The sequence below is a fragment of the Schistocerca americana genome, chromosome 2 (assembly GCF_021461395.2).
Source record: "Schistocerca americana isolate TAMUIC-IGC-003095 chromosome 2, iqSchAmer2.1, whole genome shotgun sequence".
Lineage (NCBI taxonomy): Eukaryota > Metazoa > Arthropoda > Insecta > Orthoptera > Acrididae > Schistocerca > Schistocerca americana.
In genome coordinates, this window is record NC_060120.1 from 628801849 (window position 1) to 628946027 (window position 144179).

A 144179-nucleotide genomic window follows, 5' to 3' on the forward strand; every position below is an offset into this window, starting at 1 on the left:
ATTCTCTAAGACAGCGAGGAAGTAAACAAGTAAACCAATGTAAAGGGAGAAAATTATGGCGGGCCTAAACGTGCAATCGATCGGAATATTAGTTTCTACGTTATTAACGTTGAAATTTTATGGAGATTCATGAACTACAAAAATCAATAATTACTTAACGCCTTGGTCTACTTTTCCCAAACAGGGCTATGTCAAAGTATGTTATCAAAAGAAAACAAAAATAGTTATTAGTTAGAGAAACATGAATCTTTGCGTATTTTCGTTTGCGGAGCTTACAAAAAATAACAGAACTGATATTACCTACAGAACAGACGATTCCAGATATCAATAATATTAAAAAAAATACATATAACATTTTCTATTTAAAAAAGAACTTTAGACGAAGACTAGGTTAAATAAAAATAATCTAAACAATAAATGAAACTATTTTGCAAGGAGCAGTCGTTTTAGACAATTTTCTAAACCTTGTATTGTGATATTTAGAAGATATGCTGCAAATACTGTAAGTATAGATTTTAATAACAAAAGCTGTTTATCATTCAAGAATATACAAGTTTTATTCTTACACTTTTCCGTCTAATCAGGTATTAAATATTTTCTCATTGTATACTTTTTCTGCAATGACATGTGAGTGTATGATATATTTTTAACTACGGGGAACGTCCGGGTTTGGTATATTTAACTAACCTATGTGAAGTCGTGACCAACGGCTTGCCGCAGTGGTAACACCGGTTTCCGTCAGATCACCGAAGTTAAGCGCACTCGGGCTGGACTAGCACTTGGATGGGTGACCATCCGGACTGCCGAGCGCTGTTGGGAAGCGGGGTGCACTCAGCCCTTGTGAAGCAAACTGAAGAACTACTTGATTACTGACATACGGCCGGGAGAGGGGTGTGCTGACCACATGCCCCTCCATATCCGCATCCAGTGGCGCCTGTGGGCTGAGAATGACACGGCGGCCGGTCGGTACCGTTGGGTTTCTTGGAATGTGTGGGAGGAGATGTGACGTCGTGGCTAGAGTGATTCATATATTGCGTCAATTTGTACAATTTATCTACAACAAAACTATTAATTACTGGTAATTTGTACAATCAAGTATAAAAAACATTAATACGATGCTAAGACCCCCCCCCCCCTCCAGACACATGTGAGGGCATACGAACGTACAATACCTCTCTCAGCAACTACTACGTCGTCGCCTTAGCCAATACTTCCCTCCCGGTGGATGGCACGCCCTCGCGAGTGAATGTACCTCACTACACCTAGGACCACCTCGTGACACCCAGCCTTGGAAATGCAAGCTCCTCGCGGCGAATCCTACGGTCGCTCCTAATGATGAGGCACTAGCATCTCCCCAACACAGAGACCTTCCATGCAAGGCACTATGGTGACAGGCGACGGTTGACGGCCGTGCATAATGAAGATGCAATAATATTACACGGTATTGTAAACTCTGGCGTCACCACCCGGCTCGCCAACACGCAGCGGCTTCCCCGTCGCTCCAGTCCCTTCACATGCCAACCCTTCATGCGCTGACATCCATCGTTACCCATGCTTGGCGTATGGAATGTGTTGTCAACTGTTGTGACACTATACATATACTATACATATAACAAGCAGAGGTTAACCTCAATAAGGAGCGACGGCATAAGATCATTTCAAATTGTTTTAATTCTGAATTACGTCGGCCAGTGTTTACAACCGTCCACAGTGTACGCTAATGCTATAATTATCAACATCTAACTTTAATCGACGTTTCATACTAAAGCTTCCTGGCAGATTAAAACCGTGTGCCGGACCGAGAATCGAACTCGGGACCTTTGCCTTTCGCTGGCAAGTGCTATACCATCTGAGCTACCCAAGAGCGACTCACACTTCTGCTAGTACCTCGTCTCCTACCATCCCAACTTTACAGAAACTCTCCTGCGGACCTAGCAGAAAAAAATGTTCAATTGTGTGTGAAATATTATGGGACTTAAGTGCTAAGGTAATCAGTCCCTAAGCTTACACACCACTTAACCTAAATTATCCTAAGGACAAGCACACACACCCATGCCCGAGGGAGGACTCGAACCTCCGCCGGGACCAGCCGCACAGTAACCTTGCAGAGCTAGAAGTGTTGAAAGAAAGGATATTGCGGAGACATGGCATAGCCACATCCTGGGGGATGTTTCCAGAATGAGATTTTCACTCTGCAGCGGAGTGTGCGCTGATATGAAACTTCCTGGCAGATAAAAACTGTGTGTCGGTCCGAGACTCGAACTTGGGACCTTTGCCTGTCACGGTCAAGTGCTCTACCATCTGAGCTACCCAAACACGACTCATTCTGGAAACATCCCCCAGGCTATGACAAAGCCATGTCTCCGCAATATCCTTTGTTTCAGGAGTCCTCTATCTGCTAGGTTCGCGGGAAAGCTTCTGTAAAGTTTGGAAGGTAGGAGACGAGGTACTGGCAGAAGTGAAGCTGTGAGGACCGGGCGTGAGTCGTGTTTGGGTCGCTCAGATGATAAAGCACTTGCCCACGAAAGGCAAAAGTCCCGACTTCGTGTCTCGCTTCGGCACACAGTTTTAATCTGCCAGGAAGTTTCATATCAGCGCACACTCCATTGCAGAGTGAAAATCTCATTCTTGGAGCGTTTCGTACTGTCGACAGTACAAAATCATTTCATTTTGACTGGTTTCCTTCATGCGATAGTAAGTGAGTATATGGGACACTTGCGACCGTGGACACGTCAGTTTTTACTACTTTCATTTTCTCTAACATGTAACAAATATAAACTACATGCCACTAAATATCGCAAGTGGGATAAAAAAAATGGACATCACACAACACCCAGTCATCACGAGGCAGAGAAAATCCCTGACCCCGCCGGGAATCGAACCCGGGAACGCGGGCGCGGGAAGTGAGAACGCTACCGCACGACCACGAGCTGCGGAGCGGAATGTGGGCTCTATTCAGTCATACACGGATATCGGTTATGGTTTGCACAGTCTGTGGGTGTTAGCACGTCAACGACTGTCGGAAAAATGTAAAGATCAGCTTACCTGCCTGAGACTGGAATTGCTTCATTAGCTGGTAACATGATTTTTTGGAAGGTGTCATTGTTCAGAAGGGTGAACACGTGTCCGTGTTCTGTCACCAATTGCAGACACTGCGTATTCAGCTGTCAACCAGACATTTTGACGCCATTCAGAAACCTTTCAATGCGCATTCCTTTTTTGGGGTGCTGGTTTTCCAATTTTTCTTGTAGCCTTTGAAAAGCACCTTTTTGGCGTCACTGCATGTGCATCGTGAGATATGCACTACTCTTTCCCAGAGAATGTAAGGTTCGAATTAAAATTGTGCTAAACACCAATGACACACCATGTTTACTGTAAACATTTCATTGAATTGAAATGCTAAGCTTTTAAATCAAGTAAACAAACACATTTCACGTACTTAGCCATATTCTTGCCATACATGTTCTCAGTTAACTAATCGCTTCGTTCGAATACGTCAAAAAGCAGTTCAAAGCGAGTTACGGACAGTGAAACAAGAGTGCAAAGGGTTTCAAATGCGTGAATGCAGTGAACATATAGTCCGGGGAGCCAGCGGCATTTTCGATTAGCCATTTGGAATCATTTGCTTTTGCTTATAAATGGTAGTTATCATTCTGTCAGTCGATGATATTATGGGAAGATGGCGATGGGTGTGGGGGCTGGCTATGCACCCACGGTAAAACATATTCAAAATGAAGGTACAGGTAATGAAGAGAAATCGCAGTATGCGTTTATTTGTACTGTAACTTGAACGGAACAGCTTTTCAGCTGACGAATTATAGGTGTGTTAAATAAATTGTTCTATATAAATACGTGAACGTAACGTTCAAGGCTGCCGGATTAAGACGGTATTCTCTTTGAAAGTAAAGCTTCTGTCAAACTCTGTAAAGCTTTCAGATTCCTTTATTACGAACCCACTAATGAAATCAACCAATTTTGATGGCATGACGTGGCAACAGACAGTCAGTTACATCCTTAAGAAGATTTTCGTAGATGTGTAGAACTATCCACATGGTATTCGTCCTAACAATGCAACAAAAAAATGGCTCTGAGCACTATGCGACTTAACTTCTTAGGTCATCAGTCGCCTAGAACTTAGAACTAATTAAACCTAACTAACCTAAGGACATCACACACATCTATGCCCGAGGCAGGATTCGAACCTGCGACCGTAGCTGTCCCGCGGTTCAACAATGCAACAGGTGCACATTCGTTAAGCTTCTGAAATCTGATGTTTTTAATTCCAAAACGCTCTCCACTATGTTTGGACCCGACAGGATAACAGCCGTGACATTATCGATATTGTATTTGCAGTAATGGATAACAGTGTAACAACAAACTGGCGTATCTAAATGAGAACATGCAAATTAATTTTACGATGGGCAATACGTTTGGGGCCGACTCGATCTGATGCTCTGTCTCATTTAATGTACACGACAGGACACTATTATAATGGATACGAAATAAACAGTATATTAAATATGATTTACTTACCGGTACTGTGTAGGTACAGTCCGAAATCATACACTCTGCTTCGACGAAAATATCATCACAATTGTACATTTAATGTTGATGATGATTTTGCACGCCCACTAGCCATATCGATAATTCAAATTAAAAAGAAAGCGAATAGATAAACAGCGACCGAATAGCGAATGCGAAAAACGTTTTTGACCCCACACGTCGAAGTTACCCTCCAGCTAATTACTCACAACTGACACAGGACGCCCGGACGCTATGGAGTGTGAGTTGAGACGGGTAACACTAATGCTCTCGGTAAGCAGGTGAGCACACACCCGAAATCATGCGAGATCGACTTGACGGAACCCGGTCGCCTGCATCGTGCACGGTCGTCCGTGCACTGGCGAAGACGTTCATTGCTACTAATGTTTCTCTTCGTCAGATCCGCACAAAGCATCTCGTTATCACTAGGGGCCTAGGAGGTGAAATTATGCGCATTAAAAACTGGAGAATACAAAAGCATAATGCTTTTCAAAATCAGAAAATACGTATTTATAACAAAAAAGGCCTGTTAAATATTCATAAAATTCATTCATTATATGTCAAAATTTTTAATAAATTAATCAACACACAAATTCATTATTATATATCCACATAACTCATTTCCATTACAACTGCAATAAATTACTCAGTATTTCTGTAAATTTTCTGACGGCTACACGGGTATCAGAGACTGTGTGGCGTGGACTGGGCGGTTTTTTACGTTAGAAGGCCTCGGGAAAGTACGGGGTGGGCTGCAATCTCAAAGAGTGCATAGCAAATACAGGAAGTGCTTGGATCGAGGAACAGTCGGAATTGTAGTTGTAAATTGTTGTAGTTGTGCTGGGAAAGTCCCTGACCTACAAGCGCTAATAGAAAGCACAGAAGCTGAAATCGTTATAGGTACAGAAAGCTGGCGAAAGCCTGAAATAAGTTCTGCAGAAATTTTTACGAAGCCTCAGACGGTGTTCAGGTAAGATAGATTAGGCAGGATTGGTGGTGGAGTGTTTGTGTCTGTCAGTAGTGGTTTACCGTGTAGTGAAGTCGAAGTAGATACTCCGCGCGAATTGGTATGGGTGGAGGTTATACTTAACAGCCGAACTAAGTTAATAATTGGCTCCTTCTACCGACCTCCAGACTCCGATGATATAGTTGCTTAACAGTTCAAAGAAAATTTGAGTTTCGTAACAAATAAATACCCCACTCATACGGTTAAAGTTGGTGGGGACTCGATATGTTGGCAAAAATACTTGTTCAAAACCGGTGGTAGGCAGAAAACATCTTCCGAGATTGTCCTAAATGCTTTGTTTGAAAATTATTTCGAGCAGTTAGTCCACGAACCCACGCGAGTTGTAAATGGTTGCGAAAACACACTTGACCTCTTAGCCACAAACAATCCAGAGCTAATAGAGAGCATCATGACTGATAGAGGGATTAGTGATCACAAGGTCGTTGTAGCTAGGCTAAATACCGTTTCTTCCAAATCCACCAGAAACAAAAGCAAAGTAATTTTATTTAAAAATGCGGATAAAGTGTCACTAGAAGCCTTCCTAACTGATAATCTCCATTCCTTCCGAACTAACTATGCAAATGTAGACGAGATGTGGCTCAAATTCAAAGATATAGTAGCAACAGCAATAGAAAGTTTCATACCTCATAAATTGGTAAGAGATGGAACTGATCCCCCATGGTACACAAAACAGGTCCGAACGCTGTTGCAGAGGCAACGGAAAAAGCACGCGAAGTTCAGAAGAACGACTAATCCCGAAGATTGGCTAAAATTTACAGACGCGCGAAATTTGGCACGGACTTCAATGCGAGATGCCTTTAACATGTTCCACAACGAAACATTGTCTCGAAATTTGGTAGAAAATCCAAAGAAATTCGGGTCGTAAGTAAAGTACACAAGCGGCAAGACTCTAACATTCTGCGTGGTGTCTGTTTGTTCTCTATCGTGTCTCCCTACCACTTTCGCGCAACGACGCTCTGAGCGTGTTTTTTAGGGAATTGACTAGTTTCGACCTGGGACCTGCTGCTGGTAAGGAGACGCCAGACCACACATGGCATGTAGAGTTCAGAAGAGTTCAGTGAGACTAGCGATGATATAACCAAATACTTAATGATTTCAGCGTCAGATCCACTGCACTCCCTATAAAAGAATATTAATACTAACTAAATTTAGTGGAAGGGGTTCAAGGATTTCCTATTTTTAGTTAGCTGGTAAAATAACGTCGAAAAAGCAGTTAAGTTTACCATTGGAAATTTCAATCTACTCACAAAACATTGTTTATAAATTGCACTATTGATAAAAGGAAATTTTTTAATACAGGATGATAAAAACCAACTGCGTTCAACAAAAATGTGAACGAATATTCCCTGAGTGGGTTTCCAAGTTCTACAATGGATCGAAGGATGACCTATGCGAAATCACATCTATAATCTAGCTTTAAATTAAGTTTCACAAGAGAGAAAACTATCAAAATGGTCTACAGTTACCCTCAATTATCTTTAATTACTTATCTAAATTGTCGTAAATTACAGTGGCTGATGTGGCTTCTCAATAACTATATAACAGAAAAATCATCGCGTTTCAGATTTTTGCTTCAAGTGGCAAATGTGAACACCATGAGCTTTAATTAACGATCGACACTAGTATTACGCAAAAAGGGGGTGTAACAGATAAGACTTCTGCAGTTCTGAGTGAAGCTTTATGCTCTGTTATGCGGCATCGCGTGGGTTCATTACCTTGTCGGTGTTAATCAGGGGGCGGCGGGAAGCACGGCTCCGCTCACCTCGCCGTCTCGGAAGCAACTCTCCCCTCTTCTCCTTACTACAATTTACCGAAGTTGGTTTAAAAAAACTATCTGGCTGTGTTTTCATCTGACCAATCAGGGTCTCAATGTTAACTTTAAGCTCCGCCTACCAAAAATTCTATCCAATGCTCGTGGTGGAGCAATGTTTCTAAAGTTTGCAACGTAACCGAGACGCGAAAAAGTCTCACGCAAAAACTTGCAGCTGGTGTGGTCCTTTTAGCGTTATCGTAAGATCTATACTGCTCTTCTGGAGAGCTCTAGCTTTTAACATGGGCTTGGGGGAGTGGTCTTAGCGGTTAGCTGGCGACGTGGGTGTCCGTCCCTTATCGTAGGGCCTTCAGCTTAACACGGTTCTGCTCTCGGCCTCTGTTCTCGTTTCTCCCCTCGGAACTGCGTCTGTCTCACGGTGGGAAGGTATGACATGCATTTAGGCATTCTTGTGCTAGTCTTTGGTATTCCATTTGCTCACTCGTTACTCGTATTACTTTGATTAATTTAATGTCACGATATATTCGGAGCTATGTGACATACTACTGGATTTTTTTATCATGTCAGGGTTTTCATGGAACATGTTGGATTTGCCTGACACCTTACAAGACGCAGTCAATACCTTCACTGCGCAGTGCCGATGGTACTGTTACCGACGACTGTGCCGCGAAAGCGGAGTTATTGAACGCAGTTTTCCGAAATTCCTTCACCAGGGCTCTTCGGTCTCCCCTGCCCTTATTCCTCCAATTTTTTATCATTATATAATCGTTCGTTCATCCCACCATCTCCATTCGCCTTAGAAGCCAAAGTATGGGACATTCGACTAAAAAATAAGTCAGCAAAAATATATTTTACCGATGAAAAATCACAGGATATTGCAGGCCAATACTTAACCACTGCAGTTCTAAAGGTTTATACTATATCATATACACTGACTCACCAAAGAAACTGGTGTAGGCATTCGTATTCAAATACAAAGATATGTAAACAGGCAGAATATGTCACCGAGGTCGGCAACGCCTATATAAGACAACAAGTGTGTGGCGCAGTTGTTACATCGGTTACTGCTGCTCCAATGGCAGGTTATCATGATTAAAGTGAGTCTGAACGCGGTGTTATAGTCGGCGCACTACCGATGGGACTCTGCATCTCCGAGGTAGCGATGAAGTGTGGATTTTCTCGGAATGTCAGGAATCCGGCAAAACATCAAATCTCCGACATCGTTGCGGCCGGAAAAAGATTTCTGCAACAACGGGACCAACGACGACTGAAGAGAATCGTTCAACGTGACAGAAGTATAACCCTTCCTTAAATGCTGCTGATTTCAATGCTATGCCATCAGCAAGTGTCAGCGTGCCAGCCATTCAACGAAACATCATCGATGTGGGGTTTCTGAGCTGAAGACCCATTCGTGTACCCTTGATGACTGCACGACAAAAGCTTTACGCCTCACCTGGGCCAGTCAACACCGACGTTGGACTGTTGATGACTGGAAACATGTTGCCTGGTCGGACGAGTCTCGTTTCATATTGTATTGAGCTGATGGACGTGTGCCGATATGGAGACAACCCAATAAATCATGGACCCTGCATGTCAGCGGGGGACTGTTCAATATGATGAAGGCTCTGTAACCGTGTGGGGGGGGGGGGGGGAGGAGGAGGGTGTGCAGTTGGAGTGATATGGGTCCCATGATACGTCGAGATACGACTCTGGCAGATGAAACGTACGTAAGCATCCTGTCTGATTACCTGCATCTATTCATACACATTGTGCATTCTGACGGACGTGAGAAATTCCAGGAGTACAATGCAACACCCCATACTTCCAGAATTGCTACAGAGTCACTCCAGGAACACACTTTTCAGTTTAAACACTTCCGGTTGCCACCACACTCTCCAGAGATGAGCGTTATTGAGTATATCTGTGATGCCTCGCAACGTGTTCTTCAGAAGAGATCTCAACTCCCTTGTTCTCTTATAGATTGATTGACAGCCTTGGAGGATTCATTGTGTAATTTCCGTTCAGAACTACTTCAGACATTAGTCGAGTCCATGCCACGTCCTGTTGCGCAACTTCTGCTTACTCACGGGGGCCCTGCACGATATTAGGCGTGTACCAGTTTCTTTGGCTCTTCAGTGCATATGTAAATATATTAACAACTTTATAAGCAGGTACCTGCGTGCTGCCTTCTTATTAAAGAATATTACGTCATCACGAAGAAATGTTAATCCGTGATTTCTAACGTCTACTTTATATAATTTTATCTAATATAAACCTTCCTACGGCACCTAGTGGTGCATCATTTACATTTTTCTTAGGAAATATAACTCTAATGCATTATTTAGCGTGAGTCGTCTTGCTCCTATGACATACAGAGTACACGACAACTTACCAAAATTACGCTTGAGATAAACTAATTTTCCCTCTAGACTAGGGGTGAGCACGACTGTGCCTTCTCGACCAACCCGCTTCCAGCTTCCTCCCTCGCCCCGGCGAACGTAGCCGCACAGCATAGCGCACAGGCACAGACTCTACAATTTTCACTTACAGTTTTACAATTTAAAGAGATTAATAACAAAAGTGATTATATGAACCAGTTTATTTTGCAAAATTCGCTCCAAAGGAAATAAAAAAATGTCCAGAACACTTTCGATGTTCGTTGCGTTTTGGATATGACTTGCATGGCAGATTTGTTTCGTAAATCAATATAATAAACCAGTATCTTTTATTTAATTAACATTTTTCAAACATATTTACTGTTTCAAAGGTACAGTGATCGAAAAATTGATATTTTCAAAATAATACTTCATGTCGGTTTCCCGAGGGCTCAAAAAAGGTTTTTCGCAAAATTTTCCAAATCTACTTTAGATATTGCAATTAACATCCCGTGCAAACAATTTCAAGTTCATTAAAATACCATTTATCTAAATTCGAACAACCGTTAGAAAGATTTTGCCACTAGTCACGAGATGATATGAACATAGTTTGCGCATACTTGTTTCTTTAACCATCTTCATCAGCAAATTTCCTCCGATAAAGCTTCTCAATAAGTTTCCTTAAATTGGCGCTATTTACTTTTTGAACAGTACTTAACTAAAATGTGACACATAGCAAAACAGATTAATTCTTTACGGTCCCGAATAACATTACTAATACATTATGTTGAGTTATGAACCCGTGATTGTTAGTTACGGGTACAGTAACGTGCTCCCTGTACCGTAGGATAGTAACGTTGTTGAGATCAATAACGTTATTCCTTTTGTGTTACCACACTGAATTTCATTATGAATCGGAATTCATTTCGTTGGCCGGCCGGAGTGGCCGTGCGGTTCTAGGCGCTTCAGTTTGGAACCGCGTGACCGCTACGGTCGCAGGTTCGAATCCTACCTCGGGCATAGATGTGTGTGATGTCCTCAGGTTAGTTGGGTTTAAGTAGTTCTAAGTTCTAGGGGACTGATGATCTCAGATGTTAAGTCCCATAGTGCTCAGAGCCATTTGAACCATTTATTTCATTTCGTTGCTACAATAACGTTACACGGCGTAACGGTTAACCTATAACAACGTTATTCCTTTACCGTTATTTCTTTTCTGTTATCCAATATTGTTGCGTTACATATCGTAGTTCATTTCGTTACTGCGATAACGGTACACTGCACAACATTTTAACCGGTACCGCAAGACAATATCGGTACAATTCAAGTGGAACTCTTAACGGAACTGTTTAATTCCTTACGAGTCACTAATACTTTACATTAAGTTACTGACTCCTGCTCAAATATTACTTCGAGGTTTTGATTTACACTACGAAAGTTATTGTTTCCATTATTATTACGGTGATAATTATTTCTGTTATGATCTTTACAATTGTGTGTGTTATCAGTGTTGCCGTTCTGGTGCCCACTTTCCTGTCTACTGTTCCCACTGTGAGGCTTGAATTTCAACGCCTTTTCAAGCTTCTCCGATTTTGGACGGGATCCCAGTGTAAATACTCCAGTAAGATTCTCTTGAGCGTCGTGATTTTAGTCAGTACCACCAGCGGACGATTTATAAGCGTCAGCTTAGCGATCTCACGCACAGGAAAATGCCGCATCGACCCACTTACGTGTTTGAAACATGGTCCGTTCAGGAACTCATTCTGAAGTAGCGTTTGTTTCGCTTCAGAATTTTTTCAGAAAACAACTCTCAAACACTTCATAAGTAGTAAATGAAGCATTCAATAAATTTGCCTTTGACTGTGTATTGCCTTCGAGATGTCTTTTAGCAAACTTATTTTTTGCCTCTTCCGACATTCCTCTCAGAACCATCCCTACATGCAGTAATAAAATCAGATGGATCGTATTTCCTATCATCTCAAAACCACTTTATCATTCCTGAATTACCCCATAGAACACCTAGCACAGTAGTAGCTTGATTTGCTGTTAACGAACTTAATTCTGCCCTCATGTCATTATGTTGCTGTTCATGCTGTACAGCTACTTTAAATAATATAAGTTAAAAACGATCTTTGGTTTTAAGCTCCTCTTTCTCACACTCTGCTGCTCTACCAGACAAAATGTTAACAGACACAGTGGTCACTTCTTCAAGGACATATTGTCTCAGCACACAATTCTTAATATTGCCACCCGGTTCGTCCTCTATCTTTACCAATTTTGCCCCGAAATCCTTTTCTAATGTATCGATTTTTCTGTTAATCAGTCAACCAGCTCATAAATATTGCCCATGTCTGCCTTTATAACTTCTAATTTTGTACCAGTTGTCCCTACTACATCAGACTTAATTTTCCTCATCTCAGATGTTACTTTCTTGCTACACTTGTCTCTACTGAACTTATGTTTTTATTGAACATACCTCTGCACACAATAACCCCGGTTTAGAGTCCAAATTCGTCACAATTTCCCTTAACCACACCACTGAATCATCCAGATTACATCTCCCCTCTCTGATGTAGGACTACGTGCCCCACTAATATCATCTTTGTCAAAACCTCCACGTATAGATTTTGGACTAACTGGCATTTCGGAGTAATTGGCACAATCAAAATCGCACACACTGGGTGACTGCTTAGTCATTAGAACATCCATCACCACGGGTGACTATGAGGGTTCACACATATTAACGCTATCGGCGCAAGTCCTTGACTTGTCGGTCATGCTGACTGCTTCTGCTGTACTGGTACTGCCGAACTTTTGGATGCTGATCTTCTCGAAGTCACCATCGTTAGTCTTCTTCGCTGTGCCGCTGCTGCTGCTGTGTCACCGTCGAGGTCTCCGCTGCTGCTGAGCTTTGCAAATTCGAACTCAGCACGCCTCTGCGTAGCATTCTTCTCCTTTCTTGGCGGCTAACTTCCTCAGACAATCTTTTATTACCGATTCTCACGCACGCAACTGCTGCAAAATCTTATGCTCTGAGCCCATGCCTGCCGGAGTGGCCGTGCGGTTCTAGGCGCTACAGTCTGGAGCCGAGCAACCGCTACGGTCGCAGGTTCGAATCCTGCCTCGGGTATGGATGTGTGTGATGTCCTTAGGTTAGTTAGGTTTAATTAGTTCTAAGTTCTAGGGGACTGATGACCTCAGAAGTTAAATTGCATAGTTCTCAGAGCCATTTGAACCAATCTGAGCCCACACGCAATGATTTGGGAACTAGATCATAGAATATTGTAAAACGTTCAGTTGTAAATCTAAAGGGATTCATATACCTGACGAGAAAAAAATCCCAATTCCGACGGTACCTAACGATTATTATTAAGTGTAGCTGCTGCTTCATATAGCCTGCCACACCAAAAAATCAGCTGAATCCTTACCTATGGTTACTAGGGCTGTGCATGGCTATGATTAAAAATAATAGGACGTTGTAGTCATAGGGAGCAAGTTATACAGCTATCGCTGCATAAACTTTTGTGTTAGGAAGTGTCATGCGAGGCATAAAAAGCTGAAGGTGCCCCATCAAGCGCAAATCATATTCATTGTTTTCCTGCAACGGTGACAATCTGAAATAACGTGGCTAATTTGTCGCTGTGATGTTGGGGATAAACATCAACTTTCCTTTGTCGGGTAAGGTGTGTGGCCCCGTACCTCCGTTGGTCGCTATTAGTGCTAGAGCGAACCTGATGTCATGAAACCGTGATGTCTCGAAGATTTTCACATGCATGTTACGGTAATTTAAATTACACTCTTCAAATGGAATACAACCTATAAACTTCAGAATCTGACTTATAATTCGTGGGCTATTGCCTGGTATGCCTGCTTTGTAGCCAGAAATCTTGCACGCTGAAGTGATACAGGTAAGCTGACTGCTTGTCCACAACTGACTAGCTTTCGAACAGTACAAGGTCTACATTGATCCCATATACTTTTTACAAATAATACAGTCGCATCAATAACATCCTGAACATTGCTTATTCGCATCAAATGCGGCGCTGACGATGTCATTTGACGTATATATCACATCTCTGTAAATTAACGTCGTTGACTCCAGCGGAAGACCTTCTCACCTACAACAACGAGACTGTGTTCGCGTTGTTAACAGTCATGTTTTATGACGCCAATACAGACATGAACGGTACCTCTGGGATATATGATTACCGAAGTTCTCTTTAATTTTGACCGCTCGGTTGTAGGCAGATCTGCTGGTCGAGCAGGCCAAGGCAACATTTCGAAACTCTGTTGAGCATTTTACATCAGCCGTATGTGAGCGAGCGTTGTCCTGTTGGAAAACACACCCCGGAATGCTACTCATGAACAGGTCGAATCACAAGACCGGAGCACAATTTTTCAGTGAGGGTGCGTGGAATTACCAAGCGAGTGCTCCTGCTGCCATAAAAATTACACCACAAGCCACAACTCCAGATGCAGTGTGCCTAGGCCGCAGACATGTTGATTACGCGCGCTCAACTGGCCTGCTTCTAAGAAAAAGTTGTCCATTACTGACACCGAGGCAGAACCACTTCTCATAAGAAAACACAACAGACCTCCACTCCGCCCTATAATGAGCTCTCGAATGACTCCACTGAAATCGCTTATGGCGGTGGTATGGTGTTAGTGGAATCCACACTACACGGCGCCTGCCTCACAGCTGTCACTAAAGTGACCAATTTGTTGCAGTTCATTGTGTCATTGTGGTGCCAAATGGTTCTCGAGTTGCTGCTGTGGATGTAGTACGATGCACCACAGTCGTTCTTTTTGCCACAGTGCCTTCCCGTGATCACCTCTACTGGCAGTCACATAAAGTGGCTACATCCCGGCCAAAATTTTCTGCAATATCGCGGAACGAAAATCCATCTTCCCGTAGCCCTGTTACACGACATCGTTCAAACTCTGTGAGTTGTTGATAACAGCAGCTTCGTCGTCGTAAAGGCATTATCGCCTAAGACGTCAATTTAATCGTAACCATGAAGCTAAATGGAAGAAATGTAACAAGTTCTCTGTTCTTCATAAAGAAATGTTGCGTTTTATATTTTACGTCCTCATTTTGGTAATATGGAAGATAAATAAGCAATGAGACATTTCAACCTCCTGTCATCTCGCTTTAAGTAAATTTGCTACAATTGCTTAGTAAGCTACGTACAGATGAAAAGATACAAAACATCATAACAACTACACCGATCGATATTTGCATATGCCGCTTTGGTATAAGTAGTCAGATATCTAGGTGATGGAAGCAAAGGTCGTTACCTGCTCCTAAGAAATTTTGAGTTGTGACGTCAAAGGGCAACATGATGTTCATCGTCTTTTTCGACGTCTGCGGTCCGTTTCTCATCGAATTCGTCGAGCACGAAAAATCATTAACACTGACGTGTTCTGTGAGACACACTGTAGTATACGTCAAGCCATCATGATCAAATAGCCTGCGTCGTTCACAGGCATAGTGACACGGCTCCACGATAACGCACGCCCACACGTCTCCAAGGTCACACAAAATATGATGGCTGAGTTCAAGTGGGAGCAGCTTCAGCATCCGCCCTACAGCCCGGACATTTCGACCTGCGATTCTAAGGGTTTGGTTCGCTAACAAGACATTCGAAGGGGAGCGCTTCAGCTCGGATGACGAACTGAAGGATACAGTAGAGGACTGGCTACTGTCACAGCCACAGGAATTCTGGGAACATGGAATACTTGGGCTTGCGAAACAGTGGGATAGCTGTACTTAGGGATCCGCTGTTTACTTTTGTATGAAGATTCCAATTAAATCACAGTCTTGTTTCGTACCTTTTCTTCTGGCCCATTTACTCTGGGGTATCAGCATGTATTTGGAAAATTTCGTTTTTTCAACATGCAGTCGGAGTGAACCCAACAAATACTGCTCACCTGCTCACCTGTCATGCGACGCTTAGTGTCAAAGGAACGCATGGGTTTGTTTTCAATTAAAAACAAGATCAATTATAAAGTGGAAGTTTACGTTCCCATTTGATAGAACACTTCAAATAATTCTATAGCAATATTCGTTTGATCTATATGTATTAAGATGGCAAATAAAACACAAAGAACAACCAGTAGTCCAGCAGAGACAGCACTGTCCTGCCCCGCGCTGATTTCTTCCGCCGTGGAGTAACGTAAACAAACCGCTACTTTCCATCGACCCTGGGTTTCGCACGAAAGACGTGATGAACAATAGATCGGAAAATGCCAGTTCCTACTGAAATATCAGAGAGAGTACGCCTGAGGAGAGACACCTTATGTACAACCGATAATATGTTCGTTAGGCTCAGTAACTGAAATAGCCACCAGGTCACACTAATGCGTTATTCAAGAATTTGATCATCTGTCCTTACGCGAAAATTCCATAAAGGGCTCATGCTATATGCTCATACAGGAAAACGCCAGCCACCTAATTAAAGCCGTGAGTTGCAGAAAGAAATGTGATCAATGAATGCCGACGACTTCAGTTTGTGGTGAAACTAAACAAGTAACAGGCGTGCGACTGACCTACGTAGCTGCCTAAAATTATACAGTGTATTTCCCTCATTTTATTACAGTATCTTGCAGCTGGGTGACGTATTTTCCAGTTTACAAACATAAAGCTCCTGCTGTAGAAAGGCTGGTGCAACCGTAGTTGGGATTCATCGAGCGACGGCGCCCGGTTCCCGCGCGCGACCGCCGCTAACAACGAGCCCCATGGCACACAATAGCGTGCTGCCCGCCGCCTGCTCTGTCCGTGGCGGTCAGTCCTGAAAACCCCTGCGTAGTTCGCAACCCGCAGCACGTGAGGCCACTGCAGAGTCGCGAGTGTCTCTCTGCTAAGCCCCAATTGTGGAGGGAGGTACGGGCGACGTAGGTGATTCACCCGGGGAACACCACGACATACAAAGGTCCTGGCGATGAAATATCCATACGCTTGATAGTTTTACAATTATACACCTGATTACAGTGACAAATTTCTCATCACCGATGTCCAGTGTCCTAGTGATACTGATGACAAGGAAGGGAACTGAGGATACCCATCATACGAGAGTACTTCCAGATTAAATCACACATTATTAGGCAGGCCAAGTAGCGATTATTGAAAACTGCACTACCGTTCAGATGTCATTTTGGGCATAGGGACCAAATATCTGTTAACAACGACTGGTGCGTTCTACCAGTCGTTGAGTTCCTCCACGGCAGAAATTCACTCGTTGGTCACGGAGCCATTCAAGTACTGCTGTGATAACGTCCTCATATTTGCAAAATCTCTCTCCCTACAGGTCTGAGCTGGCAGAAAAGATGAAAATCGATTGGGGTGAGATCTGATTTTATTGGCCGGCAATTCTCACGTCTGTGTAACGTTAGTCAAAGTGTTGGCACTATTTCACTACTACTGGACGTAACATTGCATTTGGTCTACACGCTGCGTGGAATCCACTGGTGCTTCTTTGTGCAATTTATTCGTTTTGAACGCAAAACTTGTACTTTTCCACGTATTTCAGCTTCAGAGTACTTTTCAGTTGACACACCATTTCTATCACACACTTTGGTGCACCGTAACACAGCAGAAGTATGCCTGAAAGAAACCTGCAACTTATACTCAATTCTGAAAATGTGCCACTCTTGTTGCGGAACGGCCTTACCGTGAGTCGACATTTGTACGTCACGTTCTCAGTCCCTGCATAATTAATAGAGAAGACTGGCATGGATGAAAGTATACGATGAGCAAAGCACAAAAATTTCCAATAATGGCACATATAAATGTGCAATTATTTCACTGTGAAGTACACTTTTTATTCATACAAATGTATTGGAAATGTAAAATTTTCCGTAGAACCTCCACATAATCAGGCTCAAACACAAGGCGCCGCCATTATCCTTAACCGGACAGAACTGTAATGGCTTCAGTCCAAAATGACGGCTATGAGAACCAGACGCCATTGCGTTCTGGACTTAATGGCACGCGGCCTACCACACCCAAGGTGCTGGACCCGTATGACGGTGATTCCGGCAAATACAACGTAAGTCCTATTTTGAGCATCCACTCAGAGGTACCTCCGTCGCGCTGTTCCGCGTAGAACCAGAACTCATTTCAAAAGACAAATTGGTGCTATTCATGCGTCCAGTGTCGTTTCCAGATGCGCCACAGTCGACACGTCTCCCTTTGCTGCCTTGGGGGATGCAACATCGGTCGTTGTGCTGACAGTCAGTGATGCTAGAGACGCAATCACACTATTTGTGTCCGTATTTCTCTTGCAGAATCATGTGACGCAGATTAGACGGATATAAGATCTAGCACATCTGAGCCAACAATACGACTCTTCTCTCCAGTGCTAGTGGTTAGTGGGTTGGTTGATTAGGGGGAGGGGACTAAACAGCGAGGTCATCTGCCCCATCGGTTTAGAAGGATGTGGAAGGAAGTCGTCCTTTCACAGGATCCATCCCGGAATTTACCTGGAACGACTTACGTAAATCATGGGAAACCTACATCAGGATGGCCGGACACGGGTCTGAATCGTCGTCCTCCTGAATGCGAGTCCAAAGTGCTAACCACTGCGCCACCTTGTTCGGTTGTGCTAGTGATATAGGTCCACTGAGAACCTGCTGGACCAACGAAAACACATGGCGCTCGTGAGATCCACATCCACATGTACAGCAATATCGCGGAACGATAAACTACATTCTCAAAAGACTACGGTCCAGTCCCGCTGGTTAGCGTTCCTCCTTCTTACATGAAGCGTAACTCGATATTCTGCGAAGCTACTAATATTAAAATACGATGTCTGAAGGAGAAAGTCACTGTGTAATTTCCTTTGCATGGTGAAGGTATAGGGATTGGAGGCAAATATGGGAACACCGCTATAAGTTCAACACAAATACAGACGCTAGCAAAGCCTGCATGTTTTGCCGCAGTATTTCACCACGAATGGAACCTGTGCAATATTCTTAATAAGCCGCACGTGTCAGTCGTGATCTGAAGGGTGTTCTGTCTAGTTGTGAACGCATTATGTCCGAGATAAATGAATTCGGAAATGCGTACGTTGTTTGTGCTAACATGGTGGGTGCTTCCGCAACCAAGGCAGACGAAGTGTTTGGTGCTTGAAGACGGACCACATCGAAGATTTAAAAAAGCATACAGGGTAAGCGGAAATATATATTGCGGACGAAAGCGTGCGTTAATTGACCGTGACGGATGATTGCAGAAGTCTGCAACGAGAAATAGGATGACGACAGCTGGGAAAGTCACTGAATAATTGAATATCGCACTCGCGAATACCTTCAGCACCAAAACAACGTGAAGGCTGCTTCGTAAGCAGGGAATTTCAGGTTGAGCAGGAATTACGAAACCACTGGTCAGTGATGCAAAGGACCACAGTCGAAAAATGTGCTACCAAAGCCTTAAAACCCGAAATAGCTAGCAATGAAAAATGTGATTTCATCCGATGTCTTGTTTCACACTCTTTCCACCTTGTAGCCCATTTTAAGTTCCAGGAGTGAAACACCACTAGAGATAGCGTTTCTCTTACCTAAAGTGTAGAGATATACTGAAATACTAATTATTTGTTATTCGAGCACGAAGTACACTTCATTCCAGTTGATGTTAATTGCATGCCACTTTCATAGCCGTTTTGTTTTAAAGGCCAGTATTGCATGCCATGACATAAGATGCCAGACATCATATCTGGCAGATAGCGAACACAATTTCCTTTGGTGTACGTGACTCGTATGAAAGGGGAAGTAGCAGGGAGAAACAGCTTATGTTACTTCAGTGAAGATAAGGATATTTAGTATTAGGCTATCAAGTTATAATGCCGTGCACAAAAATTGGAAAAGGCCGATAAGATTATACTGCCACTATGTAACAGCTAAGAGCGCCATTTTGCATTTAATTAGCCGCTTACCCTGTGGAGTCGTTAAACGTAATTCAGATTTTTTGCGCAACACAGGTCCCTGCGCGCTGCTACTTAATTACAAACGAAAATCACTAGTGATTTCGAACAGGTGTCTCCGTCACCTTGTGGCCAACATGATGGAGAACGAGACATGAGACACTGCTGGGGAGTGAGAGAGCTGGAAAGGACAAACAGTGGGAGAGGGAGAGGCAGAGAGAGAGAGAGAGAGACGGGATAAGCCCGCCAGCGGCTAAGGCCAAGCATATGCACAGTGTGTGTGGTGTGGTGTGGTGCTGCTGCAGGGTCGTGCGCAGCGCTCCGCACCGCCGAGCCCCTAATGGGCCCTCCGGTCGCGGCCATTTAGTTTTACGTCACGACCGGGAGCACGCAGCACGCACCTGGAATATACAAGCGGACCGCTGATACGGCGCGTAGCGTCGCGACGCCTGCCACAACACGGCCCCAGCCGGTTACTTGTATTAGGCGTTTAACAGCAGAGACCCCACACTCCAGAGCGGCGAGGCGCGGCGGTTCGGCTTTTCACTTTGCCGGCTGACATGATACGCTCCACTACGGTGCACGAACAGGCTAGTCGCAGATTCAATCCCATCCACAGAAACACTACAAAATAAAATGAAAATTCAAATTCTCACTTCAATTACTTGTAGGTGCCATTTAAAATGACACGTAACAATCACACTTCATATTTCACAAGCAGCGACATCGTCGCCAAAAAACACAGTGACCCGTATATGTAATACGTTTCCTTTAATTTACGTCTATGGTCACTATCTTTTTTGTTTAATAGATTACTGGTTTCGGTCTTTAATGACCATCATCAGATCTGTATCAATACACTCGCTAATTGCATACAGCTGAAGAACAATACATAAAACATATTGAATCACTGCACGTCTCTGTTGTATATAGTGTGTTCGCAAGTTCACCTATTATTGAGTGCATCACATATTTACTTCGTTTTCTTCCTTTTTACGCATGACTCCAGTAGGTTCTTGTACCTGCTTTATTCATTTCATAGACTGCATTAATCAGATAATGTGGATCATCCACTATTACGGAATTTTATCATTCTTTTCTTGCAACGGAGTACCGCAGGGTGCGAGGGGTGCTCTGCCGGTCACGTTCCTCCAACCACTTCCCGCTTGTGCGGAATCCTGGCGTTAGCGCTAACAGAGAGCGCTGATTATGTGCAGAACTATATTTTCTTTCATTTGTAGCTCCTTAAGCGATTTTTTTTTATGTTGTTTAATATTACCCGGTGCAATATCAGCGCTGTTTAATATTTATGTCATTGTCTAGAATATTGACACTAGACCATATGTCAACCACTGTTTTTTAACTCTTCGTCTTTTTAACAATATTGCTTTTGTCGTGTTCTTCATTTTATTGCTTTTTATTACTGTAACACCTTTTATACTTTATAAGCTTATTACAGACTTTAACTATTGTATAACCCTTTTATTTTCGCTGTTTCAATTAATTACTAGAAACTAGTGTATGCCGACATTAGCGACATCTGCTCAACTTACAACACAAACATCTTGTGGCTACTGTAAGGCAGCTTGTTTCAAACAGTAGTTTTACTGACAACATGACTCGTGCATGTGATGTGATTTATATGTATTTGACGATGCTGGTGCGGTTTCCGCATTTAACATTTGACGATGCCACTATGGCTGCAGTACATTAGGACTTTGTTTTTATGAAACAGATATGCCTCTTCGTATTTAAAGCGCACAAATGTAAATTTTGTCAGTACTACTTTTCAATATGCTCTGTGTATTGTTCTTAAGCTGTATACAATTTGCGAGTGTATTTATATTTTTCCCATTTTTGCTGCAGATCTGAAGATGGCCATTAAAAACCGAAACCGGTCATGTGTGAAGCAAAAAAGATTGTGGACATAGACATAAATTAAAGGAAACTTATTACATTTCGTATTATTTATATTTTTATTTGTTACTCGTTCTCCCGCATGCAATTTGGCTGGAAATCGATAGTAGATACGAGGTGTGGCCTTAAAACTGAAACATTTTGTTTCAAAAGCACACATGTTTATTTACTATCTCGCCCAGTATACTCCCCTCCTCTATCCCTACAACGCTCCATGCAAATTTACCATTGGTGGAAACAGTGCTTGAAGTCTTCCTCTGTGAGTTCTGCGATGACGCGTACCGCCTTTAGTTTTACTGCTTCAGTGGACTGAAATATTATCCTTTTTAATGTAAATCTGACCTTGGGGAATAGACAAAAGCAGCATGTTGCTAGATCAGGCGAATGAGTATGCTACACTTCCTTAGACGCTTCTTGACAGACAATGAGATTGTTTTGTTGCAGAACCCATGGGTTGTTCTTCCACAAATCGTGTGGTGTTTGGCTTATTTTCTCATGGGTTTGAGGAACAACCTCGAAGTAGTATTGTTGTATAACAGTTTGACCTGCACAAACACAGTAAGAAATACAATAAGACTAACATGGAAAAAAAAATCGTTTTCGCTTTGCATCTTGATTTTCTCATTTGAGCTTTATTCGCCGTCGGTGATGTTGGGCCCTTTCATTTCATGAACTGGCGCTTCGTTTCAGGATCATAAGAGAAAAACCAAGGTTCGTCACATGTTATTACTCTTTCCAAGACATCAGGATAATTTTCAGTAGCATTCAGAGTGTCAGTACAAATATTGATACTAGCTTCTTTTTGTTTAGTTGTCAAAATTTTCGGCAACTGTTCCGGACATATTTTTTCATTTTAAACTGGTTATGTAAAGTATGGTTTAGGCGCTCTGTGTCAATTCCTGGAGTTTCAGAAATCAAACGATTATCCAACTGACGGTCAGATCCAATCATATCTCCCACTTTTTTTTATATTTTCATCCCTATTTGATGTTGAAGGGCGTGCGGGCGTGAGTCACTTTCCGTGCCTTTTTTCGACCATCTTGTAACTGCTTGAAACACTCAAAAACTCGCGCAAGTAATAAAGAGTCTCCGCTACACACGTCGTTCAGTAGCAATTCTTCCAAGTTTCGAGCGAAACTCCACGACAATTTGTTGCTCTGTTGGTACACTTATCATTTCTCCGGCGAAACAAAACAACAGCTTTTACGTAAGTGAAGGCCGCGACCGCAGTGATTTGTCTACAGATGACGGAGATGCCACATTCGCCTTCACGCTTCACAACCGTTGGTCGTTTGTGTTTGGCACTTGTGTACTTACCGTGCGACACCGTCAGTCCTGTTATATTGTAGAAACACCACGTACGCGATCGAAGGTCACAAAATATTTAAGTGAGTCGCTGACCACCAACGAAGTGCTAGACACTTCGATTAAAATAACTGTGTGATTCACGCTTCTGTGAGTCCAGCAGTTGGGCTTAATATGCATTGTACTTAATATGCATATGATCACCGTGTTTTCTATTCTACAGGCACAAGCAGCAGTGTCTTGGGCGAATGCAGTGTCTACTGTGTGGGAGGGACCCAGGTGACGCAAGCCACATTTTGTTGGCGCACGCGCGGCCGTCGGCGGAAGAAGCATGTGACATATTGTGTACGAGCTGGTAGCTCTACTCCCGCAACATAAATCTTTCGATTACAAAGCTATTTTATACGAAGTATAACAGTCGCATCGCGTGTTTCCCATACTGGGGAAGGCTGTGGAATTGTTATCAATGTGGACTAGTTATCGTGTTCCCGGGATAACACTAATCTTCTATCACCTTCAGTCAGTCTAAAAGTTCATGCTTCTGGCACTTCAAGGAAGAATATAAATTTCCAGATAACGATCTTTATCAAGCAAATACTGTTACTAATTGCTTCATGTGGTGTGCACCACACTCGATGCCGACTATCAGCTGTTACCAACTGAAACCTGGACTCATGTGACCAAGCCACGGTTTTTCAGTCGTGTGGCGTCCAACCGACGCATTCAAGCGCTGCAGTCAAGATCGCGCTGTTAGCAAAGACACTCGCATCGGTCATCTACTGCCAGAGCCCATTAGCGCCACATTTTTCCGCAATATCCTAACTGATACGTTCGTCTTACGCCCCACATTGATTTTTGCAGATATTTGAATCAGTGTTGCTTGTTTGTTGGCGCTGACAACTCTACGGAAACATCTTTGCTCTCGGTCGATGAGTTGTCCATGGTGAGAGGAAATGCCTGAAATGTGGTATTCTTGGCACACTCTTATTACTATGGATCGCGGTATATTAAATTACCAACGATTTCCGAAGTGGATTGTCCGATGCATCTAGCTCCAACTACCATTCACCGTTCAAAGTCTATTAACGGCCACCGTGTTTCTTTTACCAGGATACAGATTATCTGGCTGTTTCTCAAGGAATTCCTTGCTGGTTGGATGAGTGGCTATCTATCTATCTATCTATATCCAAATTCCGCTCCAGCTACTGCCGGGTCTGGGTGCTGATGAGTCCTCTCCATTTGGCTCGGTCCTCCCACCACTTTTCTTCCTCCACTTGCTGCCAGGTCACACCTCTCCTTTCTACAGATATTCTCACTCCCATTTTCCACCGTGTTCTTGGGCGCCCTCTAGGTCTTTTCCCATCCATGAGTGGCTATGTACGTAAAAATAGTATTCCATTTGAATCCATAGACGTATCATGGTTCTGCACTGAACAGATATTTGTTGTGCAGGGGCAGTTGAATTTAGTGAAACTAAATTTCTAATTGTTGCTGTTTGTAGATCCCCTAACTTCAGAGCATTTCTGCTCAAGCAAGAGAGGGTTCTTAATTCATTTTGTAATAAGTACCATAAATTAGTTATATGTGGTGACTTTAATATAAATTTTGTGTATGGTGATGCAAAAAAGAGGATGTTGGTAGATCACCTAAATTCATATGATCTGATGCATTCTGTGTTTTTTCCAAGTAGGGTGCAGGGGAACAGTAGCACAGCCACAGACAATATTTTCATTCATTCTTCATTACTAGCTGGGCATTCAGTTAGTAAAAGGGTGAATGGCCTTTCAAACCATGATGCACAAATTTTAACACTAAAAGGCTTTTGTACTCAAACAGATCTCACATATAATTACAAACTATGTAGGAAAATTAATCCAACAGCAATAGGGAGTGTTTTAAACTTTATCAAGGAACAAGAGTGGCAGGATGTTTATAGAGCCGATAATATAGATGATAGATATAATGCTTTCCTTAATACATTCCTCATGCTCTTTGAAAGTTGCTTTCCATTAGAAAGTTCTAAACGGGGTACTAGCAGTAATAGGCAGCCCGCGTGGCTGGCTAGTGGGATAAGGATATCATGTAGAACAAATCGGGAATTGTATCAAAATGTTAGAAGTAGTCACAATGAAGCTACAGTAACACATTAAAAACAGTATTGTAAGGTGCTTCAAAGCACGTAATTTTGTATAGTTCTTTTAAATAGTACACATAAATGTACCGTCAGAGTACTGAATTTTATATTCTGAAAATTTGCCAAATTAAACTATATTCCAGGGTTTAAATTTGCGGATTTAAATTCCACACGATAGGTACACAAAGAAAGCCTGTAAATCCACACGATAGGTACAAAAAGAAACCCATTCAAATTGACAGTCTTTGCTGGGAACTATTTTTAGCTATCACCACTCAGAACACATTCGATTTTAACAGACACTTTAAGTATTTCATTGAAGAAACAAACAGATCTCCATCACAACCTCCCTGAAGTTCTTCCTCTGAATAATAATCTTGTTCGACAGCAGAACTGTGATCTCTGGATAATGTAAAATCGTCGTGTTTTTCGTTTATTTGTTGATCTGTATCACTGACACCTTCCTTGGGGACCGACTAACAATGTTATGAAACTCGGGAAAGTTAAAAATGACACATACGTACCAACACATTTTGAGGTATACGGTACCGTACTAAAGGAAACAGGTATGTAGTTCACGAGGCGCGGTCTAGGAGACTTCAAAACTTATCCATAACACATGTCAACAATTAACACCAAAGGCTATAACGCAATCGGCAACAAGACATCGTAGGCTTGGTAACGTAAGGAGGGTAGGGGGATTGTAGATGCATTCCACCACAACTGGCCTTGGAGAGCGAGTTCGAAAATTTTCACGCGGCCTGAGAGACCACACCTCGTGAGTTAACGGTTAAGTTTAGGCAGAAGTGTGATGTGATTAAAACCGCAGAGGTCAGTAAGTGGCAACCCTCGAATAAGTGAAACTGTGTACTCATTATCGCAAGCCAGGTAGTTAAGGATTTCCTCTAATTAATACCATTACAGCCACATCCACCACATATGTCCGACTGCCGGAACGACTGCATTCACTGAAGCGAAATAACGTCTTTGAAGAGGCAAGGTTAGTGGCTCTCACAGAAACTGTGAGCTGTGACGGAGTGGCACGGCTTCAAGGACAACATCGCATGTACGATTGCTTCGTTACGACCAGAGTCCAGGGCACATCTTACCAGTGAAAGGAGAGTGTTGTATATGACATACCTTTGAATGAATATGAATGGATTTAGGCTGAAACAGTGAAAAATTGGACTGAACAATGAATATGTGTCATTAAAACCCATATGACAGTGTCAAGGATTGGATACAACATAATAATTTTTAGCAGTCGCAAAGAACACAGTGTAGGATAGGTAACAGTGAACTGTACCGTGATACTGACTTTTGGAGAAATGTACACCACATTGCATGTCAGTGAGTGACAGTTTATGCTGCTGTAACTGCTGATAAGGCGTTTATAATGCAAACGACTGTAATAAGGAATGTCAAATAAGAGACGGACATCAAGAGCAAGGACTAAGAGATTTGGATGCGATGCCATCGTATCTCTTCATAGATCGCTGTTGGAAATGATGACGTGGACGGTGGCAGCAGCTGGACACGGCCACCAAGGCAGCTTCAGTGGGCGACTACAGCACAGCGCGCCGGGTGGCCATTTATACGTGGCAGGAGATAAGCAGCCGGAGACCACCCGCCTTGCCAGCCACGCCTGCAGCCTCCAGGGGCGACACTGCGTCGTGAGACACGACAGGGTTGTCAGCTCTTATCGCTGGAGGCCCGCTGAACAGCGTGGCACAGACTAACAGTAGTGCAGCAGGGAGTAAAACAGTACACACCACGATAGCAGTTTAGATTTGCGAATGCAGCAAATAGTAATCATTTACTTTGTATTTCAACTGTAAGAAACTAGTAACATTTAAAACTTAGGTGGAACAAGGAGGTTCGTTACTCACCTCAAGAGAGAGAGAACGAAAAGTATATTGTGTAAGATTCACATGGGACAGTGTCATAGTTAAATGACTCAGTATTTCATGACAACATTTCGTCACTTTAAAACAGTTCAGATGTAAAAGGCACTGATTACCTGTACGCCGTTAAAGTCCATTAGAAGACTACAGGGTTGATGTTGAAACTTACTGCACTGTATCGTCAGACATTATATCTGTCAATTGTGAAGACAAATCGTCTTGCAAAAGTACGACAGCATATGTTACTGATTGTGAAGATCTGATGATGGAGTTTCTCAACAAATTGTATGGAGTTTGGAAAAAAACTTAAAAAATCCAGGAAGAAATTAAAATGTCTATCACAGAAAAAGAAGTTTCTAGTGAGAAGACAGATCAAAAAAATTATGAAACAAATGTTAAAATTGAGAAAATGAAAGACAACATTCGATTAGCTGTCTTAGGGGATTGAATAAGGGCAAAGTTTTGTAATTAATACTTGAACTGCCGAATTGTGAAAGAGCAGAGAATCATCTGCAGGAGGTGAGCCTACACTGGCTTGTTTAAAATCTACTGTGGTGTGATCAGTGAATGAAAGGCACTGAGAAACCTGAGTTTTTCCTGAAGGCAACGAGTCCGTTTCTAGTAATAAGGAAATATGAGCTTTAAGCGACTGCTGTCGAAGTTAGTAAAGTTAATTTAGTTGAGATTAATGGTGTTCAAACAGTTAAAATGCAAATTGGAACGGACAGTTGTTAATTTACACATAAACAGCTCTTTTGCAAAATAAAAATGGATTTCTAGGCTCCAATTGGTTTAAACGTTCACATGGATCTGCTTAAAATGAACGAACTTCCTTTCGATCTGAGATAGTTTCGTAGTAATATACAGAGTAGATCGACTGAGGGTGTATATTTGATGCCTATTTTCGCCAACAAGTAGCTACGCAGAGCGTATTGCAAAGTAAAGCGTAAAGAACATATGAAATAACGCACAGTTATTGGGAATTTTCTCGACGCCAGCGAAAGTTACACACGTCGCATCACATGAGAAGACAGATCAGTACGGAAGGTTGTACAACACTATTGTTGACATTATCGAGGAGAGTAAGACAAAAACGGTGCAAGCAAATAAATTTGTTTAACACATATGAAAACAAACTCAATCATGCATGTGAAGAGAACATAGACATTGTAGATACAAGTAAGAGGGTTGAATTACATTAATCGAGTCTGCTGAACAAACAGTGGTCAGAAGTGAAATCTCGGGTTTATAGTGTGTTACTCAACGCTGTCCACAACAGGCGATCGTTTTGGTAATACAATGATGGATCTATGGAACGATAAGTTGCTAGACATTTTTACTTTAAAAAATTATGAATATGAAAGAAGGGAGAACGATAGGTCAGATTATAAAGGAAGGACAAACGAAAAATAAAAACATTATAATTATCTGATTGACGACGAGATTTTGGATTTATTTTATGAGAAAATGGACTTGCTATAAGGACTTGAGGAGTATAACGTTTATGTGTTAAAAAAATATATCGCGTAGTCGACTCCAGAAAACCTCAAAAGACTCACAGTTCTGGTGTGGTTTGTGGCAATTATATGGCCTCATCACAGTTATGCCATTTACTTTCTTTCCGATATATGAACTATTGTCTACTCTCAAACTTCCTAAAAATTTATCAACAATGCTCTGTAACTACTGAAGTTTCAAGAGTGAGGAAGAATTACAACAAAAAATTATGAACTCAAAGACACGCTCAAGTAGAGTAAAAGAGGAAACTTATTTTAACTATCTCGACAAAACTGATATGAAACATTTACAAGGCATGGAAATCAAAGACGTGAAATAGATAATCAAACAAAATAATATAAAATAGGCTCAGAGGTGTGGACCGCTAACGTCATATGTTTGAGTAATATGTACCACAAAAACATATTAAATATTTTCTGTCTTGTCAGCAACACAACTTGTGAATTCATTATTGCGCTATGCTGACGTAACAACATAAAGCTTATTTGGGCACAGAAAAAATAAAATCCGCAGGTACGACGGTTAAAAGTTATAAATAAAAAGGACAGCTAAGTGAATAAATTTGTTTGCGTACTGTAAATCAATACTTGCGTTCAAGAAAGGTAAGATCCGACAGGAAATCAGCTGGAGCTAACAAATCAGATTATTAAGGTACATAAAATGTTAGAGATGATGAATTACTACAGGCAACCGATAATGGGCCACAGATTATTAAGGTACATAAAGAAGAGAGAATAAGGAAGTAAAAGGGGATGAACTACTGTGGGCAACTAATAATGGGCCACAGATTATTAAGGTAAAGAAGATAGACTAATGTAGACAACTGGTAATGGTTCACATTTGCTTTAGCCGGTAGTTGAATGGGTTATGTGATTCTGCAATAAGAAATGAGCAAAATATTAACTGGTTAGTACTTAGGTAGGAAAGTAAGATTGAACTTTTCAAGTCGTGTATACCTGAAGGTATCAGCAGAAATATAACCATTATGAGTCAGCTTAATAGTAAGAAGAATATACGGACATGAAGATATGATAGCAAGAAGTAGTGGTAAGTACCTAATAAAATCTATCCACATTTACGTGAAAAATAGTTCTTACCTTTGTGGTGCAGTGCGGGACTAGAGAAAGATGCACATTCCACAAGTACTGAATTTTATGTTAAAACAAGAAGAAAAGAGTACACGAGTTAAAGAACGTAAGGGTAAGAGCTGAATACAAAATTAATACTATTGGCAATGGAAAACAAATTATTTCGGATAGGACACTTGCATTCGAAAAGAACGTACATCAGAATAATGTGAAGGGTAACGCAGCATATGCATTGTATTGCCGCGTACAGCGAGTGCGATAAAACGTAATGTAATATTGTATGTGAACACATAAATATAAACTGAAAATGGAACCACACTCATTGTTCAACTGACGGAAGCAACGTAAGCTACGGGTTTAGCAGCGCACAGGAACAGCAGCCCTTCAGCTAAGTGGGCTCACAGCAAGTGTCTAAGACTACGAAAACTCGTCGCGCGAGACGCACAAAAACATATGGGTCAGTAGAGTTCCTGGTTTCCAAAATGGAGAGAGACAAAATACGGCAGGTTAACACCACATAAATGTAAAAATGTATAACCACAGTGTCAATGACTGTAATAATGCCTGAAATAGATTATTCAGTGAATAAATATTTTCTTATGGGCTTATCATAAAATTACTGGTCTTAAATCTTTCGGTTAAATGTAATTGCTTAATCGACGTACGCAAAGTGAGAGAGGGTAGAAGGCGATGGAAAGTTGTCGTACAATAATGAGACACGTCGAAAAAGAGGGGAAAATCTTAAGAGCAAGATTCCTCTACAGGAAGGAACCAACAGCAGCCTTCCATCAACATTTTTAAATTATATGTGAAGATGGAAAAGCACCGAAAGATTGATACAATAGTTACAACGTGAAAATGTGTTAAATTAACATTAGGAACGATTTAAAAACGATCAAATTCCTGGTACTGACAAATGTTGTTGAGAGAAGCAGCAGTGTGCTGAGTAATAAACATTCAGTGTTGCAGAAGTTACAGAATGGCACTTTGGTGATGTGGCCTTGTGTCACAGTATCACCTACATCAAGAGCTTTCTATTAGCTGAGCAGTTCTCTTGTATATATAGCAACGGAAAATTTCCTTGGCTGGAATTGACTTAAACGATTGATACAGAAGCTCTCTTGTTTCGGCAGACACGTAGGTCGAGAGGGTAGCGAGGTGTACCACAGTTAGGACCATGATGGATGGTCATTAAGGAGTGGATCTCATCAGTTGTCGAGAATGAGGGAAGTAAAATTTTGTTCATGATTACGTAGTAGAAGGCCGGCATGTCGTGCGATCACATATGTGCCTATAGATGTTATTACTGTGTAATCTGCGATAACTGCAGATTAGTGTGGATAAAAAATATTTTCTATAACGTATTATGTGGTGAATGAAGTGTCATGAAAACAGTAGCAATCAATAAATGGCATCCTCTGGGAAAATTAAATTGTGTGCTCTTTACCGCAAGCCAAGCTTTAAGGATTTCCTCCAGTTATCGCCATTACGGCGCCACATTCGCCACATCTGTACAGCCCACGGCCGAGCGGGGCCACTGCAGCGAACGTGCCTTTCTCAAGAAGTAAAGCACGTGGATTTCTGAGAAACCGCGACGTGTGAGGGATCTGAACATCTGAACATCTCCAACGACAACTTCGAGCTTAGGCTTGCTCTGTTACAACCAGGGACTGGGGCGTGACTTTCCATTGCCAGAAGAGTGTTGTTATGCGCCACAATGTTAATTCGGTGTCTAAAACGTCACCAGCAGGATGGCTACGTCAATGTGTTTGCCACACCTGGAAAAAAAAAAAAACACGTCAGCTACACACACACACACGCACACACAAACACACACACACACACACACACACACACACACACACACAATGTTCGTGCTGACCAAGCACCATTATTAGATGAGAAGAAAATGTTTTGACAAGATCTTTATTGTGATATGTCACTTAAACTGCATATTTTCGTGATGCTCAAGAGAACTCTATTGCAAAATATGGTTTTGTGCAATACAACATAGCCAAACGCAATGAAGGTGCAAGACAGAGACGATACCTCAGATCGATACCTCAAAAATGTTATCTTCCCACCCAAAACAGAAAAAAATTACTTACCCAAATTACCAAATTAGTAGCGGCTTCTAGCATGAGAACATACAAGGACTCCTCCTCCTCCCCCCCCCCCCCTCCCGTCACTCTCTCTCTCTCTCTCTCTCTCACTCTCTCTTTCCCTTACACACAAACACACACACACACACACACACACACACACACACACACACACACGCGCGCGCACAAAGAAGGGGAGAAAGAGAGAGAGAGAGAGAGAGAGAGAGAGAGAGAGAGAGAGAGCGGCAAGCTGCTTTTTGTAACACAGAAGTATAAATGCAGATCTACGATTGCGAGCGAAAATTCGATTTTGCATGAAAATAAAATCATTTCTCTAAATCTGTAAGAGTTCGAGCACAAAACACACATTGCAAGACCCTTAAAAAATTATTTTTCTAAACTATTAAAAACCAAGTGTCTTGATAAATGGTAATTCTGATAAAATTGGGAGTTTAATCGTTGTGTGTTCAGTACAGAACCGTTCTTGGATCGACAGCTCACTCCACGTCTCCTGGAACATTATCTTTTTCGTGATGAGGGCGTGGCACGTTTGCCTCTGGCACGTTTGCCGTGAGTGCCGTTGAAGCTGTTTGCCAGGGAGGCAGTTAGTCAAGCAGCACAAACAGCGTCGGTCTGTGGGGAAACGGGCCGGCTGTATGATCTAACGGCCGTGTGACTTCCAAGTTGATCTGGCTGAGCGTCTTCCTGACACAAAGGACGTGCAACGAAAACGGGAATTGACACAGACAGGTAATTGGGGCTGGTTTGCTTCCTGCACATGTTTATGTCCTTCTGCTCGGTTCAGCCTCCTCTTGTTGTTCCATATTCCTACGTTTGGCCAGGCATTTTGAGAGGCATGTCGCTCATTTCAAAACGTAATGGCTTCCATTTGGTAACTATCACAGAGTTGTGATTTTGTTGTGTTTTTTTAAATTGTAGTGGTTTGTAAATATCTTTTATGTTCAATGTGATATTATTCATGAAGTCCAAATAACGTTTTTGGTTTCTGCATTGGTACTAAACTGCCAAGCCACTTGCTTAACTTATTTGGAGCTCGCAGGCTGTGAGGGGAAATTCTAGTAGTATGTATTTTGATGAGTTATACTTCCAAGACTGCGTTTACATAGGTGACATTCATCTGCCAACCGTTTGTGTCTTCCTTCCACCTGTGTTTTCTATCCCGCACAGTGGTTAATTACTTATCGTTTCCACCTCGTGGTACGATATGAAGCTGAATCTTCGTTGAACACTGAACTTCTTTACTGGTGTAAGTCGGAATGATTGACTAGGAAAGTTACCTTATTATTTTTAGAGGCTTTTCAGAACTATTTTGTCTCTGCTGCCAGTGTGTAATCGGATGACTTAAAGTTCTACTCGTTTTACTTAAAAATTACTTCTCTGTTGATCATGCTATGATTGTATTTCTGTGCCTTGGTGCGTGTTTCCAACGGTTGCTTGGAAAAGGAGAAGCGTGGTGAGCAGCGTATCAGGTCTGCCCTAAGTAATTCTGGGTATGTGTGTCTTGATTACATTGTCTGGTGCATGGTAGTTTCATATCGAGCAGTTTCAGTTGTTTTTGTTTTCTTTTAATGAATTCCTCTTTAGGTAAACCGTAATTATTAGCTGCATTTTCGTCAAATGTATTCTGTTTATGGCCTGACTGTTTTGAAGACTGTTTTCCTCGAAACGTTGAAGAGATTGTTACGTAATTTCAGTTGGTGAAATACTATCTCTATTGAAATTTGCTATATTATTCCATCAGTAGTAGTAAGCAGAGTCAGGCAAAAATTATATATTTTTAGAAACAAAATAACATTTGTTGTAAGTTTAAACTTTCAAACTTCATATTCCCATAAATGACTTTTGGAGAGTTGAGAAGAAATAACCTTTTTGTTATTTGATCTCAATGAAATATTTGATAACATTGTTGATCAATTTGATACATAGAACAGCTTTGGTTAAATTATTTTATGTGACTGCATAGTTTTGTTTTAATAAGTCAAGGTCGCGTTGACCTTATTGGTAAAGTTATTTATCCTGAGGAATGTTAGTAAAAGTCTTGATATGAATTATTTTCAGTCCAAATTGGGCCTGGTCCTTCCATTCCCAGGCAACCTTATGCCAGTAGTGCGTACCAATTACCAATGGTTGCTATCTATGCCTCAGTTTTCAGGTTAAACTGACCCTCAAATTAAATAAATCGACATCTGGATTGCAGATATTATGCATCAAATTACGCGTGGCTCACTGAATGGCACTATTGTAATAAATTATAGGCTATGAACGAACAGTCCTGTCTCCAGCGTTATAATTGTAATTTATATCTCAATGACACGTTTCACTTGTTTCACACTTCTTAAGTTTAGACTAAGAGTAAAATATACATTTTTTTAGAGGTGGCATGACCCCAGTTTTCAAAATTGGAGTTACTATAAGAAATTGTAACACAACTTACTAGTATTACATGGTGTTTGGCACATAAGATACCAAGCATACAAAACTTCCCAGCAAATAATTGCCCTTATCAAATATTCTGAAAGTCGTGGCAGTGTCCTATAAAGACATGGAACGAGGCGTAGCTGAAAAAGGATCAAACCCAGAGACTGCATTTGTCAGAAAAATATACATCACGCACTATAAAAAAGAGAGAAAACAAGAGTACCTTTTTGAAGTAAGCAATGTAATCAAACGAATACAAAACAGGATCAAGCCTACATAGATCTGTCATTACGTAACCACCTTGCAGGTGTAGCTGCTCTTACGTGGTATAAGCAGGTAGTACTGGGCACAGTAACACGCAGAAGCGTGCGCCAATTGTCCATAGCTCGCAGCAGATGACATCAGTGAGCTATGAGTTACAAAGTATTATTTAACTCCAAAATACATAGAAGTGTCACGCATCAAAACATGAGATCTATTACAGATCATGTATCAAACGGATATGAATCTAATCGTATTAAAGATTATGGGTAGTTTATTTACGTATGTGGGCTAAAAAAATATGAAAAAAGGATCTTTTTCACTTCACGTATTAAGCAGACTGCCTGTTGTGGTAACCATCTCTTGTATGGACTTCCTATATTCCTTCTTCTGGAGCATTTTTAATTAATATTTCTTCACCTACCTGGTCTATGTTTTCCTTCCATTTCCTCCTATTTTCCTTTATTTTCTCGTTTAGAGTATGTACTTCCAAATGTTTCCTTATATCTACATTTATTTTTCTATCTTCCCTCGCACAGCCTTCCTCATATCTTGAGCCTGTGTTTTACTTTCTTGGTGCCTTATTGTTGCCGATGTTTCACTCACATGAGTAAGGGCTGGTACCGCTATTCTTTTATAGAGCTTCAACTGATTTTCTTTCCTGGTTGCAATCATTTTACGATCGTTCCACATATGGAAGTAAATTTATTTAAATTTTGGTCCACATCAAGTTTATACTCGTAAGAGATGTCGCATCCTAGACATTTAAAATGCTTTACTTTCTCCATGATTTTGTTATTCACTACTATTTTAGTTATTACTGGTTGTCTGCCCGGAAATGTCATTACTTTCGTTTTATCTACCGACAATGTTAGGTTGTAATTTTAGGCTATCTGATGCAACTTACAACCTCCTATTTGAAGGTCATCTTCCTTCTCATGCAAGCACATATAAATTTATATATGTATTATAAAAATATAGATACATTTTGGAGAATGTTGGAGAAATAGAGCATTTTTGTGGTACCCTTTTGTTTGTGTTCATTGGCTCTGTCGTTATTTTTCCCATATATATACCAATTCAGGTATTTGTTATAGATTCTTAATATCATTTGTGAGGTGAAATGGATAACCTCCATCAGTCAACAAATTCCATAGCAAGGTAAAGTCACTAGAGAGGCCTTTCTCACGTTGCACTTAATAACGGAAGCAAGACTGCAGAAGAATCAAGAAACGTTCATAGGATTTGTAGGGCCAGAAAAGTATTCAGTAATGCCACATGGTGAAAGATATTCCAAATTCTGAGAAAAATACGGCTAAACTACGGGGTAAGTCAGATAACACACAATATGCACAAGAGCCAAGAGTGAACAACAAGACCGGAAGACCAAAAACGGAGTGCCTGGTTTAAAAAGAGTTGTAAATGTATACAGAGTTTGGGAAAGGGGGGGAGGCGATTGTTAGATATCCCTCGTGATGACAGGGTGCAGGAGGTCGAGCGGTCAGGATGAGAGAGTGGGCATCCTGGCTGCCGTTAAATGATACAACAGGGAATTAAGTACAATAAAGAGGATATATTTCAATATACGGAGTACAAAAAGCAAACCCTCCAGGCTAGCTGAGAGCGCTAATGCGCTGCTTCCTGGACTTGGGTAGGCGCGCCAGCCCCGGATCGAATCCCTCCCCCCCCCCCCCCCCACCCCGATTAACAACGAAGGTCGGTTGCCAGCCAGCCTGGATGTGGTTTTTAGGATGTTTTCCACATCCCTCTAGGTGAATACCGGGCTGGTCCCCACATCCCACCTCAGTTCCACGACTCACAGACATTTGAAACACATCCGCACTTTTCCGTGATTTACACTGGCTGCAGACAGATGGGGTACTCTGATTCCGTCCCGGGGGGTACGGGGTGGCGGCAGGAAGGGCATCCGGCCACCCCTTCACATTAACAGGCCAAATCCGATTTAACCACGCCAACCCCGCGGACAGTGCGGGACAAAGGCGCAAGCGATAGCGATAGACATGGAGTACAAAAGGCGCGCCTGGGGTCGGAAGTTAGCAGTTTTAGGTCAATCTGGGAGGTCGAACAATTAAATGAAATGGGTAACGGAAGGAGAAGCGGTTCATGTTGACTTACGTTGGTGGTCGGTCGCGAAGAGCAGAGCCAGAGGCTCTGCTTTCCACGAAGACGTCTGTGCTCCTCGAAGTCTGGATTCTAAGAGAGAGAAGCAACTGTGTTCAGCTCCACAGAACACTCCAGCTTCCTCACACGTGGTCGGTATCCCGCACACACTATTGGCTAGTACCAATGGCGTGAATTCGCTAGCAGTTTCAGCAGAGGGCTCAAAGCGTCTCTTGTCAGCAGGTTTAGCTGGACAGAACTGCCTCGGTTTTGAAAAAGAAGCGACTTGTGTCACGTAGACACGGCATGAATTACTCTGGGAGAAATATTGTAAAGATTCCACTGGGCCTCTAAAATAAATTTCTTAACCCAATTCCCTATAATATTCCTTGACTGGCTGCCATCCTGTACGTTTCTTCCCCCTTCCAGAGAAGTTGTGACAAATATTGGTTACGATAGGGCTTCAGTCACTCCCCAGAAAGACGGTTTGCCGTAGTAGGGGCCTTAATAGAATTGGGGGGGGGGGATGTGTTGCAATTGTTATCATTTTTGTAATTGGATGCGGGGGGGGGGGGGGACTTACATGTAGTCAAGTTTATAAATTTTCATGAGTTACGAAAGTATTAAGATATTAACTATTCAAATCACAATACAGTTTTTCCTGTGATAGTTGAGATCATCACAGCCCATGTAATCAAGTCTTAGGACAAACGGGGTTAAAATGATGCCATAACGCTTCACAAAACACGATTGAACTGTCATGGTTTCTATTAGTTTCAGGGGAAGAAACTGCTAGGATAAAAAAACACTTAATTCTATGGTAATCAAAGTATTTGGGTAAAAAGAAACATAATAAATTGACTTACTGCAGAACATTAATACCTAGCTTGGGTTAAAACCGGGTTAAGTACATTTAAAGAAAAGTGATAACAAATGTAAAATTTTAGTACAGCCACCATTTATTAGTTACAGATAATGATTATATGAAGTTTCACGGCTACAAAATATGCTGACAAAGCACTGGAATGAAGGACGAAACCAGGGGACTGTCAAATGGCATAAAATAAGCTTGTAAAACAAAGTAACAAGAATGGACAACACACAGGCAAAACTCTACAGGCTGGCCGGAGTGCCCGAGCGGTTCTAGGCGCTACAGTCTGGAAAAGCGCGACCGCTACGGTCGCAGGTTCGAATCCTGCCTAGGGTATGGATGTGTGTGATGTACTTAGGTTAGTTAGGTTTAAGTAGTTCTAAGTTCTAGCGGACTGATGACCTCAGAAGTTAAACCCATAGTGCTCAGAGCCATTTGAACCATTTGAACCAAAACTCTACAAAAGGTAATTAAAAGTTGTGTCCATAGTGACGAAACAACTAACAATATTCTCGTCCTATTCATAAAACTTCATATAAAGGAAGGGAAAGAATGCAGTGAGTTTTTAATCAGTTCACAAAATACGACAATGTTCACATCTAGAATATTGTTCTGTGCGACACAAGCGCAAGCAATTTTTGTAAACAAACTTCGACTGACAGGAGAAGAGCACATGACTTGTCCGGCGTGGAAGTGTGACGTCGACAAACTGTAATGGCCGTTTTCTCTAGCAGGGTGATGGAGGAGTTATTATCTGTGGCGATACGCACGTCTTGCGGGGTGGGAAAGAGCGGGGAGGTAGGCACGAGGGACGCTGAACGGCGAGAGGGGCGAAGGGGAAGTGGCAGTGGCAATTTCAGCACTCGACACAGTTGGCGGCGTGTACCGGCGGTATAATGCAAAGTACTCGTAAAAACAGAGAAAGACAATACTGGCTAACAGACGGTCAAACACCGGTAATGATCCACATGGAGCGACACCAAATTTGTACATGAAGAGACCCTGACTGTTATAGGACAAAACCAAATTCATGGCAGCACAGAAAAACATTTAAGGAGGCTCAGTTAAGATCCTTAGTACAACACTTGCATTACTTCTTAAACATATATTGGACGAGAGAGTGTATTTCAGTGTTGATTTTCAGCAAACACAAAATCCAGAAAACGCTGAAGTAACAGGATGAGTTACGAAAAAAGAGAGCGCGAACTACTGCGACATTGTGCAATAAAACTTTTATTCATTTGCCTGGAAGTCTCTTGCTAACTAAATTTTCAGCAAAGTAGCTGAAATCCAAGAACTGCACGTAGTCCTTTGTCCCTACTGTTCAATACGTCAATTGAAGACGAAATGACGGAATTAAAAACGAGGTTCGACGTTGGGATTAAAAGTCAGTGTGAAAGGATACCAGTGATAATATTCGCTTATGACAGTGCTATCCTCTGTGAAAGTGTAGAGACATTACAGGATCTGTTGAATGGAATGAGCAGTCTAACGAGTACCGAATATGGACTGAAAGTAAACCGAAGATAGGCGGAAGTAATGGATGGAAGCAGAAATGAGAACAGGGAGAAACTTAACGTTAGATCTGAGGAGCAGGATGTAGATGAAGTTAAGGAATTCTGCTACCTAGGCACAAAATTAGCCAATGATGAACAGAGAACGAGGGCATAAAAAGCAGACTAGCACCGGGAAAAGAGGCACTCCTGGCCAAGAGAAGCCTGCTAGTATCAAACATAGGCTTTAACTTGTTGAGGAAATTTCTGAGAGTGTACCTTTGGAGCACAAAATTGTGTGGTACTGAAACATGGACGGTGGGAACACCGGAACGGAAGATAATCAAAGTGTTTGAGATGTAGTGCTGCAGAAGGATGTTGAAAGTTCGGTGGACTAATGAGGAAGGAATGAGGAGGTTCTCGGCAGCACTGGTGAGGAAAGAAATATATGGGAAATAGTGTCAAGAAGTAGGGACAGGATGAGAAGACAACTAGTAACACATCAGCAAATGACTTTCATGCTGCTGGACGGAGTGGAGAAAGATGTATAGGGCAAAACTGCAGAGGAAGACATAGACAGGAATGCATCTTACAACCCACCATCATATCGCAGACTTCTTGCTGCCGTACAAATTCAGTAGATTAGTAAGTACTCACCATGAAATATTAAAAAGGGAAGCATAAGTTAATGCGGAGCAGTATTCTATTCTACATTACATGTTGCAGATTGCAGTTCCCAATACCCCTGCGAAGCTGACGTCGTCGAAGAAATATTTGGCGCATTATGTCGGACAAAATTTCACTGCTCAACACACCGAAACATGCTCGCTTCGTCTGCTGCACAGACTTTCGCACGCTGCTCGCTGATTAGATGACGTTTTGTGATCGTAGAACCACAGCAGTGTCTTTCCGAACAATGGTCATTTGGAAAACTTTGCTAAACTTGACATGCCCTGCGCTTTTGAGACTGTATCATCAGGTTGTTTTTCTCCTTGCTGTATGGCAGTTGTGATCAACTGGAGAAGTTTCCATCTGGAACAGGATGACATTCATTGAAAATGCGGATACCATTTAAAGGATCAATTAACGAACGAAACTCTAATTTTCTCCAAACATGGAATATGCCGCCCGTCACGTTCATTAGCCTCTATGATCGATGTTCATGGACTTTTGAATTTGAGAACGGAATGAAATGGAAGGCTATGGAGAAGCTATCATTGCAACAGACGAATTAAACGCTCACACTGCAAACAGTGTCACAAACAATACATATATCGAGACATTTTCAAAAGAGTTGAGAGCAACAAATGGTGAAGGAGTCGGTGTCAGTAATGAAATATTTTAAATTTTCATTGCAACCACGTATCTCTAATTTTTAGCAGGCATATTTTATATCAGCTACATTACTATAACCGTTCAGCTGTTGGAAAATGTCCAAAATTTTACATAGGCTTGTTCATATGTCCACTTACTGTTGTATTAAATTTTCAGCCTGAAACAGCTAAGGGATCATACGATGTAACGTTTGTAATATGAGTGACGTTCAATAAGTGACGAAACACGTCTTTGTTGAAAGCTGGTTTGTTTTATTCAAGATCATAGCACACCATATTATTCCCTACCCTTGGCTTCGAAACCCGTTTCTTCAACATAAACTCTGTTTAATAAGACGGCCTTACGCCGCCTTACTAGGCGGGCCTATATGCCTGCATGGTATTATTTTATTAGTCGACGTCCCTATCACCCACGCTTTCCGCAGAGAACATCCTTCACTGGGCCAAACAAATCGAAGTTGGAAGGTTCGAGATCCGAGTTTTAGGGCGGACAAGGAAGAACAATCTAGTGAGCCTCTCTCGGGGACGCAGACTTGTGTGAGGCCCTGTGTTGTAACAGAAAAGTTGGTTAGAAATTGTGTGCCGACGAACAATTTTCTGATGGTAATTCAGTAAACTTGATACTTGGTCGTTGCACCACGAGGCAGAACGTCAGACAGAATAACCTCTTCACAGGTCCAGAAGACCGTCACCATGACTGGCTAAGCATGCAGCATCGAACTTCATCTTTCGCGGAGAGTTGATGATGCACCACTGCGTGGGTTGTCGTTTTGTTTTTGCCTGTGACTCTGTTCGACAAAAAACAGTCAAGATCAGTCTAGTGAAGGGCAAAAAATTCCCCATAGATAGTTCTTCATTGCTCTTTATTTTCTTCTTTTCGGCGGCCCGGAACCTAGCGGGCACACACCTTTGAGCACCTCAGCTGGAGGACGAGTATGCGTCAGCACTACCAAGAGAGACATCCATTTGTGCAGTGAAGTGTTTTTTTGTGATCCGTCGATCACTTCAAATGAGAGTTTTCGAACGTTCCCACACTGAAGGAGTGTGCGGCCGGACAACATGCAGGAGATCGGACAGGTCGGCGCGACCATGTTGCGATGAAAATAGACGCCTCGCCAAACGACTCACCATGCTTTTGTTCACTGCCAGTTCTCCTTAAGCAATCCGCAAGAGCCTATGAATGTGTGCGGAGCTCTGGTTTTCCACGAAAAGAAACCCAAAGACAGCTCTCTGCTGCGAACGCACCTCCGTTACAGACGCCGTTTTAAGGGCTCCATATAGCGTCGTGACCTACTGGAACTTCGTGAAACTCTAGAGGTCGAAACGGGAATATTCAAGGATGTTCCACAACAAATTCCGTATTTTTTCACCCGAAACTGGCCGAGAAAAACAATACGTTGCACTGTTTCATGAAAGCCTCTCTCACTATTTAACTGTTATAATGAGATTAATTTTTTGCACTACGTCAGAATCACGGCTGATTAAAAACGCAAACTGGGTTACCTAAGATGACCCTCAATATTCGAAAATGAGTAAGGAGGAAATCATATGGCTGCTTTTCCCCTAATCCTTCACTGTTACAGTCTAAGTAGGCTGTTTAGGTTTTTATGTTGGTAACGCCACGTAGCGCCCTGTATGAAAATCACTGACTGTGCCGTGTGCAGTCTGTGGCTGGTTTGCATGGTTGGAATATTTGCTATTGTTGTGTTGGGCAGTTGGATGTGAGCAGATATATATATATATATATATATATATATATATATATATATATATGAGATGACTTTTGAACACTATTAAGGTAAATACATTGTTTGTTCTCTATCTAAATCTTTCATTTCCTAACTATGCCTATCAGTAGCTAGGGCCTTCAGTAGTTAGTAGAACCTTTTATTTAGCTGGCAGTATTGGCGCTCGCTGTATTGCAGTAGTTCGAGTAACGAAGATTTTTGTGAGGTAAGGTATTCACGAAAGGTATAGGCTATTATTAGTCACGGCCATTCTTTTGTATGGATTTTTGAAAGTCAGATTACGTTGCCCTAAAGATATCGTGTGTCAGTTTCTGAAGTAAAGAGAGAAATGTCTGAGTAAGTTCAGTTTTGCTCAGCTGTTTGAAAATCAAATAACGTAAGGGGTTTACCAGCAGAATAATTCATAGTTTTTCCAAAGGGGACGTTTCAACAGAACTTTGTTGGGAACGTTATCCAACTTGCAGCATAGTCGTGCCTCGCGTTGACCGTTAGGAATGTACAGAGTGCCCGGCTCCACGGCACACAGCGTCGCGGACTGGAACTTCACTCTTGGTGCCTGGCCTCCAAAGAACGCTATGGTGAGCTCCAAATGTGGCCCACGCCGCGCTATAACCAAAAGAAATCCAGACAGTGCCCCATAAAAGGACTGCACTGCCACATGGCTTATTCGCTGATAGCCACCGTGGCTTCCGACAGCGACTGAAGGTATTATGGCCGTATTTCCCCTTGACGCTTAACTATACATCCAGGCCCCGACCGTCAATACGAAAAACTTCGACCATCCTGCCGATCCTTAGCCCCGACGACACGCCAGAGACTTTTCCGACACCTCCACTGTGAGAGCGTCGCTGGCCAATGGGTGACGCTGTTGTCGTTAGCAGTGGGTGCAGCTGACTATTATTTACATGTCCAACCGCCGCAGCTGGTCTCACATTGTCTTCGCTGTGGCTCAAACACCGCCAACCGCGTCCTGTGGTCAAACATCGGCACCGAATAGGTGTGCGCCTCGGACAACGTCAAAGCTAGGCAGATCTGAACGCGTTTTCAGTAAAGGTAGGAAGTGAGCTCACGGGGACGGTGCACCGTCCTGGATCGCTTAGATTTCACGTAATTGGTTGTTTGCATGCCGTCCGTAATGCTGACAAAACTGCTTGGCAACTGTAGAGATTATTTTCTACTTTTAAGGTGGGCAATTAACTTTTGGTAATTATAAGTCAGGGTGATAGACCATTTTACTTGGAGCTTCCCGGCCGGCCGAAGTGGCCGTGCGGTTAAAGGCGCTGCAGTCTGGAACCGCAAGACCGCTACGGTCGCAGGTTCGAATCCTGCCTCGGGCATGGATGTTTGTGATGTCCTTAGGTTAGTTAGGTTTAACTAGTTCTAAGTTCTAGGGGACTAATGACCTCAGCAGTTGAGTCCCATAGTACTCAGAGCCATTTTGGAGCTCCCCGTAGAGGTCGCCTCTGAACTATTAACAGCACTGTTTTCGATAGGCGTATTATTATCATCATTACCATTATTATTATTATTAGGGATATTATTACATTTTGTGTTTGTAATTTTTACAGAATATATCAGTCAGTTATGACGCAGAACTTTTATTTCTAGTAATAGTCCCTGATCCTGCTGAGTAACTAGCAAGAAGGAACATTTCCTAATCCACTTCTTAAAAGACGAGCATGGGGAAGGCGTACAATGGGACAGTAACGTTAGCAGGAGGGTGTATCATGACAATGAAAAATTACGCCTTCCACATCATAACACCTGGACCATGCTCGACAAGTTTCCTGGGTGTATTATGTGGTCCCTCCTTGCGCCATGTGAGGGTGTGTCCAGAATCATTCCTCTGACTGAGATCGGTACCCCATGACTCGATGGTTTAGTCCCTATGCTTTTAGTACCATCGCCGATGTGCGGGTGTCAACGGAACACGTAGCACCGATCGTCGTGCAGAGAGACCACTTGGAGCGTGGGACTTCGTGTCTTGCGGTCCTGTTCAATGTGGTTGCAATTGCTTCCGCTGTTACACACGCGTCCCTTCTTTCCCATCGCCTAATGTAGCGGTCGTCTGCTGCGTAATTCACCTTGTTCGACCACCCTCTCGCCTTCGGGCAGCAGTGCCTGTGGTTCTGGACGGTCCCCGTGCACGTGAAACAGTGCAGGGAGAGAAACAAAAATCCTGGGTCGCACGGTTGACACTTTGTGTGTCTCCTGGTTTCCCGATGATTTTTTTCGCGTATATCTTATAAATGTTGACACTGTGCTATGTTGTGATGAACAGAACCACAGTGCATCGTAACTGCTGAATTATTGGGACACATAGTGTCTTCCCGTTCAACTGGGGCCTGTAGCGGACCAGTACGATTTAACACTATAGTCACCCTGACCCCACTCCATGTAGACTTAGCACTCTGTGCCCTACTGGGATGTCTCTGACGACATGCTCCCGCATTTTTATTTATTTCCACCGAATTGTTACTTTGTCTGTCTTGTCCTTAAGTTCTGCAGAACAGTGTATCTGTCCTGTCGGGCTGTCCTGTCGCACGGGACTGCTGCAATACTGTATGGTGTTGAATATGGGCCCTACACAATATATCGATTCCGTACTTGCGTAAGGATCGTGCCACCTTGCCAACGACGAGTAGCAGAATCGCTGAACGGTAAATGTCAGTCACGATGGGATACAATTCTGCTGCAGTTGAATTCTACGTTCTGTTGAATTCTATGTTCTGTTCGTTTCATAAGATATAACACAAACTTCCCAAAAATAAACAGCGTTCAAATGTGGTTTCTGAATGAGAAACCCGCTTCCAATTTCTGCTTAATCTTTGCTTATACACAGAAAGCATGTGGTGTTAATCCATACGTACTTGTGGTAGCGCTGAAACAGGGATCATTCGCATATACAACCACCTATACACAGAAACAACGGGGTTCTTGATTCCAATTTCTAATACCGACTACATCCGGTTCTCACAGATTCTGATTCATTTATCTCAAAGCGATCTTTCTTATGAATTCTCCACGTGTGTTTCAGCTGCTACGTAAGTGACATCTCACTTTAACGGTATGTAGGTTATACACTACAGAAGAAAAGATATAGGACACCTGGAAAGAAAACGTTAAGTTAATACGATGACGGCTTACGCCACCCAGGGGACAGTAGATGTACTGATAATGGTTTCATCGTCATCCGTCAAACGATACCACATCGCAAACCTACCATAGTGTCATTTAACGGGGAACGTTCGCAGGCAGAAGGCTCAGTGCGGCGTAAATGTGTGAAGCTAGAAGGCAACGTTTCCATGGAGACACACTCGTACTTCCTACAGCCAAATGACGGACTTTGAAATGGGTCAAATTGTGGAAAGATGTGTCTTTTGTAGATTTGCTCCACAAGTTGGATATCCTGTGTCAGTTGTGCAGCGATGCTGACATCAGTGGTCACGTGAGCATTCTCACACCCGTTGACGAGGTTCTGGACGTCCACACAGCATAGACGCACGCCAGGATCGTCGTATTGTAAGGGCAGCAGTGGCAGATCGCACAACTACCACAGCGCAGATAAGGAGGCCTGTGAGGTCAGACGCGTTAACACGAAGCGGTTATTAGCTAAGTTCACGCATACCTTTAGCCGGTCTTTCACTCACGCCATAGCATCGACATGCGTGGCTCGATTAGTGCTGTCAGAGGATTAATTGGAAGATGGAATGGCGTGCTGTGGTCTTCAGCGATGAAAGCAGATTCTGGCTGCAGAAAAGTGTTGGGCGTCTGCGTGTACATCGTAAATCTAGTGAGCGTCGTCTCGAAGAATGTATTCGTAGAAGACATCTGGCTGCAGTCCACGCCTTGTAGTCTCGGGTGCGATAATCTACGACTCTCATTAAGTTTTAGTCTTTCAGGAGGGACACTAACGAGCGCTCAGTACTTGCAGAATGTTGTTAGATCCGTTCTCTTTCCGTTCCTGTAATCGGAACGTGATGTGTTCTTCCAACAGGATAATGCTCGACCACACACTGCCCGTGAAACTCAGCATGTTCTGCAAGACGTGCAGCACCTTCCGTGACCAGCACGACCACTGGACTTACCTCCAGTCATGTGCGATACGATGGGACGAGAAGTGACCTGTGTGACTCGTCTGCGTCCGCAGCTCGTGGTCGTGCGGTAGCGTTCTCGCTTCCCGCGCCCAGGTTCCCGGGTTCGATTCCCGGCGGGGTCAGGGATTTTATCTGCCTCGTGATGACTGGGTGTTGTGTGATGTCCTTAGGTTAGTTAGGTTTAAGTAGTTCTAAGTTCTAGGGGCCTCATGACCATAGATGTTAAGTCCCATAGTGCTCAGAGCCATTTGAACCATTTCTTATTTTATTTTTTTGTAAAATTGCATGACGTGTCTGTATGGAAAGTTGTACGTGGCAGACGTAGGGTAGAAAACACTGTGGAATTTTGAGGTAAGTGTGCTGTGGGCACATGTTGGCAACTGTATTCAAGTAATAACCAAGAAGCGAGTTTATTATTCCAGTTTAGAAGTTATCGCAAGTAACACGGAGTAGCTTCAGGCGTCAAGTGCAGACACGAGCGGACCTGCTGGCAGGGAATGAGTCTGTATCGGCTCGCGTGTGCAGGTGAGCGGACCGCCGCCGTGGACGCAGATGCAGCGCTTGCGGGCTAACTGCGGCATTCATCAGTATTAGCCGTGCCAGGCGCTGCAGTGCACAGCGCCCAACTATGATGACGCGGCCACGTAATTAGCAAACTGCGCTCGTTGTTTGTGAAACAGGGCGTTCCATCACCCCTGAGCAAACAGGCCAGCAGCCGGCGCGGATTTGGCCCAACCGCCGCAAAACGCGAGCGAAACACCGGCTGTCTGGGGACCGCATCAACTGGACACACAGCCAGCGCCATTCAGGTGGACCACTGCCGAAGTGATGGGCGCATGCACAGTAGAGTATCAGCTCCACCGTCCAATAAAAGCGGTAACTGAGACCAACCTGTTGCTAAAAGGAGACAGTGCATGGCGAATAACATCTACGTTCTTATCAATTAAAGGACATGTTAAACGTTAGGAGTGAAAATGTTTTGATAAACAGAAAGTAGATCTACGAGCGGTAGTGATAAAGTCTATCTTAGAAAGGAATATTTCGTTTGTTTCTAGTCTATGTGCAGTTCTAATATACACTTAAATCGTCGCGACATAGTACTGTAGTACCGTTTGGAGAAGCAAAAAACGAAATGATCTTATACAACTCTATTTTGCAATTGGCTGGACCATTTCCTTTTACTGCCCTAGCGGAGTACTATAGTTCTGTGGCAAATATTTCAATAGGCAGTAAGAAAGCATGCATGTTCCTGGAGACAAACGTAAAACTAATTATGAACTTTGTTTCATCGAAGCGATTATTACAAATTTATGTCTAATCTGCGTATCTGAATAGTGAAAGCTATGTAGAGTAACTTGCACAATCAGTTCCATACTTGGAATACTGAAGCGATGTTTACGTTCAACAAATCTGATGATGTCATCGTTGATTAGTGAAGTCATCAAGTCTTCACATTTTGATTTTTAGCTTACAAATACTATGGTTCAAATTGGCTCTGAGCACTATGGGATCTAACATCTGAGGTCATCAGTGCCCTAGAACTTAGAACTACTTAAACCTAACGACATCACACACATCCATGCGAACCTGCGACCGTAGTGGCCCCGCGGTTCCTGACTGAAGCGCCTAGAACCGCTCGGCCACTATGGCTACAAATACTATAAATGGAATTATATCCAAGGAAGCTGATCCGCTGTCCTACGAAGCTATAAGGAGGTCATATCCTCTCTCGTGTCAAAGTTCTTTATCTCTCGTTCCAAACATTCCTAAGCTCTTCTGTGGCCGAGCAATTCCGGACTGATTTGAGGGAAGGAACAAGACTGATCAACTTTTGGTTCTGGCTATCAAATACACATATTAAAAAAAATGGTTCAAATGGCTCTGAGCACTATGGGACTAAACTTCTGAGGTCATCAGTCCCCTAGAACTTAGAACTACTTAAACCTTACTAACCTAAGGACATCACACACATCCATGCCCGAGGCAGGATTCAAACCTGCGACCGTAGCAGTCGCGCGGCTCCGGACTGAGCGCCTAGAACCGCTAGACCACCGCGGCCGGCTACACATATTTAAGGGTGGCGTGTGAATCCAAGTGTTCTTAGATAACATTAGAAATGCGGCAGAATTTGTGTTCAGCAGACGATAACGAAGAGAAAATTCAGCGGTATCTCGACTGTGTGGCAGGATTGTTAAGCCAGTGTGATAACGTAATAGAAATACAAAACAAAGTTTGGAGGCAGACGGAGAAAGACGTTGTTTCGATATATCAAGAGTTCTATGACGAGTCAGGGTATCTTCCACCACCCCAAAAAATATACCGTGCAATCAACAACGACGGTAAAACTAAACTATTCACGTCATTTCATCTTTCGTACACGGCTATCAGCTAACTACAAATAACGCATACTTTTATCCAATAGAAAAATTGTGCGACACAGCAAATGGAACCACTGAACAACTGGCGTATTGTGAAGGCAATTCTGGCGCTACTTGATGCCTGTACGAGTGGATGTATGGTGGATGTAGCCGACATTATCCCAGTGACAGTTATAACCTATGTGAGCAAAAATCTGTGAGTCTGCCTTTCGACCTCACCAATGGAAAGTGACGAAATGCGCTGAACTGATTTTAGAAAATTATTACCTCCTCTGATATTTGTATGTTATGTTTTAACTGAAATATTTTGATGTGTGATAATAACATACTAACGACTCACACCGGCTTCATACCTAGAGTACTTTGTATCAATGACCGAACGAATTGTCTGGGGTGTCAGTATTTAATTATACAAACGTACGTACTTGCCTCGTGAATAAGTTCACCTTTATTAAAGACAGTATCAGACTCCCTATGGAAGTTCCTCAGATTAGCCTTCTGATGCAGACTGAAAAACACGACATTGTACTGTGTAAGATGTACAGGTATCTGTGATTTATCTTATTTGCATCACTGACAAAAGAAGTAATTATCTCGTCTGAGTGGCATTGTTTACATACTACGCTGTCAACAGGTATTAGAACATAGCTCCTCTCTCATACAGCTGATAAATAATTTCCAAAAGTAGCAACTGGAATCCAGTGAGGATAGTATCGTCAACAAGCGCTGTACTATATTACTCTAGTAGTACATCTGATCGTTAGAACACAACTATCTCAATACAAATGAAGTAAAATTGTAACAGATAATTATATGTGTAGTTTACAATGCTTAGGAGTGTTGATTGCAAGCATTTGATTTTATGACTCGAGGATAGTGATAGTATCAGTGAGGAAGTGGTGTTTAAATATCCTCGGTTCTTCTTAAAACTTTTTCGGATTGTGATAAAACTCACACCCGAAACGACTACATGAATTGTTTTACATATTATTAACGCCTGCTAATATGCTCCAGACGTCTAGCACCAGTTCTGTGGAAGTGACTTTGATTACTAAAATCTGACAACTAGTCAATACAGATTCAGAAAATATCGTTCTTGTGAAACACAGCTAGCTCTTTAGTCTCACGAAGTAATGAGTGTTGTCGACAGGGGATGTCCAATTGATGCCCTATTTTTTTAATTTCCAAAAGGCGTTTGACACCGCTCCTGACAAAGGTCTTCTAATTTCATTGCGTGCCTACGAAGTATCGTCTCAGTAGTGTGGCTGGATTCGTGATTTCGTGTCGGGAAGTTCGTAATAAATGACGGAAAGTCATCGAGTACAGCAGAAGTAACACGTTGCGATCCCAAGAGTGTGTAGTAAACCTTCTGTTGTTCCTGGTCTACATAAACGATTTAGTGGACAATCTGAACAACCTATTAGATTATTTGCAGATGATGCTGACATTTGCCGTCAAGTAAGGAATCAGGTTATCAAAAACAATTGTAAAATTATTTAAACAAGATATCTGTATGGTATAAAAAGTGGAAAGTGACTCTATATAAAGAAAAATGTGAACTCATCTACATGAGCACTAAAAAGAATCAGCTAAATTTCAGTTACACAATAAATCACACAAAACTAGAGGCTGTAAACCCAATTAAATACTTAGGGATTAGAATTACGAAGAACTGAAATCTGAACCATCACACAGAAAATGTTATAGAGAAAGCAAACCAAAGACTGCGGTTCATTGGCAGAACGCTTCGAAAATGTGACAGGTGTGCTAAAGAGACAGCTTACACTTTGTATGTCAACCCTCTTCTGGAGTACTGCTGTGCGGTGTGGAATCTGCATCAGATAGAATTGACGGAGGACATCCAAAATGTTCAACGATGGGCAGCTCATTTTGTATTATCGCGAAATAGTGGGAAGAATGCCACTGATATGATACACGAATTGGGGTCGCAGTCATTAAAACGAAGGCGTTTTTCGCTGCAGCAGGACCTTTTCGTAAACTAACAATCACCAACTTTCTCCCCAGAGTGCGAAAATATTTTTCTGCTACCCACCTACACAGGGATAAATGAGCTACGTAATAAAATAAGAGGAATCAGAGCTCTCACAGAAAGATTTAAGAGTTCGTTTTTCCCGTGCGCTGGCGCTGTTCGAGAATGGAACGGCAGAGAAGCAGCTTAAAGGGGTTCGGTGAACCCTGTACGGGGCACTTTACTGTGAATTACAGATTGATCATGTAGTTGTAACATAAGTTTTGTGATATTTTGCCCTCTTTGGATGCGACTTTCATTCTTTTTAAATTATTGATTATCTAGATGAGACGAATAGTTGTGTAAGATGGTCGTGCTACGTATAGCTGTCTTTTTTTTTAACAATGTAAAAAATGTACGGATAGAAAGGTAAGCGACTTAAAACATAACATTTGTAAGAAGTTGCCAATCTTCGTGACATTTTAAAATCTTACCAATATGTAACTGAATATTTGTGCACCATTTTTCAGGTAGAGCTCCATTACTGATAGCTGTATCCCTTGCAAAATATTTACGTTACTATTAAAACTTTTATCCAGGCTATTACAAAATATGAAGATCAAGCATAGTAACTAATATCGTTGGGCGCGCCTACAGCTATTTCTACATCCGCCGGAAGCTCTGAATACAACGTAACATACTGCAATATACCTAGACGGAGATTCTCAACCTACTCAGAAATTTCGTTTGATAGCGCACATTATCGTACTTTCCTTAATATAGGTACTGAATCAAAGTCAAAAAATTCTGTATCTACGTGATTAAATTTACCTAAGGCTTTGTTTATGTCACTTGAGGAAAGGTGAACTGGAAGGCAGGAATTCATTTCGTTCACATTTGTTCATCACTTTTCTGTTTCAGAATACGCTCATACGATCAAAAACACTTCTTGTGAACGTGTGTAGCCCACGGTTCCTTCCGACCGCTGGACACAGTTATTTTGTTCATTGCATTCTAAGTTTGCGGAAATTTGCAAAAAGTCACATTTTTACAGGGATATTTGCCTTTGCTATTTTGCTTGCCACAGACCAAATAAATATGCCTCAACAGATAAAGATGTGGAGGAAGGAATGGTTTACATCCGTCAAGATCTTCTGCTTGGAAAGCGGTTGTCAAGTTTAATAACGAACTACGGAGAAAATTCTAAGGTGAATTTCGCTCACTTTCTCATTGCTCCGCCCCATTGTTTTGTCAGTCTTGTTCTTCATCCTTTATATGACTTGTAATAACTCTTCCAGTTATCATTGAAAGTATAATTTATTATCAAGTTATTATAATTTTTTTGTTATTCTGTGACGTTGTGAAGATTACCTACGGCTTCATCTACGAAAATCATCCGATAGGTGTTAGTTTGCCCTAAATTTGCCATCGCTGGAGATTTATATACAAACAGGGTTCATACTAGTCAGGAAGTGATTGGAAGTTTTCACTTGTGAGGTATAGCTTTGCACTTACGTTTAACAATACAAGCATTAGTTCTTCTATAGTTGCCAGTACAGTAGCTTACAAAATAAAAGGGTTATTTCAGAAAGAAATCGTATCTATCGTTACAGAAACGATATACATGAAGCTTGTAAATGCGTTGTGTCATAAACATCAGAGCCTACAAAAATCATACCAGCGAAATAAAAATAAACATTCTTTTGAAAGAAAGATTTGCGAGTTCAAACAAGTAAGTTCCTAGATTTTTGATATAGCAGCTTGCAAGTGCCTCATTGCACTAACAAAACTCTCTATTTATTTAAATGCTATATTACTGTCAGTTGTGCTTGTGAATTATCAAATAAATTGCCTTTCTTGACTTAAGGTCTATTTACTCGCTACGAATTTATGAGATAGGAGGAATTAGAGGAGTAGGCTTGCTAGAGAAAAAGAAACTTATTAAAGCATTGAATAGTAGAGCACGCGCCAGCCATTTGACTTTAAATGGCATTTCAAGACCATCGAGTTCACATTATAAAGAGAATGTTGATGAAATTGAAGACCAGTACCCTTCTACTGAAAATGAAGGTAGTAAAATCGACGAATATTTTTAAGCAGGCACATAAAGTTTCCCGAATTTGGCGGGTGAGAGTACAGTTAAAATCAACTGCGTTACTAAGAGATAATTATAGAGTTTTAGATCGCGCTACCGCTGCAATTGCACCAAGTGTTTTGCAAGACTTTATCGATTCTTATTCAGCCCATATTACTGACAAGAACAAAATACGAAGGGAAAAAACATGATGGGAATGAATTGCACAGTAAACCTGAGGAACTACCGCTGCAAGGTCTATATTTCGAAAAGAGGAAAGACAAAACCTTTGTGATAGATCTAGCCTCTTTTACAGGATTTCTCTGATTCAGGAACTTGATTCAATCTATATTGACAATGTTACTCCTGTTCTGGAAGCTCTGAAAGTTAATTCTTATTTGATTTGTCGTAGAATTTTCGAGCAATAAGTTCGCGTAGGATGTGATGGCACGGTATTTAATATAGGTTGGAGAAAAGTCTTAGCCGCCGAAAAAGTACGTTTTTGCTAACACATTTGAATAGGCGGTTTGTGTTCACTGTTTCAATGAGTTGCCTCTCTGCAACCTGTTTCATTACCTAATCGGTGAATCAGGCGCAACCGACCTGAAAGCCTTCAGAAGGACAATCAGCGAAAACTTAAGTGACTTGTAAAACCCCCAATGACTGGTTTCAAGAGTGTTGTGAGATACTCAGAATAGACAGAAATATACAGGGTTATTACAAATGATTGAAGCGATTTCACAGCTCGACAATAACTTTATTATTTGAGATATTTTCACAACGCTTTGCACACACATGCAAAAACTCAAAAAGTTTTTTTAGGCATTCACAAATGTTCGATATGTGCCCCTTTAGTGATTCGGCAGACATCAAGCCGATAATCAAGTTCCTCCCACACTCGGCGCAGCAAGTCCCCTGAGTTCGAAAGCATCGTTGATGCGAGCTCGCAGTTCTGGCACGTTTCTTGGTAGAGGAGGTTTAAACACTTCACCATTAAGAAAAAATGTTGCTTCATCACTGAAAACAAGTTTCGCACTGAACGCATCCTCTTCCATGAGCTGTTGCAACCGCGCCGAAAATTCAAAGCGTTTGACTTTGTCATCGGGTGTCAAGGCTTGTAGCAATTGTAAACGGTAAGGCTTCTGCTTTAGCCTTTTCCGTAAGATTTTCCAAACCGTCGGCTGTGGTACGTTTAGCTCCCTGCTTGCTTTATTCGTCGACTTCCGCGGGCTACGCGCGAAGCTTGCCCGCACGCGTTCAACCGTTTCTTCGCTCACTGCAGGCCGACCCTTTGATTTCCCCTTACAGAGGCATCCAGAAGCTTTAAACTGCGCATACCATCGCCGAATGGAGTTAGTAGTTGGTGGATCTTTGTTGAACTTCGTCCTGAAGTGTCGTTGCACTGTTATGACTGACTGATGTGAGTGCATTTCAAGCACGACTTACGCTTTCTCGGCTCCTGTCGCCATTTTGTCTCACTGCACTCTCGAGCGCTCTGGCAGCAGAAACCTAAAGTGCGGCTTCAGTCGAACAAAACTTTATGAGTTTTTCTACGTAGTGTGTCATGACCATATGTCAATGAATGGAGCTACAGTGAATTTATGAAATCGCTTCAATCATTTGTAATAGCCCTGTACTAAGGATCAAGAATATCTTCTCGATATTTCCATATCAGTTAAATCGGGAAGCAGCCGAGACGATATGGCTATACGTGATAATGTTCCCTGGTCACACTCTAGGTAGTTGTAGTTGACATCAGCTAACAGGACTCTCATATTGTGCTTCAGTGAAGAAAGTCCAACATCCCAAATAGAAGAAATTGCTGTTTTGTTTCTGAAGTCACATGTGTCACTCTGGCATGGTATTAAAACACTTTACAGCTAAACACTTGTATAGCAATCAATACAATCGTCATGATTCCTGCTAGAAATTTTACTTGATCCTAGTCGAACGCAGCAGTCCTTTTTTCCCCACCCAGAACATTTGATGTTCGCTTTAGCCACGACTGTGTATGACATAAACTGAGGTGACACAAGTCATGGGATACCTCTTAAGTTCGTGTCGGACCTTCTTCCAGAAAGTCGAGGTGGCATGTACTCAACAAGTCGTTGGAAGTCCCCTGCAGAAAATATTGAGCTACTCTGCCTCCGTAGCCGTCCATAATTGTGAAAGCATTGCCGGTACAGGATGTTGTGCACAAACTGACCTCTCGATTATGTCCCACGTCGTGTTGTCCAGAATGTTCTTCAAACCAATCGCGAACAATTGTGGCCTAGTGACATGATTGTTTGGGAACGTCGAGTCCATGAATGGCTGCAAATGGCCTCCAAGTAACCGAACATATCCATTTCCTGCCAAAGATCGGTTCAGTTGGATCAGAGGACCCATTCCATTCCACATCAACACTGCCCACACCACTGTGGAACACGACCCCTTGCACAGTGTCTTGTTGATAACTTGGGTCTACATTCGACCCCTACCATCGCTCTTACCAAACGAAATCGGGACTCATCTGGCCAAGTCAAAATTTTCTAGTCGTCTAGGATGCAAACAATGTAATCACGAGTCCAGAAGAGGCGCTGCAGAAAATGTCGTGCTGTTAGCAAAAGCACTCGGATCGGTCGCCGGCCGAAGTGGCCGAGCGGTTCTGGGCGCTATAGTCCAGAACTGCGCGACCGCTACGGTCGCAGGTTCGAATCCTGCCTTGGGCATGGATGTGTGTGATGTCCTTGGGCTAGTTACGTTTAAGTAGTTCTAAGGTCTAAGGGACTGATGACCTCAGAAGTTAAGTCTCATAGTGCTCAGAGCCATTTTTTTCGGATCGGTCGTCTGCCGCCACAGCCCATTAACGCCTCATTTCTCCGCAATGTGCTAACGAATACGTTTGTCGTGTGCCCAACATTGATTTCTGTGGTTATTTCACACAGTATTGCTTGTCTGTTGGCACAGACAACTCTACGCAAACGACGCTGTTCCAGTGTTTGGTCAAATATCCCAAATGTGATCCACGGTTCCTCGACGTACTCGTGCCCAGAGCTAAATATCCGAGTTCTTAATTTTGATATGAGTAATCTCTATTTATTTCACTGGTCCTAAACATCTTCCTACGTATTCCAGCTGCCCTCTGTCATTTCTATACAACTGCCTCAGGGTCACTGACAGCAGTTTAATTGTCAACATCATCAAAGAGGTCATGTCTGGTTCTTGCTATAAGATCGAATACACGTCCGTTACAAATTGCCTTCCACACTATCTGTTCTAAGTGGATAGAAAGGATGTAATGCTACACTCATCGATTAAAACTACAATCATCTTGACTGAATGTTGGATGATAAAACTCTCTTCCGACGATGATTGACTGACTGGGGAAATTATATATTTTCTCGGTGTGGTTTCCACTAAAGTTTTCAGTTTATGCCATAGAAAGAATCATTCACGAATCCAAGATCACCCTTGCCCGAACATTCCTCCAGTTTTCTAGTAGTTCTTCCAGATCTTTTGAGCTACCTTTTTCTGTACTGAATGGTGAGACCCCTCTGCCGGTCACGTTCCTCCAGCTACTTCCCGCCTGTACGGAATTCTGGCGTTAGCGTTAACAGAGGGCGCTGATTATGTACAGAACTATATTTCCTTTCATTTGTGGCTCCTTTAGCGATTTGTTTTCTGTTGTTTGATATTACCCGGTGCAATATCAACTGTGTTTAATATTTATGTTATTGTCTAGAATATTGGCACTAGAGCATATGTCAACCACTGTTTTTTAACTCTTCGTCTTTTTAGCAATATTACCTCTGTCATGTTCTTCGTTTTAATGCATTTTATTACTGTAACACCTTTTATACTTTATAAGCTTATTACAGACTTTAACTATTGTATCCCCCTTTTATTTTCGCTATTTCAAGTAATTATTGAAAACTAGTGTATGCTGACATTAGCGACATCTGGTCAACTTACTACACAAACATCTTGTGGCTGCTGTACGGCAGCTTGTTTTAGACAGTAGTTTTACTGACAACATGGCTCGTGCATATGATGTGATTTATAAGTATTTGCGATGCTGGTGCTGATTACGCATTCAACATTTGACAATGCCACTATGGCTGCAGTGCATTAGGACTTTGTTTTTATGAGACAGGTATGCCTCTTCATATTTAAAGCGCACAAATGTAAATTTTGCCAGTACTAGTTTTCAATATGCTCTATGTATTGCTCTTAAGCTGTATACAGTTTGCGAGTGTATTTATATTTTTCCCATTTTTGCTGCAGAGCTGATGATGGTTATTAAAGACCGAAACCCGTAATCTGTTAAACAGAAAATATTGTGACCATAGACGTAAATTAAAGGAAACATTTCATACAAAAAGTTTAAAATAGTATCTTGTGAACACCCCAGCAACTTGGGTATGTATCGGACTTCCGAGCGATTTATGGAACTCTAAAGCTCTAAATGGTAAAGGCGTAATCTTAAAAATTGGCAGCCTAGATTGTCATACTGGTTCAAACCTTTAAGTCGATTCGATTCTGCCAGTGTTGGGATAATTCTGCTGCCATTTCTACAAAGCTGATACCACAACAATCTCTGTCAGTTGCTGGAATGATCAAAACCCAGACTAAATGGATTTATTCATTGCAAGGGGTGCCATATTTGGCTGCTAGTTACATAACGTTCCCTCAGTGAGTGCCTTTACAGTTTCTTCCGTATGTTGACCGAGACCACAGAGAAACTCTCTCAGTACAGAAAGTCATCCGTAACCTTGCTATCATTTCATCAAGAAGTCCCACTAATCGGTGTACCTTTTTGCTATTGCCTAACAGATCGTTTTCTTTCCCTTTCACGGGGCACTATGGGCTTTTAACAAGTAGAGTGCGTCACAATGACTCAGTTTCAGGTTCGGCAGGTGATAATGACTCAAAAATTTGTCAATGGGTGTATGATGTAATAGTCTGAATTCTCCACAGTCACTACCTTTCCTGTGCGTGGCCTATAGACGCGCCCATGATACAAAAGTCACAGTCAAGTCGACGAAAGGTGATGGGTCCTCTTATTTGTGTAGAGGAAAAGTCTTCCCTGCGCACCACTTTCCAGTAGCTTCCAATTGCTTGACAGCAGTCAGGGGGCGTTCCAAAGGGCTGCACCTAGCATTTAACCAGTGCTTAAGATGAGAAATCACAGTGGGACTGCATTGTGACTGTATCAATGTTTTTCTGACCAGCAAAATACAAGTTTCTCTTATGAACTAAATATATCAACACTCAAGAATGCGATTTTGCATTACAATGACACATTGACCGAAAATTTACTGCTTGTCTGAAGCTAGTCTCAAATTTTTGTGTTGTAGAAGTACTGCTAAGTAGGAAACACGCCGTAAAAACTCAAAAATATTTGACATACTGAAATAATATTCATTGCCATTTCAGGGGATACTAAATGAAATTCATCATGACATAATATGCACAGAATACAAAATTGCACAACAGAAGTAGACTAGCCAATGAACTGCTCAATAAAAGCAAAAAAAGGTGGAAATATTGCTCTAATGACTCAAAAATTTCTACACTCTAACTAAAGGAAAATGATTTTATTAACATGCGCTGAACAGATGTGTGATTCCACTACTTCTTGTCAAAGAGAATGGTGAATATTGTCAAAATATTTTATTTTCATGTTTATGAGAAGTTCACTGAGGATAATTGTAACTATATTTGTAGTAAAACAATGCGTAAGAATACATTGTCAATAATTTTAAAGTTCACCAAATAAGCAATATTAAATGTTCTTACTTTCTCGGGCGTAACCGTAAAGTATTTAGTACGTCATTTTAAATATTTTGGACAGTTAATCCACGGAATTGCAGCGGCTGAAAAACAGCTACCGATCATCCGTCAGTTCAAGCCACATTTCACGTACATTGGTGTTACATACACGTAACAAGTGACGTGGTCCATCTTACGACCGGATTTTTTTTTTTTTTTTTTTTTTTTTTTTTTTTTTTTTTACGATGTTGAGAATGTAGATCCTTGATACGCGTTGTTGAAAGTATTTTCGTCCCGTTTCAACAGCGGCAACACGTTCCGTTCACTGCTGGTACTGGTAATATATTCGCGAGGGTTGGGAGATGTCATTGGTGCAGTAATTAATAGCCAATGTGTATCCACCAAACGCTGTAGCTCTAAGTTTTCATCTATTTATATGTCACTGGTATTTCATTTACATTTCATTACTACAACAATATTATTATTGGCGGCTATTGTTCTATGTCACAATCAGTGTATCATTAATTTTCCAAGCAAACGATTCAGTATGTAATGTCAATATTTCAAAATAACGTCAGAAGGCTAACTCGGTAATTATGATTGCTGCTAAATGGGCGTGTACAGAAATATGAATCAGTCGAAATTAACTTTATAAAACTGAGGTAGGCAACAGAATTACCATACAGTGAATAATTCCGTTATTGTTAGCCAATCACAGATTGTATAAATGAGTATCAAGTTCGGGAGTAAATCTCTTTAAAAGTTGTATGAAAATTACATGGCCGGTCTGTGTGGCCGAGCGGTTCTAGGCGCTTCAGTCTGGAACTGCGCGACCGCTACGGTCGCAGGTTCGAATCCTGCCTCGGGCATGGATGTGTGTGATGCCCTTAGGTTAGTTAGGTTTAAGTAGTTCAAGTTCTAGGGGACTGATGGCCTCAGAGCCATTTGAACCAATTTTTAATATTTTTTTTTTTAATTGCATGACGTGTCTGTATGGAAAACAGTACGTGGCAGACCTCTGCTGATGATCTACGTTGTCAGTAAAAACTATAGGCCCTGTTTGAAGCTACTTTTGAAAAATTAAGCAGAATTATTTTACTGCTCAGTCGATTACTAAATTTATTTTGGCAGTTGAAACGATTTAAACTGTACTTACAAGTATTGTTTAAAATTTCGTTATTTGGACCTATCTATAGTGAATCTAACTGTGTCGACAATAATTGTTAGAGGTGTGACTGGAGCACTGATCCAAGAGTTGTAAGGCATTCTTCAGTAAAGTGAAATCTAAGGACTTGAATACCTTCTCTTACGACAACATTCACAGAGCTAGAACCGTGATTTGAATGTATCGCCTCTCTATTTTTGTGAATGTATTTTATTTTCATACGGTCATCTGTTTTTTGTATAGTCTTATCACTTTAGACTAAAAGTGTCTAACGACATCTGTGGCCCTAATAACACTAAATGGTAAAACATTTGTTTTTATCGCCAAAAGAATTTCATTAAGCATCGCATACGCGTTTCAGTCATATGATCCGTTGTCAGAGTATAATAATTACTGGATTACGAGCAATCAGAAGGGGTGGAAGCGGACCATTGTAAGCATATCTCAAAACAACTGGTCGGATTAAGAGGTTTCCTTAAATAAAATCACATCCACATTGGTTGATGATTCAGTGTAAGAAGCGTGGCTGTCTTTTGAATCCAAGCTTGACAAGTGAGCCTTGCGGAAATCTGCTGGGGATGGGCAAATATATGGAAACACTGTGAGAAATGCATTCTCGAACATTAATGCGAGTGCTAGCCAAGCCTGCTGGTTGCGTTGTTGTATTTGACCACGAGTGGCTCCTGACTACTTTCCTCAGAACGTTGCGACTGTCAGTCGCGAGTGTTCAAATGGTTAAAATGGCTCTGAACACTATGGGACTTAACTTCCGAGGTCATGAGTACCCTAGAACTTAGAACTACTAAAACCTAACTAACCTAAGGACATCACACATATCCATGCCCGAGGCAGGATTCTAACCTGCGACCGTAGCGGCCGCGCGGTTCCAGACTGTAGCGCCAAGAACCACTCGGCCACTCCGGCCGGCGTCGCGAGTGTTCTGCGTGGTTGTGAGTGTATTATGTCGCAACCAATTGAGTTCGTACGTGGGAAAATTGTTGGTGATCGGAATGGCGAAGTTTTGGTATTTCAAGAGGCACCGTACAGAAGATATAAATCACATACAGGGAAAGCGGAGAAACATCATCATATAAGTCATAACGTGGATGGAAGTGTATATTGAGTGACCGTGGCAGGCGATCATTGAACAGGTTTGCTCCGAAAAGTGAGATTACAGCTGCAAAAGTCAGTGTAGAACTTAATCTCGCACTCGCGTGCTCTCTCAGCACCAAAGTAACACGAAGGGAGAGCCTTAAGTTGAGAACTGTATGGCGAGGTGGAATTCAAATACCACTCATCATTGACGCAGGTGCCAGCAACAAGAAAACATTGTGCTGAATGCATAAAACCTCCATATGGGGCAATGGAAGAAAGTTTTCCAGCTTGTTGCCGAGTTTTCGTCCCAAGAGTGAGTCATGATGGACATCGTGGTATTCTGTGGGACCCATGGGTACTCTGTAATATGACATTATTGCCAAGGTTATGTGTACATTTCGGCAGATCAGGTCCATCCCACGGTACAACGCCACTTCGCCAGTGGTGATACTGTGTTCCAAGACGGCGCGGCACTTACGGGTTTTGTGAACGAGAGGATGGCCACCATAGTCACCCGATCTCAATGTTGTTGAGCCCTTGTGTCTGCTTCGGAGTGAAGGGTGCGTGAACTTTGCCCACATTCACCTTCAGTAGCTGAATGTGACAACTTTGCAAGTAGAATTTCCTAGAAAGCCAAACAGTACTTGTGTTAATTAATTCCAAGACGACTGGAAGCTGTTTTGCATGCCAGTGGTTTTCCTACACCGTATAGCATGGCAATCTGTTGTTTCTGTTTCTATATTTTAATACAAACGATATAAGTCATTGTTGTTATAGTGCACTGGGTGCTAACATGGAAGTGCGTTTACAACTTCAACCAACTAGAGAAGGAGAACAATACTAAACTACTGTTACAACATAGCATATAGGGCTCAAAAACTGAGGTGCCACGAAACCAAAGCTCATAACACATTTGTGGCATATGAGGAAAGAGCGGTTTGGACAGAAGACAATACATGCCAAGACTGTAATTACTCTCAGGGAAGATGATATATGTGAAAAACTAGATTTACTGCATGTTGTGGATTCACAGTTTCGTTTAAAGAAGTGTAAGAACTCATGACAGCAGGAAGAAAAATTTAGCCGTGAGATTATGCGCTCGTATGAAGGAAAAGACATTAAATGAAACCCCGTGGGACACACAGACTCATACCTGTGGTTTTTGTTCACTGTAGGCTTATAGATTTCCTAAATTATTTAATTTTTTTGTAATATTAATTATTATCTTTTACATATACACATAGGTCAGCCGACTTCGCGATGGGCCAAGAACTCGGCACATGAGAAGTGTTCTTGCTCGTGTACCACCGATCTCTCGCTTGGCTCCGCGCTTTCCCCGTCGCCCAGTGGTATGAAGCGGAAAGGGGGAAACTGCGAAAATGCCGCTCTTAAACAGCAATGCAGTCCACTGCATACGACTTAATTTAGTATTTCAGAACAACATAAATTATAAGAAAAACTAATTTTCTGTACTATTTCATTATGTCTTGTGCGCTGGAGGCATGATATAATTTTTATGTAGTAGAAACCGTCGGCACACTGACAGACGCAGACAAGTTCATAGAGTTTCCCACTCACGCTGACACTAATTGTGACTTGCTTACTTTCATATTATTCGAAAAAAGCCTCTCACACAAATACGGTGGTCGAAATTTTTTATCACGTTTGCAACCTCACTATAGGGAAGTGAAAACTCTTCCTGGGGAGAAAGGCATAGACCTCCTGGCCGGTTTTAACGTAATATTATTTGTCTTCTACACGGGGATTACTTTGCAGATAAAGCAGGTCCGTAGTTGATCTTTGGACCGACACCAAATGACACTTTTTGATCTTCCACTGCTATGAGCATGAATCCTGAATCCTTCCTGGTCATGCTGTTAATGAGTTTATTTGTAAAGTATAGACAGTGGAATTTAAAATGTCCTGTGGTGCCCCTCCTGCTCCAAGTCGGCCCGTTTGACGTCCTACCCCCCTTAAGCAGCTTAGAAGCATTTAAGTGCCCACAATGGATTTATTACTCAGGTGTACATCAATTACGAGTCCAGGTAAAACAATGGAAACCATTGTCTTCTGACCGACCCATTCAGCTGTTAATCTCTCTCTCTCTCTCTCTTTTTCTTTTTCTTTTCTTTTTTTTTTTTTTTTTTTTTTTTTTTTTCATCAGTCTGCTGACTGGTTTTATGCGGCCCACCACAAATTCCTTTCCTGTGCAGACCTGTTCATCTCAGAGCAGTGATTGGAACCTATGTCTTCAATTGTTTGCTGGATGTATTCCAATCTCTGTCTTCCTCAGCGGTTTTTGCCCTCTGCAGCTCCCTCTAGTACCAGGGAAGTCATTCCCTCATGTCTTAACAGATGTCCTATCGTCCTGTCCCTTCTCCTTATCAGTGTAATCCACATATTCCTTTGCTCTCCGATTCTGTGTAGAACCTCCTCATTCCTTACCTTATCAGTCCACTTAATTTTCAACACTTGTCTGTAGCATCAAATCTCAAATGCTTCTATCCTCTTCTGCTCCTGTTTTTCCACAGTCTGTGTTTCACTACCATGCAATACTGTACTCCAGACGTACATTCTCAGAAATTTCTTCCTCAAATTAAGGCCGATATTTGATATTAGTAGACTTCTCTTGGCCAGGAATGCCTTTCTTGCCATAGCTAGTCTGCTTTTGACGTCCCCCTTGTTCCGTCCGTCATTGGTTCTTTTATTGCCTAGGTAGCAGGGTTCCTTAGCTTCATCGACTTCGTGACCATCAATCCTGGCGTTAAGTTTCTCGCTGTTCTCATTTCTACTACTTCTCATCGTCTTTCTTCGATTTACTCTCAATCCATACTGTGTGCTCATTAGACTGTTCATTCCGTTCAGCAGATCGTGTAATTCTTCTTCACTTTCACTCAGGATAGCAATGTCATCAGCGAATCGTATCATTGATATTCTTTCACCTTGTATTTTAATTCCACTCCTGAATGTTTCTTTTATTTCCATCATTGCTTCATCGATGTACAGCTTTAACAGTAGGGGCGAAAGGCTACATACTTGCCTTACACCCTTTTTAATACGAACACTTCATTCTTGGTCGTCTACTCTTCTTATTCCCTCTTCGTTGTTGTAAACAGGGTGGTCTATTGATAGTGATCGGGCCGAATATCTCACGAAATAAGGATCAACCAAAAAAAACTACCAAGAACGAAACTCGTCTAGCTTGAAGGGGAAACCAGATGGCGCTATGGTTGGCACCCTAGATGGCGCTGCCATAGGTCAAACGGATATCATTTGCGTTTTTGTTAAATAGGAACCCCCAATTTTTATTACATATTCGTGTAGTACGTAAATAATATGAATGTTTTAGTTCTACCACTTTTTCCGCTTTGGGATAATTGGCGCTGTAATAGTCACAAACATATGCCTCACAATTTTAGACGAACAGTTGGTAACAGGTAGGTTTTTTAAATTAAAGTAGGTACTTCCGAACATTTTATTTTGGTTGTTCCAATGTGTTACATGTATCTTTGTGAACTTATATTTTCTGAGAACGTATGCTGTTACAGCACGATTACCCGTAAATACCACAATAATGCAATAAATGCTCAAAATGATGTCCGTCAACGTCAATGCATTTGGCAATACGTGTAAAGACGTTTCTCTCAACAGCGAGTATTTCGCCTTCCGTGATGTTCGCACATGCATTGACAATGCGCTGACGCATGTTGTCAGGTGTTGTCGGTGGATCACGATAGCAAATACCCTTCAACTTTCCCCACAGAAAGAAATCCGGGGACGTCAGATCCGGTGAACGTGCGGTCCATAGTATGGTGCTTCGACAACCAATCCACCTGTCATGAAATATGCTATTCAATACCACAGACATTCAGAGACCTCATATTAATATTGACTACTACGTCTCCGGATACCTTTGATAACATAGTGTATATTGGTACATTATTTGTACAATAATAACCAGAGCTATCTAGAAATGATGTCGTCACCATTTGCGACAATGTGAAACACAAAATCACCCTTATTCGTTACCTAATAACGAAACGGCTAACTTCCAGTAGATGTTATCGTGTTCAAATCATTTTCTGTTCAGTCTTTATACGCCTTAGCAATTTTTAAGGTGAACATAAAAAATCTTACATTTGAAAATCGTGATTGCGTCTGCAGTCAAGCAGGTGCATCTGTAGCACCTCTCTACTTGGGGTCGAACACCTCAGGACCTGCAGAATGGAGAATAGAATGAAGAGACGCAGCTATCTCTGCCGAATTTCTGAAGCTACTCTTGCGCTAATTTCTGTGAGCAGGTGAACAGAATCACCGAGGCTGAAATACAGCCGCTGACTAAGAACATTAATCGACCTGGGATTGGAAACCAATTGAGCGGTGGCGCCACGTGGGTCGACACGAATATGCTATCGATCGGGTATCAGCGGGAGATTGGTCTGGCGCGGGGTTGGTGGAGGGAGGGGTGGAGGCAGCGCTGGAAGCGGATTCCAGGCGGCAGAAGCGGCGGCCGTGTGTGCTGAGCCGTTCCTCACTCCATATCTGCCCCCATAACTCATGGCCGCGCGCCGCCGGCCGCTCTCGTTTTTGCACGAGTACGCGTCCCAGCCCGTCCCGCACGTTCCCACACCGGGCACGCGCTTCCATTTCGCTGAGAAATCCATTAGAGCTAACAAATACCCTTAAAATACTCTCCTGTCTATGTTTTTGCCGTTGATATGCTGTTGCTTTAATCTTTCCTTAAGCTTAGCCAGCTCCCTCTTTTGCTTTCAGGTATCTCTTCATTCTCTGGCCCGGACGAATTTTGCTGATGACAGCACGTCGTAATTTTGGTATTTTCGTCTACATATATGTCACTCGAAGACAAATAAACGACGGTCCACGAAGGAATTATCCGAATGGGAGGGAAATTGGTAGACGTACATGTACAGGGATGATTAAAATTTCAGAAAATTCAATGATACATTCAAAGAAAGATCTTCATAGACTGAGCAAATCAATAACTCGTTGGTACACCTCAGGCCCTCAACAGTTACTCAGTTTTGCACTGAATGATAGAGTTGTTCGGTGTGCTGCTGAGGGATATCATTCCAAACTATGTGGAATTAACGCGTTATATCGACAAAATCCCGTACAGACTGGAGGGCCTGGTCCACAGTGCTTCAAACTTTCTCAGTTGGGAAGAGGTGCATCGGTGTTGCTGGCCAAGGAAGGCTGTGGCTAGCAGCAGGAAATCCTCCGTGTGCAAAATGGTTCAAATGGCTCTGAGCACTATGGGACTTAACATCTGAGGTCATCAGTCCCCAAGAACTTAGAACTACTTAAACCTAACTAACCTAAGGACATCACACACATCCATGCCCGAGGCAGGATTCGAACCAGCGACCGTAGCGGTCGCACGGTTCCAGACTGTAGCGCCCAGAACCGCTCGGCCACATCGGCCGGCACCTCCGTGTGCAAGCGGGCTTTACTTGCCCAGGGTGGCTTGCCATGAAGGGAATAAATAAAGGCACATATTGTCAGTGACGTACCGCTAGTGTGCCGCGGATGACAAACAAAGGGGACATACTATGAAAGGAAATGGCACCGCAGACCATCAGTTTTGGTTGTCGGATTGTATGACGGGTAACAGTTAGGTGGCTATCGCATTGCTGACTCTGACACATCTCCGGCCTGGCATCCCAATGACTGGAGTAGAATTCCCTTAGAGTACCTCTTCGAACTGAGCCTCAGTGAGCAGCGAGACTTGTAAGGAGTCGCCAGAAACAGCAGTGCGATACCAACGTGATTCTCGTCCGTCGCACGTCACGACAACGAGCGGTGATGTTCAGGGGTGTCTTTCCATTTCATAGGAGGAGCCCTTTGGTTCTCATACGCGACTTACAGCACAGAGGTACGTCGACGATATTCTGTACTGCGTTTTGTGTTCCTTCATGGTATGCTATGCTGGGCTTGCATTCCAGCAAGGAAATTTTCACGTGCACTGCTTCTCTCCGTGCTGGCCATACCCTACCTTGGCCAGCAAGGTTGCTGGATCTCTCCCAACTGAGAAAGTTTTGAACATTATGGGTAGGGCCTCCCAACCAGCCCAGAATTTTTACTGTGTAACGTGCCAATTGGACATAATTTTGCCGGATATCCCGCAGGAGGACATCAGACAACTCTGTCAATCAATGTCAAAAGTAATAACTGATTGAAAACTGGCCGGAGAGGGACAAACGCGTTTTTGATTTGATCAGTTTGTGAAGCTCTTTCTCTTGAATAAACCAACAAATTCCTGTAAAATTCTAAACATTCGTTTGTCTATGTATGTGTAGTACATCTACCGATTTTCGTCGAATTTGGATAATTCCCTCGTTGTGTGTGGAGCAAGGTGTGTTCTCTGGACAATAGTGCGCATAAGCTGGTGAATAGTACGTCGCGCTAATATAATTTTTCGTTCCTATCCCGTTCACGTGCTGAGCGATAGGACAAATGAGTCCACTGGTGTCCTCTCTTATTCTCATGATCCCTTGCGAGAAGTACCGTGGTGGTAGCATAATTGTTTCTGACCTTCAAGTACACATTACCTAAATTAACCTAAGAGTGTTTCGTAGGAATTACGTTGCCTTTCTTCTAAGAATTCCGAATTAAGTTTACCGATCATCTGTTGTACTTCTCGGTTTGTTATAACAATCTATTACTATCCTGGCAGTACTGTCTCAGAATTCGATACCTGCTCTCTTGGTGAGTCGTGTCGGCTCGTTCTGTTTTTACTTCTTTACCTAAGGGCGCTATCCGTCCCTCTCTAGTCGCCGTGTGGCGCTTCGGTCGCCTGTTAGTTGACTCTTTGGTTGTAATTGCTTAGAATTATTGACTATATGGGCAGGCAGTCGATCGCAGTCAAGCAGAGAGAGACAATAGGCAGACCTGATGTACGGGGAGCTGTTCACAGAGCTTATGGGTGCACGATTGCCTAAGCGGCCGGTGGTCGGTAGAGTTGGTCGGCAATACTTGGGCCTAACGTCGACGCAGTCGGTTTACCCTGCATTAAGGAGGCATAGTTGCTGATGTTGGTGCTGGAGAACTGCTCATTTGCTGGTGCCACCTGTTTTGCCCTTTGGGCGATAACTTACTAATGTTGAAGTTGCTCTCGCTACGCTGGATTGCGTGTGGTTCTCCATCACTCTGTCTCACGTATTAAATTTACCTCTTGTGCCTCTGTTCGAAATTGCCTGATGGCCATATTTATTGTATTTTAAAATTTCTTTTAAATGCAACTTCTTCAATGTCTCCTTATACTATCATTCCGGACTGAAATTAATTGTGTCATACATTCTAGGCCGCCACTGATGTCGCAATTGAGTCTTATAGTTACTGGAAGTTCTTGCTTCCCTGACTGATGTAACGACTACAAAATTGCCTACGGGTGTGTTAAGTAAACGCTAGCAGCCCAGTGAATCACGGCTCATTTGTGTAAAGAAGTTTTATAACTCTGGTCAGATAATTAATATTTATTGTGCTAAACGTAATTGCTACTGTAGTTGTTTGAATGTTAGCCCTCAAATTAGCCTATTACCTTTTAAGTCTCTTAAATTACTGGAGAACCTTGTGATTAATTGGTTATTACACGAACTCGTTGTTACGCTTTACTGTAAGATAACCTGTAAAACCTCTTAGTAATTCTTATTGTAATATTCTTGTTGTAATAAGCAAGATTTCGTTGTGACTTGGGGCCACGTTCACTTCGAGTTTTTGCTTCGTAATCAAAACGTCCTCGACAACGGGTTCGAATCCCGCCGCTAGTTAAATTTTGATAAGTAATCAGCTTGGGTGGCCGAAGACTTTAGGCATAAGAAGTCACCCTCATTGTGCCAACGGCCCTGTCAAAGAGGGCGGAGGAGCGGACAGGGGTGACGTGGATCCACAGGAAAAAGTGTCATAATGATCCCTCCAGTGGCAAAAGATTCCGGAGTAGTCCCGCTTTCGGATATCCGGGAGGTGATTGACAGTGGGGAGGTGACCATGAGAAAAAAAAATCAATGAAAGGATAACGCTCTACGAGTCGAGGCGTGGAATGTCAGAAGCCTGAACGTGGTACGGAAACTAGAAAATGTGGAAAGGTGTGTGCAAAGGCTCAATCTAGATGTAGTAGTGGTCAGTGAAGTGGAAAGGAAAGAAGAAAAGGATTTCTGGTCAGAGTAGTATAGGGTAATACCAACAGCAGCAGAAAATGGTATAACAGGAGTAGGACCCGTCATGAATAGGAAGGTAGTGCAAAGAGTGTGTTACTGTGAACAGTTTAGTGACACGGATGTTCTTATCAGAATCGACAGCAAACCAACACCTACAACGGTAGTTCAGGTATACATGCTGACGTCGCAAGCTGAAGATGAAAAGATAGACAAAGTGTATGAGGATACTGAAAGGGTAATACAGTATATAAAGAGAGGATGAAAATTTAATAGTCATGGGGAAATGGAATGCCGTTGTAGGGAAAGGAGTAGAAGACAAGGTTACAGGAGAATGTGAGCTTGGGGCAAAGAATGAAAGAGGAGAAAGACGGATTGAGTTCTGTAACAAGTTTCAGCTAGTAATAGCGAATACTCTGTTCAGGAATCCCAAGAGGAGGAGGTACACTTGGAAAAGGTCAGGTGATGCTGGAAGATTTTAGTTAGATTACATCATGGTCAGACAGAGATTCGGAAATCAGATGCTGGATTGAAGGGCGTACCAAGAGCAGATATAGACTCAGATCACAATATAGTAGTGATGAAGAGTATGCTGAAGTTCAAGACATTATTCAGGAAGAATCAATACGCAAAGAAGTGGGATACCGAAATACTAAGGAATGACGAGATACGGATGAAGTTCCCTAAGGCTATAGATGAAGAAATAATGAATAGCTAGTAGGCAGTTCAGATGAAGACGAACGGACTTCTCTAAAAAGGTCCATCACAGAAGTTGGGAAGATAACAGCGAAGAAACCATGGGTAACGGAAGAAATACCACAGCTGGTTGATGAAAGGAAGCACGGAAGCTAAGACGAAATGGCACCATGAAAAATATGAAGAGATCGAAAAAGAAATGATGGTCTGAAGGAGAGGCTCAGCACACAGGAAAGCCAAACAACATTCGGTTACATTAAAAGCAAGGACGGTAACATCAAGAATGCAACAGGAATTCCACTGTTACATGCAGAGGAGAGAGCGGATAGGTGGAAAGTATACACTGAAAGCCCCTATAAGGGGGGAGATTTGTCTGATGTAATAGAAGAAGAAACAGGATCGGTTTAGAAGAGACAGAGGATCCGGTATTAGAATTAGATTTTAAAACAGCATTGGAGGACTTAATATCAAATAAGGCAGAAGGGATAGATAACATTCCATTATAATTTCGAAAATCATTTGGGGAATTGGCAACAAAACGGCTATTCACGTTGATGTGTGGAATGTATGAGTCTGGCAACATACCATCTGAATTTCGGAAAAGCATCTTATACTCAATTCTGAAGACTGCAAGAGTTGACAAGGGCAAGAATTATCCCACAATTAGCTTAACAAACCATGCATCCAAGTTGCTGACAAGAGTAATATACAGAAGAATGGAAAATGAGCCTGGCAACATACCATCTGAATTTCGGAAAAGCATCTTATACACAATTCTGAAGACTGCAAGAGTTGACAAGGGCAAGAATTATCGCACAATTAGCTTAACAAACCACGCAGCCAAGTTGCTGTCAAGTGTAATATACAGAAGAATGGAAAAGAAAATTGAGGATGTGCTAGATGGCGATCATCTTGGCTTTAGGAAAGGTAAACGCACGAGAGAGGCTATTCTGAAGTTGCGGTTAATATTGGAAGCAAGTCTAAATATAAATCAAGAAACTTCCGTAGGATTTGTCGGCCTGATGAAAGCATTCGACAGTGTAAAATGGTGCAAGATGTTCGAAATTCTGTAAAAAGAAGGGGTAAGCTATAGGGACAGGTGAGTAATATACATTATGTGCAAGAGAAAAGAGGAAATAATAAGAGTGGACGACCAAGAACGAAGTGCTCGGATAAAAAAAAGGTGTAAGACAGGAATCTACTCTTTCACCACTGCTGTTCAATCTGTACTTCGAAGAAGCAATGATGAAATAAAAGAAAGGTTCAGAAGTGGAATTACAATTCAAAGTGAAACGGTATCAATGATACCATTCGAAGATGTGGAAAACACGGACAAGGAGAAGTGACAGGATGATAGAACATCTATTAAGACATGAGGGAATGACTTCCATGGTACTAGAGGGAGCTGCAGAGGGCAAAAACAGTAGAGGAAGACAGAGGTTGGAATACGTCCAGCAAATAATTGAAGACATCGGTTGCAAGTGCTACTCTGAGATGAAGAGGTGGAGACTGATGACCCAAAAACAAAATATTATTATGCATGACTTAAATTTTGGTTGTTTACCATCGGCTCAACCAGCCGTTCGTAGAGTCTGGAGACGCTGCACGGTATGAAATCTGTTACCTATCGGTTCATTAAGCGAAGCCTGTCAGCGTCGGCTGCGTACTTGCGCGTGGGCGGCGCGCAGTTTCACGTCTCATCGTAGCGTCTGAGGCGTTTCTGCCTCCTGGTTTGCTGCAGCATCCCTCATAAGTTGAGTTTCTGTCTCGTAGCCATCGGGCGTTAATTTAACCTGAAATATTCCAAAATATTAGTACTTAATGGGAATCAGCTTTTCAGATACCAGACTTGTGTAGTTTTATGTTACTACACTTTTGGTGAGTTGTATTCATTAATGTGAATCACCCCCATTGGCCAGCCAAATATTGGAATTGTAATCTTTATCAATGTTGCTGTCATTGTTTCTCCAGTGCTAAGCGATATATATTTGACTCCAATACATATTTGACTCCACTACTTGCTTGCTAGCCATTCCTAAACTGGTGCATTTTATTCGTTTGAATTTGCAAATTAAACATCAAATTGTTTAACTGAAAAAAATATTGGAGTCATTGCCTGAGTCATCTATATTTTATTTGTGTTTTGGGTATCTGTGCAATAAAATGCTGTTGTACTCTAGTGAAGTAACAATTAACTTACGATAAATGGCCTGCAACTTTCCCATTACCCTTTAATTATTTCTTTATCCTGTGGCGTCAACATACGTATCACTTGGTAACGGTTAAGACCTCTGAACATTAAAAGAATGCTTCACAGATGCGTTTCAGTTTTTGAGATTCCTACCTCTGAATCTATTTCTTCCATTCGTTTCCCTAATACTGACTTTACATAATCGTCCCAATTAATATCGCATCTCACCAGCATACCTAAACACTAAGTAAGGTTAGTATTTCAAGATGTCCACCACAAGCCTGTAATCATATTTATATGCTGTTAGCTTCCTTTTCGATGTTACTTTTATCTACATATTGGCAGCGGTGGTTTTTCTTTATCTTTAAATACACTACTGGCCATTAAAATTTATACACGAAGAAGATGGCGTGCTTTAGACGTGAAATTTAACAGACAGGAAGAATATGCTGTGATATGCAAATGATTATCTTTTCAGAGCATTCATACAAGGTTGGCGCCGGTGGCGACACCTACAACGTGCTGACATGAGGAAAGTTTCCAACCTATTTCTCATACACAAACAGCAGTTGACCGGCGTTGCCTGGTGAAACGTTGTTGTGATGCCTCGTGTAAGAAGGAGAAATGCGTACCATCAGGTTTCTGACTTTGATAAAGGTCGGATTGTAGCCTATCGCTATTGCGGTTTATCGTATCGCGACATTGTTGGTCGCGTTGGTCGAGATCCAATGACTGTTAGCAGAATATGGAATCGGTGGGCTCAGGAGGGAAATACGGAACTCCGTGCTGGATCCCAACGGCCTCGTATCACTAGCAGTCGAGATGACAGGCATCTTATCCGTATGGCTGTAACGGATCGTGCAGCCACAACAACCATCTGCACGAACAGTTAAACGACGTTCGCAGCAGCATGGACTATCAGCTCGGAGACCATGGCTGCGGTTACCCTTGTCGTTGCATCACAGACAGGAGCGCCTGCGATGGCGTACGACAGCTTGTTGCAGGTCCTGTACGGACCTTTCTGGATACAGAAAATATTCGACTGCTTCCCTGGCCAGCACATTCTCCAGATCTCTCACCAACTGAAAACGTCTGGTCAATGGTGGCCGAGCAACTGGCTCGTCACAATATGCCAGTCACTACTCTTGATGAACTGTGGTATCGTGTTGAAGCTGCATGGGCAGTTGTACTTGTACACGCCATCCAAGCTCTGTTTTACTCAATGCCCAGGCGTATCAAGGCCGTTATTACGACCAGAAGTGTTTGTTCTGGATGCTGATTTCTCAGGATCTATGCACCAAAATTGCGTGGAAATGTAATCACATGTCAGTTCTAGTACAACATATTTGTCCAATGAATACCCTTTATCGTTTGCATTTCTTCTTGATGTAGCAATTTTAATAGCCAGTAGTGTAAGTCGGGTGCAAAACCCTACAGTGTGTATCCGGTCTGAGCGTTTAAACAATTATCAATGAATTCCGCACCACTGGAGACAAACCAAAAACATCAAATATATACAGTTGGTATCAGATTACAATAAAGAATGGCTTCCACATGAGATCACATTGGTTAAGGGAGATAAAAATATTTAATTTATATTTCTGTGAATCACAGAAATCATACAGTGGCTTGATATTTCATACAAAAGTTGGGTGGTAGTCATTCATGTAAATAAGAATTCTTCTCTTGTTCTGGTTTCGGCAGGTAGAATTCATTGCCAACTCTTGCTACGACGCTGTTAGGAACGTAGCACAAATTCTTATCGGGGATAGAAATCGGTGATACGATATTGGGAAATAATGGCGTATTTAAACCCATATGAACACGTTGGCGACTCTAGGACTCCATGGCCTGCAGCAGTTGTAAAACCACCTCCACCAATTTTTTAGGCCGTCAGTCTTCTGATTGCTTTGATGCGGCCCGCACGAAATAATTCTTCTCCTGTGGCAACCTCTTCTTCTCATAGTATTACTTGCAACCTACGTCCTCACCATCTTGTCTCTTCTTGTCACTGTTTTCCATATATTCCGTTCCTCACCAATTTTCAAAGAACCCCCTCATTCCTTACCTTAGCAGCCCACCAAATTTTCGACATCTTAAGTAGCATCACATTTTAAATGGTCCGATTCTCTTCCTTCACGGTTTTCCACAGTTTATGTTTCACTACCACACAATGCTGTGCTGAAAACTTGCGTTCTCAAAACTTCCTTCGTTAAATTAACAGCTATGTTTGACACTAGTAGACTTATCTTGACCAGGGCTGCCCTTTTTGCCATTGCTAGTCTGCTTTTGGTGTCCTCCTTGCCTCGTACGTCATTGGTTATTTGACTAGCTAGGTAGCACAATTCCTTAACCTCATCCACTTCATGACCATCAATCCTGGTGTTAACTTTCTCGCTGTTCTCGTTTCTGCTACTTCTCATTAGTTTCATTGAGCTGTGTGGCTCGATCAGCGATATTCCCACCGCCGGTATGGGTCATATTATTGACGGTGTGTGCAGAGCGCGCGCTCGCGTCACCTACCGGGCCGATGGGGAACTAGAGGAAAAGCTGAGGAAGAGGGAGTGATTTGCTTTGGGACGCAGAGCAGTAACGGCGTTTTGGGAACTGTGGCGGACAGCTAAGCTACGGTGTGAGACAACAAGCTCGACAACAAGCTCGGCTGTTTACCCGGCTGACGGTGCCGTGGCAAATATCGCCGGCGTAGAAATAGACGTTACTGGGAAGATGTTGGTATCTTTTCCGCTTGCTTCAGGTCTCCTGGCATCGAAATCTATGGCGGCTGGCTTCGTCGAACAAGCAAGAGGGTAAGGGCCTTGCTTGTCCTGTAAATTGTGGTCTGAATCCACTTGGGCGGCCGTACCTACTCCTACTGAGTCTGGCCTTCAATGTGATGAATTTAATTGGTTTAATACGTAACTTTTAAGGTGTATGTGGTGTGATCATTAACATTTACGAGGGCCTGGAGCGCTGAGGCATTCCGTTGTAGATCCCTTCTGTCAAGGTTTAACCGGCATTGAAATCAGTATGCTGGTACTTGTACAAGTACCGCTTAGTTATTGTATTTAAATCACACCACAGAGGTAAGCAGAGGTAAGATGGCCAGTCGGTCGCTATATATATATATATATATATATATATATATATATATATATATATATATATATATATATATATATATATATCCCTGGTTGTATTTATCTCTGAATTTTAATAAGATTATGTTATGCTTCTGTTTGAAGTAATAGTGTGTCTGAGAGACACGTGTATAATTTTGAAATCAGTAGTTTCCTAAATTATTACCAGTTATTGAGAGGCCAGTTGTTATTCTGTGTTTAATAGCCTGAAACGGATTCTATTGATTGTGGTACTAGGATACCTTCGCTTCATTTATTAATTTTACTGATGATTTGTTGTAATGAGTTATTGTGTTTCTAGTTATTTAAGGCAGATGTCAGTCTGTTGTAGATGCCCACTAATTCTGGGATTTTCTCGTGCCCATTCATAACCGTTGCTGCTCCCGTCTGGGGCCCATGTCGAGCCTGTATTGGGTACAGGAGAGCTGGTGGGCGTCCATTTTGTGAGCGTAGTTGATGAATCTCACGAGCTTGTCTGCTCACATGAAATTTTATATTTTATATGCTAGGTGTCTACCATTTAAGTAACCTGTTGTGTGCCATGGTATCTGATTGCTGCATGGCCTCTGAACTATTTTGGCAGTAACAGTCACTGTCGTAATGAAACATTAGTTAAATTTTAGTTAATTGTTCTTCAGCTTGATTACAATTCAGAGTATATAAAATGTAACTCGTTTTAGTAAATGTGTAATAGGCCATAAGTGCCGCGTTTTTATGAATGTTTAAAATTGAAGTAATTTATTTTCACCTGAATGGTAATTTTAAAGATGTGTGGTACTTTCAAACATGTGATGGTTTTATTTGTCAAGTTCTCTTGTTTAAAGGTACCAAATAAAATGTTCGGTGCAACTGTCGATTGTGATTGCCTGATGTGTTACTTTGGTCCAGTCCTACCACCATACAGCCTACTGTGCTCAGTTTGTGTCTTTGCATAAAAGGTGGAATTACACGTTTTCTCGACATTTCATTCATCATTCTTCGAATTACTCTGAACCCATATTCTGTACTCATTCCATTCAGAAGATACTGTAATTCTCCTTCATTTCATTGAGGGTAGCAGTATCATCAACGAATGTTATCGCTGATATCTTTTTGCCTTGAATTTTAATCTCACTACTGAATCTTTCTTTTCCTTCCATTATTGATTCTGCGATGTTCAGTTTGAACAGTAGGGGCGAAATATTACACCCCTGTCTTACAACTTTTTGATCCGAGAATTTCGTTCTTTGCCATCCACTCTAATTAATCTTGTACATATTGTGTATTACCCATCTAGCCGTATAAGCTATCCTCATTTTTCTCAGAATCTCGAATATTTTCCATAATTTGACACTGTCAAATGGTTTTTCCAGGTTGACAAATCCTATTATCGTGCCTTCATTTTCCTTTAGTCTTGCTTCCATTAGAACCTCAACGACAGAACTGCTACTCTGATGTCTAATTTTTGCTAATGCCAAACTGATCGTCATGTAACAGATCATTAATTTTGTTTTTCGTTCTCCTGTATTTTATTCTTATGACCAACTTGCATGTATAAACTGTAAAGATGCTTATGAGATAATTATCATTCTTGTCGACTCTTGCAGTCTTCGGAATCGTGTGGACGATGCTCTTTCGAAAATCTGATGGTGTATCGGCAGTCTAAAAATGGTTCAAATGGCTCTGAGCACAATGGGACTTAACATCTGAGGTCATCAGTCACCTAGAACGTAGAACTACTTAAACCTAAGGACATCACACACATCCATGCCCGAGGCTGGATTCGAACCTGCGACCGTAGCAGTCGAGCGGTTTCAGACAGAAGCGCCTAGAACCGCTCGGCCACCACGGCCGGCTATCGGCAGTCCCAAAATTTCTAAACACCAATGTGAACAGTTGTTTTGTGGCCACTTCGCCAAGTGATTTTAGAAATTCCCATAAAATGATATCTATTTGTTCCACCGTTTTTTAAGTCTTCCAAAGTTCTTTTAAATGCAGATACTGATACTGGATCCCAAACCTCTTCCCTGTCGACTTCTGTTTCTACTTCCATCACATCATCAGACAGGTCCTCTCAATCATAGAGCCTTCAATGTACTTATTCCACGTATCCGCTTTCTCCTCTGCATTTCAAAGTGGAAATCCCATTTCGTTCTCAATGTGACCGCTGTTGCTTTTAATTCCACCAAAGGCTATTATGTCTTTTCTGTATGCAAAATGAGTCCTTCCTATGACCATTTCTTTTTCCATTTCTTCGCCTTTTTCCAGCAACCGTCTCGCCTTAGCCTCCCTGCACTTCCTATTTATTTTATTCCTGTGTGACATGTATGTCAGAATATCTCTGAATATTTTTCTACTTCCTTACTTCGTCGATCAACTGTAGTATTTCTTCTGTTACCAATCAGTTCTTCACAGTTACCTTCTTTGTACCTACGTTATTCACTCCAGCATCTGGGACTGCCAGTGTTAGAGATGCCCATTCCTCTCCAGCTGAACTACCTGCTAAGCTATTCCATATCGCAGTTTGCGTAGCCTCAGAGAAGTTCAAACCTATCTCTTCATCCTGTAATAATTCCGTATCCCACTTCCTTACTCATTAATTCATCCTGACTAATCTCTTATCTTCACTCTATTCTTTCTCTGTATTAAATTGTGATCTGAGTCTATATCTGCTATTGGGTACGCCTGGCAATCCAGTACCTGATTTCATAATCTTTGTCTGAGCATAATGCTATCTAACTGAAATCTTACCGTATCTCACGGTCTTTTCCAAGTGTACCTCCTGCTTTTGTGCTTCTTGAGAAGAGTATTCGCTATTACCAACTGAAATTTATTGTTTAACTCAATTAGTCCTCTTCTCTTATTTCTCGTACCAAGCCCATATTCTCCCGTGATTCTATCTTCTTCCTATAAACCATCTTCCAGTCCCTCATGACTAATAGATTTTTATCTCCCTTTTAGCACTGTATTACTGGTTCCATCTCCTCATATACTTTCCCTGTCTCTTCATCTTCAGCTTGCGATGTAAGCATGTTTAACTCAAGTATCGTCGTCGATGTTGGTTTGCTGTCCCTTATTAGCGGAAAGGCTTCAGGACCAGATGAGATACCTATAAGATTCTATAAAGATTATGCGAAAGAACTTGCTCCATTTCTAGCAGTAATTTATCGTAGACCGCATGAGCAACGAAAGGTACCTAACGACTGGAAAAAAGCGGAGGTCATTCCCGTTCTTAAGAAAGGCCGTAAGACAGATCCACACAACTGTAGACCTATATCGCTGACGTCATTCTGTTGTAGAATTATGGAACATGTTTCATGCTCAAGAATTATGACGTTCTTGGAAAATGAACATCTCCTATAGAAAAATCAACATGTATTCCGCAAACAGAGATCCAATGAAACTCAGCTCGCTCTGTTTCTCCATGAGATCCACAGCGCAATGGACAACGGCGCTAAGTTTGATGCTATGATCCTTGATATCAGTAAGGCATTTGACACCATCCTGCATTGCCGTTTAATGAAAAAAATACGAGCTTACGGAGTATCGGAGCAGATTCAAGAGTTTCTTGCTGATAGAACTCAATACGTCTCTCTTAACGGAACTAAATCGACAGACGTGAAGGTGATGTTCGGAGTACCACAGGGAAGTGTGATAGGACCGTTTCTGTTCACAAATATATAAATGATATAGTAGAAAGTCTCGGATGCTCTTTAAGGCTGTTAGCAGATGATGCAGTTGTTCATACCAAAGCAGCAACGCCGGAAGATAGTAAGAATTTGCAGAACGACCTGCAGAGAATTGATGAAGATTGCAGACTCTGAGAGATGACCTTGAACATAAATAAATGTAACATATTGCGCATACATAGGAAAAGAAATCCACTACTGTACAGCCACACTGTTGATGACAAACAGCTGGAGACAGCGTCTGACGTAAAATATCTAGGCGTGACTATCCAGAGTGACCTCAAGTGGAATGACCGTATTAAACAGATGTTGGGAAAAGCAGACACCATGGAAGAATCTTAAGGAAATCTAACTCATCCACGAACGAAGTGGCTTACAAGGCGCTTGTTCGCCCGATTCTTGAATACTGTTCATCTATCTGGGATCCCTATCACGTATGACTGATAGAGAAAATCCAACGAAGAGCGGCGCGTTTCGTCACGGAATCGTTTAGCTGGCGAGAGAGCGTTACAGAGATGCTAAACGAACTCTATTGGCAGACGTTACGAGAGAGGCGTTATGCATCACGCAGAGATTTACTATTGAGATTTCGTGAGAGCTCTTTTCAGGAGGAGTCAGACAACATATTACTTCCCCCCCCCCCCCTCCCCTCCCCCCCCCCCCCATATATCACGCGTATTGACCACGAGGAAAAATTTCGAGAAATCAGGGCCAGTACAGAGGCTTACTGACAATCATTCTTCCCACGCACTATTCGCTAGTGGAACAGGGTTGGAGAAATCAGATCGTGGTACCGAAAGCACCCCCCGCAACGGAGTAAGATGTAGATGTAGATATAAATTCTGATGAGAACCAAACTATCAATTAACTTTTCACAGTAACACATTTTCTGCCCCTTCTTTCTGTTCATAACGAATCTGCTGCTGTTGATATGGCCCTATACTCATTTGACCATAAATCCTTGTCTTCTTTACTTTTCACTTGACTGACCTCCAATATATCTACAGTGTGCTTTTGCATTGCCTTGTCAGATTTTCTAGCTTCCATGCCACGTTCCAACTTCTAACGTTCCACATTATTCGTTGGTTGGTTATTCGATCTTTTTCTCATGGTCAGCTTCCCCTTGGCAGTCCGTCTTGGAGACTCGAATGGGGGACTTGTGCTGGCGTAAGCTGTCGCCAGCACTTCGGTCGGTAAAGATGTAGCGCGAAGATCTGTAGAAGGCACTGGATCAAGCGCACCTACCATGAGAGAGGCCAGAGACGAACACACACACCCACGACCGAGGGAGGACTCGAACCTCCGCCTGGACCAGCCGCACGGCCAGAGACACACCGACAGCACGTATTTAGGTCCCCGCCGCTGATCGGAGGGCCTCAGTGACTCACTTCCAGTTTGGCTCCGTCAGTCCATTCGCTTAGCGGGCTTAGTTCACACACGAGCTGCGACCGTACATAGCGACCAGATTAGTGACTATAGCGGAACTAGCAGTGACACTAAAGTTTGTAATAGCAAGATTTCCGATAATGTCTGCAAGAGGACCGTTACTGATGTATTTGTACCTCAGAACGTGGACTCTATTCCAGTCAAGTAAAACTGCCAGTTCACATAAATAAAGAACGATATTATTCGGCGTGTGCATTTGTGTTGTAGAAAGACGATACCGGCCACTCATAACAACACACTGGCCCTTTCCACTCACAATACACTCTACAGGACTAGCCTGGAATCTTTTGCCAATGGACAGATCATAATGACACTTTTTCAGTTACAAGCCACAAATCCTATGGATACGCATTAACACATTGTGTATCTTTAATGCAGTGGTTTCCATTGCCTTTTGCATCGTCATGCCGTTGATCATTGTTGATTCTTCCGCTTTTAGATGCAGTTTCCCACCCCAAAGGTAAGAGTGCCCTGAACCTGTGTCCGCTCCTCCACCCTCTCTGACAAGGTTGTTCCCTGAATGAGGGTGACTTCTTAAGCCGGAAGTCTTCCGCCGCCATTGCTGATATTTTTTTTTCAAATTTTAAGTGGTGGCAGGGTTCGAACGCAGGATCAAGGGCCTTGTTGATTGCTAACAAAAGACGTTACCCTAAACAACGACGTGATATACTGACGTTTACTATGTAATATATACGAATGAGGAATGATGCATACTATGAGTGGTTGTGAAAAATCTGATTGACTAGAAACTAAGCTACTCACTTCCAGTTTGGCTCCGTCAGTCCATTCGCTTAGCGGGCTTAGTTCATACACGAGCTGCGACCGTACATAGCGACCAGATTAGTGACTATAGCGGAACCAGCAGTGACACTAAAGTTTGTAATAGCAAGATTACCGATAATGTCTGCAAGAGGACCATTACTGATGTATTTGTACCTCAGAACGTGCACTCTATATCTGGGAGTATGCGTGCGGAACGATTTGAAGTGGAACGATCATATAAAATTAATTGTTGGTAATGTGGGTACCAGGTTGAGATTCATTGGGAGAGTCCTTAGAAAATGTAGTCCATCAACAGAGGAGGTGGCTTACAAAACACTCGTTCGACCCATACTTGAGTATTGCTCATCAGTGTGGGATCCGTACCAGATCGGGTTGACGGAGGAGATAGAGAAGATCCAAAGAAGAGCGGCGTGTTTCGTCACAGGGTTATTTGGTAACCGTGATAGCGTTACGGAGATGTTTAACAAACTCAAGTGCCAGACTCTGCAAGAGAGGCGCTCTGCATCGCGGTGTAGCTTGCTCACCAGGTTTCGACAGGGTGCGTTTCTGGATGAGGTATCGAATATATTGCTTCCCCCTACTTATACCTCCCGAGGAGATCACGAATGTAAAATTAGAGAGATTAGAGCGCGCACGGAGGCTTTCAGACAGTCGTTCTTCCCGCGAACCATACGCGACTGGAACAGGAAAGGGAGGTAATAACAGTGGCACGTAAAGTGCCCTCCGCCACACACCGTTGGGTGGCTTGCGGAGTATAAATGTAGATGTAGATGTAGACAAATTAAAGTTAATTCCTTCATCGTATTCTCCTTGTCTATTTACACATCATAGCATATATGCTTCAAATTGTTCAGTGGAACACTGTCGTTTTTGCTTCTACTTGCTCAGCAGACTGAAAATGTATTCTCTTCAACGCCCTTTTCGCTTTCGGGAAAGGGTAGGAATCACATGGAGTGGAATCCAGCTATAAGGAAAATTACTGGAAGGTTTTCAAGAGCAAATTGTTGTTTTACTTTTAACTAAACATGTTATTTATTAATTTAGAAGTTGCCTAATACCATGAGTGTTCCGACACATCCGCCAGGGAAGCATGTTCTCTAACCACTTATGAAGTTGCTTCAGCAACATGGTGTATAGAAGACTGCAGTGAATTTCAGTGAAGTATTTGTAAGCGTTCCCCATCGATGTCAACAAGTTTTGCTTTGAGTTAGCTGGGGCAGTTACGCTTTCCAAACAGCAATAATGAACACACGTAACTCATTTACCAACACTGTGTACACAATGACAGAATTGGAAGCGTTTAATGATTACAAAACGCTGCGTTCATAACCTGGCTACCTATGCATCCCCCTCCATTCCACGCTGCGATAAATGTTAAAAAGCGGTTGTAGCCGCAGCTTATCATACACGTAACACACTTGACGATGGCCCACAGTAAAAACATTTTTTTTTCCTTTCATGAAGTAATCATCCTTTTGACAGTTACTTTTACTAGAGAGATTTATGAAAATCGGTAAATATTTCTTCACATTCTTTATACACATGTTTCTCTTTACAAATTATTCTGAAGATTTTTAAAACAACTAGCCTTTCACAGAGTATATACAGCGGTCCAACCCTTAGAGTAAATTGTTCACTAATCTCTCATAATGTTGCAGTTTAGATAATCTCATTGTGTAGTTTCTGATGTTATATCAGCGCTTGTCCCTGTCTCCAACTTCAAAGTCTTCCGTATGTATTCAGACACGCGTTTTTCATATAAATTCCAGTTGGTAAATATTACGAATTGTATTTTAATTTTTTCTGTTACTGAATGTAGTTGAAACTGCAACTTTTTACAATAATTTTTTCTTATCTATCTGTAAAATGTGCGCCAGTTTTCTGAAAGATTTATCTTGATCATCAGTGCTTCTACTATAATAAAATATGAAAACGTTATACTTCATCATCCTGCGTTTCTTATGCGGTGTACAGAGCACTTCATTATGATCAGTTACGTCATTATCACCGACCTACACATTGAAATCCAAGGGAAGACGTGAAAGACACTGGATTCACATTCAGGAAGTGTCAGCTTCTTAGTCCCTTCCCTCATTTCAATAGATATTTCTTTGTCCTGAGCGGATTACACCATATGACAACGTAAAGTTATGTGCCTGACCAGGCACAAATGCATGTCTGACTTATCTCGGCGGTATGAGAAGTTCCACTTTCCGAGACGCCTCACGGACTCCCTCGTATGTTTATCTCCTACAGTAACCCTGTGGTGTATGATTTTCGAGACAGTGGTCATTTCACTGACTTTCTCAATCAGTCATGAGACTTTAAATGCATGCAGGGCACAACACCGGTAGAATGTGCCAACTGCAGTGGAGTACATCCACTTGCAGCCTCAAGACTGAGTCCATAATTGTAGCCTTTGGGAGTGCTTGCTCGGACTGTGTGCTTCTAACCACCACTCGGCTCCTCAGACTTCTCTTCAAGTGTGTGGTGTTCTCGTCTTATGCAACAGTCTTCCAGCTCCCAAATCACAGCTGCTTCCCCAGTTACAAACATACGGTCGCTAACACACGTTGCCAGCAATCTACCACTGGCCTCCCCAGGCACCTGGTCCACGGCCAGGCCGTTCCTTGTGAAGCCAACTACTCTAGGACGAGGACAACACCACCATGCAGTCACAAAGCGTTAGAAGCGTTGTCCGTCACCTATCATCCATGACCCCGATACTGGCTCCAAGTTGTTCTTGTTCCATACAGGACTTCTCCTGGTGTCACTTACGCCCGTTAGTCGACACGCGGTAATGCTGTTCTCAGCTAGTCTCATGCCCGGCAAGCGGTCTGTTGTGGCGGAAAGACACTACCGACCTCGACGCCAATAGCAGAGTCGCGTGGGACTCCAACTGCGCAATGTAAGTGCGACACAATAATAACAATTATTAGGACGTTCGGATTATGGTGGGAATGTTCCATATATAATACTAAACCGCAGTTTTACAGTTTCTATTATTCGCCTCACACAAAGGGGTAATCACCTTTTTAAGAAGAAAATGAAATCCGGTTTTTGCCCATTTCCTGGCCATAATTAGGGCCCAAGAAGTAAATTTACACTGGATTAAAGATAGCTGAATTTCAACGTACGAATGAGGATATGGGACCTGCAGTGCTGAGCCATTTCATGAATATTATCTGTCCTTCATGTGGCACAGCTAAGATGGAAATTCCAAGATGTGAATGTATGCTGTACAGTTATTGTACACCATCAGTAGTCTGTGAAGATATTTCTATAGGACTATCATTAGTCCTCTTATACATCATACAACTGTTTGGTAGACCTACGAAATAGCACAACTTACAGTTATCAGCCAGATCATTATGACACTTTCCTAACATCCTGAATGTCCACCTTTGGCACGGATAACAGCGGAGTCGTGTCACGGCATAGACACAATGAGGCCTTGGTAAGTCGCTTGAGGAAGTTGACACCATATCTGCACCACGTCACATAGGGGGTCGATGAGTTCAGATGCCATGTTCAGTCACATGCCAGATGCGTTTCGATCTGGTTTAGATCTGGCGAGTTGGAAGGCCAGTCGCTTGAGGAAGTTGGCACTATATCTGCACCACGTCACATAGGGGGTCGATGAGTTCAGATGCCATGTTCAGTCACATGCCAGATGCGTTTCGATCTGGTTTAGATCTGGCGAGTTGGAAGGCCAGTCGCTTGAGGAAGTTGGCACCATATCTGCACCTCGTCACATAGGGGCTCGATGAGTTCAGATGCCATGTTCAGTCACATGCCAGATGCGTTTCGATCTGGTTTAGATCTGGCGAGTTGGAAGGCCAGTCGCTTGAGGAAGTTGGCACTATATCTGCACCACGTCACATAGGGGGTCGATGAGTTCAGATGCCATGTTCAGTCACATGCCAGATGCGTTTCGATCTGGTTTAGATCTGGCGAGTTGGAAGGCCAGTCGCTTGAGGAAGTTGGCACTATATCTGCACCACGTCACATAGGGGGTCGATGAGTTCAGATGCCATGTTCAGTCACATGCCAGATGCGTTTCGATCTGGTTTAGATCTGGCGAGTTGGAAGGCCAGTCGCTTGAGGAAGTTGACACCATATCTGCACCACGTCACATAGGGGGTCGATGAGTTCAGATGCCATGTTCAGTCACATGCCAGATGCGTTTCGATCTGGTTTAGATCTGGCGAGTTGGAAGGCCAGTCGCTTGAGGAAGTTGGCACTATATCTGCACCACGTCACATAGGGGGTCGATGAGTTCAGATGCCATGTTCAGTCACATGCCAGATGCGTTTCGATCTGGTTTAGATCTGGCGAGTTGGAAGGCCAGTCGCTTGAGGAAGTTGGCACTATATCTGCACCACGTCACATAGGGGGTCGATGAGTTCAGATGCCATGTTCAGTCACATGCCAGATGCGTTTCGATCTGGTTTAGATCTGGCGAGTTGGAAGGCCAGCACCTAAATTGGAACTCGCTACAGCGACCCTCGAACCACTCCATCATACTCCTCAGCTTGTAGAAAAATGCCATTGGGAACCACTAAGAAGCGTACGCGGTCTTCAACCAGTCTACGACGCTCCTTGGCCGTCACTGTCCTGGCTTGACCTCCCCTGAACCCATGGATGCCCATGCGAATATTCCCCAGAGCATAATGGAGACTCAGCTATCTTGTCCCCGTCCCGCAGTACCGAAGTGAAGGAGCTGTTCTCCTGGAAAACGACGGCTTCGCGCCCTCCCAATGGCATGATGAAAAAGGTATCGGGATTTATCAGATCATGCAACGTTCTGTTCAACCAGTCTGCCCAACCTACGAAGTCCGACATCTGTAATGTGGGGTGGCCGCCCAACCCCACGATGTCTGGACGTGGTTCCACTTTGGTTTCGCCACGTTTGAAGACACTCCGCGAACGCCCAACAAGTCGTGCAGTTTCCGAAATGTTCATATCGACCTTCTGGTCATCACAGCCTGTCCCCAGTCAAACTCAGGTAGATTACTCGTGTTCTCTATTATACAACGGACAGCACGCTCACTGATATTACGTGCACCGTGCGCGTGTCTGACTAGCAATATTTCTCTGTAGGTGACGTTGCTGTAGCCTGGACGGGTCTATGTCTACAGTCGGTCGGTGATCTTAAACTTCTGGCTGGTCAGTGCATAAAGCCAGAAATTTTGTACAGGCAGTAAAACATAAAACTTCTGTTACATTTAGTGAAGTTACTCTAAAGAGTATTCCACTAAAAATTATACTTTCAAACAGTGTAAATAAAGAATGAGATTTTCACTCTGCAGCGGAGTGTGCGCTGATATGAAACTTCCTGGCAGATTAAAACTGTGTGGCGGACCAAGACTCGAACTCGGGACTTTTGCCTTTTTCGGGCAAGTGCTCTACCAACTGAGCTACCCAAGCACGACTCACGCCACATCCTCACAGCTTTACTTCTGTCAGTACCTCGTCTTCTACCTTCCAAACTTCACAGAAGCTCTCCTGCGAACCTTGCAGAACTAGCACTCCTGAAAGAAAGGATATTGCGGAGACATGGGTGCAAGGTTCGCAGGAGAGCTTCTGTAAAGTTTGGAAGGTAGTAGACGAGGTACTGGCAGAAGTAAAGCTGTAAGAATGGGGCCTGAGTCGTGCTTGGGTAGCACAGTTGCTAGAGCACTTGCCCTCGAAAGGCAAAGGCCCCGAGTTCGAGTCTTGGTCCAGCACACAGTTTTAATCTGCCAGGAATTTTCAGTGTGAATAAACTGAAATATTCAAGGTTCATGTAGTAACAAGCCACACATGTGGAAATAACTTTCAAAGAAATCAACCTATTTATTCTATATTCCAAAGCAAGGTAGTTACTTTCATACTTACACTTCTGAAACGGTTAGCTCTTCATTATCTCAAACCTTTGGAGTGTGACGCAAACATAGATTATGCTCTGGTATACAGGATGGAGTCCCTAGATGAATGGAATTATGTTGCTTTCCTTGTGTCTGATTGTAGGTATTCGGCGTATGGAGGGGTGTTGGAGGAGTAGCCTGCCAGCACGTACTTATACGTTTGCCAAGGGTTGTCTCTGCACAGGAACAGTTTCAAAGTGCTCAACAAAGGTGTGCAGGCGGGACGGAGGTTGTTGCTGAACTCGACTTCGTAGGAGGACCCATTGCCGTTTGATTCACGCATCTGACAATGTCGCAACTTCTTCATCATCACGCCACAGAAGATCGTGAAACATGAAAGCTGAGGTACAATAAACACACTTTGCTGCTTCGGATTACGTTAATATTTCGTCGAATGGTTTGGAAGAGTTGCTAGTGGTATCAACTTGTGAACCAGAGGAAAAGCTGCGGTGACGCCAAACTCTAAATGGGTCACATGTGGTTGCAGCCCCACGATGTACTTAGAAGTGCTCAATCGTCCGAGGAGTGTCTGCAGTGCTAAAGGTTGTGAAGAACGTCATTCTGCTGCACATCGCATTGCAAACTCCCATTGTCGACCACAAAACGTGTACAATTCCTCCAAGGGAAGGGGGTACTATCGACGCCCCTTAGACCTCTTCCCGATATATTTTTTATGGATTTTAAGCAACGGAGTGTGTGAAATGTTTTCCTCAGCCACCCATAAGCAAACCTCCGTGATTTCAACTCTGAGAGCAGCGGTTGTGGCTGCCATCGCAGAGGCGTCAAGAGAAAGGGCGAGACAATGCTAAGGAATGGTGTGACGACCTTCTCATTACGCAACAAGTCCGCCATGACTTTGGATAGAATTTTGGTGAAATCTGATGCCAAAGTGACATCGTTAACCCACATTACACCTTACATGAACATCTGAGTTTTGTCCTTTTGTCACCTACGTGTCGACATCTTGCTGTTTGAATCGCAGTCCTGCCGAGCGTGAAGCCGCAGGGCGCCACGCTTTTGTCCATTACAGAGGAAGGTTGCAGGAACCTCTGAGCCAAATTTCAATCTTCTACGCGACAGTGGGTGAAAATGACGGAATTCGAACCAGTGACCTTTTCACGCTTTTGCGCAACGTACTTACGGGGGAACTGTTAGGCTTGTCATATCAATCTGCCATGATTATTTTGTCACTCGCAGTTATCTTCAGCTAAAAACCACATGCTTTTATGTCAGTTGCAGGGATGAATTGAACGTTACCGATAGAAATCACTAGATCTGTTATTTATATGTTTGGCCAATGCAACTAGTTGATGCTTATACCTGTGAGAAGTGTGCGCATAATGTGCGGCCTTCTTGGAAACTACGCAGCATTCATCTAAAAGGAATATTGCTTCGAGATTTTGTTTAGAAAAAAAAGGAGGCTAGTATACCTTTTTATGATTGGATAAATGTCTGGATCACAAGTTTCAGACCCTAGTTCGAGTTTAAAGACATATTATGTACAGTCAATGTCGCCACGCAGGTGATGACAAATCCTGTGAATGTTTTGTCAAATGAAGCAATTCAATAGAAAACATGCGCAATGATTACGTAAAGCGAGAAATTTTGTTTTAAATTTTGGACGAACATTTAAATAGTGCACACATACGGTTAGATACGACTGAAACACGTTGTACTCGCATAGTAGACTGTATATTCACCAACACTTAAAACACCGAAGAAAGTTACAGTCATGAAGAATTTTTGAGTGAGAAGCTACAATTAACTGTCAGCTATCATCAAAGGAAACTTGAAGAACTACACTTATGTTTCCAGAGAAAGCAAAACCTGTGATGTTGGGTGAATGAAAGTGGTAAGAAGCGCCCCGGAGTGAATACCGTTGAAAAACGATTTCGCTTTGGCCGTTCTGATCGAGAATTTGGAACAACAAAGTTTCAGAACAACGTATGAGTCTATGTGATATAATGTCAACCTTAAACAGCATCTTACTTAACTTCTTTTCCAAAGCCGAGTGAAAGTAATTGTGCAACAAGGCTTTAGATATTGCTCACAACATAGGTGCAAACGATTTTACAGACTCTCATATTTGGATCAGCCATATCAAAAGAAAGAAGTCTTATAAAATTGCGTAAGCCAAAATAACGATATTTGCATCGACAAACATGTCGAAAAATGGAGTGATACACACTGAAGCGATCGATTGTTTTATTACAAGCGCAAACCGTAAGATCCCTGGTTTCATTGAATCTTGTGTTTACAGTATAGACCAGTCGAAATGTGAACTAAAAGCATGCTTTCACCTAAAGGTGAAAACATACACAGGCAACTGCGCAGTCTGTAACTGCATTCGCGCTTTCGTACGCAACAATTCCTGTAATAAGTGAGAATGGTTTATTGTTATCTGTGCAATACGTTTATCTTCCAGACTGAAACGGAAATCTATGTTCACATAGAATATCTTGGCGTATACGTGTAATTATCATGCATTACGCTGCACTTTCGTGTGAACAAAGACTTTTCTTCTTCTACGATCTTGGTTCAGTCAGTAAGATCTGAATCATTAACTGGAGCATTTCGAGCTAAACCTGACAAAGAAGTAGATACGTCAGATTCCGTCTCGTAAGACGAATGTATTGGTCTTACCAAAATTATACCTAAATTAGACCAGCTACATTTCTGGTCTGGCTCAGGTTTGACTCATCACAATAAGTCGCTTTGTGGTCTCCAGGTCTGTCAGATGTCGTCCTCCATGTTATTTTCACGGTGATCCAAATTTATAAACATTACACCAACGTTCACATTTTTGCAACAGTTGCGTCAAATAAAATTAATATTGTCGTGCAAGTATCCGTGTATCATTCATGTATACTCCACAGTAACTTGGAAAAACAAATCGATAAATTAAGGCTTGTGTTTCTCCATGAATATTAGAGTACCGGGTGATCAAAAAGTCAGTATAAATTTGAAAACAGAATAAATCACGGAATAATGTAGATAGAAAGTTACAAATTGACACACATGCTTGGAATGACATGGGCTTTTATTAGAACCAAAAAAATACAAAAGTTCAAAAAATTTCCGACAGATGGCGCTTCATCTGATCAGAATAGCAACAATTAGCATAACAAAGTAAGACAAAGCAAATATGTCCACCATCATTCCTCAAGAATAGCTGTAGTCGAGGAATAATTTTGTGAACAGTACTGTAAAGCATGTCCGGAGTTATGGTGAGGCATTGGCGTCGGATGTTGTATTTCAACATCCCTAGAGATGTCGGTCGATCACGATACACTTGCGACTTCAGGTAACCCAAAAGCCAATAATCGCACGGATTGCGGTCTGGGGACCTGGGAGGCTAAGCATGACGAAAGTGGCGGCTGAGCACACGATCATCACCAAACGACGCGCGCACGAGATCTTTCACGCGTCTAGCAACATGGGGTGGAGCGCCATGCTGCATAACATCGTACGTTCCATCAGGTGTTTATCAGCCAGGCTGGGGATGATGCGATTCTGTAATATGTCGGCGTACCTCTCACCCGTCATGGTAGCAGTTACTAAGCCAGAATCACGCATTACCTCGAAGAAAAAAAGGCTCGATAACCGTAGATGTGGTAATTCCAACCCATACCGTGACTTTCTCGTCGTGCAATGAAGTTTCCACGACAGTTCTAGGATTTTCAGTAGCCCAAATTCTGCAGTTGTTGGCGTTGACAGATCCTCGGAGCGTGAAATGAGTTTCGTCGGTCCACAACACGTTACTCAACCAATCGTCATCTTCCGCCATCTTTTGAAACTCCCACACCGCAAATGCCCTCTGCGTCACTAGATCGCAAGGTAACAGTTCATGATGCCTATGGATTTTGTACGGATAGCATCGGAGAGTACGTCTAAGTGCCAACGAAACAGTAGTGTATGGGATGCCGGTGCGACGTGCGACTGCACGAGCGCTGACTTCCCCGTGCATAGACGAACCCGCTACAGTCTCCATTTCTTCCTGAACTGTCTCAGCAGCATTACGCCTTGTGCTCAGTCGGCCACTACGGGGTCTATCGTCTAATCAACCCGTGGCTTCTAACTTCGAAATCATTCTCGCCACAGCTGTATTTGTCGACGGACCTTTACCTGTTCGAATCCCCTTCCTATCGCGATAGGATCGTAGCGCTGTACTAGCACATTACCCATTCTGATAATAGAGCTTTACTAAAAACGCGTTTTCAGGTAACGTCAACATGCTGCGACTGCTGGCGCATCTGATTCTCTCTCTCATTACAGCTCCTTTTATACACGATTGTCACGCGCAGTCAGTGGCGTTTTTTTGTTCTAAAAAACCCCATGTAATTCCAAGCATTTGTGTCAATTTTTACCGCTCTATCTACATTATTCCGTGGTTTATTAAGTTTTCTAATTTATACTGACATTTTGATCACCCGTTATAGTAAGATCATTACGATTTAACGGTCGCCTCACAACGCAGTCGACCGCCGCGACACACAGCGAAGAATTTAGCGCTTAAAGGGCGGAAACCATGCGATAAATGTCACATTTCTTAATAGTTTTTCAGTATCTCTCATTTCAGTTCTGCAGCTTAAATTTAGCTACTGGATGCTATCTAAACTTAACTACAAGTAGTGAAAATTTCAGGTAGATTTCGACCTGACACGTCAGATTATTCCCTTGTTACCTACAACATACACACATAAAAAAAAGTTTTGCATCACCCCGAACCCCAGAACTCCTGATGATAGACGATAACTGTTGATATTGCATCACAGACACAGTCCGTTTGACTGTTCAGAGATGTCACTAAACCCGCCCAAAGATGTAAACAACCGTACCTGAATAGAGGGGGTCCGACAGCCGATCAGTTCCAGTCATTCCACCAGGAAGGAGGTACACGGCTCGTGTTGTCTGCAGTTCAACCATGCCTAGACGGTCAATACCACGGTTCGATGGCGTCCGCATTGTTACTTTGTGCCAGGAAGGGCTCTCAACAGGGGAAGTGACAGGGCGTCTCGGAGTGAACCAAAGACGATGTTGTTCGGACATGCAGGAGATAGAAACAGTAATTGTCGATGACATGCCTCGCTCAGGCCGCCCAAGGTTTACTACTGCCGTGAATGACCGCTGCCTACGTATTATGGCTTCGAGGAATCCTGACTGCAACGCCACCATGTTGAATAATGCTTTTCGTGCACCCACAGGACGTCTTGTTACGACTCAAACTGTGCGCAATAGGGTGCATGATGCGCAACTTCACTCACGACGTCCTTGCTAAGGTCCATCTTTGCAACTACGATACCATGCAGCATGGTACAGATGGGCCCAACAACATGCCGAATGGACCGCTCAGGAATGGCATCACGTTCTCTTCACCAATGAGTGACGCATTTGCCTTCAACCAGGTACCGTGTTTGGAGGCAACCCGGCCAGGCTGAACGCCTTAGACACACTGTCCAGCGAATGGAGCAAGGTGTAGATTCGCAGCTGGTTTGAGGTGGCTTTATGTGGGGCCGACGTACGCCGCTGGTGGTAATGGAAGGCGTCGTAACGGCTGCATGATACGTGAACGCCAACCTCCGACCGGTAGTGTAACCATATCGGCAGCATATTGGCTGGGCATTAGTCTTCATTGACGACAGTTCGCGCCCCCTTGTGCTCATCTTGTGAGTGACTTCCTTCAGGTTAGCGACGTCGGTCACTTGAGTGGCCAGCATGTTCTCCAGACCTGAACCCTATCCAACATGACTCGAGTAGATTGAAAAGTGCTGTTTACGGACGACGACACCCACCAACCACTCTGAGGGAACCACACCGAATCGCTGTTGTGGTGTGGTACGATCTGGACCAACATTGCCTTGATGAAGTTGTGGATAGTATGCCACGACGAATACAGGCACGCATCAATGCAAGAGGACGTGCTACTCGGTTTTAGAGTTACCAATGTTTACAGCAATCTGGACCACCACCTCTAAAGGTCTCGCTGTATGGTGGTATAAAATGGACTGTGCGGTTTTCATTAGCAATAAAAAGTTCAGAAAGGATATTTATGTTGAGCTCTGTTCCAATTTTCTGTACAGTTTCTCTAACTCTCGGAACCGAGGTGATGCGATTCTCCAAGGACGACATTTTTACAAAAGATCATTGGATTATATATACAATCACAACCATGAACACCCAGAAAATAAATAATAAATTTATATGAAGGTTGTTCGGAAAGTAATTCAACACTTCTTTTCTCGTCCAATGTCGGTTGAAAAAAATGTGAAGTTTTTTGTGGGACATTGTGGAATATTCTTATTTCGGCTCTTTTAGTCTTCTGAATTCGCAATAGGTGGTGGCGGAAAGCCAGAGCATCGCAGATTTTCATAGGCGCATATACAATGTCTACGGAGACATGGCAGGAAATAAAATCACGGTAAGTCTTTGGTAGCGACGTCTGACATCATCGCAAGAAGGTCGCGCAAATCCGTCCGGTCTCCGTCGTGCCAACCGGCATCACTTGGTTGAAACTCCTGCACTACTGGAACTGAAGAAACGACTTCTGCTTGTTCGTCGTCACAAAAAATGCGAACGAGCTTCTCCCTCTCCGTGACAACGGAAGACGTTACACAACTCTGCACACCCGAGAAGAGCTCACAGAATTTCAATGGACTGTTCTTCTTCATCCATGATACAGCCCAGGTCTCGCACCTTGGGACTTCCATCTGTTTGGCCCAATGAAGGACGCACTCCGCCGTAAGCAGAAGGTGGATGATGGGGTCGTTTTGATGCAGCAAGACGTTGCCTCCGACGTCGACCAGTAGAGGCCCTCCCAGTAAGGTGGCAGAAGGCCGTCACTGTGAACGAAAATTATGTTGAAAAATAGTTTTTGTAGGCAAATGAGTGTTTTATTGGAATGCGGAGTAAAACCAGTCAGCTTCCAGAAAAAAATTGTGTTGCATTAGTTATTGAAAGCCCCTCGTATATAGTAGCCCAAGCATCCTAGATTTTGTAAGAAATATTTTTGTGCCACAGTAATGTAATTCGCCATAGTTAATTTTGGGAAACCACAGACAGTGAAATAAAGAGACAATGAATCAAGTCCTGTTCCTTCCGAGTATTGACTGCGGCTGTCTATGCATTCAAAATTCATGTGAAATTGTTTTTCGGTATTCTAAAATACGAATGGAGGAACAAGAAGTTGACGTTTGTCGTTGACAGCCACTTTTCTCTGATTTCATAGCAATATATTGGTGCATTTTAGCATAAATGTACTCATAATCCCAAAAGAAGTTGTTTCTACATGAAGATGTGATACTTGAAGTACACTAATGTATTTAATCTATTGTAATGCAGAATGTGAAATTATAATGAATTGGTTTTCTAAACACTGAAAGCTGTAAGTACAACTTAAAAAATTCTTTGTAAATGCATACACCGTTAAACCATTGAAATCTGAGTTGCTACCATCCGAATTCCGAAAGAAATGTATACATACGAGAGACACCAATAAACATAAGAATGAATAACAAATCCAAAACCATAAGAACTGGTCACTGAATCGAACCTGAATGCTGCCTAACATCGCTTCCAAAGGCGAAACATCAAAATGTTTGGTGTTTCAAACAATCTTTCGAATCTTTGGCTTTAGAAATGTAATCTTCGTCTTCAGACGGAATCTGTCGTTTGTGCACGTTGTTTTTATGGAGACACAAAAGCGCCCACTGTCGGTTAATTCCGGCGGATCACTTTGGATGTCCTCTTTTTCTGTGTTCACAAAACAATCAGCCCGAGGCGGCACAGCAGGGTCGCAATTAAAAACTTGGACTGTAGCGACTGCGACTGCCGCCAACTTCTCCATGCTGCGCGCTGTGTCATCTGCAGGCAGGCTCATCCCACACTGCGGTACGTCATGTGCTTTGCCACCTCCCTCTTATCTGTCTGCATGAAAACACTTATCACCCCACAAGCACACCGGCGGTTTTACAGATCGTTATCGATGTGGAAAACGTACGACATTATTATTTGCAGGCTTACTTCGTTGAGGGATCAGTCGTGCACCGTCTCTTTAAAGCCTATGCATTTAACACAGAATTAATCTGTAAACTGTTTCTGTATGAAATTTAGCCCAAATTTAACTCCCACTCTGTAAAACTCTACATGCTACTAGAACTACAGTACGTACTCACAAACTGTTATTCAACTTAAACTTGCATGCTAACCTTTTACTGAACAGAACATAATCTGAACTGAACTGTAACTGGTCTCAACACAAGTTCTTTTGATATTAAATGTGCAACTGAAGTAAAACAATTATCTGACTCTAATCAAAATTTCCACTCACCTCGCATCTCGACAACATTGTTTCAGATTTCTCGAAAGCACAACAGCAAACAGCAAGCAGGCAGCGGCAAAGCTACATTTCTATTTCTAAACAAAATTTCCAAATAATACTCAAACTGTTGCATACCTCGTTGTGCAATGTGGTAATGCGTCATGATTAACAGTGGAGTGGGGAGAGTGACTATTTCTATGAAATTATATTCCTAGATAACCATTTTAGAATTAAGTAAAGACAGAGTAAAACCTCGAATGAATTAATTCATAACATAGGTCTGAAGAGTAGGCCTGCTACGCTTAACAAAATGGCCAATAATTTGAAGAGGGTACAATGTTAACAGAGAATTTCCATAAAAATCAAATAACTTAATCAGTTAATATTTTAAAGCATGATTCAGGCAAGTGGGCTGGTCTTTCTCTCAGATCTGTGTAAGTGAACAAAGTCAGCTAGCTGCGCTTAATAGTTTCTACAAATTCTCGTCAAAAAATAACACTATTCTAAATTTGTATTACTTTCGCCTTTCATTATATGCGTCACATTCATCCTTCATCTTTCTTCATCTAGCAGATACCATCAAAAATCAACACAGGACTACTACATACGTCCCTCATCTACCACGTCAACTAAGAATGTATCAGACTGCGCAAAGGCGAAGACTGTATCACAACACCAAAGACTGTTTAACAGAAAAATTACTTACTCTCTCTCTCTAACGTGCAAATCAATAACATACAAAAATCAAAATAACATACCCACTTTACAAAATTAGCAAAACATAATTATAATTAAATGTGAAAACGAATTGATAAATCCCATACGATTACTGAAGTTCCCGTAACCACACAGTTATAATTGGAACCAAATAAATGTCTGTTTTCACACATACATTTCGGAATAGTTTGACGTTGATTGCAAATTTAAAAAACCAATAAAACTACAGTTAATAACGTATTTATGTATAAAAGCGAGCAGACACTCGAATATAGTATCATGTGCTAGCAAGTAGTTCACAGATATCAACAGCAATCATTCAAAGCCAAAAAGTGCAGTTTCCTTCGATAAATATAGATGTAAACTACAGTTCTTTATTTTGAATAACCAATGCGAAAACATGCAACAAGTCCTTAAACTTACGAATATAAATACGAGGGTGAGTAAAATGAAAACCTTAAATATTTTTTTTTAATATTATTTATTCTGCAGAAGTGGTACAAAGCTGTATCACTTTTCAGCATAATCTCCCTCACCCTCAATGCAAGTCCTTCAGCGCTTACAAAGTGCATAAATTCCTTTAGAGAAAAATATTTAGGTAGTCCGCGCAACCACTCATGCACCGCGTCGCGTACCTCTTTATCAGAACGGAATTTCTTTCCTCCCATTGAGTCTTCGAGTGGTCCAAACATATGGAAATCACTTGGGACAAGGTCTGGTGAGTATAGTAGACGAGGAAGACACTCAAAATGCAGGTCTGTTACTGTTGCAACTGTTGTACGGGATGTGTGGGGCCTTGCATTGCCATGTTGCTAAGGGATACCTGCTGACAGTAATCCACGTCGCTTTGATTTGATTGGAGCCGCAGATGATTTTTAGGAGATCTGTGTACGATGCACTGGGAACAGTGGTCCCTCTAGGCATGTAATGCTCCAAAATGACGCCTGTTTCGTCCCAAAACAGAGTCAGCATAACCTTCCCTGCTGATGGTTCTGTTAGAAACTTCTTTGGTTTTGATGATGAGGAATGGCGCCATTCCCTGCTCGCTCTCTTCGTTTCCGATTGGTGGAAGTGAACCCAGTTTTCGTCCCCAGTAACGATTCTTGCAAGGAAGCCATCACCTTTTCATTCAAAACGTTGAAGAACTTCTTCACAAACATCAACACGTCGTTCTCTCATTTCACGAGTCAGCTGCCGTGGCACCCATCTTGCAGACACTTTGTGAAACTGGAGCCCATCTGTAAACATGCTGCAATGTCATTCAGTGTTTTCTTCACTATGGCTTCAACTGCTGCAATGTTCTGTGGAGTCACAACTCGTTGTGACTGACCTGGACGAGAGCATCTTCCACTGAAGTCACACCATTTGCGAACTTCCTACTCCATTCGTAGACTTGCTGCTGTGACAAACTTGCATCACCGTACTGAACTTTCATTCGTCGATGAATTTCAATAGGTTTCACACCTTCACTACGCAAAAACCGAATAACAGAACGCTGTTCTTCCCTGGTGCAAGTCGCAAGTGGGGCGGCCATCTTTATACTGATACTGCAACGGTATGTGTGCCTCTGCACTATGCTGCCACCTACAGGGCATTCTGCTTGCTGTTTGTAGCACGATTACCAACTTACACGACAACGGCGCGAAATTTCGATTTGTTATTACAAATATAAGGTTTTCGTTTGACTGACACTCGTATTAACTGCAGCAAATAATAAAAGATCACAGACGCCTCAAACCACTCTCCTCAAAACAGTAAAATAATTCCGTCCGGTTAAAAAGTTACAGCCCATATCTTGCACTCACAAAATTATCTTAAGTCTACTCGAATGTTGGAGTACTTACTTTACGCAGTTAGTCGGTCGCTCTGTCACTCGACAAACCAACACCGACCACTAACGAAAGACACTGCGCAAAGCACCACCGACCGGCTAGATATCGCCGGTGAAAACCTTATGCACCCTGCTGATTGCTCGTAATTAGTTTCAGTAACGTAGCCCACACTCTAAAAATTGTGCTAGACAAACAATGACCATGATTTTCATTTAAAACCACTTATACATAGCCATACGAGTCCATAAACTGTGACAAATATTGTGCTCATTTTGTGAGCTAGGATTAAAGTTACAAAAGAGTATTTGTCAAACTGGTAACAAAGTTTATGTGGGATGCTTACACCAGATTGTTCAAACTGGAAAAAATAGGTAACCTTAAAAATACATTTGTAGCAATGAGTTGTGATTTCATCCACTAGAAATATTAGGTAAGGATCTGAGAAACTCACGCTGTCTTCATACTACGAGTAACAGTGGATTGATAATACTATTAGCACATTTGCAAATCAATAGGCCCATATCATTAACGTTGATTTGCAGCAGAATTTTGGAACATACACTGTGTTCGAACGTTATGAATTACCACGAAGAGAATGGTCTATTGAGACACAATCAGCACGGATTTAGAAAACGTTCTTGTGAAACACAACTACCTCTTTACTCACATGAAGTATTGAGTGCTATTGACAAGAGATTTCAAATTGATTCCATATTTCTAGATTTCCAGAAGGCTTTTGACGTTGTGCCTCACAAACGGCTTATAGTGAAATTGAATGTTTATTATGGAATGTCGTCTCAATTTTGTGGCGGGCTCTCTGCTGTTCATACCTATATAAACGATTTAGGAGACAATCTGAGGAGCTACCTTAGGTTGTTTTCAGATGATGCTGTCGTTTATCATCTAGTAAAGTCATCAGAAGAGTAGCAAAATGGTTTGGAAAAGATATCAGTATGCTTGTAAAATCGGCATTTCAAGATAAATAATGAAAAGTATGAGGTCATCCACAAGACTACTAAAGAGAATTCGTTAAACTTCGGTTACTCGATAAATCAGTGAAATCTACAGGCCGTAATTAAACTAAATACATGGGACTTAGAGGTATGAACAACTTAAATTGGAAAGAACACATACAAAGTGTTGTGGGGTGGGTGAATCAAAGACTGCGTTTTATTGGCAGAACACTTAGAAGATTCAACAAATCTACTAAAGAGACTGGCTGCACTACGCTTGTCTGTCCTCTTTCGGAGTACTGCTGCACTGTGTGGGATCCTTACCAGATAGGATCAACGGAGTACATCGAGAAAGTTCAAAGAAGGGCAGCACATTTTATATTATCGCGAAATACGGGATAGAGTGTCACTGATATGATGCAGGATTTTGGATGTGCATCGTTAAAACAAAGACTCTTTTCGTTGCGGGTTGATCTTCTCACGAAATTTCAATCACCAACTTTCTCCTCCGAATGCGAAAATATAATAAATTTTCACACAGCCGACAACTATGGTTCAAGTATACATGATGACGTCGCAAGCGGAAGATAAAGACACACAGAAAATACATGAGGATACTGAACAGGTAATTCAGTAAGTAAAGGAAGAAGAAAATAATGCGAAAATCTTCATGGGCAAAAGCGATCATCATAATACAATAAGAGAATCAGAGATTGCAGCGAAAGGTACAGATGTTCATTGTTTCCGCGCGCTGTACGAATTGTGAAGGTAGTTCGGTGAACCCTCTGCCAGGCACTTAAGTGTGATTTGTGGAGAATCCATGTATATGTAAATGAACTTTTGATAAACTCCTGTGTGAATCTTTATAGAAATGCCTGATCTGACAGGTACTTTGTTATGGTGTTTTCTGGCATCGTTAGCGTTGTTAGAATACGCCTACAGAAATGATTTACTAGTTAGTAATTTATAATCTATCATAATTACAAAAAAACAGTAACTTTTATAATAATCATTCTAGAGTAAAGCTTGGATTTGCAATGAGTTCGTCTCGTTTCCATCACAAATGCAGTGGTGTAGCAACTGGTAGTGTTACAGCAAGTGGTAAGCAAATAACTGGACTGCACCTTACACAAAAGGTCGTATTAAGTTTACAGCCCTGAAATTTTACCATTACATCAGCTAGATAATCTCCAACTAAACTCATGTATCTGGCAGATAATATAACGTAAAATTTATATTTTATTTTTATTCGCTAATTACTCGCCTATCCTCTTTCAGTGGATCAAATTTTTTTATGATTGCGGAAGAAGAATTTAAAGCGCGGCCCTTGGCCGCATCCGTCAAATGAAACATGACAATAATGTTGTATGCGACTTCTGGCTGATGCACGATTTTAATTTCTGTTCAAATGGCTCTGAGCACTATGGGACTTATCATCTGAGGTCATCAGTCCCCTAGAACTTAGAACTACTTAAACCTAACTAGCCTAAGGACATCACACACATCCATGTCCGAGGCAGGATTCGAACCTGCGACCGTTGCGGTTGCGCGGTTCCAGACTTTAGTTTCTGTCTCGTTTCAGATTCAGCAGCAAACCACAGCCGTCAACTACGGTTCAAGTATACATGATGACGTCGCAAGCGGAAGATAAAGAGACAGACAAAATACATGAGGATATAGAACAGGTAATTCGGTAAGTAAAGGAAGAAGAAAATGTAATAGTCATGGCGGATTCGAACGTTGTTGTAGGACAAGATATAGAAGAAAATGGTTATCGGGGAATACGGGCTTGGTAGAAGGAATGAGAGGAGAAAGGCTAATTCAGTTCTACAATGAATTTCAGCTAATAGTATCGAATAATGTGATCCAGCATCACAATAAGGCGAGGTATACTTGGAAAAGGCCGGGATCCACAAGACGATTTCAGTTAAATTACATGAAGGGCAGCCAAAAGTTCCTAAATCAAATATTGGACTGCAAGGTGCCGATATAGGTTCAAATCACAGGTCAGTAATGATGAAGAGTAGGCTGAAGTTTAAGAGACTAGTCAGGAAGAATCAGTGTGCTAAATGAAAAAGGTATATGGAATTACTAAGGAATCAAGAGACACGCTTGAAGTTCTCTGATACTATAGATTCTGTGATGATGAATAACTCAATAGGAAATTAGTTGAAGAGGAATGGACATCTCCACTAACGGCAATCACGGAAGTTGGAAAGAAAAACCACATGTACAAGGAAGGTAACTGCGTGGAAACCATGGGTAACATGAGCAATACTTCAGTTGATTGACGAAAGAAGGAAGGTCGTAATTCCTCACGAAAATTAAAAAATACAGAAACTCAAGTCACTTAGGAATGAAACAAAGAGGAATTGCAGGGAAGTTAAGGTGAAATGGCTGCTTAGAAAATGTGAAGAAAAGGAAAAAGAAATAATTGCGGAAGGGCTAACTCAGCACACAGAAAAGTTAGAACAGCCTATGATGCAACCAAAAACGAGGGCTGTAACATTAATGTTCCAATGGGAATTCCACTGTGAAATGCAAAGGAGAGAGCGGATAAGTGGAAAGGCTACATTGAAGGCCTCTATGAGGGTGAGACCTGCCTGTTAAGGTGATGGAAGAAGAAACAGGACTCAGTAGTGAAGAGATAGATGATCCAGTATCAGAATCGGAATTTGAATGAGCTTTATACGACTTAATATCAAATAAGGAAGAAGGAATAGACAACATTTTAGGGAATTTCTAAAATCACTAGGCAAAGTGGCAACAAAGCTACTATTTACGCTGGTGTGAAGATGTTTGAGACTTTTTTTTCGGAAAGGCATCATCGACACAATCCCGAAGACTGCAACAGCTGACAAGAGCGAGATTCAAAGCACAATAAACTTTTCAGTTCATGCATGCAAAATTCTGACAAGAATAAAATACATGTGAATTGAAAAGGAAATAGGTGACCTATTAGACGACTATCTGTTTGTCATTAGCAAAGCTAAAGGAACCAGAGAAGGACTTCAAACGTTAAAGTTGATAATGGAGCCAAGGCTACAGAAAAATCACGACACGTTGATAGGATTTGTCGACTTGGAAAAAACATTAGACAGTGTGAAATAGGGCAAGATGTTCGAAATGCTAATAAAAATTGGAGTAAGCTATAGGGAAGACGGTTGTATCTACAACAACCAAGAAGGAACATTACGACTTTGTGACTACGAACGAAGTACTCGGATTAAATATGTGCGTAAAACAGGAGTGTAGTCCTTCATCTCTATTGTTCAATCTGTACATGAAAGAAGCAATTACAAAAAGGAAGGTCCAGGGTAGGATTAAAACTGAAAGTGAGTGGACATCAGTGGATACCAATGACAAGATTCGCTCATGATGTTGCTATCCTCAGTGAACGTGAAAAAGAATAATACACTCCTGGAAATTGAAATAAGAACACCGTGAATTCATTGTCCCAGGAAGGGGAAACTTTATTGACACATTCCTGGGGTCAGATACATCACATGATCACACTGACAGAACCATAGGCACATAGACACAGGCAACAGAGCATGCACAATGTCGGCACTAGTACAGTGTATATCCACCTTTCGCAGCAATGCAGGCTGCTATTCTCCCATGGAGACGATCGTAGAGATGCTGGAAGTAGTCCTGTGGAACGGCTTGCCATGCCATTTCCACCTGGCGCCTCAGTTGGACCAGCGTTCGTGCTGGACGTGCAGACCGCGTGAGACGACGCTTCATCCAGTCCAAAACATGCTCAATGGGGGACAGATCCGGAGATCTTGCTGGCCAGGGTAGTTGACTTACACCTTCTAGAGCACGTTGGGTGGCACGGGACACATGCGGACGTGCATTGTCCTGTTGGAACAGCAAGTTACCTTGCCGGTCTAGGAATGGTAGAACGATGGGTTCGTTGACGGTTTGGATGTACCGTGCACTATTCAGTGTCCCCTCGACGATCACCAGTGGTGTATGGCCAGTGTAGGAGATCGCTCCCCACACCATGATGCCGGGTGTTGGCCCTGTGTGCCTCGGTCGTATGCAGTCCTGATTGTGGCGCTCACCTGCACGGCGCCAAACACGCATACGACCATCATTGGCACCAAGGCAGAAGCGACTCTCATCGCTGAAGACGACACGTCTCCATTCGTCCCTCCATTCACGCCTGTCGCGGCACCACTGGAGGCGGGCTGCACGATGTTGGGGCGTGAGCGGAAGACGGCCTAACGGTGTGCGGGACCGTAGCCCAGCTTCATGGAGACGGTTGCGAATGGTCCTCGCCGATACCCCAGGAGCAACAGTGTCCCTAATTTGCTGGGAAGTGGCGGTGCGGTCCCCTACGGCACTGCGTAGGATCCTACGGTCTTGGCGTGCATCCGTGCGTCGCTGCGGTCCGGTCCCAGGTCGACGGGCACGTGCACCTTTCGCCGCCGACCACTGGCGACAACATCGATGTACTGTGGAGACCTCACGCCCCACGTGTTGAGCTATTCGGCGGTACGTCCACCCGGCCTCCCGCATGCCCACTATACGCCCTCGCTCAAAGTCCGTCAACTGCACATACGGTTCACGTCCACGCTGTCGCGGTATGCTACCAGTGTTAAAGACTGCGATGGAGCTCCGTATGCCACGGCAAACTGGCTGACACTGACGGCGGCGGTGTACAAATGCTGCGCAGCTAGCGCCATTCGACGGCCAACACCGCGGTTCCTGGTGTGTCCGCTGTGCCGTGCGTGTGATCATTGCTTGTACAGCCCTCTCGCAGTGTCCGGAGCAAGTTTGGTGGGTCTGACACACCGGTGTCAATGTGTTCTTTTTTCCATTTCCAGGAGTGTAGGTTCTGCTGCATGGAATGCTCAGTCCAATGAGTACAGAAGGACTGTGAGTAAATTGAAGAAAAACGAAAGTAATATGAAGTAGTAGAAATGAAAACTGCGAGAGACTTAACATCTGAATTGGAATGGAAGAGATGAAGTTAGCTAACTCTGCTGCCTAGATACCAAATAACTCATGACGGGCGGAAAAAGGAGGAAATAAAGAAAACAGTAGCTCTGGCAAAGAGAAACCTACAAGCAGGAAACATAGGCCTTAATTTGAAGAAGAAATTTCCGAGAATGCACGTCTTTAACACAGCATTATATGGTGGAGAAATGTGGGCTGTGGGAAAATCATAAAAATTTAACACTTGGTGCTACAGAAGAATGTTTGGAGTGATAAAGTAATGAACGAGGAGGTTCTATCAGCGACGAATTAAGTGTTTGGAAAACAATGAAAGAAAGAAAGGATAGAATGATTGGACATCTTTTAAGACTTAAGGGAATAATTTCCATGTTTCTGTAGGAAGCTGTAGAGGGTTAAAATGTTGGGGAAGGGAGAGATTGGAATATATCTCGGAAGTAATTGAGGATGTAGGTAGGAAGTGGTGCTACGAGAGGGAAGACTGGCGCAGGAGGGTAATTAGAGGTGGGCCACATCATACCAGATATAAGAAAAAACCCGTCGCTGCTTCTTCTGCGATGACAACGCTTGCGCTCACTGGATCCTCCTCGTTAATTGCATCAAATCACTGTACTCATCATGTTGCGTATTGTAATACTGTAAACTTGTTTTCGTGTGCGTTTTATGTAAGGCGGTACATTCTATCTTCTATGTTCAATTTCGAAGTTAAATATATATCAGGCTATTCCAATAAAATCACCTTAGTGCTATACGTGAGTTACAACGGTCTGCTACAGACAATAAATATATGAATACCGATTGTAGGATACATTTGATTCTTGTTGCCAATGTATAAGAAAATTACAGATAGCAAAAAGAAAAATAGAAGAAAAATCCAAATCATTTGACAATTCGTACAAAAAGATTAAACAATTTTATTGCATATATTCACGACGATGTTGGTAGTGCTGACATATCTATTAGCCAAAGACGTATACAGTATGGAAATGCTGGAAAAGAGATAACAGCGAGAGGAAGGAAGAAAACAAAGTGTTCAACAATATTGCCAGCTACAACATTCCATCAAGATATTATAACCAGTCGAATCCATGATGTGTTTGGATCATTCTTAAAAGCTATACATAAAGAACGCGGTCATAGTTTCGCTGGAGTGCGTGGAGACTTCCTGGTTAAGGGGTATGTCCTGTTTTGCAGCCACATGAAATTCTATCCTTTTAATCATTTAGTCAGCACTCACTTTTCTTCGTTTAGTACCTTTTCTGTAGAAAACCACAAACAGGTACTGATCTCACTTTTGCGTAACAACTTCTCGTATATTACATCCTTACGCCTTACCTAGGAAAGAGACCATTCTCACGTAGGACTCAACTGCCTTCCCTCAGTGTACGTAAGACGGTGTGTTACGGAATAACAAGGAAAATGAAAGATGGGCGCTGCTGGTGGCTCACAGACTTGTAGGCCATATTCCAAATGACATTTTCTAAGGAAAAAACTTCCGATTCGACACGGGAGAGTCCCCGAGTAATAAGGCGAGGGTCCGCGCAAGAGCGAGTGGTGGCGGAGGTATTAGCGCCTCCGGCAGACGTCGCCAACTTCGTAACAGCGCTTACGGGGGCGGCGGCTCCGATCTTTCGGCCAGATGTGCGGAAATTGGGGGGCTCCCAAGTTCGTTCGGCAAACGGCAAAGAGTCCCAAGTTATTACTCGGTCAGAAGGACGAAATCCAATGCCATTATTAAAAAGAGGCACTTCGAAATTTGGTTGTGCAATCTGAATTTCAGATTTGCCAATATCAGCAGTTAATGAAACCAGATGTTCACGGTGCGGAAATCCTACGTAAAACCTGGGAACGAATGAATGTCTGACAGATGGTTTTACACAACAAACGTTTGCTGTTGCGAAAGCAGTTAATTGAAAGCTTACTCTATCTACCATAAACTTTCATCTTCAGAAACTGTACCATAATGTCTTGCAGGAGACGATTATCGCTGCTCATTCTGCCTCTCTGCATTACTACAGTCGACCATTACTGTACGTAGACGCATATCTCTGTCTACAGATGTCTCAGTCTCTGTTGTTCTTTACGAAGCTTCGAGCATCCATTTTGAGACAAATGGAACGGGACAACGCCATAAGACTTCCAAAGAATTTCTGCACACCGCTATGGGTCACATGATGTGACGTAGCAAGAATTCTACCTTGGGTGTATTTGACCACTCATAGTTCCATCGAGCATTTTTTGTGTTTCCACTAGAGCCTTCCGCAGATAAGCGTATGGAGTCATCATTACCGGTCCATGGGGTCTGTATTTTTCGTTAACCATATTAACACTTCTATGCATGACACTACTCTGCCTAAGTCCTGACACATAAGTCATGTGCCCTTGTAGCACACTGTCTTCATTTTTCCGTCCTTTGAAGCTGGACACAATGAACACCCGCCCATCTGACGTTTTACTGTTGCTGTCGCTGCTGCGATTTTGTGTTTGATGGTCAGTAATCAACTTCTCCATATCCAAGTGTATGGATTTCCGCAGAAATGTATTACAAGATCTTCTGATCATAAACGGTTGGGACAACGACACTGAAAGTTCCTTGATGGAAAGTTTACTCTTGTGCAAAAGCCCTGTGTAATATGTGGGATGTTGTGCTGTGTTAAGAATAAAGTCATTTAGAGTGCATACGTCCATTATGTTGCACCGGATAGCCATAGATCTGCGTTTAATTTGTGTTTTGCATGTATAATTGCGCAGCAGCTGGTCCATGACATCTACACCTCACTTCGTTTGCCTATAAAATTTCACAATTTCACAATTTCTCATGTACAGGGCTATCACGATGCATGATACTAAGGAGGACTACAAATTATTTTCCCTTAATCGAAAAACTAACCAGTGACAGTTGTTTCGTTAATCCAAATAGACTTCAATTTACTTGTCAACTGCTATTAGGTTTTATCTTTTTTGCAATATCTCTTTCATTCATCCTCATTGTTCACACAACAGTTAGTTGTTTACTAGAGAGCTGTTCCACAAATGGTACACTTGTAAGCTAATTATCTAGAGGCATTACTGGCTGTACCAGCAATATTGCTTACGCAGTCTTAAATGTGACAAGGCCCAAGTTTTTCTGGGATGGCTCACATGGTTTTCTTAATGTATATACAATCTCATTAGTATCATAATCAGTTTCAGCGTTTCACTCTCAGAGCCTACTGGGCTTATACTGCAGGAATTTACAACTGCCCCTGCATGGAACTAATTGTTCATCCACCGTAACTTTAACTTTAGGTATCATTATATTCCTGCACTGTTGTACAAATATTTTCATGCGTTGGATACAACAGTTAGCTTATCAGTTTGTGACCTGGCCTCTGTTGTATTTCCGTCATCATATGTAATGAATCTTCTTGTTGCCTCAAAGCGTCTCTCAGACTTTCTAGCTCCATGTAATGGAATGGAAAAACTTAATAGAAAACGTTCCCGGACTGGAACATCCCAGGCTTTATCTGCTACAGTATAAAGCACAAGGCACAAATTTATTCTCTAATTATATCACCACAGTTTAGTTTTCTTGATACACAAGCTCTTGTACACAAGTTCTTCTTGATTGTAGGTTTGTGCACTGGCTAGAACAGAAATTCCAAGCATCTTTGGGGGTGTAGGTAATTATGCCCTTTTCTGGTCCTCGCATAAATTTCACCAAATTTAGTGCTTGCGTTTTATTTTGCACAGGTGGGGCCGGCTTTTACTCCATAGCACATCATTTGGAGCAATTTATATTGATCAGCAGCTTCACTGCTTACGTCTTCAGTGGCATTATTAAAAAGATCACCATCTTTATCGTCTTCAACATCATCATTGTCATCACCACTACTTTGTCATTCGTTCAATGAGTTACATACCTCTGCCTGAGGAACAGCTTCGTGGTTTTCATCCGAAGCAGCACTTAAATCTGAAAGGAAATCGTCATCTTCAGATACTACTTGAGTAATAACTGTTCCAAATTTCGGCTTGAAAAAATTATACTATCTTCTTACCGGCTCCATTTTTAGTTTTAGATTCATCATTCTACCTGAAAAAGAAAGATATGAAGAAATAATCTAAGTACTCTCTTCTTCTATGGACTGTTATTCGTGTTATTGTTTAGTATTGCAAATAACTCTTACGTTAATGCGATGTTTCACTCACTTACACAACACAGGAGGAAAGTATCTGATAGCTGAACAGAGTTACGTGTTGCAACAGTGTATTTTCTGCAATCACAACATTGCGTATATTCGATATTTGTGTATTCCAAAAAAAAAATTAATTGCTTGCAACCCAATCTAATCATACTACGACATAAACCACATGGTTTATTGACTGGTTATATAAATGCGTGGTACAACGAGGAAAATCAAAGTGACGGTTAAAGGTAATGACACAGACTTTTAAAAGTATCTTCAACGTGATTTTGAATATTCACAGTGAGCATAGAGGGTGGGTGGGGGGGAATAATTTTAAGTCATTCATATGGCAATTGTAAGTTGAAACTCTCTCCGGATCTACTGAATGGAGGATATGCTTAGTAGGACTAAATTGTGTAATTCTCTGAACAGTGTTGATCTAATTTTGGACTTCACGTGATTTCATTTAGTATAGTCTGTTTGTGAATTACAGGTTTTCAAACCTCTAGGCGTTTATTGGCTTCTCTAGCGCGCCATTTCTCGAGCTGTATTGAGCCAGAGAGGTAAGGTTGGTTTTAAAGTCACCACTGATACCGACTTACGATACTTAACGTGGTAGCTTAGTACGTTTCACACTTAGAGATAGCAACGATTAATGCTCTCTCTGAGTGGGTTAATGTCTGGCGTCCTATGTTCTCGTTAGTATTTGTTCCTGCCGTGACTACAACTTTGTGGTTATTTTCAAATGTCCTTGATCACAATATCAATTCTTTACACGATGACGTAATGACCATCCTCAGGTCCTTTTTACACCGTGTCCTAAAGTGATTATTTCCGAGAAACATTGAGTTAACAAGTACTTACCGCTCATTTACTGTAATTTTTTGCGGTACTGCTATTAGGAATTGTGTAAATGCCATGAGATACGCACGGTTTATTGTCCAACTGAAGAAATGTGTCGAAGTCCATGTGCTGCTACCAGCCATATCCACCATGGTAACAACGTAATTTATATTTTTGAATTACGTGTTTTCAAAGGCCGGCCGGGGTGGCTGAGCGGTTCTAGGCGCTACAGTCTGGAACCGCGCGACCGCTACGGTCGCAGGTTCGAATCCTGCCTCGGGCGTGGATGTGTGTGATGTCCTTAGGATAGTTAAGTTTAAGTAGTTCTAACTTCTAGGGGACTGATGCCTTCAGATGTTAAGTCCCATAGTGCTCAGAGCCATTTGAACCATTTTTTTGTTTTCAAAGTTTTTGATATCATTGTGGGATTGGATTGGTGAAACATAATACGGTTGTCAAGAAAATTCTGTGAACACATTTGTATTCGATGAAAGTGGACAACATATCCATCCTCTGCATACCATATCCATTGTCTGCATACCATGATTTAAAAAACTGAAGAACTAAAGCTGGTTACACACGACCGGATTACCTTGACAGGCTAAAAACGCGGGCCAGTTCTGTGGATATTCCTGACTTATATGGCCCGATGATTTGACATAAGTCGTTTCCCACTAACGTGCAGTGCCCATTCGTGGGATCTAGCTCTCCGCTCTGCCCGCAAACGGTGTAACTGCTAGTACATTGTACGGTAAGACGTTTTACAGACGTTGTATTTGTTGTACTACAATTTCCCACTTTTAAAGTAGTTCGAGATAAAGTAAGGATGATGCCAGGAACAAAAAAATTGGTAGTTGCTGATTGTTTGAGCCCTTGTAAAGTACACTGAAGAGCCAAAGGAACTGGTACACCTGCCGAATATCGTGTAGGGCCCCGCGAGTACGCAGGAGTGCCACAACACGACGGGGCATAGACTTCACTAATGTCTGAATTAGTGCTGGACGGAACTGAAATCACGAACCCTGCAGGGCTGTTCATAGATCCGTAAGAATAGGAGGGGGGTGGAGATACCTTCTGAACAGCATGTTGCAAGGCATCCCAGATATGCTCAATAATGTTCATGTCTGGGGAGCTTGGTGGCCAGCGTAAGTGTTTAAACTACGAAGAGTGTTGCTGCAGCCACTCTGTAGCAATTCTTGACGTGTGGGATGACGCATTGTCCTGCTGGAAAGGCCGAAGTCCGTCGGAATGCGCAATGGATATGAGTGGATGCAGGTGATCAGATAGGATGCTGACGTACATGTCACCTGTCAGGCTCCTACCAAGACATATCAGAGGTCCCATATCACTCCAACTGCACACGCCCCACACTATTACAGAGCCTCCAGCAGCTTGAGCAGTACTCTGCTGACATGCAGGGTCCACAGATTTATGAGGTTGTGTCCGTTCCCATGCACATCCATCAGCTCGATACAATGTGAACCGAGACTCGTCCGACTAGGCACCATGTTTCCAGTCATCAACAGTCCAACGTCGGTGTTGACGGGCTCCGGCGAGGCATAAACCTTTGTGTACTGTAGTGATCAGGAATATAACAGTGGGCCTTCGGCTCTGAAAGCCGGTATCGATGAAGTTTCGTTGAATGTTCGAACGCTGACACTTGTTGATGGCTGCAGCAATTTGCGGAAGGGTTTCCCTTCTGTGACGATGAACTATTAGGTCGTTGTTGCTCCCGTTCTCATAGGATCTCTTTCAGCCGCAGCGATGTCGGAGATTTGACGTGTTATCGTATTCCTGATATTCACGGTACACTCGTGAAACGGTCATACGGTAAAATCTCCACTTCATCGCTACCTGGGAGATGCTGTGACCCATCGCTAGTGTGCCGGCTATAACACCACGTTCAAACCCACTTAAATCTTGATAACCTATCATTGTAGCAGCAGTAACCGATCTAACAACTGTGGCAGACACTTGCCTTATATAGGCGTTGCCGACAGCAGCGCCATATTCTGTCTGATTACATATCTCTGTATTTGATTATGCATGCCTATACCAGTTTCATTGGCGCTTCATTGTATAATAATTCGTAGTATCTGTAAAATAATGGAAACAAGCCAGTTATAGGTAATACCCTACAATAATGGACATAGCGCGAACAACTTTTGATTGGTGGTCACTGTAGTGTTGCTTTATACGATCATAGCCCTCCTTTCTTTACGCATTTTTCAAGAAACCTACACCTCTCTGAGTTTGTTTCAGATATTATCGAAGGCATTATAAATCTGTCTTTGCAACTACAAGATCGTGTGTGTTTTTGTCACCAAATACATTTGGTTTTAGTGAAATAAAGCGTCATCAGCGGTCTGTAATGAAATATTTTTACAATATGGCTTGCTGTCTGCATCTAAAATCAGGTCGTTATAAAAGATTTTGATGATACTTACGATATAATATGGCCGACTTTCGCTCAGTTCATGAAATGGTGTCTGCTATCATGTTTTTCAAGTATTCCCTTGTATGGCAATGTTAGTTTTAATACCGCTTTGTTCTGTGTCCGACTTCTTGGATATTGAAGTGGGTAGTACTAAGACAGATAATTACAACTCTCTGAATAAGCAGTACTTCATTAAATGCAACTTAAGTCACAATGCAAGATAAGCTTTTTATCTTTGCTAGCCAAACCCGGCTGTAGCTATGATACTGCACACGTGGACTTAAGTCACAATGCAAGATAAGTTTCTTATCTTTGCTTGCCAAGCCCGGCTGTAGCTATGATACTGCACACGTGGACTTCCGGTTCAGAACACACTAAATGAGCCGCGATTACTGAGTGGTGAAGTAATACAGGTTCAGAATGGCCGCACTGTGTCTTCACTACAGTCACTAAAGAAACAAGTTCGTAGACACTTGTTGACACAGTTTTGACAGCGTAGTCGCGTAGGCACAGTTCACAGAGGACGGAAGTCCCTTCACCCCCCGACAATTGACACTGGCTGTCTCACAGTGAGTAACCATCACAACGACGTTACTGTGACAGGAACTTGCTGGAAGTGGACAGGATCCGACCTCGAACAGAACTGCTCTCCCGACCTCTGGCGACGTTATTTCAGGGCAGAGGCGCTGAGGTGGCGCCTCGGAACTATTGGAGGCACGACTCCTTCCTTGCATGTCAATGGCGCCTAGTAGTACCGCTTTCGTGTGCGGTAACTCTGCGATAGTCGATACTCCTCACGCCTTTCACGATAATTGACGAGACCGCAATTTGGTTCATCGTTAGAATACTGCCTGGAAATGATTCACCCACCTCTTTGTACGCCCTACTTTATACAGTCTTGTGTAATATTCATGTGTCACTTTTCAAAAACAAGATATTCCGCGTTTCAGTTGTTGCAGTTTTAGATGAGTTTATTTTCACTTTTCTTCTAACAACCAAAACTTGTTGTAACTTGTAATTTACCAGGGGCAAATTTCGAGTATGACCTACATTTCTCTCGTCGCCCAGTCAAATTTGATTCTTTTGTCAGAAGGCGGAATGTACACACTGTCACCTCTGTAACATCCTAATGAAGTTTCAAATGTGACAGAATCTGGAAACAGTGGTTAATTAAAAGAGGTACTTAGCATAAATCAAGTCAAAAGTGTATGAAAAAGCACAGTCACTATAAACACACATCTAAAAAATTTTGCATCACACCTGTTCCCAGAACTCCTGAAGATAAACTTCGACTGTGGACACTGTATCACAGACACTGATTGTTCAGAGATGTCACTAAACCCGCCCAAAGATGTAAACAACAATGTATGAGCAGCCCCTGTTAGACGGAGAGGGTACGAGAACCGATCAGTTCCAGTCATTCCACCATGAAGGAGGTACGCGGCTCGTGTTGTCAGTAGTTCAACCATGCCTACACGGTCAGTACTGCGGTAAGATCGCGTCCGCAGCCAGGAAGGACTCTCAACAAGGAAAGTGTCCAGGCGTCTCGCAGTGAACCAAAGCGATGTTGTTCGGACATGGAGGAGATACAGAGAGACAGAAACTGTCGATGACATGCCTCACTAAAGCTGCCCAAGGGCTACTTCTGTAGTGGATGACCGCTACCTATGGATTATGGCTCCGAGGAACACTGACAGTAACCCCACCGTGTTGCATAATGTTTTTCGTGCAGCCATTGGTAGTCATGTTACGACTCAAACTATGTGCATCATGCACAACTTCATTCCCGACGTCCATGCTGAGATCTATCTTTGCAACCATGACACCATGCAGTGCAGTGCAGTTGGGTCCAACAATGGACCGCTCAGGATTGGCATCACGTTCCCTTCACCGATGAGTGTCGTATGCCTTCAACCACACAATCGTCGGAGACGTGTTTCGAGGCAACCAGATGAGTCTGAAGGCTTTAGACACACTGTCCAGCAAGTGCATCAAGGTGGAGGTTCCCTGCTGTTTTGGGGTGGCATTATATGGGGCCGACGTATGCCGCTGGCGATCATGGAAGGCCCCGTAACGGCTGCACGATACGTGAATGCCATTCTCCGACCGATGGTGCAACCATATCGGCAGCATATAGGCGAGGAATTCGTCTTCATGGACGCCAATTCGCGCCCCTATCGTATTCGTCTTGCGAATGACTTCCTTCAGGATAACGACATCGCTCGACCAGAGTGGCGAGTATGTTCTCCTGACATGAACCCTATCGACCATGCCTGGGATGGATTGCGAAAGGCTGTTTATGGACGACGTGACCCACCAACCACTCTGAGGGGTATACGTCGAATCGCCGTTTAGGAGTGGGACAATCTGGACCAACAGTGCCTTGATGAACTTGTGGATAGTATCCCACGACAGATACAGGCATGCATCAATGCACGAGGACGAGCTACTGGGTATTAGAGGTAACGGTGTGTACAGCAATCAGGACCACCACCTCTGAAGGTCTCGCTGTATGGTGGTACAACATGCAATGTGTCATTTTCATGAGCAATAAAAAGGGCGGAAATGATTTTTATGATGATCTCTATTCCAATTTTATGTACAGGTTCCTGAACTCTCGGAACTCAGGTGATGCAAAACTTTTTTTTATGTGTGTATACACACACGTGTAAAATCTTTATTTATTTTGTTCCAAAGCCACGCTGGTTCTCGTATCACCTGCTACCGATAACTCTTAAAAAATTGCTGAAGGTGACCAGCTTTACTGCATTTCACAACTCGCCCCTACGCCCTGTCTCCGTCCACATTCCCAACTTCTATTACGGTACCATCACACAGAAGATACTGTACTCATAATCAGCCTGCTTGAATGAATTTAAAAATCCCTCGTTGTACGCTACACCATTCAGTCTCACATTAGGCAATTCTGACTTCATTTTAACTACAGATTTGTTCATGAGTTACAGAAAACATTCTCGGTATTGTTTTTTTAGACTGGTGAAGATGGTTGGTGGCTTCACCATCACTGTTTTCTTTTCTTTACTGGTGTGCGAATATGTTCTGGTTCACCGCAGCCAGCCGCTATCAGGCCTTTCTTTGTGTGAACTAGGAAACAAATCAAACGATTATCTTTATGACTTCCTGATGCTGTCCTTTCCCAATAGTAATATAAAATAGAATATCTGATTCATCTCCGCACCAACAACTTCAAGAACACTAACATTGCTACAGAAACGTATTATATTTAGCATTTGAACATGTGAAGCTGTCTTCTTTGTCAAATCTTAGCCCCACAATAAAAACCTTTTTAGCTATGAAACTGTCATAAACAGTAATCTGCTAAAGGGAAGAGAAAATAAATATCACTTTTTAAAGAAGAAATTGGCGGTGATTCCTTTTCGCAGGCTCTTAGGAATAATCCTCATCAGGGGCGCACCCACATAAATATTCATACAAATATAGATGTGCAAATAACTAAGTAATTATAATCAAAGACTACAAATGATAGTCTTTGCCCAAGGCGACTTGAAAATTGAATAAAGACACACATTAAAAGAAGACGGATAGTAATGAAGGTCTGCAACACAAGTCTTAAATATAAATCTGCCACGACAGGACTCACATATCAGATACTCTGACCGCCTTTAAAACTATATTATAGAGTCCTGTCCTTTTCTATCCATCCAGTAATAGATAATAACAGTCTTCCAATCTTATTCAGTTCATAGTAAAATTATAGTATTCAGTTCATTCACACATAAATTGCCATCGCTATCATATTTGTTTAGCCACCCTAGCTACGTAACATTTATTGCAAAACAGAAAAGAAAGACTGGAAACCCCTTCACTTCTCCCTAATGTTCAAAATCGTATTTGCAAAACGTTTCTGTTTGCGGCAACTGTCAGGTTACAGCTCCAATAGAATATTCGTTTCCCAAATGGCGATCATACAGTTACATAATTCGTATCTATGACCTATATGCAAACGATTTATTGTTTAACAAGTCAAATCATACAACACACACTATATGATCAGAAGTATCCTAACATGTATTACTGGACATTCATAAAGAGTATGTTCACCCTTCGCCTTTATGGCGGCTTCAACTCCGCTAGGGACGCTTTCAGTTATGTGTCTGATTGTGTAGAGGAATAACATCGCACTCTCCCTCAAGAACCGGATCCAGAGAAGGTACTTAAGCTAGACGCTGGAATCCAGAGCTGAGTCTACTCATCCTAAAGGTGTACCATTCGGCTCTGGATTTCGAGCAGGTCTGTCCATTTAAGGAATGTTATATTCCACTCTCTAATACCTCACAGATGCTGCTTGATGAAAGCAGCGTTTCCGAAATGTCCCTGTATTCTGTGGGGAACACAATTCTGTAAAATGTATTCATATCATTCCGCATTTAACATTTCAGTAAGTGTAATAAAGAGATCATGCACCCTCATACCATGCACCACTTCCTCCGTTCTTCGCTGCACATGATGACAGGTAATTTTTTTCAGGCATTCGACAAACCCAGAATCTTCCTTCGGATTGTCTCAGGGTACAGAGTGGTTCATCACTCAAAATAATTCGTTGCCCGTCATCCGCTTTCCAGTGACGCCACTCTTTAGGCCACCTAACGCATCGCTTAGCTTTGATTACAGAAATGTGTGGCTTCTGAAGAGCTGCTTTACCAATGTACCACATCTTTTTAACTTTCTACGCTCATTGTTCTCTCTGGTCTGCTGGTAACACTTTGGAACTCATGAGCAACTCTTTCTGATAATTTCATGTGATTTCTTACAATCGCCTTTTGCACTGCTCGATGGTCGCTATACGTCAGTACATGAGGTCTGTCTGATCTTGGTTTTGTTACGATTGATTCTCGGTGTTTGCACCTCGCAGGGACATTGCCAACAGTGATGTGCTGTGCAAGAGCGACACCCTGGGCTCTCAGTTACCGATAGTGTACGCCCTGTGTATCTCTCTGCCCCATTTACGTGAAACTGTACGATGCTGGCCTGCAAGAGGGCATGTGGACAGCGGCATGTGGGGATAGCAGCGTGTGCAGTAAGTCGAAGGGACTTGCTGGCAGCCGTGCAGAGCGTTGGAAGCCCGGTTTTACCCAGCATGGGTGAGCGCTCCGTCGGGACGAACATAGATGGAAGGCGCCAGCCTAGTCTGTAGAGGCTTAACGGCGCCATCACGCAAGTTGGTGTTTGCTGTAAGCTACTCAACTAGTAGAGGAAGCGAACTTGCTCAGGGAACCTTTGCGTATCTATAGATTAGACTTTATGTTGAACCCTTCTCTGTAACGGGCAGTAACTTTGTTCTTAGCTGATGTGTGACTCACTGCATCCTTGTTTCTTTCGGATCCAGCATGTATTTGTTGTCGTTCCTCCGATAGATGTGAGCAAAGGCACTCTTTCGTATTTTTTACCAACTTTTGTTTAGCCGATTCTATGGGCACATATTCGTAGTTTGTGACGAACATGAACTATAATTTTGGTTTTGATGCCTACTTACTGCGTTATCGGGTCGTGTGGCTTGACTGATTGTGTATGCAAGCCCGCGATTACTGTTAAAATCTTTTCTGCAAGCTCCTTGTCTGTTGCATTTCCTATTCACCACTTTCCAGCCTTGTTTTATTTATTGGTGTTCCGTACTTCATTAGAATAGTGCTGAAATCTAATTATGTGTATGTGTTACATGACCGCTTTTATTAAATTTACAAGCAAGAGATCAGCTTCACTGTGTGCTGTAGTTGGCCTCGTGGCTTTCGTCAGATCATTTATAGTAATGTAAACTTCTTGTAAAGCTGCACTCTATAATTGTTAGATATCTGACCTGATAATTCTAGTAGAACCGCATTATTTCTTGCTATTTGCTTGCCAAACCGGCTACCTGTGTTGAAACTGTATTGTGATTCTTTTACTTGCCATTGTTGCCTGCCGGATTTAGTTAATTCTCTCTGTATATTTGATCATCTACTGAGCTTGTTTGCTTGCATGTAAGCCCTTGAGATTAAGAGTGGCGAGCACCAAACTAGGATAAATTACTCTTGTAGTAAATCTTATTTCTTTAGTCTGGAATACTTTAGTAAATTACTTCAGTAACAATATACTCTTTCAGTAACTGCTGGAGAGCTCTATTTATATTTACTTCTTTAGTTGTAACTAAATTAGTAACGCCTTTTTGCTAAAGAACTTTGCCATTTCTGCACACTGTTGGCATGTGCAGTGATTGTTGCCAGACATTTACATCACCTTTTGCGTAGTTTATGTTCATCGCTGTAATTTTAGAAGCTAGAAAGGGTCGTGAAATTGAATTATCAAAATTGGAAAAAATCTAAATTTTATTGTACTAATTGTTAATAATATCTGTGTATTATGAAAAACAAACGTGCTATTAATGGATGAATTTATTGTTAAGCCCCCCCCCCTCCCCCCATATACAGTCACCGGTGCCCATTGTTAGTTGGTGACACGTCTTAATTTAAGCGCCAGTTTGAGATACGAGCTAGCAGAAACATGGAGGTAACCAGTAAACGTTCAAAAAACACACTACAAAATGAAAAAGAGCAGTTTGCTGAAGTAACGAATCTACTGAATCTAAAATGCACCATGTCAACAATCTGAAAACGAAAAAAGATTCTTAGGAAAAAAATACACGTTAAGTACAACGCAGAAGCTCTTACACAAATATCACAAGAGCAGCTTCAAGTAATTTGGAAGGACATGAAACCGAAAGCAAAGAAAATGAAAGCTAGAAGCATACGAGAACAATTTCAATCTGGCGGTGGAGTAGATGAGTTGAAGATCGACTATATAAGCCAAACAGTTGTTGATACGATCCCACAAGTTTTCGAGGGGATAGCTGGAATTAACGACAATGAGACATATGAAGATAATGTGAAACTTTTAGGCAAATTGGATGGTGATAACCGCTCTGAAAGTACCAATGAAACTGCTCAAGGTAGAACTGTATCCCATAGTCAGTAGCGAGCCAGTGTGTGTGTTGGACCTTCCATCAAGCTACGGACCCCCTTGAAGATGTCTCCCGCAGTCGGAGACGAAACGTTGGGAATCACCACAGAATTCATTAACCGACCACGGCATAACAGCCCGGATAATTATAATGGACATGATTATATTTGTGTTTATCATATCAGCATCGGTACTAATTTTTGATAATAACAATTTCTAATATTTATCCGAATTTGCAATATTATAGAGGAAGTCATTTTTATAAATAATCGAAGCATTGTATGACTTTATATTATCAATTAAGAAATAAAATGAGAATGTTAAAGCCTACTAAAAAAATTAGAAAGAAATAAAAAATAACAAACTAAAATTACACAGAAATAAAATCAGTCACTTTTCACTGCTGTAGTGACAATCTGGTGGCTTATTTATTAATTTAAAAAGGAAAAGTCTTAACATTATCCTCTTATTTTACCAGAAAACTAGGTACAATTTCAATTAAAATAATTAAGCACTATAGATCTTCTGACAGCTGGGCATGCAGCATCTGCTTCTGGCTGAAATGCATATTGTTTGATGTCATTCACTTTCACAGCATCACGGTGATACACATCTCCAACTTCTATTCCCAAGTTATGTAGAACTGCAGCAGCCACAATAACATTCCCACACTTGTTACGTTTAGATCGCATTGTTTTAATGACTATTTGGAAAAGTTTCTTCCAAACACTGAACGATCGCTCTATCACACATCTGGTAGAAATGTGGGCTCTATTATAGCGACATTTGACTCCTATGTGGGCTCGGAACACAGGCGTCATAAGATGTTAGGAGAGAGCATATCCACTATCTCCAACAAGCAACACATCATATTGTCCATTTTCAAATACTACAGCAATGCTACTATTGTCCCAAAGATTAAAGATAAAATCAACGTAAATACTATGAAAATTAATATTATAATATTGTAGGTAAGCCAAAAAATACTAATGCTGAAAGAAACTTTTACACTTGACATTTATGCTTACTATAATACTTTTCTCGCCTCTTATTCCCTCTCTGTGACGACTACAAGTACTTTCATTTCGCAATGCAATGCTAGAGGTATGTACACAAGTTACAGCATCATTGTGACCCGAAGAAACCCTTGGTTGGTCATTATCATCACCACTTTTTGATGAATAGCGCAGGACGGTTTATTAAACCCTTCTGCTTCCGAGTTAGAGAAGTCTGAAAAACTTCTATATTTTTTGCTTCAGCAAGGCCACGACCGCGATAGTGATCCATTGTAACAGCCAGCCGAACTGCTACTAACTACAAACGGATGCTTAATGCCCGTTATACGCAACAACGTTTGAAACTGATCATTGTTGAATAACAAAAGCTCCAAATAAACCAGCTAACCTGCACCGTCGTGAGAAGCGGGCAATTGATCGCCATCGGGAACTAATGGTAAATGTGTAGTTGTCTCCAAATTTGTAGTCACAAAGAAAAACTGTTATATTAAAGACCGTCTAAAAGTATTAAAAATCAGAAAATTACAGGAACAGAGTATTTTAAAGACCAAAGACATTCGCATCTTGAAATAAAAAAGTCAATTTATGGCCAATTTACCCCTGCTGAGCGTTGTAGTGTTTACATAATTTGGTACTGATTCTGATGTTTGTATGGTAATTTATACTATACATATATCAGAGTGAATATAAAGATTCTTTTCAGACAAGACCAAAATAAATTAAGGCATGTATTGGGATTTTATGGTAACCCTAGCACGACTTTTAATGTATTCCTAGAAATGGGCACTGAGTGACCATGCATGCCATTTTCTAGTTATAAGAAAAGATGATAGTTGAAATAAAGAGCGCAGTTATATTAATTCTCATAGCTGTATCTGTATGTTACAGGGTAATGGACGACGAAAGACTGAAACTGTACTCTAGGTGCTGTAGATGTACTACGAAAATGTGTAAGAACCTAGCAGTTTGTATTTGTTGTACATACACAAATGATGTAAACTGTGAATATAAGCTAAATATGAAGGAATAGAACATTCAGTCTTAGAATATAAGTTAAATGTTGCAGATACAGCAGAGATATACACTGAGAATGTGAGCTACATTATGTGAGTATATTATGAAACTGGAAATTGGATATGGATAAGATGGTAACCTTTTGATTGTCTAAGTGCTATGAAAACTGTACTTTTTGATAAAATATTGAGCCACATATCTCAGTAATGTTTTTTCTTGTTCTCTTCACCTGTCATATCCTGTTTGTATTCCATGCTGTAACATGGTATTATGTTAGGAAAATTTGTTAAAACTTTTTATAACATTACAATGTATATTATACCCTAAATTACATGTATCAGGTTCAAATTTTTAAAAGTTTTCTCTGACATGGAAATGTATGGGACCAAGTGTCATGTAGTTTCCACTGTGTGGCATATCATTTAAGATTATGAGCAGAAAGTGACAAGTGTTTACTACTGCAATATAAAAAAAATTACCATTGTATAGAGTCACTATACTGTTTGGCTGACTATGAAAATTAGGATAGAGTGGGTAATTGAAACCACAGAAAACCTCGTTTCTTACCTATATAAGTGTGCATTATTACAGCTCTGTAGACTAGCTTATCAATGTGACATTTCTAGATAAGTGTGTATTATTACAGTTTTGTAGACTACTTCATCCATGTGACATGTATTTTGCGCTGTGTGACAGAATAAACAGCCCTCACCAAGTGCTCTTAAATCTTTAAGTTAGGCCAGTAGTGCCAAGAGAGTCTTTTTAATGCTAGAGAAGAAATATTTATGTATTTCGATAAATAATATGGATAACACTTGGTTTCCTTAACGTATGGTTCAATAATCGACCTACACTTTTCAAGTGAAGTGTAACTTGTAAGTTAGATCAGTAGTTTTGTTGCTTGTGGTTTCTAAAGTTAAAGAAAAATCTCCTTACATAATTTGGCAAATAATACAGGCAATTTTATTTTGGTGCAAAGATAGAATTTTCGTTGTTGGTCAGAAGTTTACAGTTAATCTATCATATTACAATAACTGCCATCTTGTGTTTAGTACTGGTGCAATTTTAAAGAATGCTCGAACTTTTCTGTATCGAATCTTGTCTATCATTGTCCTTGATCGTGTTTCTTTACGAATTACTTTCGATGTTTTGATGAGTTATAATGACGCATTACAAAAATATGTAGGTTAAGTGACGTAATGCTCTAGATATCTCGTAGAATGCACCATTTTTAGCATAGTTCGTTGTGCTCAATGGTCAAAAAATGTTATTTCAGTGGGTAACCGTGCTACCACAGATCAGAAGTGTAAGGAGGAATGCTGTATTACAGAGTCAGTATTGGTAATTATCTTTTTCTTTAGACAATATCTTCTTCCCGCTCCTAAAGTATTGCTGGACAGTACGTTCTTGTAACACAGCCTAATTAGACCTAAGATGAAATGTCAACTCTTACTGCAACATTTTACTTTAGCCAATTGTGTTTTGTACAGTGTTAGAACAATTAGGAAATGCAAATAGCATCGTTGGCCTGAATTCGAGAGTCCAGTAGCTAATAAGCGTTTTATGCAGAGTGATTCTTATTAACGTTTAAAAATCCCAAAAGCGATGTCGATGATGCTGAGACAAGTAATTTAATATCCAACACAAAGGGCAGCGAATTTCGGGCAATGCCTCAAAAGTGGATGACAAATGTTGAACTCGTGAGCTCACCAGATGTTGTATGGGTACCTCACTGCATTTGCAACGGTTGCGGTTGTCGATCTTCTCCTCGCTGGAGGGGACAGCGCTAACATCGCCCCGCTAGGGTATTCCACGTTGTTGCATTATTCGATGTGACACGATAGCGCTCATGGTAGCGGTGGTATCTTGTACAACACATGGATGAATCGATTTACATTTACCAAAACATAACACCTCAATGGAGGGATGTGTAGCACTGCTCCCTATCAGCGAGAAAACTATCAACATACACAACCGCTGCACGTGGAGCGAGATACGTCACTGGGAACATCACCTGTTCTACATTTTCCATCCACTTTTGGGCATTTCCCGACATTTGCAGACTCATGTATCTTACATTAAACGACTTGTCTCAACGCCATCTACGTCGCTCCGGGAGCTCAACGTTAATAATAAATACCCTGTTGAACAGTAATGCAGATGTGGTGGAAGTGGTAATAACACTGACATGATATGTTACATATTTTGATAAATAACACGAATATTTTTGACGTGGAAGAATTGTAACTTACGTCTATATTGTGAATGTCCTCCATATTTCAGACGTGAAAGTAAAAGAGTTCATGCTTACATATTTTTCATAAAGCTAAAGCGAAGAGATACAATATTTTTAAACATTTCCTTGCACTAGGTTGTTTCGTAATCGTTTACAAAGCGAATTTGGTAAGAAAATTTGCAACATTGGTTTTAAGAATCTAATATAAAAAATTAAGATTACTTACAACTCCTTGTTCTCATTCGTAGAAAAAGGAAGTCTTTTGAGAAAGCTTGAGGTACATCACGTTGTCCATCGCGGTCCAAGCGTGATTGATAATAACCGACATAACATTTACACTTATTTTATCCATTAAGGGCGTAGAATATATGACTATGATCTTTTCGAAAGTTACACATCACAGAAATGATGTTATGGACAGAATCACTTACACTGTTAGAAAGACAAGTTTTGTGTGGTTGTTGGTAATCAGAGAGGACGGGAGTGATGCATGAAGATGATTCCCTTAGCTTACTGAATTTTCCATTTTGAAACTGCGTTACATTATGGACATAATATTTCAGTGCAAAAGCAGGTACTTTAAAACAATCTTACGTTAAATTAATGGAAGGAAAGATAACTTTTAATGCACTTTCTTTAGGCCATCGAAGGGATTCCAGTCTAATAGTCAAGTACTCCACCTTATTTACTTATTTTATTTTTTTATTTATTTACACGTCAAGTTCCGTAGGACCAAATTGAGTAGCAAATCTCTAAGGTCATGGAGCGTGTCAGTACATGAAATTACAACATAAAAGTAATAAAGGATAAAAATAAAATCTTTATCAACCCGAAAAAAAGTCAGTCCATAATTTTAAGTAAACACGATCAACAATAAACGAAGAATCAGCATAATTTTTCAAGGAACTCCTCAACAGAATATAAGGAGTGACCCATGCGGAAACTCTTCAGTTTCGATATGAAAGCGCGGGGATTACTGCTAAGATTTTTGAATTCGAGTGGTAGCTTAATGAAAATGGATGCAGCAGTATACTGCACACCTTTCCGACCAAGAGTTAAGGAAGTCCGATCCAAATGCAGGTTGGATTTCTGCCGAATATTTACTGAGTGAAAGCTTCTTATTCTTGGGAATAAGCTAATATTGTTAACAAGAAAAGACAGTAAGGAATATACACTACTGGCCATAAAATTGCTACACCAAGAAGAAATGCAGATGATAAACGGGTATTCATTGGACAAATATATTATACTAGAACTGACATGTGATTACATTTACACGCAATTTGTGTGCATAGATCCTGAGAAGTCAGTACCCGCAACAACCACCTCTGGCCGTAAAATCGGTCATGACACGCCTGGGCCTTGAGTCAAACAGAGCTTGGATTGCGTGTACAGGTACAGCTGCCCATGCAGCTTCAACACGATACCACAGTTAATCAAGAGTAGTGACTGGCGTATTGAGATGAGCAGGTTGCTAGGCCACCATTGACCAAACGTCCTCAGTTGGTGAGAGATCTGGTGAATGTGCTGGCCAAGGCAGCAGTCGAACATTTTCTATATCCAGAAAGGCCCGTACAGGACCTGCAACATGCGGTCGTGCATTATCCTGCTGAAATGTAGGGTTTCGCAGGGATCGAATGAAGGGTAGAGCCACGGGTAGTAACACATCTGAACTGTAACGTCCACTGTTCAAAGTGCCGTCAATACGAACAATAGGTGACCGAGACGTGTAACCAGTGGCACCCAATACCACCACGCCGGGTGTTACGCCAGTATGGCGACGACGAATACACGCTTGCAATGTGCGTTCACCGCGAGGTCGCCAAACACGGATGCGACCATCATGATGCTGTAAACAGAACCGGGATTCATCCGAAAAATTAACGTTTTGCCATTCGTGCACCCAGGTTAGTCGTTGAGTACACCATCGCAGGCGCTCCTGTCTGTGATGCAGCGTCAAGAGTAACCGCGGTCATGGTCGCCGAGCTGATAGTCCATGCTGCTGCAAACGTCGTCGAACTGTTCGTGCAGATGGTTGTTGCCTTGCAAACGTCCCCATCTGTTGACTGAGGGATCGAGACGTGGCTGCACGATCTGTTACAGCCATGCGGATAGGATGCCTGTCATCTCGACTGCTAGTGATACGAGGCCGTTGGGATCCAGCACGGCGTTCCGTATTACCCTGCTGAACCCACCGATTCCATCCCTGCTAACAGTCATTGGATCTCGACGAACGCGAGCAGCAATGTCACGATACGATAAACCACGATAGGCTACAATCCGACCTTTATCAAAGTCGGAAACGTGATGGTAAACATTTATGCTCCTTACACGAGGCGTCACAACAACGTTACACGAGGCAACGCCGGTCAACTGCTGTTTGTGTATGAGAAATCGGTTGGAAACTTTCCTCGTGTCAGCATGTTGTAGGTGTCGCCACCGGCGCCAAACTAGCGTGAATGCTCTGGAAAGCAAAGCATTTTTGCATATCACAGCATCGTCTTCCTGTCTGTTAAATTTCGCTTCTGTAGCACGTCATCTTCGTGGTGTAGAAATTTTAATGGCCAGTAGTGTATATTGACAGGCCAATGTCAAAATACCCAGATTCGTGAACAGGGGTCGACAAGAGGTTCTTGAACTTACACCACTTATTGCTCGAGCCGCCAGTTTATGACCCAAAAATATCCTTTTAGAGTGGGAAGAGTTACCCCAAAATATAATACCATACGACATAAGCGAATGAAGATGGGCATAGTAGACTAATTTTCGTGTCGAACGATAACTCACTTCAGATACCGTTCGAGCAGTAAAAATTGCAGCATTAAGTCTTTGAACAAGATCCTGAACGTCAGCTTTCCACGAGTTTTCTATCTGTCTGAACACCTAGAAATCTGAACTGTTCGCTTTCATTAATCATATGCCCGTTCTGTGAAATGAAAATGTCAGGTTTTGTTGAATTGTGATTTAAGATTAGCTTATTTAAGATTAGCTTATTTTCTACATGCCACGAACTTAGGTCATGAACTGCACTCTTTGAAACCGAGCCAACTTTGCACACAACGTCCTTTATTATCAAAGTAGTGTTATCAGCAAACAGAAATACTTTAGTGTTACTCTTAATACTACAGGGCATAACATTTATATAAATAAGGAACAAGCGTGGCCCCAACACTGATCCCTTGGGCACCTCCCACTTGACTGTACCCCATCCAGATCCTTTATCACAGCCATTCTCAACATTATGTATAATGACACTTTCCTGTCTGTTGATAAAGTAAGAGGTGAACCAATTGTGACCTACTCCCCCTATTCTGTAATGGTCCGACTTCTGGAGAAATATTTTGTGATCAACACAATCAAACACCTCAGGTAAATCAAAAGAGCTGACTGTCGTCGAAACCTTTTATTTAACCCATCCAGTACGTCACAGAGAAAAGATAATATAGCATTTTCAGTTGTTAAATGACTTCTAAAGCCAAATTGTACATTTGATAGCAAATCGCGTCATATAAAATAATCAATTATCCTTACATACACAGAGTTTTCAGTAACTTTAGCATACAAATAGGTTTAAAATTATCTATATTAGCCCTTTCTCATTTTTTATAAATACACTTTTCTAATGAGTACTTTAATCGTTCAGGAAACTGACCATTCCTGAAGGAAAAATTACAAATATGGCTAAATACAGGGCTAACATGTGCAGCACAGAACTTCTGCTAGGCACTACATCATAACCATGACAGTCCTTAGTCTTCAGTGATGTAATTATTGACTCAGTTTTCTCCTTGTCTATATCGGAAAGGAATTTGCCGAGAGAGTTATGTGATTCCCTGCAGAAACTCAATTTTTATTTAATTCACTAGCAATGTTAAGAAAATGATTGTTAAATACTATACATGTATCTCACTTATCCCTAACAGAAATATTTTTACTGCGAACTGACTTTATGCTGGCGAACTTGTGCTGACCAGACACTTCCTTCACAACTTACCACATGGTTTTGTTTTTATCATTAGAATTAGCTATTCTATTTTCATATCACATATTCCTTGCTTCCTAGTAACATTTTAAGAACCTTATTATTGAACTATGTTATTTACTGTATGTGAATTAAACTTATTTCGGGTTTATGTGCAATTTTGTGCAATTCAATGTCAGCAGGATAGGCACTCATTAAATTTCGTTCTCAGACGTAACAGGAATTTTGGAAAAAAATAAGGCACCCTCCAGATCAACAAAATGACAGGTGTCTTAGACGAGGAAATAAGATTTTGAGAATCCCACAGTCATGTTCTAGGAGCCAAAGTATGTGTCATCATGAATCTTGATATCAGTTTGCGATAAAGGGAATGTCTGACTCATCTTCGTATATGGAAACGTAAGCGTGCGGTTCCAACTTCTTCAACTAAAGTAACATTGAAACATTCGTGAGAGATAAAATTTACTGATAAGACAGTATTTTATGTTTAGTTTTTGAAACAAATCATTTTATAAGAGTGACAGTAATTTACTATTGACTGCGTGTGCATGAGAGAGAGAGAGAGAGAGAGAGAGAGAGAGAGAGAGAGAGAGACAGACAGACAGAGAGAGAGAAAGAGAGAACTCTCCCGCACATTAAGCGCAGTGTGCAGTCGGAGTGTCAGTGAGATAACTGTTCTTTAGCACCTTGCGTTCGAGGAAGAAAAGTTCTTTCTGGTTCGCAGACACACATTGTAAAATGAAAATAGCTGCTGAGCGGCAAAATCCAAAATGAAATATTTTTAATCAGACTGAACAGCCCGTTAGCAGGTTCATACATCAGCGAACTGAAATATTATGTGATGGATATTTGATGTAAACTTAATGCAAAAAATGAACGAATGTTACTGGAAGTGAGAACGTCAGATTAATTAGCAGTATTGCTGAAAATGGAAATGAAGAGTAACTTTTTGTCTAGATTAAGGCAATTTCAGTCACCTACTTTATGATAAAGTCTTGGAGAAGCTATATTAAATTAGATTCGTTTGTTTTTGTACTTTCTTCGAAGTGACTATAGAGACACATTCACGAAAATGACTGTGTTAAATAGCCGCGTCTCGTTGTGTGCTCACAGACTGCCTAGAATATTTCACGTCCTTCCGGAGGTTCGGCGTGAAGAAAGCATTAATAATTCAGCACATTAAGCAGCCTCCAAGTTTTGCGAACCGCTTACTTTGCCTCCAATTTGCATGGCTATAACACTTTTAGTGGTAATGAGGTTACCGCAACACTGTGTTAAATATGTAGTAGCGCTGACTGTGGGAAACTTGGGCCTGGTATAATTAGAATCACTACCGCTTTCATTCGGCCGCAGGCCGGCAATTACATTCATTTCGTATAGTTATAAGGCCTTTATTGCCAGTACGATATCATCGCTTTTCATAATCAACGTTCGTTCTGTTACAGTTTACACGTTTATAACGTAAGTACATTACGTATAGCTTCTCCTCATCGTTTATGACCATATCATAGTTACTCTAGGCTGACTTGGTGAAGTTTACTTATCTATTACTCACTCGTCCCTCGTCTTTAGTCTTTATGTTGCGGTTAGCGATTCCAGTTAGAATTCACACACACTATAGGAGATGGTCAAAATGAGTAAGAACCTCACTTTAATAGGATGACTCTTGAGCGGGTAGCACCGAGAAACTCCTCTTAATTCAAAAGATTAAATACAGCTCCACAGGATATAGAGTTTTAGCTGCTGCAGTTCGATGGCAAATTTTCCCTCTTAGCCATTTCTACAAGCTAACTAAGCTCTAATTGCGGTTCTGTTGTTATGCAGCTTATAAATATAGATAATAATGATAATGATATCTGTTAATGTTGGCCTAAAAAGATCGCCCATTTCATTAAATTCGTTAGTGTTGCATTACAAGCCGATCAACAAGACTATTAACTCAGAGGACAGAAATGTGAATATAGTAACACTACTGTAAAGCTTACATGGGGACGATTCGTTACTGCCACCAAGTCATCTGTTAGAGCGTCTCGTCTCATTACTAACTATATCGCTGTACTGCAAAAATGAACCACACGATAATCATCTGAAGGGTATGGTTAACTAAAGTTCAGCCTTTCAGCCTACTTGTACCCTATCTGCAGCGTAAGCAGTGGCTCAAGAACACTTAAACACTCAGACTTTCGAGACCTGGCGGATTTATTGGTTATTTTTCTTTGAATGTTGTTAAACATAATGCTGATGCGTTAATACACAGCACTAAATGTACCTCATTGTCCTACAATGCTCCTCCGGACTCGGAGAAGCTTGTCATCAGTGTCGGGAGCACACCTTCACTTCTGCACAGTTTAAGGAGCTTCTGCGCATGCGCAACTGGTGTGACGTAATTGCTTAACGGACGAAATACATATGGATTTGATAGAAAATATGCATAGTTCATGGCGTGCACTGCTATCACTTACCGCTCCACTATAAGTTTCTGTCAATGCCACCAGGTGTTAGCACACAGCAACACACTTTTATCCAAATTCGCTTGGCACAAACCGCACTAGGCAGTAGCACACTCTACAGACATGTCAATTCACTCGCTATAAAGAAAAATCAGACCGATCATCAGCATATGTTATAGTTATACTGGTAGAAAAACCTATTTTGTAGGATTCTGAATGGGATGTAGTACACTCTCTGGATTTTATAACACATTAATCCATCTGAGGCGCTGAGAACCATAGAGCACATAATCGTTGATTGTGAGACTGTAGCATTTATTCATGCTTCTGACATGTGTTGATCTCATGGTGGGTCAGGTTTATCTGTAATATAGGTGCACATTGCACATATATGTGAACTTGCACGGAAAGCTGTATCATCGGTTTCTCTGATTTTCACTTAAATGTAGGGGGGGGGGGGGGGCAGAGGAGGGGTGTAAAACGTGTGTTTTGGGCGCTTACGGCTCTCAACGCTTCATTTGTATTCTGTTCAAATGACCTTGTTGGTAGATAGTATTATATGAATTTTAGAATTTCCGCAACCGTCGATTTGTGTTTGGCGTTCGTTGTTTACTGTGCAGAAATCGGTTTTCCTGTGCTGTGTCAACATGAACTCTGTTGAACTTGTATTAAGCGCTAGCAGAAAAGAAAATTACCAGGGTTAAGTTAGCCGCCAAGGAAGAAGGGTCTCCCAGACCAGAGACGTTGCCCGAGAAAGTGGCGAAATCAAATAAGATGAACTACATGCAAATATTTAACAAAAGGAGTGTGTAGTAAGCGTAGGTTGTTGTGTGGGCACAATGGCTCAAATGGCTCTGAGCACTATGGGACTTAACATCTGTGGTCATCAGTCCCCTAGAACTTAGAACTACTTAAACCTAACTAACCTAAGGACATTACACACATCCATGCCCGAGGCAGGATTCGAACCTGCGACCGTAGCGGTCGCGCGGTTCCGGACTGCGCGCCTAGAACCGCTAGACCACCGCGGGTGGCGGTGTGGGCACAATGATTAATGCCTGATTTTCAGGCGGGAAGTTAATTCATTAACTAATAGATGAATTAGAGATGTATATTTGTCCGAGAAAAAGCACAAAAGTGCGAAACGGAGAGTAGCGATATCTTAATCATTATTTAGTTCTTGCAATAAACCGTAGTTAATTGCGTATATAACAACAAAATTCCAGAAAAAGAATTCTTCCTTTTTTCAGGCAAGTTATAACGCTTATAATAACAATAATAATATAAATAATCATTATTGTTATTGACTGCGGCTGCAGTCGTATAAATATGTTGATAATCATTAATGTTATTTGACAGATGCTACTAATTTCTCACTCTGATGTTTAACTGAATTTAAAAGTTTGTGAACATCCGGAATGAATACCTACGAGCTGCCACTGAGCGTAGGAAAACAAAAGGCCAATCTTAGCAGTACTTTACACTGCCACAGATGAGCTTTTCCATCGAGATTCTAATGCAGATGCAATGCGGGATTTCAGTTTCGACTATTACACAACTGGTCAATTTAGCCGTACTTCGACGTCTTCCACCATTAGCCCGACCGCCAGCTGGAAGGGTCAAAGTCTAGGATTGCGTTAGTTCCTCAATAGAAAGAAATACAACGACCTAAGGTAAGCACTTCAAAAATTGTACTATGTTGGTATGTTTTTTGCATTTTAGAAAGAATAAAAGATAAGTGAATTTAGAAAACATTCCATTGTGTATGGGGACGTAAACCTTGGAGGCGGCGGTGTTGATGGGTTCGAAGGAGAAGTTGTTTGCACGGAATAATTAGTCTAAGTCAGAGTTAATGTGAAAACCGATCCCTACAACTATATTTACGGCTGCTAAACAAAATATTTGTCAGACAAGAATGTTATTAAATTAAGACTTAATGTGCACTAAGATCTGCAGTGCGTGGATGCACAGACGCCATGGCATTCGATTTATCTTCATATTCTGCATACACAGATGTTCCCACAACTGTACAACTCTACATAGACTGAGGCACATTGTGCTGTTAAATATCAGCAGTAGTCGCCATTCTAACCACCCTTTGACATTTACCAGATTTTTTTTATTTCCTTGGGGGCATTAGAACAGTCTGTGAAACTCACGTTTGTCATTTATGACCTTATTATCGACGGAATGTTCAATTGTGACCCCGTTCCTTTCACACTTTTCATTGATTATTCATTTGATAACATCTACGAACTGTAACTTACATTTCAGCATTATTATATAACGGTACATATAACAGTCTCTCAAGCTATCGTCTATCTGTGTTCTATTGTGTGGTATAACACTATTCATGATGCAAGGTAACCGTGGTATAAGGATATTTTCCTTTGTTCTTAGAATCACTGTATTTGTTAACTTCGTGAACCACTCTGTGTGAATTCTTACTATTTATGATACTGAATACATTTTTATTAGAGTTTATGAGATTCCAGTATTTAGTTATGAAGCCAGCAGCAGCTCCAGTATCTGACCTCGACGCTTTTGCATTCGTCACCTTCTCGTAAGTGTGGGTACCGAAATATTAAAATAATACTTTACAAACAAAGTTTGAATCTTGAATGTCTCACGTAGTTCTGATTGCATCCCTATGACATATCTCATGCAGGTTTGTTTCGTGCAGTATTATGTTTCTGATATGCAATAATCTCAAAAATTTGGCTATTGTTAGAACCGATGTGTATATTACCTACAGCATTTAAACAGGCTGTGGCAACTACTAGCCTTTAACATGTACTGTGATGTTATTTGATTTTGGATCAAAATTATTTCTGACACCTACAATATTTAAATAATTTTATGAAATATTAAGCCATTTGTTAACTGGTACAAATGTAATGATACGAGAGATTTATTTACAAGTGTCACTGGAAGTGTGAATCTACTTTTTAACAGCAACATATTATAGTGAAAAGATTATATTACAAATGCATGTTAAAACTTGGTTCAAGTAAGTGTACCTTCTTTTTTAAAAAAGTGAAACAAAACGTCCAAAATGAAGATTTTATTGTTTTAATTTTTTATTGGCAAATGGTTATTTGTGCGAACTTAAATTACCTGTGGCAGGTTCTGGTACAGTGCAAAAGTTGTCTGTCTGTGACAGAACATTTATTTTCATATAAGTTGCAAGCATTGGTAGGTCATCCTTAAGTTCTTTTAATCTGGTACAAAAGTTTTGCTCCGTATAATGCCAGAAACAAGGTTCTCAAATACTCTTGTAAATCCCCGACTTGTCAATAGAATGAAATACTCCATGGGCGTTGTTTACTTCTGTTAAGACGTCCACTTTGAAAGACTTTATGTATGACATTATTTCTAACGTTCGTTCTCATTTCCAGGCGACATCTCCAGATGTAAAATAGGCTGAACTTCCTAATTGCCGTGTATGTGGCAATCTTTATTGCTTGTGTGTTTACATCTATTTCGTAGTTCGTTGTGTGTGGATAAAACAAAAGAAATACGAAATTGTTGCTACAGTTTATTCACATCAGGAAGATTTCAGAGACACTTATTTTGGGGTGTGGGCACGCTGATATTTTTTTAATGCGATACATCTGCATATGAGGAAATTAAGGGTTCCATGAACACAGTCGTAAAGGTGATGTATATGAAAAGAAATTAATGCGAAAGTACTTACCAGTTATTTATAAACTAGTTTCACTTTTAAAACATCAGTTTGCTGACATATGGATTGCGTTAGGCTGTGTGCACTGGTCGTTTCACGCAGTATTACAGTGCAGTCCCAAATTAATGTCCCCAACAACAAATTTTATCTAATATGTGTCAAAACAACAACAAAGAAGCTGTATTTCCTTGGATAGTGAGCATTTGTAGGTGAAATTAAATTGCAACGAACATATTGCACCAAAATTAATATTTTATGATTCCGCTTCGTGCCTTTCTAGGGGTGTGAACTCCATCTGTCTCTGACTCTAAATTTTTCACGTGAGCCAGGTTCCGTTTCATGGTACCACACGTGAACAGTCTTCTCAGTTAACTCTATTCTACTGTTACAACAATTGCCCACAAATTCTGAATAGGATTAATGTCCATAGAAGTTGGAGGCCACCATAACTGCGCAGTACCCATATCCGTGCAACACTCTTGGCACAACGAGTGCTAGCTAGCATTGTCATCGTGGAAAACGAATGGTCCAACGTTTTCTCCAGCGAAATAGCCCCTTGAAGCATTTAATAACTCGTTTTTTAAGAATGCGGCAGTATTTTAATCCTGGATTAGGATCTATGCATACCTCAATTTTTCCCATTCCTTTAGTACGCATTGATCCCTGTAGCATTACACTTTCACTGAACTTATTCATTTCCAAAACACAATCTGTCTTCAGTTCCTCTCCTGGCTTCATCCACAATTTCCAACTATTGTGACTGCCACACACAATAAATTTCTTCTCGTTCGAAAAAATCACTTATTTCCAGTCCTCGAATGTCAAGTGTTCTTTCAGGTAAAGAAATCTTTACTCTCCTTCAAAATTTTTGTAGAGGGGGATTTCTTTGTGAGTTTTTTTCTTCTCGAGGTTAAGTCTTAACACTCTTTGTTGAAAAAGTGAGATCCGAAACTTCTGCTCAATCTTAGAGGCACTCTACCTTTAACTCCGTTTTCTCTCTTGTTTCACCATCATTTTCATTGCCGTGCACAACTGTGACTGCGAATTTCCTATCAGTTACATTTGTACCTCATACTTGAAATTCAAGTTTCAGCCTGTTTTTTCAATAGATTTCCTACAATTTTGCGGCCAATTGATAATTTTCAAGCAACTTTTCTATTCGAGAGTCATTCAACTTTTAGGCCCAAAATCACCCCTTGCTTCCCTGTACAAATGCAATTTCTATTTTTCCTAACCCGTAAAACCAAATATTTTTATAATTAGCTATGGTAAAACGAAGTTATTGTTACTGATGCTACTAAGGCACAGTAGATCAATATAAAAATTTTCTGGATACTTAGCGAATTATTTTTTCACACGCTTCTCCACGAAATGCACACGATTATTCGTAGCAAGCTATAGGTGACACAAAATTGGAGTGAAGATAAACTAGAGACGTCTGGTGGGCTGTACCTAAACTTCCAAGTACGTGAGTACCATCTAGTATATGTTATTGTAAGTAATAGGTGTGTGTTTCATGTCAATCTTAGTCTTATCAAATGAACAAGGTCTTTCTCTTGAATATGTGACATAAACTGTTCGTTCAGTAATTACTAAAACATGGCTAGCATGAAGAGAGACAACTTCAGAAGTAGCTGGAATAAAAGTTCAAATGCTGGTGCAAGAAACGTTCATAATTAATTAATTAACTAATTAATTTAACGTAACACAAAACGGAGTCAAAATGCTTACTGATAATATTATTTTGAACTGTACTGTACACTATCTTCTCAGAAAGTGCCTGGATGTCCTTAGAGCGCCGTATATGTAATAATTTCGGTTGACAGTAATGTGATAGATAACAACGATTTTATACAAGGAGTTTTAATTTTTCCTAGGTCTTCGTTTCTTTATAAAGTGCGACGTCAGAACCGCCTAGGTACTTTTGTTAAAGAGAAACTGATCGTTAACTAACACATCCTCAATGTTCTTTTCCATTTTGCTCTCTGTTTCTCCTTTCTACTGTTGACAATTATTTATTAGGTATTGTGAACAGTTTTTGGCCTATCAGGAATAACGTTTATTTAGTATTTGAAAGTCGCTTCGTTACACAGTCTGATGTAGGCCTAATTTCATTTACAAAAACATTTTTATCGGTACTTTAATTAGGATTTAATTTTGAATTGTAATTAATTTACAAAAAGAAATATAAATTATATCTGAATGTAATCTTCTGTAACCTATAGAAAATTAATTAATATCGAATGCTTGTCACTTCTGCACTGCTGTGTACCATACTAAAGTGTTAAGAGTTCCTGCTGACGTACATCCATCAACTAATCGTCATTGAGCGTAAGATTAATAGAGAGTCTGATGTACATTCTAAGTTTTTAAGCAAAAATCGTAAAACTATTCCCTGAATGCTACAGTTCTGATTATTTGCGTATGCGTAATCCTAAAGGGAAATGTTTTTGTTTTGTAAATATACATTAAAGAAACTTTTCAACGAGGGGCATGTGAGAGTATATAAGTTCAAAAGGTACTGATTCGGTTAGTGAATCATCTATAGAAATTTCTAGGTTCTTCATGAGACGAGCGACACACTTCTAAATTAAGTATAAAGATTTATCTTAAGACATAGCTCTTGATTACCTTGTCGTAGGCGGGGCTATATGTTTCTTATGTGTGACATGAGACAAAAAACATATCGTCAACTTAGCGTCAACATGCACCTGCGTGAGTCTGCAAGCTGCATTTTGTGTGGGACAGTATAAAGCGATGAATTCTGATTGACTTTAACAGTGAATGACGTTCGCCGCGCTCTAGATTGTGTCTCGAAATTAAAATCAATATAACATTGTTTCTGGCTCTGTGGCTAAAAATAAAGAAAATCACAGAATAATCTCTAGGAGTTACTTCAGTCTAATTCTCTAGTAATGTGCGGACATTCTACTCCAGCGTGGTTTCGATATGTTCATTACTCCACGGAGATAAACGATAATTTTATGTAGTAATTAGCATTTATTTGGTTGTCCTGACTGCACGGAGGCAGAGTACCAACAAACTGAACGAACATAAAGTGCCCACTGTATATCTGTATCTATATATAAAAGAATTGTGTGCGTACTAAGAGACTTTCCTCTGTGACTACCCGCCTCCGGTTAGTCTAGGTTCTAATCGTAGATAGCTCTTGATCTAATGCTGGAATGATTTTCATGAATGGCAGCACAACAGGTAGAATCAGAGACTGACGTGCAATTTTTTCCTTGGGGGGGTCCACCGGGGGCCAAACCGCACAATAACCCTGGGTTCGGTGTGGGGAGGCGGTGGGGTGAAGTGGACTGCGGTAGTCGTCGCGGGGTTGCGGGCCACTGCGGCTGCGGCGGGGACGGAGCCTCTCCGTCGTTTCTAGGTCCCCGGTTAACATAACGTAGCATAACAACCACGTTCCGCCAAATGAGTGTACAACGTCACTGTAGGAGACTTACAGCAGTGAAAGCGGATAGAGAGAGGGGGAGAGAGAGAGGGAGGGAGAGAGGGAGAGAATGAACGACCCACGGCTTCTATTAGCCTCAAGCCAGACACAGAATACCAGCAATACCAAGCGACAACGCCAGTACAACTGTCGTGGGCTGCACTCCATATTAGGACGTGGCATCAGACTCACACAACACTGACCTTGTTTCACGCCTGTCGATGGTGCACAAGACCCACCACACAAAGTCTAGCATCTCCTGGCCGGGTGCTTCCACAGAATTCACCTTGATAGCTGCACATGCAGTAGCCCCTCTTTTCACTGTAAGATGATTTCTCTAACCAATAGCGAACAGCAGCAAAAACAGCAAGGCGAAGGAGCTTGTAGTAACAGCAACAATGGAACAAAATGCAGACTGCATGTCACTCACAACTTCGCCGACCGGAAAACTACGACAAGACTGGAATAATACGCTTAATAATAGACCTGTAGAGCGACGCAAGACCAATCATCTCAACACAAATGATCGGTCACCATTCAGGCTTTGCATCAACGACCTCACATACAATTTTAATATCCTCCGAGCAAACCAACAATTCAACAAATCGTGCGGAATTTACGGTGCAAAAGTTGCAGAGCAGCGATGTGGCCACGGACCCCATCCATCTACATCTGCATCTACATTGATACTCCGCAAGCCACCCAACGGTGTGTGGCGGAGGGCACTTTACGTGCCACTGTCATTACCTCCCTTTCCTGTTCCAGTCGCGTATGGTTCGCGGGAAGAACGACTGTCTGAAAGCCTACGTGCGCGCTCTAATCTCTCTAATTTTACATTCGTGATCTCCTCGGGAGGTATAAGTAGGGGGAAGCAATATATTCGATACCTCATCCAGAAACGCACCCTCTCGAAACCTGGCGAGCAAGCTACACCGCGATGCAGAGCGCCTCTCTTGCAGAGTCTGCCACTTGAGTTTATTAAACATCTCCGTAACGCTATCACGGTTACCAAATAACCCTGTGACGAAACGCGCCGCTCTTCTTTGGATCTTCTCTATCTCCTCCGTCAGACCGATCTGGTACGGATCCCACACTGATGAGCAATACTCAAGTATAGGTCGAACGAGTGTTTTGTAAGCCACCTCCTTTGTTGATGGACTACATTTTCTAAGCACTCTCCCAACGAATCTCAACCTGGTACCCGCCTTACCAACAATTAATTTTATATGATCGTTCCACTTCAAATCGTTCCGCACGCATACTCCCAGATATTTTACAGAAGTAACTGCTACCAGTGTTTGTTCCGCTATCATATAATCATACAATAAAGGATCCTTCTTTCTATGTATTCGCAATACATTACATTTGTCTATGTTAAGGGTCAGTTGCCACTCCCTGCACCAAGTGCCTATCCGCTGCAGATCTTCCTGCATTTCGCTACAATTTTCTAATGCTGCAACTTCTCTGTATACTACAGCATCATCCGCGAAAAGCCGCATGGAACTTCCGACACTATCTACTAGGTCATCACGCGATAGATCGAGCTAGTGGCGCCAGAAATTCGAAATGAGACGCCAGAACCCCGCCACGGCTCAAATATGTTCGTGGCACGGACAATTTCCTATAAGGAAATCTCCATTTTACTACGCGTTCACAATTTGTGGACGCTCTAGTTCAGTTACCTTCGTTTTTCATGAGATTCAATAAACATCCTCTTAATCAACGGTTTTCTTCTGAAACTTAAGAGTCCTTCACGTATTTATCTCTCCTGGTTAAGCGCTACTCTACGTATGTGCCTGCTTTATTTCTAGTGTGTGTTCTTTTACATTTGTGGCTTGGTTGTTTGGTTGGTTGACTCGGGGGATGGGACCGAACAGCAAGGTCATCGGTCCCATCGGATTACGGCAGGATACTGATGGAAGTCGACTGTGCCCTTTCACAGGAACCATCCCGGCATTTACCTGAAGCGATTTAGCGAAGTCACACGATTATTGGTACCATTCATGTCATCCAGATATGAATTGTTTAGCAACGCAATAATGTATTTTAATTTTTTTAGGACAATATTTATGATGCAACAATTACGGTAAATTGACGGATGCCCAGGTAGGAATAAATGTAAGCTTTGCTTTTAAGCGAATGGGATGAGAGTTGGGAGTTGGAATGAAGGAATTAGGGTGTGCGGTTACGAAGTTCGGCAAAAGAAGCGTTGCGTAGGGTCACTGGTGGTGTTAAGAGAATTATTTTAACTGTGTAATACAAATTGAATTTGGATTTCAAAGACACAGTTGAGTGATAAAGACTTTTGCTAAGCCTTGGCGGTAATTGAGCAGGCAATTAAAGAATACTGTTTGTAGACTGTTAACCTACCCAAGAAAAACACTGGCATCAAAAATTAAAACAAAAAACAGCTGTTTCCCCGCCCTGTGTCTAATTCACGATACAATCGTACAAACTGACAACAGATGTCCGTACGATCGATTTCTGCATGGGAGATGACCTTCCGCTCAACGAATAACCACGCCAACGGTGAAGTCTACATCTACTCTACATCTACATCCATACTCCGCAAGCCACCTGACGGTGTGTGGCGGAGGGTACCCTGAGTACCTATATTGGTTCTCCCTTCTATTCCAGTCTCGTTCGTGGAAAGAAGGATTGTCGGTATGCTTCTGTTTGGGCTCTAATCTCTCTGATTTTATCCTCATGGTCTCTTCGCGAGATATACGTAGGAGGGAGCAATATACTGCTTGACTCTTCGGTGAAGGTATGTTCTCGAAACTTTAACAAAGGCCCGTACCGAGCAACTGAGCGTCTCTCCTGCAGTGTCTTCCACTGGAGTTTATCTATCATCTCCTTAACGCTTTCGCGATTAATAAATGATCCTGTAACGAAGCGCGCTGCTCTGCGTTGGATCTTCTCTATCTCTTCTATCAACCCTATCTGGTACGGATACCACACTGCTGAGCAGTATTCAAGCAGTGGGCGAACAAGCTTATTGTAACCTACTTCCTTTGTTTTCGGATTGCATATCCTTAGGATTCTTCCAATGAATCTCAGTCTAGCATCTATTAAACGGAGCAGCGTTTTCCGGGTAGTCGCACGTCTACAATTGCTGTGTACACAGTCACAGACTGTGCAGTGTGGTACAGAGAAGATGCCTGCCAGACTCTCTGCGGTGGAGGGCCATAGGAAGAATGGATGCAGGACAGTTGCAAACTGATGTGGCCTGATGGCTTAGCGTGAATCGTTGTGTTGTTTCTCGGATGTGGTAACAGTTTACAGAGACCGAAACTTTACCTCGAAGACCACGGCAGGGCCGACCATATCAGAGAGGCCATTATTTGGCTATAAGGACACGACGGTACCACCTCAGTACTGCACAGTAACTGGCATCTGACTCCGCAGCATCCACTGGACGTCTTTTATCAAGGAAAGCGGTGTACAGAAGCTTTCACCAGAGTGACCTTTGTCGTCGGAGACCTGCTTTGACGAGTCTTCACAGAAGACAACGTCTAGAGTTGAGTCGGCAACATTCCACGCGAGCAGTCGAACACTGGGCCAATGTTCTTTTCCCGGATGAGATCCGAGTTGCCTGTAGAGTGAATCTCGACGGATTCGCTTCTGGAGGGAACGTGGAACACGATTTCGGGGCCCAAACGCTGTGGAAAGAGAACGGTATCTGCGATGACCTCTAATGTTGCGGGCAAGTATTATGTTGATCACTTGAGTAATTCGTCATGAAATTGTACGGTGAATCGGCAGGGTTTATCTGCTGTAAAGTATCGTGACGAGATCTTGACCCTTCACATGCGGTTGTTGTGAGGTGCTGTGGTCCCAGTGTTCGTACTGATGGACGATAATGCTCGACCTCATAGTTCACGGGTGGTTGATGTTTTCTTGGAAACGGAAGACATTACACGTATGGCGTGGTCTGCTCGCTCTCCTGAGTTGAATCCCATAGAGCATGTCTGGGATGCACTAGGAAGGCGAGTTTCATCACGTCAGCATCCCCCAGCCACTCTCCAAATCTTGTGAGCAGGTCTGCAAGAACAACGGACGTTATTGCCTCCACATGAGATTGTTGACATCATTCACAGAAATCCCAAACAATATCAGCCCTGTACTGCTGCCAGAGTTGGTCATGCCCATACTGAGCACGTTAATCATGTGTGCAAATCTGTTACGTTGGAAGAAAACGAAGAAGAATTTTGTCTGACATACGTTTTTGTCTGCCATAATGCATGTTGAAGCTGTTTAAATTCTGCATTATTTGCATTATTTCTTTTATTGTCACCTGTTTGTACTATTTTGAGGCAAAATAAGCACTACCTTAAAAAATCTCTGTCTGTTGCTTTAATTTTGTGCACCAGTGTACACTTGAAGCAGCTACAATGCAAATACCATTCCAGGGAGGCGGTCTGCTTTAATATATCGATATGGCTATGACTCACCTTTAATATAATATTCTTCTTAAATAAATCAGAAGTATTTGTGCACAAGAAAATTTTCAAACACAGTAGTGTTAATTTATCTAAGTATAAATACGCAGACAGATGATCTCACATACATTTTTTTGTGATCTAATAGCAGTTGCAGACCACAAAAGTGTAAAAAAGTGTAAAGGAATATCACATACGTTAACATATAATGGGAAGTATTGTGAGAACTGGTGCAATTGTACTAGGCAGTGCGAAGTTGTATACTGCATGAGGCATTGAAGTCGCCCTACAGTTTTCACGAAATACATATACTCCTCAACTATGGCTTAGCAGGCGGCATGCTACACGTTTGCGAATATTAATTGGTGAAAGAAAGCAAAAACGTGATGTTCTTGCTCAAATAGTGAACGGCGAGCGTGAGTCTTCTTCACTGTCCCCCATTTCTAATTGAATGTCTGTTTTCACAAGCTCTCCAGACAAAATATTAGTCACCCCTTTAAAACAGCGCACTGATCGTGCTTGAGCAGTGCAATTGATATGGAGCTGGTGCTACACAATAGTAGAATCCAGGTACCATGTATAGACGTGCTCGTGACCATACTGGTGTTAGATTGGTTGGTATTTTAACGGGGCTGTCTAATCTCTTTGAGAGATGTGGTCTACCACTGGCAGCCATGTATCAGGGGGTACAGTAGTGGTTGTAAACAACTCCTAACCGACGAGATACGAGTGTCAGGCCTTTACAACGACAACTGATTTCACACGAGTCTGGAACTGCTGCCCTAAGCAGACATACGTGCTTCTCAACCAGTTTTCAAGCAAACACTGCGAAGGGAAAATGAACGCCTGAACATAAAAGACCATTGCCCACAACGAGAGATAAAGCTGGACGTCCTTTGTTCGCTAGACAACACAAAAACTATACATCAGTTGGCTAGAAGCATATAGAGCGGCCCAACGAATCACCCTTATGCCACTTCTCAAACGGTGCTAGGTGTCAGGAGGAACGACGATCCAATGAAGCGTTAATGTGTGTTCGGTGCATTTCACGCCAAGATGGTTCAGTGACGAATTCGTGTTATTTTAGTGCCATGACTTGACGTCACCCACTCATATTACCTAGAACATGACCTACGATGTCTGTTCTCGGTAACCTTTCTCTAAACCTTCTTGATAAGTATTCTGTGGCCACTCCGATCGTCCAAGGTTACAACGGCCGAGCACAGATTGCTAGTTTAACGAACACATTTGCATCGTATTGCATCTGAACGGGCTCTCCAGAACGCACGATCTGAATCCCAAACGAAACGTCTGGCAATATATTGAGCAGAAGGTCAAACGTAGATGTTTACTACCTTATCTCTGCATAAATGGGTGACATCTCGTGGATATGGTATACCTGAAAAAGCATGTGGTCCCTTCTGCTCCATCCGGATCATTTTAACCTTTCTAAAGCTGCCCAAATCGACCATTATTGAATGTGAAGTGGAAACGCACAGGAACAACTACATCTAAACCGAGACAAGGCAGACGTCATGTACTGGCGGAAAGTAACTGTTGAGCACTGCGATGGATGGTTGGGATCACAGGTAATCAGCCCAAGGAATCACCCATTAGTTCCAAAGAGCTACCGGCAGCCCATCTAGCACAATGAATTTGCATAGGGACGTAAAATGTCGGGTACGATTAACGACCAGTTTCTTATAACCCACATATTTCAGTAGTGAATGCTAAGTGAAGCTAGAGGTGGTATAAAGAGTGACATTGGATGACTGGAAACCAGTGATTTGGAGTTATGAATTACCCCACAACCTGTGACAACTCGTTCGATTATTTTGCATTTGACGAATGCCAACATGTTTAGTGCCGGGGTGGCCGAGCGGTTCTAGGCGTTATAGTCTGGAACCACGCGACCGCATTGTTCGCTGGTTCGAATCCTGCCTTGGGCATGGATGTGTGTGACGTCCTTAGGTTAGTTAGGTTTAAGTAGTTCTAAGTTCTAGGGGACTGATGACCTTAACAGTTAAGTCCCACAGTGCTCGGAGCCATTTGAACCATTTTTGAAGTATGGAGGATGTGGAATCTAGGTTTGGGGGTCATTTTCGTGACTATGGTGTGGTACCCTTATTGCGTTTCGGAACGCTAAATACATCGCTAAATAATCTTTCAGCGATGTTTGCTGAGTTCAGTAGAGGAACTGTTCGGTGACGTATCAGATAATGAGGGCGGGGGGGGGGGGGGGGGGCTCGTAATTGTGTGTCATTTACGACAATGTTACATAAAACCGCATTGAACAATCCACAGCTCCTAACTGCTTACTTGCCTTCTTATGATAACACTCGTAAAAGAATATATAAACAGAATATATTAAGAATGTATAAACAGTACCAACGGGCCGCCGTGTCATCCTGAGCCCACAGGCGTCACTGGATGCGGATATGGAGACCGGAGCCGCTACTTCTCAGTCAAGTACCTCTTTGAGCGCTGTGTGCACTCCGCTTGGCAACAGCGCTCGGCCGACCGGATGAACCAAGTGCTAGCCCAGCCCGACAGCGCTAAACTTTGCTGATCTGACAGGAGCCGGTGTGACCACTGCGGCAAGGCCGTTGGCATTAAAAAAGTGTACATGAAACGAATTAACGATGCACTGTCCAGTTAAACAAGAAGTGCTGAATTTCATCTCTCAGACCCCCAAGGAGCCAACGGGTAGTGCAAAACAACTCTACATTTTGCACATTCAGTTTCTTTCAAGAGCTTATCGACGCTGTAGATTGTGTGACTGTCCACAAATTTCCTGTAACGCAACCGTTCGTCTGTGAATGGCTTTGAACTGATCGAGCCCGCTTGAGTAAAAATTGTCTTCACATGTTTACATTTATCACACGTCTTCATCAGAACACAACCGGGCCACCCAGGAACTAATACAAACAGCGTAGTGCTAGAACTCAGCAATGGAGAGATTACACAGGCCGGTATTATTCGGGGCTTCGCTTCAAAATGTGTCGAAGAGGCAAAACATAAGCTCACGTCATTGTGGTCAAAATCAGGCACAAACATTTGTTCATAGAGAAAAATTCGGGATGACAACCAAACAAAACTAGAATATTTAAGTGTGGTACGAAATTTACTAAACTTATTGGAAGTGGAACGATTTCTGAAATATTACGTTGCTACATAAATATCGTAAGTCGTACTGTACAAAAAATTGTCAAGACAGGTAACAGCATCAGCAAACAACGGATATTTGCGAATACTGTAAGCTCAAGGCAGCAGTAAAAGTAGCACGTGAAAGATCAAAGTAAAGAGAACCCAGGAGGGTTCTGATATTTTCAGGGGGATCACATGTAGTAAACTAAAAAGGGAAAATAAAATTCAGCTTCTACCAAATGAACTTGTGGTTTCAAATAACATTCAGAAGACTCCATGGTCCAACTGAGCAACCACAATATGACATTGTTTTAATATGACAGTGATGAGTGTTGTGACGGAATGGAGGGACCGACTTCTCTGATAGTAACTTCTGAATTTAAATTATGTTGTGGTGATGGATCAACACGTCAGTGGAGGGTGTTTATGGCATTGCTGAGAAAAGATAAGTTAATGTCATATCAATATAATTTAATGAACATTTAGGCAAAGTTGTGCCATAGTTTAATAAACCCAAGTATGCGTTTTCCTTCAGACAGAATCAGAGGCACTTTTATCCAGCGCGGCAGGCTCGCTGCGCATGCGCGACCAGCAGCACTGCTACTCTCAGGCGGAAGTCAAGGAGGTTAAAAAAAAAGTGCGTGAAATCTTATGGGATTTAACTGCTAAGGTCATCAGTCTCTGAGCTTGCACACTACTTAACCTAAATTATCCTAAGGACAAACAAGACACCCATGCCCGAGGGAGCACTCGAACCTCCGCCGGGACCAGCCGCACACAAGGAGGTTAAAATAATGGGAGACGGCACCCCCTACGCCGAGAACAGCCATCCATTCAAGCCATGGTCGCGATCTTATTGAGCCCAGGATGTGAGTTCATCGGTTAAATACTGCGTGACACGTGCCCCTTAGCTTTGAATGTCTAATAGGCATTAATTTTCGAGTATGTATCCTGACACAGGATAAAATATTACCGCAATTCAGTATGAATACTCACTTGACACCAAATATTATGGACACTCCAATATAGACGCCGCTGGCTTTACTTTTGTGGCGTAAGGGCATCTCCCCTTATTCTAACCTCCCTGGCGTAATTGATCTAGTAGCGCACCGGTGGTAGAAACAGGCAGCACGATATATGCTAGCAGAAAG